We start from the raw sequence: 138,138 nt of genomic DNA, 5'->3' as shown, positions 1-138,138 counted from the left end.
TTCTTCTAGTCTGGGCAGATTTTGTCTTTAAACGGTTATCCTAAAGGTCATGCATACTAGGCCAAGAAGAGGTAAATTCCAAAGAAACCAAAAACAGGAGTAGGGAGAGCTCATTCTCTCCCCATACAGTGTGTTTATAAAATTCAGTTGGGACTTCTAGGCAGGGCTGTGACCAGGGTGAGGAGAGTAAGGCATTCCATCCCCCAAATTGCCAAAAATCTTAGCAGATAAATGTTCTAATGCAATCAGATTATATTCTAACACAATGTTTTTAAAAATAAATATTAATGCAAAGTACCACGAGCATTTTTTGCAGAACTAGAACAAACAATCCTAAAATTGTATGGAACTACAAAAGACTCCAAATAGCCAAAGCAATTCTGTAAAAGAAGAACAAAACTGGAGGCATCACGTTTCCAAATTTCAAGCTATATTACAAAGTTGTAGTCATCAGAACTACATGGTACTGGTACAAAAACAGATACATAGATCAATGCAACAGAATAGAGAACCCAGAAATGGACCCACAACTATATGGCCAACTAATCTTTAATAAAGCAGGAAAGAATATCCAATGGAAAGAAGACAGGCTCTTCAACAAATAGTGTTGGTTAAACTGGACAGCAACATGCAGAAGAATGAAACTAGAACATTTTCTTTCATCACACACAAAAATAAATTCAAAAGGCATGGACTTAAATGTGAAACAGGAAACCATCAAAATCCTGGAGAACACAGGCAGCAACCTCTTTGGCCTCAGCCACAGCAACTTCTTACTAGACACGCTACCAAAGGTAAGGGAAACAAGAGCAAACATCAACTATTGGGACCTCATTAAGATAAAACACTTCTGCATGGCAAAGGTAACAATCAACCAAACTAAAATGCAGTCTACAGAATGGGAGAAGATATTTGCAAATGACAGATCTGATAAAGGGTTAATATCCAAAATCTATAAAGAACTTATCAAACTCAACACCCAAAAACAAAGGGCCCAGTTAAGAAATGAGTGAAGACAGGAATAAACATTTTCCAAAGAAGACATCCAGTTAGCTAATAGCCACATGAAAAGATGCTCTGGGGTGCCTGGGTGGCTCAGTTGGTTAAGCGTTCGACTCTTGATTTGGGCTCAGGTCATGATCTCACAGTTCATAAGATCAAGCCCCACATCAGGCTCTGTGTTGACAGCACAGAGCCTGCTTGGTTGGAATTCTCTCTCATACTCTCCCTCTGCCCCTTCCCTGTTCTCTCTCTCTCTTTCAAAAAAATAAATAAACTTAAAAAAAAAAGAAAAGAGGGGCGCCTGGGTGGCTCAGTCGGTTAAGTGTCCGACTTCAGCTCAGGTCATGATGTCGCAGTTCATGAGTTCAAGCCCCACATCGGGCTCTGTGCTGACAGCTCAGAGCCTGGAGCCTGCTTTGGATTCTGTGTCTCCCTCTCTCTGCCTCTCCATCACTTGCACTTTGTCTCTCTCTCTCTCTCTCCCCAAAATAAATAAATGTTAATTAAAAAAAAAAGAAAAGAAAAGATTCTCAACATCATTCATCATCAGGGAAATACAAATCAAAACCACAATGAGATTGCCACCTCACAGCTGTCAGAATGGCTGAAATTAACAATACAAGAAACAACAGGTGTTGGTGAGGATGTGGAGAAAGGGGAACCCTCTTGCACTGTTGGTGGGAATGCAAACTGGTGCAACCATTCTAGAGAACGGTATGGAGTTTCTTCAAAAAACTAAAAATAGAGCTACCCTACAATGCAGCAATTGCACTACTAGGTATTTATCCAAATGATAAATATAAAAAATGCTGATTTGAAGGGGTACATGCACCCCATTGTTTACAGCAGCACTATCAACAACAGCCAAATTATGGAAAGATCCCAAATGTCCATCAATGAATAAAGAAGATGGGGTGCATGTATGTATGTGTATATGTGTGTGTGTATGTGTGTGTGTGTGTATATATATATATATATATATATATATATATATATGATAGAATATTGCTCAGCAATCAAAAAGAATGAAATCTTACCATTTGCAACAACGTGGATGGAACTAGAAAACTAGAATGTATTATGCTGAGCTTATTTAGTTGACTTATTTAGTCAGTCAGAGAAAGGCAAATACCATATGATCTCACTCATATGTGTAATTTCAGAAACACAACAGATGAACATAGGGGAAGGGAAGGAAAAATAAGATGAAAACAGAGAGGGAGGCAAACCATAAGACACTCTTAAATACATAGAACAAACTAAGGGTTGCTGGAGGGAAGGTGGGTAGGGGGATGGGCTAAATGGGTGACAGACACTAAGGAGGGCACTTGTTGGACTGAGCACTGGGTGTTGTAGGTAAGTGATGAATCACTAAATTCTACTTCTGAAACCATTATTACACCATATGCTGACTAACTTGGATTTAAATAAAATTTAAAAAAAACTAAAAATAGAACTACCCTCTGATCCAGAAATTGCACTATTAGGTATTTACCCAAAGGATACAAAAATACAGATTTGAAGAGATATATGCACTCCAATGTTTATAGCAGCATTATCAACAATAGCCAAACTATGGAGAGAACCCAAATGTCTATTGACTGATGAATGGATAAATAAGATGTAGTGTATACACACACACACACACACACACACACACACACACACACACACACACAAAAGAATATTACTCAGCCATCAAAAATAATGAAATCTTGTCATTTGCAAAGGCATGGATGGAGCTGGAATGTATTATGCTAAGCAAAATAAGTCAGTCAGAGAAAGGCAATACCATATGATTTCACTCATATGTGGAATTTAAGAAACAAGACAGATAAACATTTAGGAAGTGGGGAAGGGGGGAGAGAGGGAAACAAAGCACAAGACACTCTTTTTTTGTTTTAGTGTTCATTTATTTTTGAGAGAGAGAGAGCACAAGCAGGGGAGGGCAGCAAGAGAGGGAGACACAGAATACAAAGCAGGCTCCAGGCTTCAAGCTGTCAGCACAGAACCTGACACGAGGCTCGAATCCATGAACCATGAGATCATGACCTGAGCTGAAGTCTGACATTTAACTGACTGAGCCACCCAGACATCCTTAGAGATTCTTAATGGTAGAGAACAAACTATGGGTTGGTGGAGGGGAAGTGGGTGGGGGATGGGCTAGATAGGTGATTGGTACTAAGGAGGGCACTTGTTGGGATGAGCACTGGGTGTTGTATGTAAGTGATGAATCACTGAATTTTACTCCTGAAACCAATACTGTACTGTATGTTAACTAAATTTAAATTTAAAAAAACCAGCTGCAACTTCTTACTCAACATGTCTTTGGAGGCAAGGGAAACAAAAGCAAAAATGAACTACTGGGACCTCATCAAAATAAAAAGCTTCTGCACAGTGAAGGAAACAATCAGCAAAACTAAAAGCAACTGACAGAATAGGAGAAGATATTTGCAAATGACATATCAGATAAAGGGTTAGTATCCAAAATCTATAAAGAGCTTATCAAACTCAACACCCAAAAAACAAATAATCCAGTGAAGAAATGGGCAAAAGACACGAATAGACACTTCTCCAAAGAAGACATCCAGATGGCCAACCAACACATGAAAAAATGCTCCACATCACTCATCATCAGGGAACTACAAATCAAAACCACAATGAGATACCCCTTTACACCTGTCAGAATGGCTAACATTCTCCTTTCGCAGAATATACTGCTTCTGAGAGTGACTGATGCCCAGCATCGCCAATTTTCCTGTGAGGGCATTTCCTCCTTTCACTCCGAATGAGGTAGCTGTTCAGCTGTCCCCAAAGTTTTGTATCTCTGCAGGAAATGGAACCATTTTTCTGCTGATGTGGCACCCCTCATTCCCATAGGAGAATAACTTAATAGGGGTTGAAAAGAGTGGAGCATACAAAAACAGAACCACTGTGCCTGAAACTAATGTGACCCTCCTTGGGACTTTCCCCTCCCCCCATAGCAAAAGAACTGCCTGCCCCACATTACACAGCTGATCTATGTTAGAGTGCATTTCAAACGCAGGCCATTGGTCAGGGCAAGTGCTCTGAACTACACTGTCATCTGCATGAAGATGTTCCTCATGACAGCAAAAATCTGAACGCAAGGCTCTTTTTCAACTTGGTATCAACTGTTGTACAAAAAAACTCTTGAAATTAAGTCTGGGGGCCTGTTGACCCCCTGACCATTACTTTTCCTTTCTCAATTCTTGACCCTCTTTCAAGCTTCTTTTCCTTCCCCAGATAAACTTAGGCCTGTGCTGTCCAATATGGTAAGCACTGGGTTATTGAGCTTCTGGACTGAGATTTGCTATAAAGCATTATATGAATTTACTGGATTTTGAATATTTAGTATTAAAAAAGTTACACATTTAATTATAAATTTTTATATTGATCACATGTTGAAAATGATAGTCTTTGGGATATATTGCAGTAAATAATATATACTATTAAAATCAATTTCACCTCTTCCCTTTTACATTTTTTTAGACGGTTACCAGAAAATTTTAAATGCTTATGTGACTTGCATCGTATTCCTATCAGACACTGTTGTAGACTCTCCTGCTTGCTCACTGTGATTTGCAAAGGGCCAGGTTTAAGCTGTCTTAGCCCAAGTATCCTTTATACGGAAAAGAAGGGGTAGCTGGGTGGCCAGAGACAATATTATCCTCAACAAACCAAAGGGTGAAATGCTGGGCCAAGACTGCAAACCCTTTTGATGTAATATATTTTCCTCAACCTGAAACACTAACATAATCTAGTAGGGAGAAAGAATGGGGGTTCCTAGGAGACAGACAAGGGAAAAATAAGACATTACTTGTCAAGAGAGGCCTCTTTCTTTCACAAATAATAAAAACCCAATATAAATGGGCATAAATGGAAAAAGAAATTCTCTGACTCTAGTAACCATGTTGGCTTCACTCCCCAACATTTTCCCCCTGAAAGTGCAAGGTGGCCAGCAGCAATTCCAAGCTCACATTCTCATAGTTTAGTAATCCAAAAAGGGGGAGGAATATACTCTCATTGGTCTGAATCAGGCACATGCTCACTCCTAAACCAGTCACTCTGACTCTGATTGGCCTGCCCAACCCCAGAGCAGAAGAATGAGTCAATCTATTGATAAGAAATGAACTTGGAGTAGGGAAGGGGTGCTCCCCTTTTATTCTCCCCCTCCAAAGAAAAGAGAATAGAAGTTGGCAGGCAAGATCAGTAGATGTGGCCACACATAGCCTCTCCCTTTCAATACTATGAGAGGACTTGAATATTCTTCATGTATGGTCTCAGCACACAAAGAGAAAGATAGGTTGTAGTTAGTTTCTTTCAAATTGCAAAGAATAGAGATATGCTTAGGTGACCCTAGGTAATGGTAGTTCATTTCAAGGATATGTGGGAATGTGAAGAGACACAGAATATCAATTATATTGGAAAGGATGTGTCTGGCTTCAAGTAATAGACAGATAATAGTAACAAAGACACTTAATTATCTCCCATAAAAAGGATTCTGGAAGTAGGTAGTGCCGGGATTGGTGCAATGGGGTCATTCAAGACAAAACTCCCTTAATCTTTCAACTCTGTCATCCTCAGAGTACCTCCCCTCATGGTTGCAAAATGGCAGCTCTGAGCATCACATCTTCACATAAATATGGGAAAACATAGGAAAGGAAGGTGGAAGTAAAAGGAATTCTCTCTTCACACACTTCTCTCTTATCATGGAAGAAAATGTTTCCCAGAAGTTCCTAGAAGATTTCTCTTTGTCTCATTGGATAGAACTGCATCATACATTCACTCCTATACCAATTACTGGCAAAGGGGATGATGGCCACATTTGGTTTTCACCAGTAATGATCCATCCCCTATTGACCTTGCCACTCAAGTAAAATTTATGTCATTTTAAGCCAACAACTTATGGTAATTTGCTATGGCAGCCCTAAGGGCACTAATGCTAGCATCATCCCTAGCCTGCTGTAGCCAAAAAACAAAAAACAAAAAAACCTCAAGGCTCATTTCAGTGGACATCTTCTGAACTTCTTGCCAGAGTAAGGTCATCAGACAGCCATAGTTCTTAAAAGAGAGGCATGCTTGTCATCTCAGGAAGTGCCAGCTCATTACAAAAGAGCTCCAGAAAATGGGAGAAACCAAGGTGAGGTAAGTGGCATGATTCACAAATCATAGTATCGAAACAGGGGAAGAAGAGGGAAGGCAGGGGAAGAAAAAGTCCCGGGACAGCATAAGGAATTCAAGGAAGGAAGAAGCCATACATGAACAAGCATTCCTCAGGCATCTTTTCTTGCCTAACACAGACCTAGGAACTTTCAGGTAGCCTAATCATAGGAAAAAGTCTTTCCTTATAAGAATTCAAAATCCTGTTAGAAAAACATAAATCAATTCACTTGATTAATGGTGGTTTAAAGCTAGAAAAAACATTATAAATCAGTCCATTGTCCAGATTCCTTTATTTGTCAAAAAGTGTTTATTAAGTGCTTATTGTTTGCCATTCTCTGTTCTTGGCATTTGAGATACAACATGATCAACAAAGTCCCTACTCTTGAATAATTTGCATTCTATAAGGAAGAGGGAGATGATAAACAAGAAAATATAAGATCAATGATTATATTTATAAGATCAATGATGAAAATAAAAGCAAAATCACAGGAAGTGATTGGTGGCTGGTTGGCAAAAGCCTCTCTGAGCAAATCATGTTTGAGTCTTGAACAACAAGAAAAAGCTACAAGAACATACAGTAAAGGGTTAACTCAGCAGGCCCAAGTTGTCCAAACCCTACACATGCCAAAGAAAGGATCCTGACCAGCTCAAGGGAAAAACTTTTAAGCCCTTAGAATATGCTGCCTACCTTTGTAGCAACGTGGATGGAACTGGAGAGTGTGATGCTAAGTGAAATAAGCCATACAGAGAAAGACAGATACCATATGTTTTCACTCTTATGTGGATCCTGAGAAACTTAACAGATACCCATGGGGAAGGGAAGGAAAAAAAAAGAGAGAGAGAGGTTAGAGTAGGAGAGAGCCAAAGCATAAGAGACTCTTAAAAACTGAGAACAAACTGAGGGTTGATGGGGGGTAGGAGGGAGGGGAGGGGAGGTGATGGGCATTGAAGAGGGCATCTTTTGGGATGAACACTGGGTGTTGTATGGAAACCAATTTGACAATAAATTTCATATATTAAAAAAAAAAGAATATGCTGCCTAATATGAGAGTCTTTGTATACCTAGGCAATCTGGGCCATACCAGATAGTTTACGCCAACAATGTGAATTATGGTAGAGGTCTTGGGCCATGCTGTATCAGTTTGACCTTTGGAGGTGCTGGAAACAGAATAACTAAGGTCAGTCACATAAGCAATCCACACTTACATGACCAACCCTCAATAGAAACCCTGGGCAGCAAGCTCAGGGGAGCTTTGCTTGTTGGCAACACATCATACATGCTGTCATGCATGATTGCTAGGAAGATTCAGGGCTGTCTGTACAACTCCATTGGGAGGGGACAACTAAAAGTTTGGGTCTTATGTGCTTTTTATCTTTGCTGATTTTATTTTATTTTTTTAATATAATTTATTGTCAAATTGGTTTCCATACAACACCCAGTGCTCATCACAACAGGTGTCCTCCTCAATGCCCATCACCCACTTTCCCCTCTCCCCACCCCCAACAACCCTCAGTTTGTTCTAAGTATTTAAGAGTCTCTTATGGTTTGCCTCCTTCCCTCTCTGTAACTTTTTTTTTTCCCCTTTCCCCTCCCCCATGGTCTTCTGTTAAGTTTCTCAGGATCCACATATGAGTGAAAACATATGTTATCTGTCTTTCTCTGCCTGACTTATTTCACTTTATCTTTGCTGATTTTAATCTGTATCCTTTTCCTGGAGAAAACCATAACCATGAGTATAAAAGCTTTACTGAGTTCTGTGAGTCCTTCTAGCAAATCACTGTACTTGAATGTGGTCTTCAGGACCCCTAACTTAGAGATAAATGAGAGGAAGACCATCCCACACAAAAGCCTTGAGGTAATAATGCAAATGAGATTTGGACCAAGAACAACTAAGGGGTCTGCCCAAGGGTCACATATTGATGTGGAGAAAGAACTGAACCTGGAGCTTAGATCTGCTGACCCTCACTCGGGCTTTCCCCTGAAGCAGCATGGAATGGCAGAAATGGAACAGGCTTAGAAGTCACACAGACATAGTTTCAAATCATGATTTACTGATACTGGCTATGTGACCCCAAGGAATCTGTTCAACCTCTCTGAACCTCAGCATCTCCAAAAAAGATTTGATGCATATTTCATGGCTTATGCAAAAGTAAATGAGATAATGCATGTAAAATCTCTGGAACATAAAAGGGCTCTTAGTTTGAATTTTCTCCAGAGGTAGACCCTGAATTAGATATTTGGATGTAAATAGTTAATTTGGGGGGTGATCCCAGGAAGTACTCTGAAAGGGTGGAGAAGTGACTCAAGGAAGGTAAGAATGCGAACTGGTATACACAAGCAGGTCACTGTTGTAGAAAAGTGGAGTTCAATCCCCCAGGGTACCTTTTGCTGACTATGCAGAATGTGCCTCAGAACTATGTTGGGGGTAAGGGAAGCTAGGATGTCTTCCCACCTCTTATTTGTGAAGGAGTGCTGCTTTGGGCATTAACGCCTAGCACTTCCTGCCTGTCCCTTAGCGAGCCAAGTACATGAGGGCCTCCTCAGTCTCTGAGGCACAGGAAACATGGAAACTGTCTTCAGGGATATGTGTGGCTCACCAAAAACATCTACTCCAATACACATAATTGAATGTTAGTTTTCCTTCTCCTTTCTGCTTTTTGCCTAGAGCATATACCTCCAAAGATCTCAGAAGAATGAAATTAATAGCTAATGGGTTGGAAACATTGACAGAAGTATAATTATTTTTATTTTTCCATCATCAAGCACCATGCCCAGCCAGAGAGCTTAAGAAGATACTGCAAATCCATGGATGACAGTGAGAGCCTTTTTATGCTCAGCCATTCCTTCCTTGCCTGCTGATTGCTAATGCTGCCCTTATCTCCTGTTCCAGAGCCTTCTACAAGCCACTCCCAAGGGCTTGCAAGTCTCTCCATGAATTCCAGCATATTCCTGGAAGGCAAAGTCCCCACAGGGAGACAATACACAGAATTGCTCGGTTGGAACAGGACATATCTAAAGTATGAAAGATGCGGGGGAAGGAACTAGGCAGCAGCTTGAATGAGAACTCCAAGATCAGCCAAAGGGTCATGTGTGACCTACTGGAACAGCTCTTTTCAAGCAGGGGCTACGTATGGAGATGGAAAAGAGATACCAGAAGACAACGATGCCAGGTGGACAAGGCCCAGGCCTCCCGTCAGCTTTACCCAGAACAGCTTTGTAAACTGCAGCTTAGCATTCTTTCCAAGAATGTAGTCAAAGGCCACAGAGAGTCTCTGAGTCACAGAGTGACCTACAGAGTCACTGGAGAAGTCAGAGAGTGGAAAGCAGGAAACAGCCACATCAGACCAGACATGATATTATGGAGGAAATGAAGGAAAAAGAAGGGAACGGTGTTGTTGGGGAGAAGTCATAGGAGTCTGGATCTGAGGGTCTCACTTCAATCTGTCATTCACTCATTTGGCCATGGGCAAGCCCCTTCCACTCTCAACTCCTTGTCCATCGCATAAGGAGGTTGTACTGTAGGTTCTCATTGCCCAGGTACTAAGGTTCTGTGAGACAAGTTCTAAACTTCCAAGGATGCAGACACAGAAGACAGATAGAAGGCAGGTGTGGTGGCTGAGGTCAATAGCCAGATAGAATATGCTGCAACTCAAATCAAGTAACCAATTGCCTCACATATCTGATGTTTTCCTACAGCAATGCTTTGCTGTCTTAATCCTTGTTGAATATTAAGCAATGACCCCAACTTGGCATATAAACCTTAGGAAGTTCAGATTATAATCAGACTAGTTCAGGCAGGTTGAGAATATGAACTTCAACTCACCCCAGAAACACACTATTATAAAACTGCCCTAGTGCCTGCCACTCAAAGTAAAGATTTCTCATACAGTTTCAATTCTCTTGGAATATATACATTAAAGTAGAATCTAAGGCTGTTATGTGCATGCCCACAAATTTTATTCACCAAAGTCTTATGGAGGCTGACTAAAACATAACAGATTCACATCCATTAAATTACCTGGGGGTCTGGAGGGTTTTAATCAATAAACCCCAATGCTTGTAAAGTTACTTTAGCAATGACAGAAGCCAGAACTTTTCAAATACCTCTCAAGAAGGAGACCAAAACTGTCTAAAGTTCCCTTAGTACTCTGATAGGCTCGTAGAAATGGGTTCTGTTCGTTCTTCCTTCCTTTCTTTTTTCTTTCTTTCTTTCTTTCTTTCTTTCTTTCTTTCTTTCTTTCTTCTTTCTTTCTTTCTTTCTTTCTTTCCTATTGCTACACAGTAACTCAAAAACCATACAAACTATATAGTTCTCCAGTAAAGATAAATATATGAACAAACATAAAAACATGTATTATTGTAATTTTGGTTTGTAACTCCACCTTTTACTGCATTACAGGATTTAAAAGACAAAAGCATCAAAAACAACTATAAATCTACATTAATGGGTACACAATATATAAAGATGTAATTTACGAAATCAATAACATAAAATGGGGGGAGGGTGTTGCAGAGCTGTAAAGGAGTAGAGTTCTTTTTATGCAATTGAAGTTAAGTTTAAAATAGATTGTTGTAACTTTAGGATATTTTATTTAATCCACAGGGCAACCACAAAGAAAATATCTATAGAATATATGCAATAGCAAGTGAGAAAGGAGTCAAAACATGTCACTATAAAAAGCCAACCAGGGGCACCTGGGTGGCTCAGTTGGTTAAGTATCAAACTTCAGCTCAGGTCATGATCTCACAATTTGTGAGTTCGAGACCTGCACCAGGCTCTGTGCCGACAGCTCAGATCCTAGAGCCTGCTTCAGATTCTGTGTCTTCCTCTCTCTCTGCCCCTCCCCTGCTTTCTCTCTCTCTCTCTCTCTCTCTCTCTCTCTCTCTTTCTCTCTCTAAAATAAATAACACTAAAAAATTATTTTTTGAAAAAAGCCAACCAAACACAAAGGGAGGTAATAAGGGAGAAAATGAGAAACAAAAAGGCTATATGACATACAGCAAAAATATCAAAATGATAATAGCAAGTCCTTCCCTATCAGTAATTACTTTAAATATAAACTACCCAATTAAAAGACAGATGGTTAGAAATAGAATCCAACTATATTGTGTCTGTAAGAGATTCACTTTATTTTTTTTTATTTGTTTTTTAAAATAATCTCTACACCCAACGTGGGGTTCAAACACATGACCCCAAGATCAAGAGTCACATGCTCTACCAACTTTACTTTAGATCCAATTGCATCCATAGGTTGAAAGTTAAAGGATGGGAAAAGATATTCCATTAAAAATGATAACCAGGGGCGCCTGGGTGGTTCAGTCAGTTAAGCGTCGACTTCGGCCCGGGTCATGATCTCACGGTTTGTGAGTTCAAGGCCCACGTTGGGCTCTGACAACTTGGAGCCTGGAGCCCACTTCAGATTCTGTGTCACCCTCTCTCTCTGCCCCTCCCCAGCTCATGCTCCCACTCTGTCTCTGTCAAAAATAAACAAACTTAAGAGAAAAAAAAAAGATAACCGGAAGAGAATAGGCATGGCTATCCTAATATCAGAAAATAGACTTTAATTCAAAAACTGCAGACTCCCTACAGCTTTCTTAGTGGAGAATCCCATAGTGCTCACTGGCACAGATCCCAGTGACCTGCTTTGCAAGGGACACAGGAAACTTGACACATGGTAACTAACAGCCATTGCAACTGAAGAACTCCCCCTCACCAAAAAAGGGAGATGCTGCCGCACATCACCCAGCTGCTGTTATACCACCCCAGGACCAGGGTTGCCAGCCTCCTTTAACCTCATTCATGTCCCAGACTCCAGAGTCATGGCTACTCTGCCTGTACCCACACTTCAGACCCGGATTCCACAGCCACTCTGTGTGTGCTCTCACTCAAATCTACAGATCCATAGCTATTCCATATGCACCCATGTCTCAGGCCCCAGAGCCATCACCACTGTGGGCCAGCCAGCACCCCAGACTCCAGAGCCATTACTGCTCCACACACATCCATGTTCTAGACCCTGCCTCTGTGGCCACTTGTATGTACTCACAGCTCATGCAACAGAGCCATTGCCATTGTGGGCTAGCCAGTGCCCCGGACTCCACAGTCGCTGTTGTTCTGTGAGCACCTGACTCCAGACTCCGGGTCTGTTGCTCCTCTGCAAGTGCCAGCAACTGAGCAACAGAGCCATCACCAATGTGGACTATCTAATGTCCCTAAACCTGGAGTCACTGCCTTCGTGCACTCCAGTCCCTGTTACATGGTAGCCACATGGTCATCCACACCAATCTCACCACTACTTCAGGGGCACTCACAAGTTGGATACAGTGCCAAGAAGGATCCTCCCAGCCATAATAACCCCTGTAAGAGAAAAAGACATTAGGAGGATCCAAGTGGTTGAATACCCCAATAATTATTGCAGACATTTACATCCTTGACCACTGAGGGCCTCAGCTACTGGAGCTGCACAAAGACAATGCTGCTGGGCCTTCTATGGGGCTGGAACTGCCACATCCTGCCCAGCAAGTACCCTCGCATCCACCCACAGGTGAAGGTATTCTCCATCAAACCCAGTCTGTATAATCTGGAAGAGGTGACTGCTCCATCAAATGCACAAACATCGATGCAAGGCTATGAGAAACAAACAAACAAAAAGGAACACAATAATTTTCCAGTAACTGACCACAAAGAAATTGATATCTATGAATTGCCAAAAAATTCAAAATAATTCCTTGCATGCTACAAGAGAACACAGGTAGACAACTCAACAAAACCTAGAAAAGAGTACATGAAAAAAATGAAAAGTTCAACAGAGACAAATTATTTTAAAGAAAAAAACAAATGGAAATCCTCAAGATAAAGAATACAATGACTAAAATGGAAACTGAAAAGGAGAGAGTATCAACAGCAGACATGACCAAGCAGAAGAAAGAATCTGTGAACTCAAAAACAGACCATTTGTAATTATCCAGCCAGAGGAGAAAAAAGGAAAAAGAATGGAAAAGAGTGAGGAAAGCCTATAGAAATTATGAAACACCACTATGCAAAACAACATTCACATTATGGGAGTCCCCAAAGACAAGAGAGTCAAAGGGCAGAAAGCTTATTTAAAGATATAACAGCTGAGGGGCGCCTGGGTGGCTCAGTTGATTAAGTATCTGGCTCTTGATTTCAGCTCAGGTCATGATCTCACTCAAGCTCCACGTCAGGTTCAGCGCTGACAGCACAAAGCCTGCTTGGGAGATTCTCTCTTTCCCTTTCTTTTTGCCCCTACTCTGCTCACTCTCTCTCTCTCAAAAATAAACTTAAAAAAAAAAAAACAGTACAACATGGAAGGAAGAAAGGAAAGCAGGAAGGCAGGAAGGCAGGAAGGCAGGAAGGCAGGAAGGCAGGAAGGAAGGAAGGAAGGAAGGAGGGAAGGAAGGAAGGAAGGAAGAAAGGGCAAATAGCTGAAAACTTCCCAAATCTAGGGGGAAATAGAGATATCCAGATACATGAAGCTCATAAGTCCCTAATAGATTCAATCCAGAGGACTTCACTGAGACACAATATAATAAAACTGCCAAAAATAAAAGACAAATAATTTTGAAAGCAGCAAGGGAAAAGAAGCTCATCTCATACAAGGGAACCTCCAGAGGGCTATCAGTGGCTTTCTCAGCAGAAATCTTGTAGACCAAAAGAGAGTGGAATAATATATAGTGCTTTTTAATTGTCAACCAAGAATATCTCACCTGGCAAAGCTGTCCTAAGGAAAGAAGAAAATATAAACACTTTCTCAAATAAATAAAAGTTGAGGGAGCTCATCGCCACTAGACCTGCCTTAGAAGAATGCTAAAGAGAGTTCTTTAGCTGAAGATGAAGTGAAAAGATGTTAATTAGTAACAAGAAAACATATGAAGGTTTAAACTCACTGTTAAAGGAAAGTATACAATCAAATTCAGAATACAGTAGTACTGGAATAGTGTGTGAAACTCACTTCACTCTAACATAAAGGTTAAAAGACAAAAGTATTAAAAAGAAGTATAGCTACAATAATTTGTTGATTGATACACAATATAAAAATATGGAAATTGTGATATAAAAACAAAATATGGGGGAAAGAGGAGTAAAAGAGTAGTTTTTGTATGCAATAGAAGTTAAGTTGTTAGCAGCTTAAAATAGACCCTTATAACTATAAGATGTTTTATGTAAGCCTCATGGTAACTACAAAGCAAAAACCTATAGTAGATACACGAAAGAGAAAGAAAAAGAAATTAAAACACACCACTATAGAAAATCATCAAATCACAAAGGAAGGAAGCAGCAAGAGAGGAAGAAAGGAACAAAGGATCTATGAAACACCCAGAAAACAAACAACAAAATGACAGTACTAAGTCTTTACCTATTAATAATTACTTTAAGTATAAGTGGATTATGTTTTCCAATCAAAATACAGATTGAATGGAATAAAAAATAAAACACCGCCCCCCCCCACTCCAAAATAAGGCCCAAAATATGGTGCCTACAAGAGACTGCTTTCAGCTTTAAGGACATTCTTAGGCTCAAAGTAAAGGAATGGGAAAAAATATTCCATGCAAATGGAACCAGAAAGAGCAAAGGTAGCTATCTTTGCATGAAACAGACTAAGTCAAAAATGGTAATAATAGGGGTGCCTGGATGGATCAATTGGTGAAGCATCTGACTCTTGATCTCAGCTCAGGTCTTGACCTCAGAGTCGTGAGTTCAGACCCCAGGTTGGGCTCCACACTGGGTGTGGAGCTTATAAATGAATAAATGAATGAATGAATGAAGTAATAATAAACAAAAAAGGTCATTATATAATGATAAAGGGTCAATTCATCAAGAAGATATATAACTATAATTACACATATACCCAACATCAGAACACCTAAATATATTAAGCAAATACTAACAAATATGAAAGCATAAACAACAAAAATAATAGCAGGAGACTTCAGTACCTCACTTCCAACAATGGATAGGTCATCCAAGCAGAAAATCAATAAGGAAATATTAGACATGAATTAGACTTCAGGCCAAATGACCAAACAGATACAGAACATTCCATTCAACAGCAGCACAATAAATATTCTTTTCAAGTGCACACATAACATTCTCTAGAATAGATCATATGTCAGACCATAAAACAAAACTAAACCAATCTAAGAATACTGAAGTAATATCAAGCATCTTTTACAACCATAATAATATGAAAGTAGAAATCAATAATAGAAGGAAACTTGGAAAATTCACATACATATGGAAATTAAATGACACATTCTTAAACAATCAATGGGTAAAAGAAGAAATAATAAGGGAAATCAAAAAAAGATCTTAGGACAAATATAAATGGAAACACAACATAACAAAACTTACAGGATGCTTCAAAAGCATTAATAAGAAGGAAGTTTATAGCAATTAAGTGTCTACATGAAGAAAGAATATCACAAATTAACAACCTAACTTTATACCTCAAGGAAGTAGGAAAAAAACAAACTAAGCCCAAAGTGGACAGAATGAAGGAAATAACAAGGTCAAAGCAAAAATAAATGAAATAGAGACTAAAAGGACAAAAGAAAAAATCAACAAAGAGCTAGTTTTTTGAAAAGATAAACACAATTGATAAATCTTTACCAAGGCTAAGAGAAAAGAAAAAAGTCTCAAAAAAATAAAATCATAAATGAAGGAAGAGATATCACAATTGATATCACAGAAATGCAAATGTTCATAAAAGACTACTATGAACATTTATACACCAACAAATTGGGTAACCTAGAAGAAATGCATAAATTCCAGCAAATATACAGTCTACCAAGACTGAATCATAAAGAAATAGAAAATCTGAATAGGCCTATAACTAGTAAGGAGATTGAATCAATAATCAAAAATAACTCAGCAAAGAAAAGTCCAGGACCAGATGGCTTCACTGGTGAACTCTAACAAACATTTAAGAAGAAATTAATGCCAATCCTTCTCAAACTTTCCCAAAAAATGAAGAGGAAAGAACACTTCAAAACTCATTTTACAAGGCCAGTATTACTCCAGCATCAAAGCCAGACACTACAAGAAAAGAAATGATGAACACAGATACAAAATTCTCAATAAAATACTAGCAAACCAGGGCGCCTGGGTGGCTCAGTTGGTTAAGCATCCAACTCTTGATTTTGGCTCGGTAATGATTTCACAATCATGAGATCAAGCCCCACATTGGGCTCCACACTGGGTGTGGAGCCTGTTTGGGATTCTCTTTCTCCCTCTCCCTCTGCCCCTCTCCCCTCAAAAAAATACTAGCAAACTAAATTCAAGAGCACACTGAAAGGATTCTATGACATGATCAAGTGGAATTTAATCTCAGGGATACAAAGCTTTAATCCCTGGGATTGCAATCAATGTGATACATAACATTAACAGAATGAAGGGGACAGTAATCACTTGATTATCTAAATGGATGCAGAAAAAGCATTTGACAAAATTCAATATCCTTTCATGATAAAAACTCTCAACAAATTAGATACAGAAAGAATGTACCTCAACAGAGTAAAAGCTATATATGACAAGCACACAGCTAACATTATACTTAACACTAAGATCTGGAACAAGGTAAGGATGTCCACTTTCACAACTTCTATTCATCTTTATACTAGAAGTCCTAGCCAGAGCAATTAGGCAAGAAAAATAAAAGGCATCCAAATTGGAAAAGAAGAAATAAAACTACCTCTGTTCACAGACAAAAGATCATATATGTGGACACCCTAAAGATAACAAACATGGGGCGCCTGGGTGGCGCAGTCGGTTGAGCGTCCGACTTCAGCCAGGTCACGATCTCGCGCTCTGTGAGTTCGAGCCCCGTGTCAGGCTCTGGGCTGATGGCTCGGAGCCTGGAGCCTGTTTCCGATTCTGTGTCTCCCTCTCTCTCTGCCCCTCCCCCGTTCATGCTCTGTCTCTCTCTGTCCCAAAAAATAAATAAAAAACGTTGAAAAAAAAAAAGATAACAAACACAAAATACTAGAACCAGTAAAAAATTTCAGCAAAATTGAAGGATACAAAATCAACATATAAAAATCAGCTATGTTTCTACACATTAACGATAAATATTCCAAAAAGAAAATTAAGAAAACAATTTTATTTACAATAGCATCAAAAAGAACAAAATACTTACAAATAAACCTAACCAAGGAAGCAAAAGATTTATACACTGAAAACCACAAAAAGTTGCTAGAAGAAATTAAAGACACAAATAAATAGAATGACACCACATATTCAAGGATTGGAAAACTTATTGTTAAGATATCAATAATACTCAAAGCAATCATAGATTTAATGCAATTTCAATCAAATTCTAAATGGCATTTTTTTCTCAGAAATAGAAAAATCTATCCTAAAACTTACGTGAAATCCCAAGACACCCTGAATAGACAAAACAATCTTCAAAAAGAAGAACAAAATTAAAGGTCTCACACTTCTTGATTTCAAAGCTAGAGTAATCAAAACAGTGTGGTACTGGTATGAAGAAGACATATAGACCAATGGAACAGAATAGAGAACCCTGAAATAAACCCTCATATATATTATCAAATGATTTTTGAGAAGGGTGCCAAGACCAATAAATGGAGAAAACTAGTCTTTTTAACAAATGGTGCTGGGAAAATGGAATATTCACGTACAAAAAACAAAATTGGATCCTCACCTTTACTATACATAAAAATTCACTGAAAATGAATCAGAGGCCTAAATGTAAGAGCTAAAACTATAAAACTTTTAGAAGAAAACATAAGGTAAAACCTTCATGACATTGGATTTGGTAGTGATATCTTGCAATTGACACCAAAAGCAAATGAAACAAAATAAAAAATAGATAATACAAGTATCAAAATTTAAAACTTTTGTCTATCAAAGGACACAATGAACAGAGTGAAAAGCAACTTATGGAATAAGAGAAAATATCTTTATATCATATAACTGATTATCATATAACTGATAAGGGCTTAATATCCAGAACATATAAAAAACTCCTACAACTTAATAATAATTTTTAAAGACCTTGTTAAAAAACTGGCAAGAGGGGGTTCCTCAGTAGCTCAGTCAGTTGAGGGTTCAACTTGATTTCAGCTCAGGTCATGATCCCAGGGTAGTGGGACTAAGGCCTGTGTTGAGCTCTGCACTGGGCATGGAGCCTGCTTAGGATTCTCTCTCTCTCCCTCTGTCCCCAATTCTTTAAAATAAAAAAAAAAGCAAAGGGTGTGAATAGACATTTCTCCAAAGATATACAAATGGCCAACAAGCACATGTAAAATTTCTCAAAGCATTAATCATTCAGGAAATAGAAGTCAAAACCACAATGAAATACCAATTCATATCCATTAGGATGGCTACTATTAAATATAATATATATTAATATATAATAATAAAATAAATAATAAATAAAATAAATATATATTTCATACAAATATATATTATATATTGTATATATTTAATGTCTATTATATATGTATTATATATACATACACACACACACACACACACACACACGAATACAGTATCCACTCTACCTCTCTCCCACTTGCATAAAATAATGACAAAAGTTTTGGGGCACCTGGGTGGCTCAGTCGGTTAAGCATCCAACTTCAGCTCATGTCATGATCTCACCGACTCTGAGTTCAAGCCCCCCATAGGGCTTTGTGCTGACAGCTCAGAGTTTGGAAGCTGCTTCGGATTCTGTGTCTCCCTCTGTCTCTTCCCCTTTCCCATCTTCACTCTGTCTCTCTCTCAAAATAATAAATAAACATTAAAAACTTAAAAAACAATAAAATAATTACAAAAGTTTTAATTATCCTGGTTAAGAAGGCCCTCAGGAGGGGCACCTGGGGGGCTCAGTTGGTTAAGCATCTGACTTTGGCTCAGGTCATGATCTCACAGTTTGTGAGTTTGAGCCCCATGCCAGGCTCTGTGCTGACAGCTTCAGAGCCTGGAGCCTGCTTCAGATTCTGTCTCCCTCTCTCTCTGCCCCTCCCCCACTCATGTTCTGTCTCTCTCTCTCTCTTTCTCAAAAATAAATGAATATTAAAAAAATTTTTTAAAGGGGGCCAACATGGCAGAGAAGGAGGGGGATCCATACTTTACTTCTTTCAAACAAAGAAATGCAGAAGCCAAAGGACTTTGAACACCAGAACCTGGGAGGAAAAGAGACTGAATCTACCAGGAAGAAAATGGGAAAGCTTGGAAAAAAGGTGGGTGACTGTGAACTGGGAGAGATTAAAAAAAGCCTGTGTGGGCATGGAGGGGAGGGACCCCCTTCTGCGGAGAGACAAAGGGAAAAGAAAGAGCAGCTAGGGAAGTATAGGACCATATCTGGACAGGAGAAAGTCTCCCTCAGACTGAGACTGAGAGGGATACGATCTCTAACTGTGGGGCTTTCCTTGGACTGGGGCCGCCTCCCTGTTCCTGCACCTGGGGAGGAGGGGAATCAAGGCCTGGGTGTGGTGGTAGGTCAGGGGCTCAGTCCGCAGTTGGAGAAAGTGGTTCCCTCCCTGGAGGGCTGTGTGATAGTACAAAGCCTGCCTGTGTCCACCACTCCCGGGCTCAGTGGCTGGGCTGAGGGTGTGGTCTGCAGTAGGAAACGGCTGCTGTCTCCCTGGTGTACTGTGGGAGAAGACAAAGCCTGCCTGCGTGTGCCACCCCGGGGGGCTCACAGTGAGGTAGGCAGCGTAGTCTATAGTAGAAGAAAGTGGTCCCCTCCCTGGAGTGCTGTGGGAAAAGACAAAGCCTGACTGTGTCTGCCTGCGTCTGCGAGGGTGGCGGCTCAGTACACAGTAGAAAGCGGTCCCCCCTGAAGTGCAGCCACATAGCCAAAGCCAGCAGAGACCACATATCTGGCCACACTGAGAGGCACTTCCCCAGTGCCAGAGCGCACAGAGCGGGACTTTGAATCCTAGCCAAGCGCAGGGTCAAGGGAGTTGGCGGAGCGAGAAGGACTGCCCTGTCTGCACCCGCGGCACAGTGAGGCCAACTCAAATGGAGTCCACCGGGTCCGGCTCCATGGAGAAGAGACTGGGGGATCACCATTTGCGCCCCACCACCACCACCACCAAGGAGGGGCCTCAGGGATCACTCCCAGGTCCCATAGTGGAGGTGGGCCCAGACTACACAAAACCATGCCCCTTTGCACTGGGTAACTGCGTGTCCACCAGAGCAGAGGGGCACAGACCCTGCAGACAACTCATCCTGACAAGCACTGCAGCATTGCTTGGATTAACTCTAGGTCAATTCTGGATGGATGGATGGATAGATAGATAGATAGATAGATAGATAGATAGATAGATGATAGATAGATTCCCCCCCCCCCCCCATTTTTCCTCCTTATCTCTTCCCGCCCCTAGGCTGGTTACTCTGGTTATTGGTTTGTCTAAACAGACATATTTAATCCATTGTCTTGACACATGTTCTACACCTCCTTCTTTACACTCCTTTCTCTCTCTCCAGAATAATCAAGCCATATAGTTTCTCTGTCTGGGTAACTTTATCTTCGTTTCGTTTTCCCCACCTCCTTCTTTATTTTCCTTTCTCTCTCTCTGGTTTAAGACTTTTACTCTCTCTGCCTAGTCAATGTTTATTTTTTCTCCCCTCCCCCCTCCCCACTCCTATCATTTATCTCTTTGTATGTGCTCTTCCATCAGCACTGACTCCACCCCCCTTCTTTACTCACAGTTGGTTTTTGGGGGGGTTTGGTTTTTAGTCTTTAGTTTTTTCTTTTTGTTTATTTGCTTGTTTGTGTTACCCGTTTGTGTGTTTGTGTGTTTTTGTCTCCTGTTTGTCTATCTGTTTTCCTTTACAGGGCTACTCCAAGGAACAAATCAAAGAGCACCTGGTGGAGGGTCCAAAATATCACTATGAGTAAGGTAATAAAATAACCAAAGTCACAACAACAGAGAGCAAGTAACAATCTCCAGAAAAACACCTCCTGAAGGGCCAGGCCCTGGACAGTGTATGGCCCTCCTTTAATACAGAAGTGCTTGCAGGTGCAGAGCACACAGCAAGCTTTTAAAATGCATAAGGGACAGAAAACTAACCAAAATGATGAAACGGAAGAATTCTCCTCAAAAGAAATTCCAGGAAGTAGAGACAGCTAAAGAATTGATCAGAACTGATTTAAGCAATATAATTTAACAAGAATTTAGAATGATAGTCATAAAATTAATTGCTGGGATTGAAAAAAGCATAGAGGACAAGCAGAGAATCTATTGCTACACAGATCAAGGGACTAAAAAATAGTCATGATGAATTAAAAAATGCTATAAGTGAGGTGCAAAATAAAATGGAGGTGGCCACAGTACAGATTGAAGAGGCAGAGGGGAGAATAGGTGAATCAGAAGATAAAATTATGGAAAAAGAGGAAGCTGAGAAAAAGAGAGAGAAAAAAAAAATCCAGGAGTACAAGGAGAGAATTAGAGAACTAAGTGATGCGATCAAACAGAACAATATCAGTATCATAGGAATTCCAGAAGAAGAAGAGAGAGAGAAAGGAGCTGATGGTGTACTTGAATAAATCATAGCTGAGAACTTCTCTGATCTGGGGAAGGAAACAGGCATTGAAATCCAAGAGGCACAGAGAACTAACTCCCTTCAAACGTAACTTGAATTGATCTTCTGCATGACATATCATATTGAAACTGGCAAAATACAAGGATAAAGAGAGAATTCCTAAAGCAGCTAGAGATAAACGGGCCTTAACATACAAAGGTAGACATATAAGGGTAGTAGCAGACCTATCTACTGAAACTTGGCAGGCCAGAAAGGAATGGCAGAAAATCTTCAATGTGATGGACAAGGAAAATATGCAGCCAAGAATCCTTTACCCAGAAAGTCTGTCATTCAGAATAGAAGAAAAGATAAAAGTTTTCCCAAACAAACAAACCCTGAATGAATTCATCACCACTAAACCAGCCCTATAAGAGATCCTAAGGGGGACTCTGTAAGTGAAATGTTACAAGGATCACAAAGTACCAGAGACTATACTACAAGCATGAAACCTACAGATATCACAATGACTCTAAACCCATATCTTTCAATAATAACACTGAATGTAAAAAGACTAAATGCTCCAAACAAAAGACATAGAATGTCAGAATGGATTAAAAAAACAAGACCCATCAAATCAAAACCACAATGAGATACCACCTTACACTTGTCAGAATGGCTAACATTAACAACTCAGGCAACAACAGATGTTGAGGAGGATGCGGAGAAAGAGGATCTCTTTTGCATTGTTGGTGGGAATGCAAGCTGGTGCAGCCACTCTGGAAAACAGTATGGAGGTTTCTCAAAAAACTAAAAATACAACTACCCTATGACCCAGCAATTGCACTACTAGCCATTTATCCACAGGATACAGGTGTGCTGTTTTGAAGGGACACATGCACCCCCATGTTTATAGCAGCACTATCAACAATAGCCAAAGTATGGAAAGAGCCCAAATGTCCATCGATGGATGAATGGATAAAGAAAATGTGGTATATCTATACAATGGAGTACTACCCGGCAATCAAAAAGAATGAAAGCTTGCCATTTGCAACTACGTGGATGGAACTGGAGGGTATTATGCTAAGTGAAATCAGTCAGTCACAGAAAGACAAAAATCATATGACTTTACTCATATGAGGACTTTAATAGACAAAACAGATGAACATAAGGGAAGGGAAACAAAAATAATATAAAAACAGGGAGGGAGACAAAACAGAAGAGATGCATAAATATGGAGAACAAACTGAGGGTTACTGGAGGGGTTGTGGGTGGGGGGATGGGCTAAGTGGGTAAAGGCATCAAGGAATCTACTCCTGAAATCACTGTGGTACTATATGCTAACTAATATCGATGTAAATTTTGAAAAAATAAAAAATAAAATAAAATAAAATAAATTAAATTAAATTAAATTAAATTTAAAAAAACAAGACCCATCTATTTTCTGTCTACAAGAGACTCATTTTAGACCTGAGGACACCTTCAGATTGAAAGTGAGGGGATGGAGAACTATCATGCTATTGGAAGTCAAAAGAAAGCGGGAGTAGCCATACTTGTAACAGACAAACTAGACTTTAAAGGCTGTAACAAGAGATGAAGAAGGGCATTATATAATAATAACAGGGTCTATCCATCAGGAAGAGCTAACAATTATAAATGTCTATGCACTGAATACAGGAGCCCCCAAATATATATAACAATTAATCACAAACATAAGCAACCTTATTGATAAGAATGTGGTAATTGCAGGGGACTTTAATGCTCCACTTAAAACAATGGATAGATCATCTAGACACAGGATCAATAAAGAAACAAGGGCCCTGAATGATACATTGGATCAGATGGGCTTGACAGATATATTTAGAACTCTGCATCCCAAAGCAACAAAATATACTTTCTTCTTGAGTGCACATGGAACATTCTCCAAGATAGATCACGTACTGGGTAACAAAACAGCCCCTTCATAAGTATAAAAAAAATGAGATCATACCATGCACACTTTCAGACCACAATGCTATGAAACTTGAAATCAACCACAGGAAAAAGTCTAGAAGACCTCCAAAAGCATGGAAGTTGAAGAGCATCCTACTAAAGAATGAATAGGTCAACCAGACAATTAGAGAAGAAATTAAAAAATATATGGAAACAAACAAAAATGAAAATACAACAATCCAAACGCTTTGGGATGCAGCGAAGGCAGTCCTGAGAGGAAAATACACTGAAATCCAGGCCTATCTCAAGAAACAAGAAAAATCCCAAATACAAAATCTAACAGCACACCTAAAGGAAATAGAAGCAGAACAGCAAAGACACCCCAAACCCAGCAGAAGAAGAGAAACAATAAAGATCAGAGCAGAAATAAACAATATAGAATCAAAAAAAGTGTAGAGCAGATCAATGAAACCAAGAGTTAGTTTTTTTAAAAAATAAACAAAATTGATAAACTCTAGCCAGGCTTCTCAAAAAGAAAAGAGAGAGGACCCAAATAGATAAAATCATGAATGAAAATGGAATTATTACAACCAATCCCTCAGAAATACAAGCAATTATGAAGGAATACTATGAAAAATTATATGCCAACAAACTGCACAACCTGGAAGAAACAGATAAATTCCTAAGCACCCACACACTTCCAAAATTCAAACAAGAAGAAATAGAAAATTTGAACAGACATAACTAGTGAAGAAATTGAATCAGTTATCAAAAATCTCCCAACAAATAAGAGTCCAGGACCAGGTGACTTCCCTGGGGAATTCTACCAGACATTTAAAGTAGAGGTAATACCTATCCTTCTCAAGCTGTTCCAAAAACTAGAAAGGGAAGGAAAACTTCCAGACTCATTCTATGAAGCCAGCATTACTTTGATTCCCAAACCAGACAGAGACCCAGTAAAAAGAAGAGAACTACAGGCCAATATCCCTGATGAATATGGATGCAAAAATTATCAACAAGATACTAGCAAATCGAATTGGACAGCATATAAAAAGAATTATTCACCATGATCAAGTGGGATTCATTCCTGGGCTGCTGGGCTGGTTCAACATTTGCAAATCAATCAATGTGATACCTCACATTAATAAAAGAAAAGATAATAACCATATGATCCTTTTAATAGATGCAGAAAAAGCATTTGACAAAATACAGCATCTTTTCTTAATAAAAGCCCTCGAGAAGTTGGGATAGAAGGAACATACTTAATTAAACATCATAAAAGCCATTTATGAAAAGCCCACAGCTGATATCATCCTCAATGGGGAAAAACTGAGAGCTTTCCCCCTGAGATCAGGAACACGACAGGCACGTCCACTCTCATTACTGTTGTTTAACATAGCGTTGGAAATTCTAGCATCAGCAATCAGACAATAAAAGGAAATTAAAGGCATCAAAATTGGCAAAGATGAAGTCAAGCTTTCACTTTTTACACATGACATGACACTCTACATGGAAAACCCAATAGGTTTGACCAAAAGTCTGCTAGAACTGATATATGAATTCAGCAAAGTCGCAGGATACAAAATCAATGTACAGAAATCAGCTGCATTTTTATACACCAATAATGAAGCAACAGAAAGAGAAATAAAGAAACTTATCCCATTCACAATTGCACCAAGAATCATAAAATACCTAGGAATAAACCTAGACTTATCTAAAAGATGTAAAAGATCTGCATGCTGAAAACTATAGAAAGCTTATGAAGGAAATTGAAGAAGGTACAAAGAAATGAGAAAATATTCCATGCTCATGGATTGAAAGAATAAATATTGTTAAAATGTCAATACTGGGGCGCCTGGGTGGCTCAGTTGGTTAAGTATCTGACTGCTGGGGAGTCAAAGGGCTAGTATCCCTTTCAGCTCAGGTCATGATCTCATGGTCATGAGTTCAAGCCCCATGTCAGGCTCTACACTGACAGGGTGGAGCCTGCTTGGGTTCTCACTCCCTCTCTCTCTGCCTCTCTCCTCTGCTCTCTCTCTCAAAATAAATTTTTAAAACATTAAAATAAATAAATAAAATGTCAATACTACCCAAGCAATCTACACATTCAATGCAATCCCAATCAAAATTGCACCAGCATTCTTCTCGAAGCAAGAACAAGCAATCCTAAAATGTGTATGGAACCACAAAAGACCCCAAATAGCCAAAGTAATGTCGAAAAAGAAAACCAAAGCAGGAGGCATCACAATCCCAGACTTTAGCCTCTACTACAAACCTGTAATCATCAAGACAGTATGGTATTGGTACAAAAACAGACACATAGACTAATGGAACAGAATAGAGAAGATAGAATTGGACCCACAAATGTATGGCCAACTAATCTTTGACAAATCAGGAAAGAATATCCACTGGAAAAAAGGCAGTCTCTTTAACAGATGGTGCTGGGAGAACTGGACAGCAACATGCAGAAGAATGAAACTAGGCCACTTTCTTATACCATACACAAAAATAAACTCAAGATGGATGAAAGACCTAAATGTGAGACAGGAAACCATCAAAACCCTAGAGGAGAAAAAAGGAAACAACCTCTCTGACCTCAGCTGGGGCAATTTCTTGCTTGACACATCTCCAAAGGCAAGGGAATTAAAAGCAAAAATGAACTATTGGGACCACATCAAGATAAAAAGCTTCTGCACTGCAAAGGAAATAATCAACAAAACTAAAAGGTAACCGACGGAATGGGAACAGGTATTTGCAAATGACATATAGGACAAAGGGCTAGTATCCAAAATATACAAAGAACTCACCAAACTCCACACCTGAAAAACAAATAATCCAGTGAAGAAATGGGCAGAAAACATGAATAGACACTTTTCTAAAGAAGACCTCCACATGGCCAACAGGCACATGAAAAGATGCTCAACATCACTCCTCATGAGGGAAATACAAATCAAAACCACACTGAAATACCACGTCATGCCAGTCAGAGTGGCTAAAGTGAACGAATAAGGAAACTATAGATGCTGGCGAGGAAGTGGAGAAACGGGAACCCTCTTGCACTGCTGGTGGGAATGCAAACTGGTTCAGCCACTCTGGAAGACAGTGTGGAGGTTCCTCAAAAAATTAAAAATAGATCTACCCTATGACCCAGCAATAGCACTGCGAGGAATTTACCCAAGGGATACAGGAGTGCTGATGCACAGGGGCACTGGTACTCCAATGTTTATAGCAGCACTTTCAACAATAGCCAAATTATGGAAAGAGCCTAAATGTCCATCAACTGATGAATGGATAAAGAAGATGTGGTTTATATATACAATGGAATGCTACTTGGCAACGAGAAAGAATGAAATCTGGACATTTGTAGCAACGTGGATGGAACTGGAGAGTATTATGCTAAGTGAAATAAGTCAGTCAGAGAAAGACAGATATCATATGTTTTCACTCATATGTGGATCTTGAGAAACTTAACAGAAGTCCATGGGGGAGGGGAAGAGGGAAAAAAAGTTACAGACGGGGAAGGAGGCAAACCATAAAAGAATCTTAAATACTGTGGACAAACTGAGGGTTGATAGGGGGTGGGGGAAAGGGGAAAGTGGGTGATGGGCATTGAGGAGGGCACCTGTTGTGATGAGCACTGGGTGTTGTATAGAAACCAATTTGACAATAAATTATATGTAATACAAAAAATAAAGGAATAAACGTATAAACAATCATGTGTATCTGACTGTTAATAAAAAATATGCAATTTCCCTAAAAAATTAAAAAATAAATAAGGAAATGTCCTTAGGAGACAGAAGCAATTCTACCTTAGAATAAACTATCTTCCCTGAGGAGGTGTTTATACATTCATGTTCTACACCTCTGGGATAGAAATTAAAAATAAAATTATTCATGCACAGAGGGAAGAAACAAACAAAAACCAAAAATCATAATCAGGGAGAAATCTCAGGAATATGGTATCACATCTCTCCTTGAGACCTACCACCACTAAATTCATGCCATTTAAACTTGTGCTGATGCCTGAGTTCCCTCTGACAAGTTTTAGTCTCTTGACCATAAGTTCATATGTAGAAGTATCCAAGTTACAGCACCCCTCCCATACTCACATATACTTGCTAACACTGTTATCTGTGATTCCCTCAATGTTGCACATGTATTTTATGTTTACTGATGTTTCCTCTGCAGATTCATTTATTTGTTCCTAATAAACTTTAATAAGTGGGGGTGGGACAGAAAATAAGTGTTGATGAGAATATGAAGAAAACGGAAACTTTGTACACTGTTGGGAATGTAAAATGGTGCATCTGCTATGGAAAAACAGTATGGAGATTCCTCAAAAAATTAAGAATCAAACTACTGCATGATCCAGAAATTCTATTTCTGGGTATATACCCAAAAGAACTGAAAGCAGTATCTCAAGGAGATATTTGTACACCCATGTTCATGGCAGTACTGTTCACAATCGCCAAAACACAGAAGCAAACCAAGTGTCCATCAACAGATAAAGAAAGACAATGGGCTATATGTATATTGTATAATGGAACATTATTCCACCTTAAAAAGGAAGAAAATCCTGATACATGCTGCAACATTGATGGACCTTGAGGAGATTATACTAAGTAAAATAAGCCAGTCACAAAAGGATCAATTCTATATGATTCTACTTGTATGAGGTACCTAGAGTAGGCAAATTCACAGAGACAGAAAGTACTGTGGTGGTTGCCAGGGGGCTGAGAAAGGGAAGAATGGGGAATTATTTAATGGGTACAGGGTTTCAGCTTGAGAAGATGAAAAGAATTCTGGAGATTAGTTACACACAATATGAATGTACTTAACACTACTGAAATGCACATGAAAAAAATGGTTAAGATGGGGGCACCCAGCTGGCTCAGCCAGTAGAGTATGTAATACTTTTTTTTTTTGAGAGAGAGAGAGAAAGAGAGAAAGCACACACATACATGTGAGTGGGGGAGGGGCAGAAGGAGAGGGCCAAAGAGAATCCCAAGCAGAGAATCTCCACACTCAGCACAGAGCCTGGTACGAGGCTTGATCTTATAACCCTGGGATCATGACCTCAGCCAAAATCCAGAGTCAGATGCTCAACCAACTGAACCACCCAGGTGCCCAATAAAGGATGCGACTCTTGATCTCAGGGTTGTAAGTTTGAGCCCCAGTTTGGGTGTATAGATTATTTTTAAAAAACAAAGTCTTTTAATGTTTATTTATTTTTGAGAGAAAGAGAAGGACAGAGCATGAGCAGGGGTGGGGCAGAGAGGGAGACACAGAATAAAAATAAAGTCTTTTTTTAAAATGGTTAAGATGGTAAATTTGATGTTATGTGCATTTCATCATAATTTTTTTAAGTGACTATCAACATGAACATTAAGTTCTGATCTTATTGAATAAACAAGAAAAATTCCCTGGACTCATGATAAAAAGTAAGAAAAATGTTAAGACTTTTCCTGTAGACAAAAGTAACAAATTAAACCATTGGAAGTAATAATTTTCCAGTATAAAAACCCTAAGGAGATGCTGTGTCTGGAATCCAGGAGAACTGGGCCCAGCCAAACCCAAGGTAATTATTGAACATTTGTTTTTTAACAATGCCCACTGAGTATTGCTCCCAAAGAGGCCAAGAGCAGCCCTGCAAATAATCCAGGTATGAGCCCCATACATCTCTCCTTGGCCCAAGAATCAGGGAATAAGCCCTGCTCTCAGCCTCCTTGCTCAACTCACTTTCCACCCACACGCTTGTTCCTCATCTTACTTCTAATGGGGCCCAGGCTTGGGTCTCCAGCTCTAGGCTGCTGTGAGCCATCTGTCCCTCTTTAGCGAGAAGTAACTCAGGAGGAGGTGGCTTCCTTGGGTGGGTTAGCAGAAATCAGACCAGCTGAACAGGTCAGTGACAATGGGAGAAGACACTCCTCTCTCAATGCCCCAAAATATGTAAGGCTAAAGACTACTACTCCTCCACTTCTCAAAGACAAGTAGAATCAGAGACCTGTAGGAACCTTGGAAACCATGCAAGGATCCAAGCCCATAACTTTACAGACAACAAAGTAGAGTACAGACTTCCTAAAATCAAATAGAATTAGATTCCTGGACAACCTATCTCAACCCCACTCTCATTCTCAACTATCCAACCCCTTCTAATGCTTATCCTTGGCAAAGACATCTGAAAATGTTTGCTGGCACCAAGACAATCTCAGAAGCAGAGCAAGTGACTGCCTACAATGGCCTAATTCTCACATCATCTTTAATGTAAGCAATTTAGCAGGGAAAAAACTAACAGAAATTAAACCTCAAACTATTCCCATCACCCTCCAAATTAATATCTTATTTTTGTTGGCAGATGTACATAAATGTTGTCTGTATGTACATGCTATCTTATGTTCTGCTTTTAAGGCCTATGTCATAAACAAATATCCAGCAATTGACACATTTTTTTCACTTTTAATACCTGTCTGATATTTTCTTGCATTGACATCACAGTTGCAAAGCTATAGACTTTGGGTTAAAAATTAAAAACTAATGTTTAAGCACTTGGTACAGTGCCTGCTATAGAGTATATATTAATTTATTATTAATAACATATCTATATACTTACTTAGAAGCATGATCAACTATTATTAATAACATATCTATATACTTACTTGGAAGCATGATCAACCGAATTTATTAAAACCTTTCAATTAGAATAGATTTCTATTTCGTATGTTTCTTTTTTTTAGAGTGGCTAAAAAAATTTTTTTATTTTTATTTTTTTAACATAATTTATTGTCAAATTGGCTAACATACAGTGTGTACAGTGTGCTCTTGGTTTTGGGGGTAGATTCCTGTGATTCATCGCTTACATACAACACCCAGTGCTCATCCCAACAAGTGCCCTCCTCAATGCTCATCACCGAATTTCCCCTCTCCCCAACTTGCCCCATCAACCCTCAGTTTGTTCTCTGTATTTAATAGTCTCCTATGGTTTGCCTCTCTCCCTCTCTGTAACTATCTTTTCCCCTTCCCTTCCCCCATGGTCTTCTGTTAAGTTTCTCAAGTTCCACATATGAGTGAAAACATATGATATCTGTCTTTCTCTGACTGACTTATTTCACTTAGCTTAATACTCTCCAGTTCCATCCACATTGCTGCAAATGGTGTGATTTCATTTTTTCTCATTGCCAAGTAGTACTCCATTGTATATATAAACCACATCTTCCTTAACCGTTCATCAGTTGGACATTTAGGCTCTTTCCATAATTTGGCTATTGTTGAAAGTGCTGCTATAAACATTGGGGTATATGTGTCCCTATGAATCAACACTCCTGTCTCTTTTGGATAAATTCCTAGTAGTGTTATTGCTAGGTCATAGGGTAGTTCTATTTTAAAATTTTTGGGGAACCTCCATACTGTTTTCCAGAGCAGCTGCACCAGTTTGCATTTCCGCCAACAGTGCAAGAGGGTTCTCGTTTCTCCACATCTGCGCCAGCATCTGTTGTTTCCTTAGTTGTTAATTTTAGCCACTCTGACGGTATGAGATAGTATCTCAGTGTGGTTTTGATTTGTATTTCCCTGATGTTGATGACATTGAGCATCTTTTCATGTGCCTGTTGGCCATCTGGATGTCTTCTCTGGAAAAGTGTCTATTCATGTCTTCTGCCCACTTCTTCACTGTTTATTTGTTTTTTTTCAGGTGTTGAGTTTGGTAAGTTCTTTATAGATTTTGGATACTAACCCTGGATATGTCATTTGCAAATATCTTCTCCCATTCAGTCAGTTGCCTTTTAGTTTTGTTGATTGTTTCCTTTGTGGTGCAGAAGCTTTTTATCTTGATGTGGTCCCAATAGTTCATTTTGCTTTTAATTTCCTTGCCTTTGGAGATGTGTCAAGCAAGAAATTGCCCCAGCTGAGGTCAGAGAGGTTGTTTCCTTTTTTCTCCTCTAGGGTTTTGATGGTTTCCTGTCTCACATTTAGGTCTTTCATCCATCTTGAGTTTATTTTTGTGTAGGGTGTAAGAAAGTGGCCTAGTTTCATTCTTCTGCATGTTGCTGTCCAGTTCTCCCAGCACCATCTGTTAAAGAGACTGCCTTTTTTCCAGTGGATATTCTTTCCTGCTTTGTCAAAGATTAGTTGGCCATACATTTATGGGTCCAATTCTGTCTTCTCTATTCTATGCCATTGATCTATGTGTCTGTTTTTGTACCAATACCATACCGTCTTGATGATTACAGGTTTGTAGTAGAGGCTAAAGTCTGGGATTGTGATGCCTCCTGCTTTGGTTTTCTTTTTCAACATTACTTTGGCTATTTGGGGTCTTTTGTGGTTCGATACAAACTTTAGGATTGCTTGTTCTAGCTTCGAGAAGAATGCCAGTATAATTTTGATTGGGATTGCACTGAATGTGTAGATTGCTTTGCACAGTACTGACATTTTAACAATATTTATTCTTCCAATCCATGAGCATGGAATATTTTTCCATTTCTTTGTGTCTTCAATTTCCTTCTATATGTTCCTTTACTTTATCCATTATAATTTTCTTTGAACAAATATTTTATTTCCCAAATTGAATTAAAATCCAAATATTCAAATTCATCATTGGTGGGAATGAAATCACCTTTTCATCTTTTTTTTTTGGTGTTTATTTATTGTTGCTATGTCAGTAAGCAATTTACCAATTTTTGTGTGACATTATACTCTGCAACTTTGTTCAGCTAACTTTATTTTCATCACTGACTTCATTTCTTTTAATAGCTTAGCTATTAGATATTTTGGAAAAAAAAAAGGTATGTTTTTTTTTCTTTTCTGATAGCCATTGCCAGCATTTTTAGCTAAATATTAAATAAGGAATGAAAACAGAGAACATCCACATTTTGTTCTTTTTAAGGAAAAAGTGTAAGTCTTGAATGAACATAATGTTGACTCATTTTTATTCTATTTTATTTTAATGTTTATTTACTTTAGAGACAGACAGACAGAGTGTGAGTGGAGAAGAGGCAGAGAGAGGGAGACACAGAATCTGAAGCAGGTTCCAGGCTCTGAGCTGTCAGCACAGAGCCCGATGCAGGGCTTGAACTCATGAACTGCAAGATCATGACCTGAGCTGAAGTCAGACGCTTAAGCAACTGAGCCACCCAGGAGACCCAGCTCTTGTTTTTAAATACACCATTTGTCAGGGTGCCTGAGTGGCTCAATTGGCTAAGCATCTGATTCTTGGTTTCAGCTCAGGCATGATCTCACAGTTGAGAGATAAGAGCCACCATGTCAGGCACTGCACTGAGCATGGAGCCTGCTTAAGATATATTCATTCTCTCTCTCTCTCTCTCTCTCTCTCCCCTCCCCTTCCCTCCCTCCCTCTTCCCCTTTCCCCCATTCTCTCTCTCTCTCTCTCTCTCTCTCTCTCTCTCAAAAATAAAAAAAAAGAAAAAGAAAGCACATTTTCTTCATCGGAGTCAGAAGCTCCTAGAAACTATTTAATAACTTTGTATTCCTTTCTCTGTTCTTGTTATATGCATGCTCTCTAATTATTTTTGCATCTTTGGGGCTACTGTATATATGTAGGTAGCCATCTACTTTATTTGATAAGATATGTTAGCCTCTAATTGAAAATAATAGTCCACTTAAATATAAACCTTTTTTTTTCTTTTTTTTTAATGTCTATTTACTTATTTTTTTGACAGGGAAAAGGTACAAGCGGGGGAGGGGTAGAGAGAAAGTGAGAGAGAATCCCAAGCAGGCTCCATGCTGTCAGCATGGAGCCCAATGTGGGCATAATCAACTGAGTCACCCAGGAGCACCTAAATGTAAATCTTTTGCACTAGCCATTAACATGGCTTCATTCTAATTTTCATTCTCATTTGTTTGTCAAAATTGACATTGTTTATCAATTCTTTTTTTATCAATTCTTTTTCAAAGAATCAATTAAAAGACTTCTGCTTAAATTCTTTTTCTGCATCATTTGTTTTTAGTTTTATTATCTGTATTTTAACTTGTTTCCCCTTCTAAATTATTTAAGCAAAGTTCACTATGGTTCAATCACTGGATAAAATTAAACATGAGGACTCCAAAGTCAAAGACAAGCACTTTCTCCAACCCTTGGGCTCTCACAAAACAGGTCTGGTATTGAAGCCAACACAAACCTCAGAGCTTCTGTGGTCACCAGAGAGAGATTCAAGCCATTCTGTGTGCTGGCTGCCCAAGGACCAGACCTCAGTGAATAGATGCATGAGTCTAGGTATGTATGGATGAGTGACCTAAGTGAATAGATGTATGAGTCTAGGTATGCAGGGCAGTGTGTCCTGCAGTGTGGAGCCTGTATCTACAGGGGTCTGAGGGTTTGGCATTCAGTGGCTTACAAAGATGGAGACAAATAGTATCAAATCACATGGTGAGAAATTGATTCCTTTTTGAGTTCTCCCTCAACCCTTCAGACTACCTCTCTGAGAAATACTCAAGTTCCATTTCTTTAACTCCTCCCTAGGACTTTACATTCTCCTTTTTTAACCAAGAAAAGGTAGGTTTCAGACTCAGAACTCTCTACAGGTAATAGCATCTAGCTAAAATTCAGCAAGTGATATTGTTTTCTTCTGTATCATGGAGTGCAAATTTTCATTTTTAATAAATGAATTCCACTTAACAAAATTAGTGAGTTAAATAACAGTATTAAGGAAACAATACAGGTGATAAGTTAATATGAGTGACGTCTGAGAGATAGGAGGTTGATATCAGGTGAAGGAGGACTATATTTAAGGTCTCACCCAATCTCAAGGACATATGGTCACAAAGGGGAACATTAAGAACAGTTATCCCTTCATTCAACAACTACATAAAAACAACTGAGTGTCTCCTTTAGTCCAGGCATGGTTCTAGAAACTGGGGATACAATAATACATAAAAATAAAGTTCCTGCCCTCATTGGCTTATACACTAGAGAAACAGAATGATAGATGGATGATAGATAGATAGATAGACACACACACACACACACACACACACACAATAAATGATGCTGAGAATAAAAACAAAGCAAAACAAGGGGGAAGACAGAAAGGGGCACTATTTTAGATAGGTGGTTGCGGGAACCCTGAGCAGAGATCACATTTGAGCAGAAATTGGAATGAAGTAAAGGACTGAAGGAAGAGAATTCCAGGCAGTTGTATAACAAGTACAAGGGCCCTGAGGTAGGGACATGTTTGACATGTTCAGGTTGGGTGAGAAGGCCCTGATGGCCAGCCTATGGAAAGTGAGGGGGCAACAGAAGGAGGTGAGATCAGGGGAAGGGCAAAGGTCTGGGTCATGCATAGCCCTGAGGATTTGGCAACGACTGTGGGTTTTGTACCAAGTGAGATGGGGAGCCATTGGAGGATTTTGAACAGAGAAATAACAATCTGACTCATATTTCTTAATTTTCCCTCTGGTTGCCTTGTAGAAACAATGTCGAGGGTAGGGTAAGGATAGAAACAGAACCCAGCTAAGAAACTATTTTTAATAATCTGGATGGACATAATGATTGTTTGGGCTATGAAAGTAGCAGGGAACAGAGAGAAAAAATACCATTGGATATATTTCAAAGTTAGAGATGACAGAATTTGCCAACACACTGGATAAGGACAGTAAAACAAAAGAGGAGTGAGAGGTGGTGCTGAGGTTTTGGCTTGAGCAATTAAAATAGTAAGATGAGGATGAACGAGGTGGCAGCGGGCTGGAAGAAGGGAAGATCAACGGCACGGTTTTGGACAATCTGAGATGCCTATTGGACACCTAAATGGACATGAGGAGTAGGCAGTTAGACATACCTAGGTTTGAAGTTCAAGGGGGAAAATCCCAAACTGGAAATAGAAATTTGGATGGCATTTGAAGCTTTGGGACTACTGAGACCACTTCAGGCATGAGTGTACAGAGAAGAGATGGGGCTTGAGGAGTCAATGGCACATCCCAATTGGTGCAGGTCAGAAGGATGAGAAGGACATTAAGCAAGAAACCAGTGAGGCAGGAGTTTCAAAACTGTGCTTTGAAACCCAGTGGAGAGCATATTTCCAGACGGTGGGAGTGACCAACCATGCCAACTATGGCTTTTTCGTTTAGTAAGATGGAGCCTGAGAACCAACGTGCGATGTGGCAATGGTGGCCTTGACCAAGGATGTTTTGTGGATTGTGGGGAAGCCTGAGAAGGGGGCTTCATGAGTGAATGGGAAGAAGGGAATGGGGAATGTATCCTGGCCACAGTTTGAGGACTTTTGTGGAAAGGGGGAGTAGAAAGGTAACCTGATAGCCCCAAGGATGGAGGGAATGTGGGTCAAGAGTGGATTTTTAAAACTGGGTGATGTCTGCATGCTGACAGGAATGATTCAGAAGCTAGGAGAAAAACCCTTTTCATTTTAAGTTAGACTCTCTTAACTTCAGTTTTCTTCAAATAGGAGCACTTGGGAAGAGTACCTTCCTAACAAGTGGGAAGTTGTAACAAGAATTTTTTTTTTCTCCCACATCTCTGGGGAAGTGGAGGCTTGGAAGGAAAATAGGATGGTGCCACTATGGTTTGAAAGGAGTATTACACAAGGAAGGGATAGAGCTTTTGCCACTACACACACTGCTGGTCCCAGTCTCAGAGGAGATTTCTCTCAGTACACCCAGTACAGATGATTCTCCCCACCATGCCCCTGCCCCACCAAGCTGCTCAACATACCTCTTCTCCTGCCCCAGTGCTGGCCATTCCAGGAAGCCCTGACCCAAATGCCCCAAGTCTAAGTTCACCTGGTAGTGCTTTTTTGGTCTTTTGGAGAAAATCAAAGCAGTGAAATTGAAGGAGGACATTTAGCTTCCACACTAAGGAACAGCTCTCTCAACACAGGCCAAGAACTCAACTGAGATCTGCAGCAGACCAAAATCTCCATCCCTCCTTTACCCTCCTCAGCTGCACTGGTAAGTTCCTTTGCCCCTAGCAGGCTCTGCCTCAGCAAAGTGGAGGCATGGATGAAGGCAACCTCCCAAGACAGCTTCCCCCTGTCACTCCCTACCCAGTTCCCCCAGTGGACCACAACACTACCCCCAAGCTTTTCCAGACTGATTTCCCTCATCAGCTCTTCCCCCATCCCCAGTCAAGACACCGACTCAAGTATCCTCTCTCCCTTTTTGTGATTTACGTTCTCATAGGACCGTAAATCCCAACTATATCTTGTGAAGCAGTGGGAAATAATTAATATTATATCTAATGAAACTTCAACTGAGCTCACACTGTTTAGTGGGGTCCTTCTGTTTCCTTTCCGTCAACTTTATTCCTTTGGGCAATGTCACACTTGTAGAAGTTTCTCTTTGTTATCCGCAGGGGCAACTCTCACTCACCAGAGCAAGTCCCTTCCTGGATAAGCCCAGGCAAAAGGGCTGGCTGAGCTGTCCCAGTCAGCAGGCTCTTTTGTCCAGGTTTGTCCTGATGTACTCCATCCACATCATCACCAGGACCAAGGTGACCCAGAGCCGGTGACAAATCAGCCAGGGCACCCTAAGCCCCAGGCTATACTTGACTGGAGGAACAAAGGAAGACAAAGTGTTTGAGGGGAAGGAAGGTATGTACAAATAATACCCTCTGGTTCTATATATGCGCCATTGTGGTTCCAGAATTCTGTAGAGGAAGGGCCTTCAGGTGGCAACCTTATTGGGAACAAGAAGAAACTGTGTTTTCATAGTTCTTTTTTTTTTAATTTTTAAATGTTTATTTTTGAGGGGCACCTGGGTGACTCAGTCGGTTGAGTGACCGACTTCGGCTCAGGTCATGATCTCACAGTCTGGAAGTTCGAGCCCCGCGTCGGGGTCTGTGCTGACAGCTCAGAGCCGGGAGCCTGCTTCAGATTCTGTGTCTCCCTCTCTCTCTCTTCCTCCCCCATTCATGCTCTGTCTCTGTCTCAGAAATAAACACTAAAAAAATAAAATTTAATTTAAAAAAATAATAAATGTTTATTTTTGAGAGACAGAGCAGGAGTAGGGGAGGGGCATAGAGAGAGGGAGACAGAAAATCTGAAGCAGGCCCCAGGATCTGAGCTGTCAGCACAGAGCCCGACGTGTGGCTCGAACCCACGAACTACGTGATCATGACCTGAGCTGAAGTCCCAGGATCTGAGCTGTCAGCACAGAGCCCGACGTGTGGCTCGAACCCACGAACTACGTGATCATGACCTGAGCTGAAGTCAGATGCTTAACCGACTGAGCCACCCAAAGAACCCAAAGAACCCCTATGGTTATTTATTTAATAGTGAGGTAACATCAGTTGCTCAGATCAAAAAATGAGTATGACAGAAATTTGGGGGGCACCACTGAGTACCTAGCCATATGTCACAAGGATTCTCTTTTGAGGGATGGCAGATGGGGCTTTGCACCGTTCCAGATTAGCAGCATTTTGCTAGTGAATAATTAAAACCCTGACTTTGGGATCTGTTGGGACCATAAGACTCCCTGGTTGAAGCTTTTCCTATGGTAGGTGGAGAGCTTTCTTTGGAGTTTGTACCAAATGAACAGAGATGTGAGTTGGCCAGATGTGAGCTGAGGAGTTATATGAGGAAAAAAGGGAGGCACAGGTGCCACCCCCCGCTCCATATAGCCTGTGCCTGATCTTATCTCCCAGCAGGACCAGGCAACCATGGAGGAAGAAAACTACACGAGTGCCTCTGAGTTCATCCTCCTAGGGCTCTCCAGCCAGCCCGAAAGGCAAGATCTGATCTTTGGGCTCTTCCTTGTCATGTACCTGGTCGGGGCAGCAGGGAACTTGCTCACCATCCTGGCCATTGGTTCAGACTCCCACCTCCACACACCCATATACTTCTTCCTCAGCAACCTTTCCCTTGTGGATTTCTGCTTCATCTCCTCCACAGTCCCTAAGATGCTTGTGAACATCCAGATGCAGACTCAGTCCATTTCTTATTGTGGCTGCCTAACCCAGATCTACTTCTGCATTTTGCTTGCCAACATGGACAACTTTCTCCTGATGGCAATGGCTTATGACCGTTATGTGGCCATCTGCCACCCCCTTCACTATTCCACCATGATGAGTCTGCAAATCTGTGCCCTGATGCTGGGGAGCTCCTGGCTCATCGCCAGCCTCCACTCCCTGCTACACACTATCCTCATGGCTCGGCTGGAGTTCTGTGCCAGCAACGTCATCCCTTACTTCTTTTGTGACCTCATTCCCCTGCTCCAGCTATCCTGTTCCAATACACAGCTCAACCAGCTCATGATTCTGCTGGTGGGGGGTTTGATTGTCCTCATTCCTTTCCTCGCCATTCTTGTGTCCTACACCCACATTGTGTCTGCTGTGCTTAAGGTCCCATCTACCCAGGGCAAACAAAAGGCCTTTTCTACCTGTGGTTCTCATCTTGCTGTAGTCACCCTCTTCTATGGGACTATCACGGGGGTCTACTTGAGTCCCTCATCATCCCATTCAACTGACAAGGATTCACTGGCTTCAGTGATGTATATGGTGGTCACACCCATGCTGAACCCCTTCATTTACTGCCTGAGAAACAAGGACATGAAGGGAGCCACAAGAAAACTGTTCAGTATAAAGGCTTTATCCTGTGGGCTGTGACAGCAAAGACCCCTCTTACGGCCTTTGTGCTGGGAAGGGGATGAATTAGAGACGGGCTCCACATATAGAGGGCTAGAGAAACATAGACTTAATTGTCCTGGGTCACCATGGCCAGGAAGTTCTCTCATTTCTCCATAAGTAATTTGCAAGTTCCTTCTTGGGCTTTGCTCAAACTGCCCAAACATGGTGAGGGGCATAACCTCTCCCCTAAAGACAGAACCACATAAACAGATGCAAATTAGCTTTGTCTGCAGACCTTCCAGAGAAGTCCATGTGAAAAAAGAATCTGTGGCCTGTGCTGATAGCCTGTGCCAAAGGGATGCCCTCTCAGAGCTCCCATGCACCCTCTGTTCCTCAAATCCTTAACCTTCATGCATGTACTCTTCTGCTGTACCCCCACTTCCTCAACCATCATCCCCACATTCTGGGTTGAATCTAGCTCTGGGGACAGACTTGATTGTCCTCAAAGCCATCCCACTCTTGGCCTTGGATGCTGCTGGGTAGGGTTCCATAGCTCTGTATACTCGCATTAGGGATGCTTACAGTGATATCTCAGCTGAACACCTAGACAGGCTGCAAGGGGTATGGTAGAACTTGATAGAGCATTACACCGAAAGTCCTAACCACTGACTTCTGGTCCTGGCCCCATAGTTACTGGCCATTTGACTCCAGTCCATCTGAAATTCACCATTCTACCAAACACACTGTGCTTTTTTAGTCTCTACTTTTGCTGTTCCAGTAGAGTCAACTTGCCCATTTCTATCAAATTTCCAGGTGTCCTTCAGGCTCAGATAAAATACCATACCCTTCATGAAGCCACCTCAAGTCTCCCCAGCTGAGAGAATTTTCTGTCTCCTGGAACACCATATAATTGTAATGCTGTTCAACCCTTTCATATCTGGCTTTGCATGATTCGTGTTCACCACAACTCCACTCCAAACAGGATGGTTGGGTCATTTTTAAATTTTATAAAAGTTCCTATTCATCTTAAGAAACTCATCCTCAGAAGACTTTATCAAGTACCTGGTTTAAAATAATGACTCCGGGGGCGCCTGGGTGGCGCAGTCGGTTAAGCGTCCGAATTCAGCCAGGTCACGATCTCGCGGTCCGGGAGTTCGAGCCCCGCGTCAGGCTCTGGGCTGATGGCTCGGAGCCTGGAGCCTGTTTCCGATTCTGTGTCTCCCTCTCTCTCTGCCCCTCCCCCGTTCATGCTCTGTCTCTCTCTGTCCCAAAAATAAATAAATGTTGAAAAAAAAATTAAAAAAAAAAAAATAATAAATAAAATAATGACTCGGGGCACCTGGGTGGCTTAGTTGGTTAAGTGTCTGACTTCGGCTGAGGTCATGATCTCGCAGTCTATGAGTTCAAGCCCCGCGTCAGGCTCTGTGCAGACAGCTCAGAGCCTGGAGCCTGCTTCAGATTCTGTGTCCCTCTCTCGCTCTGCCACTCACCTGCTCCTGCTCGGTCTCTCTCTCTCTCTTAAAAATAAATAAGACATTTAAAAAAGTTTTTTAAATAATGACTCAATAAAAGTATGCTGCTAATAGATGCTAATGATGACCATGACAATGGTGGCAAACACTGGGAAAAAAAAATTTACATCCTTTCTCCCCATGATTTAGTCTTAACCAATATGTTTTATATCTTCCTCTCCCCTTTCAAGGTAAAAGAGCTACCAGTCTGGGAGGTCAGAGCCTAAGGAGTTCACTGGTGCATATTTTATAAAGGGCAGTATACCCTAGAGGGTTAGCATCCAGGAATGAAGTCCCCTCCTTCTAGCCTGGCCCTTGGTTAGTCCTCTTCTATTTGTGGTCTGCCTGGAATCCCCACTTGAAGCCCAGTCACCCCTCTCTCTCTCTCCACACCATGCCCGAGCACACGATCCTCAATTCAGATTTGGGGCTAAGAGTAGGAAGCAGGTAGGCCCATACTATTTTCCAGCTCACTTTTGATCACTGAGTCCACGATGGAGGTTACTGAGGTTACTCAGACACCCACAAAGTGGTACTCTGGCTCAAAGTTTGCTATTGTCCTTTGAGCATAGTCTTTCCTTGGGAACCTTCAAGAGTTGTAATGATTTGGCAGGAAAGGATTTAGGGTTTCTTGGGTCTCTGACCATAAAACCACAATAACAGCAAGAAAATCTCACCTCAAACCTATAAAAATGTGAAGAAAAGCCGATGTCAACATGGAGGGGAGGTCTTCCTTTAATATGGTTTTGCTACAATGGTGAATAATACAATGGTTTGGATCCAAGGTTAAAAAAAAAAAGTGAACAAGAAAAAAAAAAGAGGGGCAGTGCTGAATAAATATGAAAGACCTTCAACTGACCTTGCTCACTGGTGGGCTGTGAGAAGGCTCTCTGGCTCAGAGGCCTCTCTTCCAAGGAAGGGCACAGGATGAGATAACCCTTCTCTCATAGCAAACACCTTTGCAGACTGGCTCTATTCCTGGCCCAGAGACTGCTTGCTGAGGGGCAAGTGGAAAAGGATGTTCTCTTCCTCATCCTACACAGAGGTCAACTATAAAAAGTTCAGAAGCCCAGCCACCTTTACAGTCTTGACAGCATAAACCTAATTCTGTGAACTTATCAGACTGTTAATTTCTATTTAAAAAATAAAGTGTTAAATTCTTATGCCATACACAAAAATAAACTCAAGGTGAATGAAAGACCTAAATGTTAGACAGGAAACCATCAAAACCCTAGAGGAGAAAACAGGCAACAACCTCTTTGACCTCAGCCGCAGCAATTTCTTGCTCAACATGTCTCTAAAGGCAAGAGAATTAAAAGCAAAAATGAACTATTGGTACATCATCAAGATAAAAAGCTTCTGCACTGCAACAGAAACAATCAACAAAACTAAAAGGCAACTGACTGAATGGGAGAAGATATTTGCAAATGACATATCGGATAAAGGGTTAGTATCCAAAATCTATAAAGAACTTACCAAACTCAGCACCCAAAAAACAAATAATACAGTGAAGAAATAGGTAGAAGACATGAACAGACACTTTTCCAAAGAAGACATCCAGATGGCCAACTGACACATGAAAAATGCTCAACATCACTCGTCATCAGGGAAATACAAATTAAAACCACACTGAGATACCACCTCACACCGTCAGAGTGGCTAAAATTAACAACTCAGGAAACAACAGATGCTGGCGCAGATGTGGAGAAACAGGAACCCTCTTGCGCTGTTGGTGGGAATGCAAACTGGTGCAGTTGCTGGAAAACAGTGTGGAGGTTCCCCAAAAACTAAAAATAGAACTACCCCAAGACCAACAATAGCACTACCAGGAATTTATCCAAAGGAGACAAAAGTGCTGATTCATAGGGGCACACGTACCCCAATATTTATAGCAGCACTATCAACAATAGCCAAATTATGGAAAGAGCCCAAATGTCCATCAACTGATGAATGGATAAAGATATGGTTTATATATACAATGGAATACTACTTAGCAATGAGAAAGAATGAAATCTTGCCATTTGCAACAACAAGGATGGAACTGGAGAGTATTATGCTAAGTGAAACAAGTCAGTCAGAGAAAGACAGATATCATATGTTTTCACTCACATGTGGAATTTGAGAAACTTAACAGAAGACCATGGGGGAAGGGAAGGGGAAAAAATAGTTTCAAACAGAGAGGGAGGCAAACCATAAGAGACTCAAATACAGAGAACAAACTGAGGGTTGATGGGGGCCTGGGGGAAAGGAGAAAATGGGTGATAGGCATTGAGGAGGGCACTTGTTGGGATAAGCACTGCGTGTTGTATGTAAGCGATGAATCATGGGAATCTACTCCCGAAGCCAAGAGCACAGTGTAAACACTGTTAGCTAACTTGACAATAAATTATATTTTAAAATTAATAATAAATAAGGTATTCAAGAAGAAAGGAAAAAATAGTTCTAGTATCCACATTTTTTTAAATAGCATTATTAAGTACCACCAGTAGTAAAGTGGAAGCATCTTCAAGAATAATGAGACCCTTTTCCCTCTTAGCACAAGGCGCTCACTCCCCACGCTCGTCTTTTCCTCCACTGCAGCCCCGTTCTGGGATCAGCTCACGCCATGGGTTTTGGAGATCTGAAAACCCCCACTGGCCTCCAGGTGCTCAACAACTACCTGGCAGACAAGAGCTACATCGAGGAGTATGTGCCATCACAAGCAGACGTGGCAGTATTTGAAGTAGTCTCCGGCCCTCCACCTGCCAACTTGTATCATGTCCTATGTTGGTATAATCACATCAACTCTTACGAAAAGGAAAAGACCAGCCTTCCAGGAGTGAAGAAAACTTTGGGCAAGTATGGCCCTGCTAATGTGGAATGCATCACAGGAAGTGGAGCTACAGATAGTAAAGATGATGATGACATTGATCTCTTTGGTTCTGAGGAGGAGGAAGAAAGTGAAGAAGCAAAGCAGCTAAGAGAGGAACGCCTTGCACAATATGAGTCAAAGAAAGCCAAAAAACCTGCACTTGTTGCCAAGTCTTCCATCTTACTAGACGTGAAACCTTGGGACGATGAGACAGATATGCAACTGAGTGCGTCTGAAGCATTCAAGCAGACGGCTTGGTTTGGGGCTCTTCTAAACTAGTTCCAGTGGAGTATGGAATCAAAAAACTTCAAATACAGTGTGTAGTGGAAGATGATAAAGTTGGAACAGATATGCTGGAGGAGTGGATCACTGCTTTTGAGGACTATGTGCAGTCCATGGACATGGCTGCTTTTAATAAGATCTGAAGTTCATTGTAGATAATTGCCCTTAAATAAAAGCTTGAAGACAAAAAAAAAAAAAAAAAAAAAAGAATGAGAATAGGGGTGCCTAGAAGGCTCAGTTGGCTAAGCATCCAACTTTGATTTCAGCTCAGGTCCTGATCTTACAGTTCGTGAGTTCAAGCCCCAGGTGGGGCTCTATGTTGACAGTGCAGAACCTGCTTGGGATTCCTTCTCTCCTTCTCTCCCTGCCCCTCCCCAACTTGTGCTCTCTCTCTCTCTCTCTTTCTCTCTCTCTCTGAAAATAAACTTAAAAAAAAGAATGAGAATAATAAATATCTCCTTTATAGCATTTTCCAAGTCCTATATAACCCTTTCACCCCGATACCTTCCTGTTCACAGTGGATGCCTTTTCCACACCAGAGGGCCATAGCTACATCCACTTAACAAATACAATTTGAGCTCCAATGACAATTCTGCACCAGGTAATATTATAGGTACTGATATATCAGCAAACAAAAGAAAGTTTCTACCTTCATGCAGCTAATGTTCCAGGGCATGGGAGGAGAACAGGAAAAAAAAAAAAAAAAAAAAAAAAAAACCAAATATGCACATGTCAGAAAGCTGTAAGTGCTAAGTGCAATAAAGAAAAAGAAAAACAGGGGCGCCTGGGTGGCGCAGTCGGTTAAGCGTCCGACTTCAGCCAGGTCACGATCTCGCGGTCCGGGAGTTCGAGCCCCACGTCGGGCTCTGGGCTGATGGCTCAGAGCCTGGAGCCTGTTTCCGATTCTGTGTCTCCCTCTCTCTCTGCCCCTCCCCCATTCATGCTCTGTCTCTCTCTGTCCCAAAAATAAACGTTGAAAAAAAAAAAAAGAAAGAAAAACATATTCAGGTCAGGAACTAGCAACTGATAAGGAGTATAATTGTGGTAGGGTCTGTGCTTCAAGTGTCCATTGCTGAGAAAAAAAACACCCAAATTTAGTGGCTGAAAATAACAGCAATCACTGGGGTGCCTGGCTGGCTCAGTTGGTGGAGCATGTGACCCTTAATCTCAGGGTGGTGAGTTCAAGCTCCACATTGGGCACGGACCCTACTTAAAAGAAATAATAAAACAATAAAAAATATATAATGCCTATCTAACCAGGGCTACTATAGAGGTTAAATAAGTTCTTGTATATAAAATAACCTGTGATAACTAATAGATAGTCAATAAATGTTAGTTAAAGCAATCTTTAAAAAGTAACAGCAATCATTTATTTTCTCTCTCATATTTCTGGGGGTGACTGGGTTGATCTCAGCAATGCTCCCTCAGGGTCCATCATGCAGTTGTATACAAACAAGCTTGGGCTGGAGTTCTCCTGAAGGATTCCCCACTCATGTATCGAACGGTTGATGCTGGTTGTCAGTGAGGACCACAGTTAGGGCTGTTGTTGCTGGAGTGTGGCATGTCTGTATGACATGGGCTTCTTCACAGCATGACGGTTCTGTTCCAAGGCCAGCATCCCAACTACTGTTTTTCATGACCTACCCTGAGGAGTAACATAGCCTCACTGCCTCCGTATTTTGTTAAGAGTCACTAAGGTCAGTCAATATTCAAGAGGAAAGGAATTAGACTCTATCTCTTAATGGGAAGAATGACAAAGAATTTGCAGACACATTTTAAAAATATCACAGGTAGTTAGGAAAGGTCTTTCAAAACAGAAACTCACATGAAGAAGAGATATAAAGTTGCAAAAGGTCTTGAGAAAATGGGTTCCAGACAAAGAGAACAAAAGCATAGGCCCTAAGAGGGAGCATTCCTGGCATGTTGGTCAATGTGCTCCAGGAAGAACTGTTAGTTAAGTAAGGTCTTTGGCTTTTATTCTGAGAAGGGAAGCCTTTGGAAAGTTCTGAACAGAGAAGTGAGATAATCTTATTTATATTTTTTAAAGATTGTCTGGTTCTTATATGGTGAAGAGACTATCAAGAAGAAAGAATAGAAGCATGCAAATTAATCAGAAGGCTGTTAAAGTAGTCCAAGAGAGATGGTGGCTCAGACCTGAACATGCTGGAGGTAATATTAAGTTGCCAGACTGTGTGTGGGTTGAAAGGAGAACCAGCAGAATTTGCTGACGGTGTGGATTCAGGGTATGAGAGAGTGTTGTAGGCTTTTTGACCTGAGCAACTGAGGGAATGCAAGGTCTATCCACTAAGATGAGAAAAAAAAAAAAGAGAGAGAGACAGAGAGGTTTGGATGGTGGAGAGAAAACCAAGCGGTTGGTTTTGTGATAAGTTTGAGATGCCTATTTGATCTTCAAAGTGGGTAGCAGTATCTATGAGTTAGAACTCAAGGGAGAATTCAAAACACCCTGGAATCTCGCTTCCCCCCACCCCACCATGCCACTGAAACTGCTCTTACCAATACCACCAATGATTCTTTAAGTTGATAAAGCCAATGAACATTTCTTTTTTTTTTTTTTTAGTGGTAAAATACATATAACGTAAATTTATCATCTTAAAGTGCTCAGTTCAGTGGCATACAGTACATTCACACTGTTGTGCAGCCACACCATCATCCCTCCATAGAACTCCTCACTTTGCAAAACTGAAACTCTCCACCCATTAAACACCAACTCCCCATTCCTTCTGCTCCCAGACCCTGGCAACCACTCCTCTACTTTCTGTCTTTCTGAATTTGACTACTCTAGGTACTTCATATAAATGGAATCATACAGCACTTGTCCTTTTATTTCACTTAGTACAATGCCTTCAAGGTTCATCCATGCTGTAGCATGTCAGAATGTCCTCCCTTTTTTTAACGCTGAATAATCCATTTTATGGAAAGACCACATTTTGCTTATCCATTCATCCATTGATGGACACTTGGGTTGCCTCCACCTTTTGACTATGGTGAATAACACTGCTATGAACATGGCAGTCCCTGTTTTTAATTCTTTGGAGTCTACACCCAGAAGTGGAATTGCTACATCATATGGTAACTCGAGTTTTAATTTTTTGAGGAGACGCCATACTGTCTTACAAAGCACTTTTGCTTTTCATATTCCCACCAACAGTGTACAAGTGTTCTATTTTTTCCACACTCAAACTAAGAGATAAAAACAAACAAACAAACCTTGAAATCTCTATTAAACGTCTTCGGTGAAAAGTTGCATGTCTTTCTATCTGTCTGTAGCCTGAGGCTATTCTAAAAAAACTTTTTTAATGTTTATTTATGTTTTAGAGACAGAGAGAGACAGAGCACAAGCTGAGCCAGGGAGGGGCAGAGAGAGAGGGAGTCATAGAATCAGAAGCAGGCTCCAGGCTCTGAGCTGTCAGCACAGAGCCTGACACAGGGCTCATATCCACAAATGGTGAGATCATGATCTGAGCCAAAGTCAGACACTTAACCAAATGAGCCACCCAGGTGCCCCTAGCTTGAGGTTAGTCTACTACTTTTTTTTCGTTTTTGCTACTACACTTACTAAATTAGGAAAGGAAAATGAAATGCAGTAATATAATACATATTGAATAAAGATCCAATATTGAGATGTCAGTGTGTTCTGTATGAATGGAGCTATTCTGACCATGATATGGTCTATAGAAATTACAGTATAGGAATGGATCTCCCCTTAGATGACACCTAGAGTCAGCTCCACGTAAACAAAGTAGGTTTGGAACAGTTTGGATGGAAGGGTGGTAAGGAAATAGATATTAAAACTGAAAAGAGTGCTCACTTTGACAGCACTTATACTAAAATTGGGACCATACAGAGAAGATTAGCATGGCCTCTGCACAAGGATAACATGCAAATTTGTGAAACATTTTGTATTTTTGTATGGAATAGTTGAATCACTAAATTGTACACCTGAAACTACACTGGAAAGTAAATAAAATAAAATAAAATAAAATAAAATAAAATAAAATAAAATAAAATAAAATAAAATAAAATAAAATAACAAAATACTGAGAAAATTTTGATCCAGTGGAATGAGAAAGATAAGGAGAATTATTTTTGCTACCTCTACATAATAAAGGACATGCGTCCTTTGTGAAGGCTTCTTCCAACAAAGTGACAGCCAAATCTACAAATGGCCCTGCACTTAGTCTTCCCCTCCCTTATCTTCCTCCCCCTTATCTTCTTTTTCCTTCAACAAATCAAGACATCACTTTAGTCAGACACAAAAGGATTACATCTTAAGATATTTTACTAAGAAGTCAAGGTAAAATAAGAGGAAACAACACGTCATTCAAAAAAAAAAACAAAAGGGAAGGCTTTTTTTTTTTTTTTCTTGATCTAGAATCCAGTCTACTATTGAACTCACCTTCTGGATGAGGACTGATTCTCAGTCACAGAAGCTGTGCTCTTTCTCAAACTCTCCTGTATCATTTCAGTGGTCTCGCCATCAATGCCCTCAATGCACTCTGAATCCTCCTCTATAGTTATACAGAACAAAGAGTTTACTTAAAAGAATACTGTTAAAGATCTTTTACCAACACAGATCTCAGAACGACTTACAGATTTGGTTCTGTTAGTTCACAAAGTACTTTGCTAGTGGGAGATCAGGATGTAACTGTCCTGTATTGTTGAAGAAATTTGTGTGTTATGGCTACAACCTGAGAGGAGTACAGTAACATTTTGCTATGGAAGGTCATGCGTTGCTGTTCCTTCCTAGAGCCATCTTATACTTGCTCTGGGCTGGTGGGAGTAAACTTGAGGATCTGTTCCAATGTTTGAATGAGCGCTCTGGTGAAGCCACAGTGTTCTACTCAATGGAGCTACCATTCTTAAAATTTATGTGCATTATTATCATCTGAGGAGTTGGGTAAAATGAAGATTCTTAGGTCCCTTTGGACCACCAGTCCATCCACAAATACAGTTTTTAAAAGTTTCCCAAGGGGCACCTGGGTGGTTCAGTCAGTTAAATGTCCGACTTCGGCTCAGGTCATGATCTCGCAGTCTGTGAGTTTGAGCCCCGTGTCAGGCTCTGTGCTGACAGCTCAGGGCCTGGAGCCTGCTTCTGATTCTATGTCTCCCTCTCACTCTGCCCCTTCCCCACTCATGCTCTGTATCTCTCTCTCAAAAATGAATAAATGTTAAAAAAAAAAAAAAAAGTTCCCCAGGTGATTTTGATGTCAAGTGGTCTTCAGATAATAATTTGAGAATCTCTGTTGAAAAGCACTGTTAAAAGATAACCTGAAGCGTTTTTAAATTGTTAAGTCTGAGCAAAAACTGAGTCCCATCAGGCAGTATCAAACCAGAAGTGGTTAGCAGCACTCTATCCACAGGAGGTAGTGGCATGACATGTAAAAGGATAGGAAGCAAAGCAAGGAAACCATTTGATTGGCTAGGGCTTACATTTGTCTTGTATGAGAAAGCCCAGTTGGCTGTTTGTGACTGTTTGTCCTTATGTTTTGATTTCTTAACCTTGAGGCATTTACAGACTTAGGTTTTGGGTTGCTTATGTAGGCTGCCAAGGCATTAGAACTACCTCAGTCAAATTAATGGCCTCCTTTTTTAATTAACTTAACAGCATAAAGAACAAAACCTCTAATCTGGACTATCCTAAGGACAGTTTTCACCTTGAGCACAAAGTATGACAAAGACTTGCTAACTCCACCACTAGCAAGGATGTGAATACACCCGAGCAAGCTGACATAGCTGGATTTACTGAGTGTTGACTACCACCCAGAGGCAGCAGTATCCTCTGCAGTAGCGTGGAAAGCAAGGGAAAGTTCTTAGACAGTGGAGTTGGATCACTAACTTCTAGATCTAATACACTGGATCTTTTGAGTCAGATGCCATTATTCTATGAGAAAATGATCTAAAGTCCAACCCCACACAATCCAGTTACATGTCCCACTACTCCCCTTCCCTGAGTTTCCTGAAGTATAAAGTACTTCAAGGTAGAGGTATGATCAGAGCCAGGTAGGATTTACCAGAGAGGCATCAGGGTCACATTTGGAGTAGGGGGTGACAGAGCAGTCAGGGACCAGTGAGGACACTGGAATGTTATGGGTCTCTAGGCATAACAGCTCTTGCTGATCTAACGTGCGTAAAGATACTAGATGTGGGCTGGAGCTGAGGTCCTGCAAAGTTTGCTAAGGCTTGGCATTGGGGGAGCTTCCAGATGTATACCCAGGGTCACTGGATGGTAGGTAAACTCTATCACATACTAGGGGTGTGTGATAGGCACCCAGAAAGCCTAATTTCTGGCATACCCACTGACTCTAAAAAAAAACAAAACAAAACACACCAAAAAACTAGGCTTTCAACCCTGACCTGCCTTCTAAAGACCAGTTCCCAACATCTAACAACCCTTCTGTTATTTCATATTCAACAATTCTACAATGAGGCTTACTCTTCCCTTTTAACTCATTGCTGTTCAAACCAGTTAACCCTCCAGATTTCATTTATTTGACCATCAGTTTTGTACTGTCATAGAGGTCTGTCATAAGCACCAAATAAATTACAAATTATGAAATAATTCCAAAACACTGTGAGATTGAATGCCCACAGGGATACCTGTATGTATGTATCAACCAGAGCGTGCATTAATGACCAAAGATGCTCCCTGAAGCAATGGGCTAAAGCCAGCAGGTTTGGGGAAGATGATCCCTAATTTGTGGCAGGAGGTATAATGTGGCTGAAAGCACCTGTAGAGGTCACAAGGCCTGAAGCAAATGACCGGTCTAAAGGCTGAATGGAAAGTATTTTGTGAGTACACCTACACAAAAACAAGAATATGGATGAAGACACCGAAAAGAAAGCTGCCACACCAGCTTCATTCACTGCATGAAGGAGGCTTGGCCCACCATGCACAGTGAAAAAAATGTGGGAATGAATCTGCAGCTCTTGAGCAAGATGAGGTATGATTAAATTGGTGTATCTTGTGAGCTATATGCTGTGCCACCCTCTTGCTCCCACTTTAGGGCCATTATCATTGGACAAGTACGTGGGACCCTTTTCCTCCCATGGTCAGAAGTAGTAAATGATGTTAGTTCTTCTTTTTTTTTAACACTTGAAATTTTTATAATAAAATAATTTCAAGAATTTTCAATAATTACATAAAAGTTACAATGACAATAGTACAACGTATCCATATATCCCTTTACCTGGATTAACTTATCCTTAACATTTTTCCCTTGCTTCTTTTCTTCCCTCTTCTTCCTCCTTCCTCCCCCTCCTCACATATACACAATGGTCCTTTATCCTTAAAATTTTCAGTGTGTATTTCCTAAGAACAGGGATATTCTCTTACATAACCACAACACAATTATCAACATTAGTACATTTAACATTGATATGATTCTACCTAAGCAGATTCATATTCCAATTGTGAAAACTGACCCAATGTTTTTTACTTTTTTAAAGTGTATTTATTTATCTTGAGAGAGACAGAGACAGTGGGAGCGGAGGAGGGGCAGAGAGAGAGGGAAAGAGAGGCTCCATGCTGCCAGCGCAGAGCCCAATGTGGGGCTTGAACTCACAAACTATGAGATCATAACCTGAGCCGACACCAAGAATCAGATGCTTAACTGACTGAGCGACCTAGGTGCCCCATAATGTTTTTAAAATTTGCACAATACTACATTGTGTGGATGTGTCATAATTTTTTCAATCACCTATCTTGGATATTTATGCAGCTTCCAGTATTTTTTGCAGTAAGAATGCTGTAATGAATAATGTTGTGCATGTGTATTTTCATATTGTTAGAGGGATAGCTTTACAGTAAATTCATCCATAATTTTGTTAGCTATTACTAAATTCTCCTCCACATGAGGCTGCACTATTTTGCATTCTGCTAGCAATGGGTAAGAATTCCTGTTTGTTTCCCCACAAACTCATCAATAGTGTGTATTGTCAAGCTTTGGAATTTTGGCCAATGTGATGGAAAATAAATCTCTCAGTCAGTGCAGTTTTAATTGGAGTTTATTTTGAGCGAAGGTGAACATCTTTTTATATCATTAATAGCCATTTCGGTATCTTTTTTTGTGATCTCTAGTTTATCAATTTTTCAGTGGGGTTGTTTTGTTTGGGGGGTTAACTCATTTTTTTTTTTTACAAAGTTCTTCATATATTAGAAATACTGGAACTTTGCGTTATGTTGCAAGTATTTTCTCCCAACTTGTCATTTGTCTTTGCTTATGGTTTTTGCCATTCAGAAGTTCTCAAAATTTTTATGTAGGAATGCACCAATCTTTTCTTTTAGTGCATCTGGATTTTAAGCCATAGTTTTAAAGCCTTTTCCCTGAACCCATGTTTTAGAGGAATTCATCCGCAGTGTCTTCTGGTACTTGGGTAGTTTCATTTTTTAGTTACATCCCTGATACATCTGGAGTTCACTCTTGGATATGATGTGAGAAGTGGGTCTATTTTTATCTTTCTCCAAATAGCTATCCAATTATACCAATGTGACTTTTTAAAAAATTAACCTCTTCAGTACAGAGCCAGGGCTATTTCTCAACCTTTCCTGCTATTCCATTTGTCTATTTACGAATGAGTTCCACACTGTTTTAACTGCTGGGATTTTTTCCATCTCTTACTTTCCAGTCCTTCCATTAGCACCTCAGTTCAGGCAGCAGGAACCCTTAAAGACTGGAGAAACCTAGTAAGAAGACTGGCTCTTGATGAGAAACCACTTATTGTTCATTGTACTTTTCCTGTTCATACAACAGGCTGAGCTTTTGCAGGAGTCAATGAAATCTCTAGGTGATGTAGATCAGATTTTCCTCAACTGTTTCACAGACACAGAGATAACATAATACTCAAATAGCTACCAGAGGTGGGAGTCACAAGGTATAGACTCGTGCCACCTCTTAGTTTCCAATCTATCTAAAGGTTAATCTACTACCTTTTCCAGAGATTATGGTTTTTACTAAGGAAGGGAAACATATGAGGTGAGCTCTTGGGAGTACGGCCATTTCCTGGTCTCTGGCCACTCAGATGACAGAGCTATGGCTACAGCATGTGGCAGCAATGGCAGCCATTCTACTGGAGCCCATTCACCCTTCCAGGAAACTGGAATTGCTCCTCCCAAGTCCCTCTGTTTATCAAGGGACAACACCTGCCTTACCCAACCCTCTCCATCCTCACTCTTAGCAGTTCAGATTCCCAGCAACAAACACAAGGGAGAACGTTGCCCGCCCTCCCTGTCGTGAACAAATTTTTACTGAAATTTTTTATTGAAATGTGTCAATACTGGGGATAGGTTGGACATGATAAATCTTTAGAAATGTGTCCTTCAGAAACTGAGATAAAAGGGAAAAAATAAGATAGGAATACAAAATTGTAGGAAGCCCCAGTGAATTTCTTTGGCTTATGGCATTTCTAAGTGAATTAGATGTGACTGCAGTTGGTAGCACAACAGCTAGAGATGTCAGCCACATCAGAAGGGCCACTAGGGGCAATGTGATGTCATGTTTCTTCCTCAGGCACTCTTATGACCATTCTAGCTACTAAAAAAGGCAGAAATCCAGACCTTTCATTGAAATATTTACTGTCTACTGTGTGCCTTGAAGACCTTATTATGAAGGAAAAAAGGCTGGCATTGGCTGCATTGAGTTTAAGTGGCCCCCACTACACACATGCATTTACTGGGAAAGGCAAATCTAGGCCCCAAGCAAAAGTTCTCTGTGATATAGAGGCTCTGTGGCAGGTGCTTGCCTGAAAAGAACCCAAAGCAATAAGCCAGGTTGCCTGCATAGAAACCACCTAGGTTTTAGAGTTTCCAGGCCTCTATCCTGAGATTCTATCTCAATAGCTCTTGGCTCTACATGGCAATACTACATTTAATCCCAGTGATCTCTAGTAAAACTTTGTTCTCTAGAAAGTTAGGCTGGGGTATTAAGCTTAGCAGGAAATAGCTCTAGTCCTTGAAATGCCAGTCCTTTCTTTCACTAACTAAACCAACTACTTAACAAGATAGAGAACAAACTGAGGGTTAATGGGGGGGGGGGCAGGGGGGGGGGAATGAGCTAGATGAATGATGGGTACTTAAGAAGAGCAGTTGTAATGAGCACTGCATGCTCTAAGTGATGAATCAATAAATTCTACTCCTGAAATCAATATTGCATTCTATGTTGGCTAAAATTTAAATTAGAAAAAAAACAAAGCATCTAATTCGCAACAGCAATTATCCTGAATGTTACAAGCAGTGATTCTCAGCAAGGGTCAATTTTGCCACCCAGGGGACATTTGGAAATGTCTGGAAACCTCCTTAGTTGTTATGATTGGGGAGTGTTACTAGCATGTAGTAGGTTGATGCACAAAACAGCCAGGACAGCCTCCAAAACAAAGAACTACCTGGCACAAAATATTAGTAGTGCAGAGGCTGAGAAACTGGCTAAATTGTAAAAGAACAAGTAGCAGGGCTCCTGGATGGCTCAGTCAGTTAAGCATCCAACTCTTGATTTTATTTCAGGTCATGATCTTGAATTTCATATCAGCCCTGTAATGCCAGTGTGGAGCCTGGTTGGGATTCTCTCAGTCCCCCTCTCTGCCACTCCCCCACTCACATGCTCGTTCATGTACACTCTCTCTCTCAAAATAAATAAACTTAAAAAAAAATTAAAAATAGAATACAAATAAAAAAATAAAAGGGCAAGTAGACTCTAGAGAAACATGTTCCTGATAGTTACTTTCCTCAACTCAGAAGTAGATAAAGTCAGCCTGTGTTGCATGATGAACTTGAAACCAACTTACTTTTTAAGAAACAAGGGCTCTTCGGGGCGCCTGGGTGGCGCAGTCGGTTAAGCGTCCGACTTCAGCCAGGTCACGATCTCGCGGTCCGGGAGTTCGAGCCCCACGTCAGGCTCTGGGCTGATGGCTCAGAGCCTGGAGCCTGTTTCCGATTCTGTGTCTCCCTCTCTCTCTGCCCCTCCCCCGTTCATGCTCTGTCTCTCTCTGTCCCAAAAATAAATAAACGTTGAAAAAAAAAATTAAAAAAAAAAAAAAAAAAGAAGGGCTCTTCAAATTGCCCCTAGGCTGGAATAAAAGAGGACCTGAAAGTACTGAAATATAGTTAATCAGGCTGCTGATAACATTCATGGCATACATTTTGAAAAGCAAATGTTTAATGCAATAGCTCCCCAGGACAGACCTTGGGCAGAAAGTCACCACCCAAGGTATAAAAAGGGGTTTCTCTTACAAAGGTCATACCCCTTGGAGCGGCACTCTTCATTATCACAGCAGCATGGGACACACTACCTGCCAGCCCTGAAAGTGCCCAACATTATAGTTGGGTGAAGAAACCACAGACACCCAATCACACACAATGAGGGCTGTATATAAGGTGACCAAATATCCCCATCTGTCCTGGAGTCCCACTTTACCATATTGTCCTGGCATAATTAATAGCACTTCTCTTCACTCTCAAAGGGAGCAGGAAATGTACAAGAGGAGTTTGCAACATCCTGTCCTATCAGAAAATAAAGAAGCTATCAAAGATGACTAGAGTTATGTCAAAAGGAATCAGGAAGCAAGTTGAAAAGGCTCCCGATGACCAAAAGTGAAATGATCTGAGCATCAAGAAGTACAGTGGACTGGCTGTAAATCCAAAATCCATGAATGTATTCTGATTGAAAAAATACCTGATCACAATTACAGAAAACAAAGCAACCAGATCATTATTGTGAAAACAGGCAAAAGGACGAATCAAGCATTTCCTTTCCTGTGAACTCTATCTAAGAAACCTAATGGTTAATGAGGGAAAATTTCTGACAGAAGCATTCCAGCTAATAAATGAATCATTTATAGAATTTATGAAATAAATACATCTAGGATCCTAACATCAGAGAGAAACAACCAGACATGCCATCATCTATAATGTGTTCTTGCCAAAATACAAGAAATGAATTTGGTTATTCCTTTAAGTTTTTGGTTAATACAGAGGGCAAAAAAACATATTAAATAACGTCATGGGTATGCAAACAGCAAAATTCAAAGACAAGAAATTCTACAGGATAAATAAATAATGCAGTTGCTTCCATGAATGAATTTCAAGAGAAAAAATAGGAATTATACATTGTAAGACTTAGAAGACAAAGCAACCAATTACAATTTATGCATCTTATTTAGATCCTAATTCAAATAAACTTTTTAAAAGTATGTGCTTTTTAAGAAAACATTAATTGCAAATTATGAAATTATTTTTATTGGTATGATAATAGTATTGTGGGTTTTCTTTTGCAAAGAGTTTATTTTGAGAGAGCAAGTGCGAGCAGGGAAAGAGCAGAGAGAGACAGGAGAAAGAGGAAAAGAGAGAGTCCCAAGCAGGCCCTACGCTGCCAACACAGAGCTCAACGCGGGGCTTGATCTCACAAATTGTGAGATCATGACCTGAGCCAAAATCAAGAGTTGGACACTTAACTGACTGAGCCACCCAGGCGTCCCTCAAGGAGTTCTTATCTTTCAGAGGTACACACTGAAATATTTATAGACAGTATTTGGGAGCTGTTTTGAAATACTTCAGTAGGGTAGGAAGACAGGGAAAAGAGTATAGACATAAAACAAGATCGGCTAGGAGTTTACAATGGGTAAAGCCAAATAATGAATACATGGGGATTCATTATATATGTCTGAAATTTTCTATTATAAAAAAATCTCTAAATAGAAAAATACAGAAAAATATTTAACATTTGAATACATAACAAAAATACATGCTACTAAAATTCCATGGAAAAAAATTTTTGAGGCTGTTTGAGGCATCATCCATGAACTTTGGTCTCAAAGCAGATACAGGCGCCCAAGAAAAAAAGCAAGACCTGGCTCCTGAGTTTCTCTGAAGGGATTCCAATTGGCTGAAAACCCACAGTCCTATTTGGCTATGCATATTATCAAAAAGAATCTAACCATTTAATTCAGGTAAACAGGAAGACCACTGATGAGCAACTCCCAGCCTGTAGTGGCCCAACACTCCTCACCTAGCTTTGGAATATGGACCTCCTAGAGAAGGCCAAGCTCAAGCCAGGTCAGCCCCCAGGTCCTACAGACCAGAAGCCAGAGACTCATGAAAAGCCTTTCCCTGGGTTTGGCTGCTAGCTGGCTACAAGCTTTGCGAAGCTTGTCTGGGAAGTGGGGAAAAAAGAGCTGATTCTGCATCTGGATCATAACACTGCTAAGGAGAAGCAGCCTAGTGTCTCAGATAGTGGATGACATCTCAGATATATTTATGGCCTGGCTACTAGAGGCTCATGGAGACAGTGGAGAGGCCAGGAAATCATCTGCTAAATCAAAATTAAACATCATGACTATCTACCATAGTTATCTAAGAAATATGTAATAAAATAATGTGTTTCAAAGTAGACTGAGTAATACAACTGTGTTGAAGTCATCATTTATCTGATTTACAATAAAAAATGGGGAGGAAAAAAACCTTAGAGTAAAAAAATCTAACATTAAAAGGCACCACAAAACAAATCACATCTTATAATTATAGTACCATGTCAACAAAAGACAAACTCACCCATCATCCAGCATTTGAAAGCCTAGCACTACAACAACACTGCATTGTAGTCCATGCTCATTACACAGATATTTTAAACAGAATTTTAAACAGAAAGGAAACCTTTTAGTGATGGCAAAATAAAGTGTAAACAGTACAAATACTGTATCTTCTCATTAAGTATTTTTAAATGCCTACAAACATCTCTATTTTGCCTGAATCGGCACTTAGTAAAACACATCACTACCACCTCATCAGTCCCAGTTGGCAACTGAGAGCCTCTCAGATGACAAGGATCTAGATGTATTGACAGAGACTATCCGGTAGCAAGAGGTAGGTGGCGAATGCATTTCAAGGCAAGACACTGACAAGGACCAAGGACAAAGGCTCAGATCCCAGGTCCAGAGAGTTTATGGGAGTACCCATGGGTTCCACCTTAGGAGGTTCTGAAGATCAAATATATTCACTAAAATGTAGGCTCTACGAGGTCAGGGACTTTTCCCATTTTATTTACTGATATATGGCAAGCACCTAAGAGTTCCTGGCACACTGTTGGGCCTCAATAAATATGTGTGGAATGATAAAGTGAAAATAGAAAAAAAAGCATCTTATATGCTATAAAATGCCATCAAATACACTGTATTAATAATAGTTCATCTTTCAGATTTATTTAATTAGATCTTTATATAGAACTGAACACTTTTTAAAATACTTTCATGTTTATTCGGTAATCAATAGCAAAATATTAATTTCCTATTGGATGGGTGGATAGTTGTTACAGTACAAGGAATAATGGGGAAACTATACAAATGAGGGTATGCTGTTACAGAGACAAAGGGGGTAAAAATAAAGTAAAATAAACAAGGCTGCCTGAGAGATCCTAACTAGGGAGGGGAAGATCCAGCACCTGAGTGGCAGGGCAGAATGAGTGAGCACCAGAAGACTACCCTCTCAAACAGCACGTACCACAAACATAACTTAGAATGTCTGGAGCTATTAATGGTTCTGTGTGTGTTCCCACTGCTAAATCACCAGTTCCGGGAGGCTCACAGCTCATGTGCCTCATTCACCACTGTGCTCCCAGCACCAGACACAGTAGCTGTTCAATAAATACTTGTTAAATGGAAAAGAAGAAAGGCAGAGTCTGAACTAATGATTTTGCAGGTCGATACAGCCCTCATCACAATGAGGTGTAACTTGACAACATGGGACAAAACTCTGTCAGACTTGCTCGAGAGGCGTATATGACATCCCAATGAAGGAGAAAAACTTCAACCTGAACTGAAGTTCAGGATATAATTTCCCAAAAGACAGTAAAAAAACAGTTTGCACCACTTGGATAAGAGACGTGAGGAGCTGTGCTCTCTGGAAACTCCAAATAAATCAGGCATTGCCTTGCTTTTGTTTGACAACAAATGGAAAGAAAATGGGTCAAAGTGCCTTTCTGCACCCTATCACTTTACCACTCCCTCCTCAAAGCCCTTCAGTGAGGAAAGACGAATGCATCCTCCAATGGGATCTCCCTCCACTTGGCGATCCTGAAAGGTCCTACACCTTCCAGCACCTTCCTTTCGTAAAAAAGGTGCATCCTTACTGTGCCAGGGTCTCCTGGCGATGCTGAGTTTTCTGATGCCGATTGAGGATGGACCTCTGGTTGAAGCTCCTCCCGCAGGCTGGACAGTGGTAGGGCTTCTCCCCAGTGTGGATCCTCTGGTGTCTGACCAATCGCTCCCCTTTACTGAACCGCTTCCCACACACCTGGCACCCATACGGCTTCTCCCCAGTGTGGGCTCGCCGGTGCACAGCCAGGTTTGCATTCCTGCTGAAGCTCTTGCCGCACTCACAAGTGTAGGGCTTCTCCCCTGTGTGAGTTCTCCGATGCACCTGCAGATGCTGCCTCCGGCTAAAGCTTTTCCAGCAGTCACCACACTTGTAAGGCTTCTCCCCTGTGTGACTCCTCTGGTGGACCTCGAGGTGGTGCCTCTGACTGAACGTTTTCCAGCACTCACTGCACACATAGGGTCTCTTTCCCAGGTGGGTTCTCTGGTGCTTCATGAGGTACTCTCTCAAGGTGAACCCCTTCCCACACTCGACACACCCATAGGATTTCTCTTCTTCATGGGTTCGCTGGTGTCTGACAAGATTTGAGCTCCGACTGAAGCCTTTTCCACACTCGGGGCACTGAAAAGGCTTCCAAAAGGAGCTGTGGGTCTTGAGGTCATCGGGCAGGGGTATGACACCATGCTGAGGAGGAGGCGGCCCTGGCATGTTTCCCACAGAGCTACTGGGCTCCTGCTCACAGGTTCTTCCAAGCTCAGGGCTCTGGAGTGTGGCTTCCCCAAACCTCTCTGCCGTCACCCGAGCAAGCGCCCCCTTGAGGTCTGCCTGCTGGGTTTTAGACTCCTTTTCCTTGCTCCCAATGCCTACAGGACAAAGGAGATACAAGCTAATTCTGTAGCAGTTATGAAAGTAAAGTTCTATGTGAGAATTTGGCTTCTAAAGATGTCCCATTAACAGTTCTTTCTTTTTCCCTTTGACCAATAACCTCAATACAGTTTTCTTTCATGGACTCTAAAACCAGACTTCACTTTACCTTTTCCCACTTTGTTACTGACTGAATGTTTGTGTCTTCCCCAAATTCATAGGTTGAAAACCTAAGCTCCAACATGATGATATCAGGAAATGGGCTGTTCAGGAAGTTATAAGGTACAGTCATTAGGGTGGAGCCCTCATGATGGGATCAGTGTCCTTATAAAAAGAGGAAGGGAGGGGCGCCTGGGTGGCACAGTCGGTTAAGCGTCCGACTTCAGCCAGGTCACGATCTCGCGGTCCGTGAGTTCGAGCCCCGCATCAGGCTCTGGGCTGATGGCTCAGAGCCTGGAGTCTGTTTCCGATTCTGTGTCTCCCTCTCTCTCTGCCCCTCCCCCGTTCATGCTCTGTCTCTCTCTGTCCTAAAAAATAAATAAACGTTGAAAAAAAAAATTTAAAAAAAAAAAAAAAAAGAGGAAGGGAAACCAGAGCTCTTAGCACAGAAATCATGTGAGCATGATCCCTCATGATGGGAGAGGCAAAGACACAGGATAGATCCCTCAATCCCACAATCTCACTCTGTCTGCCATGTGAAGACAGTGAGGTGGCAGCCAGCTGCAAGCCAGGAGGAGGGCGCTCTCCAGACACTGAATCTACAGGAACCTTGATCTTGAACTTCTCAGCCTCCAGAACTCGGAGAAATAAATGTTTGTTGTTTTAAGCCACTGGCCTATAATATTCTATTGTAGCAACCTGAGCTAAAACTCTCCATATCTTTTTTACAGAATAGTCTGCCAAATCTTAATGTGCTCTCAGTTAATTTTCTAACTCAGACTTGTATTTCCTTCTAAATCTAACTCAATGATTTCCTTGAAGAAACATTCCCTGATTACTCTCTTAGCTATGTCTCTTCAGCACATTTATACTGAATTAGCACTTTGTTTATTGTGCACTTATTTATACACGACCTTGTTGAAAATGCCATTTTACATTCCTCAAGGTGTTCTCCCTGCCCTAGAGATTATAAACCTATTCCAGCTTATTCCATCCAGGTGGGCTACTTGAGAGTTCTCCATAGCCTCCATACACTTGCTCAGCACACGGTCCCTGCCCCCGCTCCTCCCTCCACCTAACCAGATTTTATTAATCTGGGTCTCTTGGGAGACTGTCACAGGCTTACTAACCACTAGGTGAATGAATGAATCCGATCTGTCACTGACTTCTACCAGATTGAAACGCGCGTGAATGCTGCTGAAATGCCTCAACCCTTCTAGAAGTTCTTTCTCTGATCCCTGTTTCACTCTCTCTAAATTAACAGAACAATTGTTTACAGAACAGGCAGGAGGGAAGGTGAACAAAAGGGAAGGCCCTAGGAAGCAAAAGAGCCAAGACAGAAAAAAAGAGAGGAGGGGTACCTGGCTCAGTCAATATAGCATGTGACTCTTGATCTCAGGGCTGTGAGCTCAAGCCCCACATTGGGTATAGAAATTACTCAAAAATAAAATCTTAAAAAAAAAAAAGGAGAGAGAAAGAGACAAAAATGACAAGCAGCACTTAGGCACAGAAAGGGTCCTTTCAGGTAAGGCCGTTAAAACACAAAAAGGAAAACATCACATGCCTAAACAAATATGAAGGACACAGCTGTCACCTCTGACAGATTCTTCTATAAACTTTCCATTAAAGATGCACAAAACATAACTGTAGAATTCAAAGAATTTTCATAATGAACACAACTATATAAAAAGCATCCAGTTCAAGAAACTACCAGTATCCAGAAAGCCCTCTACCAGCCCCTCCAGTGACTATATTCTGCCGACCCCTGGCTAACATGCTATTCAAACTTTTATCAGCATAAAGTACTTTTACCTGGTCTTGAACTTTGTGTAGTGGATTCAAATATTGTTTCTGGATGCTTCCGCTCATTATTATACTTGTAAGATTCACCCATATTATGGAATGTAGCTATAGTTACACTATGTTCTTTTTCATTGGTATGACACTGTCAGAATATATTGTAATCTATTTATGAACTTGACTGATATTCATTTGGGTAATTTCCAGTTTTCAGGTGCTACGAATAGTAAAACTGACACTAAATGCAATGCACGAGTCTTAGCTGGACCCTGGGGAGATGTGAGTATGTGCTAGATATTATGTATCATAGAATTCTAGTTTCTCAGGCCTAATCCAAAACAGCTATCAATGCAGGAGCCACAAGTACATGGGAATAAATCACAGGAAGACCTGAGACAGCCAGTAGACAGTATGCGTGGGAAATGGACCTTGGCCCACCCAGACTCCGCATAAATGCTTATGGAAGTGCTTGGGTCGTTTGAAACAGAACAGCACAAGAATACAACCAGAGTCTCTAGAACAGTCAGATGGCAGGGATGGGGGGCGGGGCAGGTATAAAAATCCTCTGGAATAAGAGGGCAGAATCATTCCAACACACAGCAGCATCACCAGCAGAGGGTCCCTGGGGGCATCAAGGCACTAGAATATTGGTATCCCCACCATCTCAGCTGTGTTGCAAGAGGTCCTGAACCGCATAGTTATGTCTGAAGGTTTCCACATCCTCTACCATCTACAGAAGTCTTATATCTCAGGACGCCTGATGGCTTAGTCGATTAAGCGTCCAACTTCTGCTCTGGTCATGATCTCACAGTTCATAGGTTCAAGCCCCATGTCAGGCTCTGTACTGACAGCTCAGAGCCTGGAGCCTGCTTCGAATTCTGTGTCTCCCTTTCTCTCTGCCCCCCCCCCCCTCTGTCAAAAACAAATAAACATTTTTTAATAATAGTTTTTAATAAAAAAAGAAGTCTTACATCTCTTTGTAACACATGTTGGCATCCTTTGGCCACTCACATCACTGCCATGGTGTGACAACCCTGTCCTGGACCCAGGTCTCCTGAGCCCCTCCTCTAGGGCCCCTTACACTACTCCATAATGACCATTATTCCGTGCATTTGGACTCTTCATATGAACTGCTAAGATCGCAAAGGCAAGGGACTTTAACTCTTCATAGTGACTGGCAGAGTACTGGCCACAATACCAAATAAATATTTTTGGGTGAATAAATGAATGTTGACTGACTCATAAAGGAATAGTATTTGTATAGCTAATAAAAGTATCTAACACTATCATATTCACCAAATGCTAAGATTTATCATCTCACTTAATCCTCACGACGCCATGAGACCTCTGTGAACGTCCCCATTTTGCGACTGAAGAAACGGAAGCCCAGAAAGGTCACAGTAAGTGGTGGAGCCAGGACCGGTTCTCTCATGCACTAAAGGCAGTACAGCGATACTCTCATTTATCCCTCAACATATTTCAAGATGGAAAAATGCCAGGTGGGGTGAAGTCAGGACAGATGAGCAGTCAGCACATACTCAAAAAGTTATGAAAAGAAAAGCAGAGGGAACAGAGGAAAGGGTTGTTCCCACTCACGTTTCTTTTCCTCTCCCTCTCCAACCTGCAGAGATACCACCACTCCGGCAGTCTCCAGCCCCTGCAGTGCCCTCCCCGGCTTCCCCGCCAGGGCCTCTCCCTGTACTTCGCCAGGCTCACTCTTCCTCCTTCTCTTGCTGCTCCTCCTCCTGTGAGCACTTTCCATGTGCATCATGGTCTCACCCTTCCAGCTCCAACCCCAAGTAAAACCTGGCCACCACCTGAGACAGACCCAGCCCAGGCTCTGCTTGCTCTGTGACAGGGGCCCACATCGAGCAGCTGGGCATTCTCTGTACACACGCCTGGTGCTCCGAAGGCTGCCCTACCGTTAGTCCTGCCCCAACACAAAGCTGCAAAGTTGGAGCCAGTGCCTGAGGGACACTCAATAAATCCCTGCTGAGGGAACGAGACACAAGATCGTCTTTTGCTTTCAAGCCTGCGTGGGTACTCTTCAGTCAGAGACAGAATAGGTGCTCCAGGAATCCTAATGAGCAACCTGTCTCATCACAGCCAGTACAACTACCTTGTGTTTTCTTGCCCCCTTGTTGGTTCCTCTCCCGACAAGAAAGCACATGCCCGGCTCCTTAAACCCTGGGTCCACACTCTTTCCTTGGACCCATTTACTTGCCTTCTTTTGTTGGTAGCACCAGGTTCTGAAATCTGGGGCAAGGGCAAGAACTCCAACCTGTAACTTTCACAACTCCTCAGTTTCTTACCTTTGGGATGGAAACAGTCTTACCTGGAGGTGAGACCCCACAGTCCTGGGGTTCCACATATTCCCCAAAACAGTCTATCTGGGCTGGGGTCACATGTCTCCATTCCTCCTCAGGGAAGGCCAGAGTCATATCTTTAAATGGCCCCAACCCCTGAAACAACAGAAGAGTGTTATGGATAAAGAAATAATCCCAAAGTAGGAAGAGTCTAAAAGCGGAAGCAAACACAGGGATAATACTCTAGGGAAGAACAGAGCAAGAGACAGAAGGAACCAGACCCCTAGATGGTCTTGGGAGCACAAGTCCCTACCTCTTGATAGTTTAATGATAGGGAAGTAATGGACTTGTCTGAGCTACTATATTTCTGAGTCTCTGCTGCAGACACCTAGGTTGTACCCTAACAACCACAACACCTAATTCCTGCTTTTCAATTGCCTCCACTCAATCCTCAAGCTTGATCAAGACCCAGAGCTATTTATGCCTTCATCTAAAACTGATCTTCCCTCAAAGGGAAGTAAATATTTGGGCAGGCCTTGTCTTAAGAACAATACTGCATTAAAATAAATTCAGTATTGGGCGCCTGGGTGGCTCAGTAAGTTAAGCAACTGACTTCAGTTCAGATCATGATCTCACAGTCGTGGGTTTAAGTCCCACATCAGGCTCTGAGCTGACAGTGCAAAGCCTGCTTCAGATTCTGTGTCTCCCTCTCTCTCTGTCCCTCCCCTGCTTGTGCACACACACATTCTCTGTCTCTCTCTAAAATAAACATTTAAAAAAAATAGTAATAAAATAAAATAAATTCACTATCATCCACAACACCATGAAGAACTATTACGGCAAAAAAGAGGGTCTGGAAAAATTAAAACATGCTATCATCCTTCATCTCCTCCAAAACACATGCTAGGGAAACAGAAACAGGAAATGGTACAGGCATAAAACTTGCCCAAACAGTGCTTTAGCTAGACCAGATTTGAGTCATTTTTTTCTGGCAAATGACCCCTTTCCTTCTACCTTCCTTCTATAAGGACTCTTCACTTTAAAACTCACTGTCTCTGGGACACCTGGGTGGCTCAGTTGGTTAAGCATCCAACTCTTGATTGCAGCTCAGGTCATGATCTCATGATTCATGTGTTTGAGCCCCACATCAAGCCCTGCGCTGGACTCCACACTGAATGCAGAATCCTGCTTGGGATTCTCAATCTCTCCCTCTCTCTCTGCCCCTTCCCTGCTCTCTCTCTCTCTCTCTCTCAAAATAAAAAACAAAACACTCACTGTCCCCTTCAAAAAGGTGCCACACTGGAAATCTCCCACCTCCCTGGTAACACTCAACACAGAGTAGACATGACAAGAGTGCCCCAACTGTGCTCATTACCCCCATATGTGGCAGGCAAAGAAGTCAAACAAGGCCAAATCTTGGTGTAGTCGGGGTAGAGGCCAGAGGGAACACTCTGCTCAGTGTTCCAGGGAGTCTCCAACCCTGAGTCAGCTACATTCCTGCTGATGCGGGAGGAGGAGAGGATCCCAAGGAAAAGCAGCAGCAAAAGTATCCATAAAGACGATCTACAATGGGTATTGATTTCCTGATCGACCACCACTGCCTAGATCAAGCTTATAGGGTTTCTATCAATAATGTCTTCCTCCTCAGTAAAAAGTAATACAGAGTCAATTAAAAAAAAAAGTCACAGAGCAATAAAATCAACTGAATTGAGCCTCATGCCTGGGCCCTAAGGCATAAGGCTCAACTCAACAAATCAGGATGACAAAGTGGAGAAAACAAAGCTATCATATCCATCAGAACAAGAAAGGTACAATAATTCAACTTGTGGGCGGTGCTTTGTTGTGCAGGGAAACTTTGGGGAAGGTGAATCTCATTCAAAGCAACGTCAGAAAGGCAGAAGTACAGCTCACCTGGGGTCCAGCTGAAAGGAACCCAGCTGCCATCTCTTGGTCTCTGTTCACTGGAGGGAGGCCAGAACCAGCCTGAAGAACTGGCAGAGCTAAGCAAAGGGGAAAAAAAGCATGAGAAAGATTAGTGCTGTCTTGTAGTTAGCTTGTTCAAAGGTGTCCACTGCCTGACACACAGAACCCAGGAACCTTAAGGAGATTCCACACAGACCTACCCTCTTCTCAACTGGGCAGACGGTCTCGACCCAATGTACCCTGGCCCTTGAAGGCTATTCATGCTCTCTGGTCACACTCTGGGAATAACCCTCTTTGAGATTCAGTAACACAATGAAGTCATACATTACTTTTAGGGATATGGTTTGTCTGCCCACTTAAAAAATCCCCCTCTATGTCACCTGCATATTTCCAGGAGGTTTCTAGAAGGGATGTGAGGGAAAGAAGAGAAGAAATGGTAAGAGAGCACAACCCCAGATATCCCCTGCAAAAATCAGAGAGTCAAGGTATAGAAGACAATTTCACTTCATCTGTTTCCTACTGAAGTCAAGGAAGTAATCAGGAAAACTCCTAATTACAGCTCACAGATAACTTATTTATCAATTGCTGGGCTTGTAAAGGAGGGTCACAAAGTGCAGTTTTCTGCATCCTTACTTCTTTACTGTTCACATCTTACCCTGCTCCTGGAAGGCTTGTGTCCCAGCTCCAGGGTCTTGACTGAGTTGCTCCTCAGTGCCTTGGTCTAGGCCTTGAACTCCTTCCCCATGGGGCATCCCCCACTCAGGCTTGACCTCCACTGGCCCCAGGTGAACACCTGGTTCCCAAGGGCCTCTGCAAAGTGCTGTCTCCTCCCGTTCTCCCTGCACGAGGCATGGAACCTAAGAACAGTCCCCAACACCTATTAGAATGAGGCCTGGGTGAGGGAGTTGAATTAAAACCTAAAAAGAGAACAAAGAAAAGGACCATTCCAACTGCAAGAGGAGGACAAAGCTGGCTCAGCTCTTCCCCAGGACATCAGTGAGAAGGTGAAAAAGAGGTTAACCTCTCTTTATCAGGCTCCGAGCAACTGTTATGTGTCCCTGCCCTTTTACAAGGGTCCCTCCTGCCTGCCTCAATACTGACCAAATTCCACCAGGAATAATATCACAGAGAGACTAAATATTGTTTGGTTGACAACTTTAGCCCAAAATGCTCCCTACTAGGAAAACAATCCCCCAATTATAAATGCTGAAAGTAAAAAATACAAAGCCTTGATTCAGCAGTGAATTAGCTAGTGAGAAAAACTTGCTCTGAAAACAGCGAGGAAAATCAGGACAACTCGCACTGTGATACACTCACAAAAACAGGCCCTTCTTGGTCTACTTTTAAGCTCCTGAATTGGGAATAAAAAAATAATTCTTAGGATTACAGAGGAAGTCACGAATAACTGCAGTAGGAAAAGGAAGAATAAACTGAAGAAAGATGATTACTTGCAAGCAAAACAGTAATGTTCAGTCCTACTCTCTTCTTTCCCAGCCAACAATAAGGTGACTATACCACAGAATGACAAACATGTGGCCAGAGTCCCAAGGAAGCATCTGAGATGCAGTTACTCGGTGTCACCAGAACACCACCACAGAACCACTAACGTGAGCCACTTGAGCCAACGTCCCAGATATCGAAACAGCACTGTTTAGACAATGCTTCTTAATGATAATATTCACCCAATTGGAATTCCCCACTTTCCACATGCATCTCTGCCCAAAGAGAAGGAGTCTATGAGGGATCTTCAAATTGGTCACGACTACCTTCTTGGCCTGGGGCTCACAAAGGAAATATGGCCAGGCCTTTGTCCTGATGACCAGAAAGGAAGCTAACAGCTCTTCTACAGGCCCTGCATCTTCCTTGGGAATGGATTCTCATGCTGAAAACTCCACTGCCTTCCAAAAAGTACCTCAGGGAGTCTGGGAGCAGATGAAGGAGACTGTACACCTCATCTACTCCCACTGCTTCTTCAAACCTTTCAATTCTTTAAATGTCCCCTTCCCATACCGACAAAACAAGACCCAGATACCCCCTTCTCACCCACCGCCTTGGCCTCCAACGTTCTCTCTGTGAAGTCCTCCACCATGGCCACAAGAGCCTTGCCACTCTCCAAGCCATGCTCCCGAATCCAGGCATAGAACTCCCGTGGCAGGATGGTCAGGAACTGCTCCAGCACCAGCAGCTCCATGATCTGCTCCTTGGTATGCAGCTCAGGCCTCAGCCACTGGCGACAGAGTTCCTGGAGTTCCCTGAGGGCTTCCTGAGGACCAGCTGCCTCCTGGTAGCGGAACTGCCGAAACCTCAGACGAAAAGTCTCAGGACTAGGGTCCTCCCTCCCCCTGGCCCATGGCAACTCTTTCTCCAGCTTTACCACAGGAACACCCATCTGTTGCTGGGGGTCTTCTGCCATCCCTGGACGCTCCTTTAGCATCTTCACACTCCTCCCAGAAGACTGAGGGTCTATTGGGAAGACCAGACAAACAATAATGGCAGCATAAGTGAGACAAGGAAAGGTCAGTCCATCACAGTTCTTTGTCTACATCAATGGATATTCTGCTGGAGAGCATAATTAGTTTCTGTGAAGCAGAACAAAAGACCAAACATATATCCTGAAAATCATGCCAATTCAATTCAGTAAGTATTTGCTAACCACCTAGTATGTGAAAAAAAATGTAAAGAGTTTACTTTATACCCACAAACATTGTAGGATCTCATTAGGGAGATAACACTAAAATCAGAAAATATAAAATAGGTTATAATTAGATGAGTCACCAGGGCCTACTCTTCCAACACTGTAAGAATTAACACGTTCAACAAATATATGTGCCAGGCCTGCAGAAACTAGAAATATAATACAGAACAAGACAAACAAGGCACCTGTCCTTTGAAACTCATATACTAGTGCAACAGACAGAAAAAAACAAATACAAGCAAATAAGTTAAAATTAAATGGAGATAACTTCTAGAAAGGAAATGTGTAGGGTGGTCTGTTAATGGGGGATGAATAACTTAAAGAAGGCTCTTCTGAAAAGATGACACTTAGGCTGAGACCCACCGATGAGTATGAGCCAGTCATTCAGAGATTTTTCCAGGCACCAGACTTGAGGTCAGAAATTACTCCACATGTCTGAGAATAAGGCGATGGGAGTGAAGCAAAGTTAAGTGAGGGACAGAGCCGCACGAGAAGAAGTGACAGAGGCAGGCAGAACCAGATTATCCAAGAAATGGGCCACACTAAGAATTATGGCTTAATCTTCTTATTTTAGCAGGGAGCTATATGTTTTTACATTGCCTGGCGTAAAAGGTCATTTTGCCTGGCGTATGTCAACAGAGAATAGGTTAGAGAGAAAAAGAAGGGAAGCAGCACTTAACAGTGGTCCAAGCAGGAGATGATCAAGATGGTGGCAAAGACGCAGAAAGAGTCGAGACGTATTTTGGAGGTAAAACCAAAAGACTTACTGGTGGCTTGGATGTGACCATGTGTCACATGTTGAAAACAACAGAGTGACATATATATCATTATAATTAACGAAAAGACTTTTAACTTGTGTAGGCTTTACCATTTAGAAAGCCTCTGAACACACACATACAATTATGTATAGGGAGTATTACTCCCCTTACTTTTCAAAGACGACACTGAAGATGTAAGAGGTTAGACGGCTGGCCAAAGTCTGCCTCCCAAAAGATACGGTACAGATGAGAAACACAGGAAGTCAAAATGAGAGAAAGGTTAACGTAGGTTCAACTACTCATGAAAAAGGTTTGGGCGCCTGGGTGGCTCAGTCGGTGGAGCGTCTGACTTCAGCTCATGTCATGATCCCATGGTTCATGAACTGGAGCCCCTTTTCCGGCGCTGCTGTCAGCACAGAGCCTGCTTGGGATCCTCTGTCCCTTTCTCTCTCTGCCCCTCCCCCACTTAAGCTCTCTCTCAAAAATGAATAAAAATTTAAAAAAAGAAGAAGAGGCTTATACCAGACTAGAGAATGAGTACTATTTAATTTCATGATGGGCTTGGGTTGGGGGTGAGGGGTATGTAGGCTGGGAGTCCAAAGTGGGGAAGGGGCTCCATTTTTAGAGGGAAGGACCACTCTTAATGCAACAGAGAATAAGCAACTGGCAGGAGGTTCGTCCGAAGCTTCTACTTAATATTCTATTGTGTGTTTGTGTACTTCTACATCCTTCCTAAACCTACTTTACGTTTTCAGTCGATTCATTTTTCATTTTGCTACATCTATTGAGATTTCTCTTTCACGACTTTCTAGCTACTGCATTTCTTCACACCCCTATCGCATTACCATACTACAGCGCAAATGTTAACCGACGTGTCCCCGACGCCCAGATTCTCTAAAGGCAAGAAAGGTCTTCATTCATCTTTCATCCCTGGTACTTCACGAAGAGAAAGAAGGCTTGAAAAGAAGTCATTCTTTAAGTGCGTCTCCCACGTCTCGCTCTAAAATGACTACTTTCGATTTTCAGAGAGATCCGCGTCGGTTCAAGGTCTCGAGTTCGTGGACGCCCCCGCGCTGAGGTAACCTAGGCCCGGCGGGACCAACGTCGCTCCCACCTGAACCCCCGGGTCGCGCCCGCCGGGCCCCGGTGCCGCGGGAGGCAGCTCCGGGGAAACGCGCCGCCCGCTGTGTCAGCCCCGCCGCCTCCGCCAACGCCTCCGCGACCCGCAGCCGCACCGAAAGCCGGCCCCCACACCCGCCGCATCCGCCGCCGGCCCGCCGGCCCGCCGCCCCGCGAAGCCCTGCGACGCCCCAGAACGGCTCTCACCCTCAGCCCCTCAGCCACGACGACCCGACCCGAGCCCTCAGAGACCGGATGTGGGCCGCGGACGCTGTCAGACAGGTGCGTGAGGAAAGAGCCCCTTCCGCTTCCTCTCTAGGGCTCTCGGAGGTCCGTGCGTCTCGATGGTTGCTGGTCCACTGGGGCTGTGCCTGAACGCGCGCCGGGACTGACTCGTCCCCAAGAGGCTCGGAGCCGTCAGGCTTTTAGGCGCCTCCGTGCCATTGCACCTGCTTTTTCTCGGTGAGGAGGACCCTCCAGACATACTACCGGACACGAAGCCTCCCTCAAGGGGCTTTGTAGTCCTCTCGGTCACCACGTGCATATTCCGCGCTTCGCGTACTTTGTCGCAGGGGCAGAGGGAGACGGAGGGAAGCAGTGAATATTATAGGTTCGCAGAAGAGGGGCCTCGACCCGAGTAGTTGGGAGGAGGGAGTTGGCCAGAGGAGCCGGCACCTCAGCTCAGTTTTGAAGGGTGGACCAAAAAGTGAGGTGAGTGTCCCCAGCAGAGGGAGCACGACGAGCCCAGCGAGTGTGGAGGGATTGCCGGCATTCCCCCACCATCTTAGCCACTAGTGCAGGTGGTTAAACCAGGTGTTTCGGAGAACAATTTAAAGGGAACGGAAGCCGTGTAAAGGTTTAAAGGCGGGAAGGGACAGATTTTAGAAAGATGCTGCTGAGAACCCTTGGAGAAAGACTGAGCAAGAAAGGAGGGAAGTGGAAAATGAGAGGACTGACTGTTGGGTAAAACGAGGCTGAGTAAGGCAGTCCAGGAAAAAGAGGATGATGCAGACCTGGGGCAGTTGGTGACTAGAGCTTGCAAGGAGTGATTAGATAGGAAACTTATTGGGGAAGTAAAGTTGCCAAGGTTTGAGGATTGATTGGATATGGAGGACGAGAGAGAAGATGGAATAATTTAGTAAATTATAAAGGTCATATATATGGATAAGAATGGACATTTAGGGACACCTGGGTGGCTCAGTTGTTTGATCGCCAGCTCTTGATTTTGACTCAGGTCATGATCTCACGGTTTGTGAGATCAAGCCCCAGTCCCACATGGGGCTCTGCACTGACAGTATGGAGCCTGCTTGGGGTTCTCTCTAAATAAATAAATAAATAAATAAATAAATAAATAAATAAATAAATAAACAAACTTAAAAAAAAAAAAGAATGGACATTTAAAAAGCAGACAACAGGCTGGTCATCTGGAAAGAGATAATATTGGGTCCACACCTTATACCACATCCAGGGCCAAGTCCAACTGAGCTCACAGGATCTCAGATTCTTTTATACTACAAATTACATTTTCAGTCCACCTTGGAAATAGTTTCAGATAGCCTCCATCCACTAACATGCACTCACTTCTGAGAGATAGGAGACAACCTCGTCACTCAGGGCCAAATGAAACTGCCTGACTGGCTCAATATGTCTGGGAAAATTGAGTTATTCCTAGTGATATCAAAAACATTTCTTCAGCTTGCCATGGAGAAGATACAGGGAAGAGAGCATTCTGGTAGGGGCAGGAGGAGATTGGATAAGATCACAGGTTTCCAGGGCAACTGTGGAGAGGAGAAAGGGGCTCCTGCTAATTGGGAAGAAAAGAAACATGGGTGATGGTCTAGGTTGGGGCTTAGCAAACTTTTTCTATGAAAGACCAGAAAGTGACTACCCTAGGCTTTACTGGACACATTTTCACATATTCTTCATCTTTACAATCCTGTAAAAATGTCAAAACTATGTTTAGCTGACAGCCAGTGCTAGATTTGACACAAAGCCTGTAGTTTGCTGACCCCTGAAGTAGATGGTTTTAAAATTACTCTAGAGAGGTGTCTAAGGAGTTCATTCTTGGCCTCTTTCCTTAGTGATATTACCTGCTAGAATGCAAGGGACAATGATCTATTGTGAGGAATGATGTAAGAAAAAATTGTAAGGTGAATGGAAAGATTGTCAAGTAACACTGCACACCCAAGTGAAAGTAAAAACAAAACAAGTGACAGAATCAATCCACACAATTGTTTGCGCCATCTGGGGCAAATTTGCTTAAAACAAACAGGTGGATTAATGTAATGTTGGGATTTGTCATATGAGAGGATGGGGGTTCTGATGGGAGATGTTTGCGTTGAGTGACCATGAGTACAAGCTGAGCAGAAAGGAGGGATGGAAACCAACAAGAACAACAAGGAGAAACTGAAGACTCAGAGGCAAGGATGAGGCCATGAGGCAGGTTTCAGGAACTTTTCCAGAAATGTTATAGCCAAACTAAGCATAAAATGCATTTCCTTTTTGTGTTCCATAAATAGAACCATGCTATATTCTGTTCTGCACTTTGCTTTTATTCGCTAAATAACTTATCTTTCCTTATCTACATATATTGATCTACTCAGCTATTTTACCAGCTGCATAGTGTTTCATTGCATGGATTTGCCATGACTTCTGAAGACTCTTGGTGGACATTTAGGTTTTTTTCCAGCATTAGGTTTGACCAGAAATCTAGAATGAACATTGTTATATGTCATTCCTCTTTCACTTTTTGCAAATGAATCTTAGGATGAATTTCCATACATGAAATTGCTGAGTCTAAAAGTTATATGCATGTGGAATTTTGTTGGCTGTTGCCAAATGAATTACCCTACATTACAGACTGCACCAATTTCCATTCCCAATGATGATGGGGAATAAGGTTCGTTTCCCCACAATCTCATCAACAATGGATGTTATCAAACCTTTCCATCTTTGCCAATCTGATAAGGGAAATAAATGGTGCCCCAATTTTTATTTTCACTTCTTAATTACAAGGGAAGTCAATCATTATTTCTACCTACATTAGTTACTTGTATTTCTTTTCCTGCGAACTGGCTATTTTTATCCTTCCCTCTATTTTTGTTAGGTTATTTATCTCTTTCTTATTGATGTATGTGGTTCTTGCACATTAAGAAACCTAGCCCTTTTTCAAATGTCTTGCAAATATTTTCCCAGTTTTCTTATTTAAAAAAAAATTTTTTTTAAGTTTATTTATGTATTCTGAGAGAAAGCACACATGCACGTGTGTGTGAGCAGGGGAGGAGCAGAGGCAGGGAGAGAGAATCCCAAGCAGGCTCTGTACTGACAATGCAGAGAGCCCCAGGCTTAGCTCAAACTCAGGAACCTTGAGATCATGACCTGAGCCGAGATCAAGAGTCATATGCTTAATAGACTGAGCCATCCAGGCACCCCCTCCTATTTGTCTTTCTTAATGAACTTCATGCATTGCAAAAGATTGTATGTTTTATATTTCAAATTGTTTCATCCTGTTTTTAAAGTCTTCTGCTTTTTGCCTTCCATTCTCCAAATGGCTAGGAAGTTTTCCTCAACACCATTTATTGAAGGATCTGTCTTTTCCTATATAAAATTGTCTCTGTTTGCACTCCTGTTCTGTAATCTATCTGTATCCTGTGTCAGGACCTGCCAAATTGTTTTCATAACTGCAGTTTTATAATTATCTTTTATATTTGGAAGAGCTTTTATCTACATCACTGGCCCTTCTTTTCCATGATCTAAACAGAAGATTTTTGAAGAAAAATTAAGAACATTAGTCTGAAAACTACAAAGGAAACCAACCTCATGTTCCTGGCCGAGAGATCAGAATATAACCAAGGGATTGCTAGGGAAATGGCATTGTCAAACAGAAGACCGATTTCAGGGATGGTGAGTAAATATGATGGCATTTTTTCTTTCTTTCTTTTTTTCAAATTTTTATTTAAATTCTAGTGAGCTAATGCGTAGTGTAATATTGGTTTCAGGCATCGAATGTAGTGATTCATCACTTACATACGATAACCAATGCTCATCATAACAAGTGAAGGCATTTTTTCCCAGCAATGAACATGGTACTGAATGAATTGAGAGCATTGTGAGGGCCTGAGAGAAAAGAAGGAGAAAGAGAAGAAGGAAGGGAGAAAGAGAGAGGGGCATAGGCAGAGAAGAAGGAAATTATCTGACAAAAGACCAAAGAAATGAGGGTGTGAAGTGAACTACAGAAATGGTGGGGCAGGGTGTGTGTGTGGGGGGGGGGGGGGAGGTCATTACCACAGAAAGGAAACAGAAGAGGCAGTGGAATTTACTTAAAAATCAAACATTTAGGGGTACCTGCGTGGCTCAATCAGTTAAGTGTCCAGCTTCCGCTCAGGTCATGATTTCATGGTTCATAAGTTTGAACCCCATATTGGGCTCTGCACTGACAGTGCTGAGCTTCCTTGGGATTCTCTCTCTGCCCCTGTTCTGAGAGCGCTCTAAATAAAAAACTTTAAGATAAACTTGAAAAAAATTTTTTTAATAAAAATAAATAAATAAATAAAACATTTAAAAACCTGTACTGGATGCCTGGGTGGTTCAGTCAGTCAAGGCTCTGACTTCAGCTCAGGTCATGATTGACGTGGGAAACAAAGGCAAAAGGAAATGGCAGATAAAATTAAATTTCCTTATAACCTGCAGCCCATTACAAATACTTGAGGCTGGCAGAGTAAAATGTTTCTCCAGGAACTCCCTACTATCTTAATGCTAATGCTTTGCTAGAGGGAAAAACAACCTTAGCTTGACAATACCTGGGCCACAGTGTCCTGGGAGTCCTCTTTAGCATATGAAAATCTCATTGGAAACTCCCGCTGGACTTTACCTCCCCCAACACCATAATATATAACTAGTCTCTCCTCATGGTCCCAGGGCAGCTCTTCTACCCACCGGTCCTGTCGTGTGCTTTAATAAAATCACCTTTTTTGCACTAAAGATGTCTCAAGAATTCTTCCTTGGCCATCGGCTCTGGACCCCACAAACTCCACCAACACCCCGTAAAACCTCATCAATGATCTCAGGGTCCCTTCAGTTGGAGCCCCACATGGGGCTCACCACTGTCAGCGCAGAGCCTGCTTTGGATCCTCTGTCCCCCTCGCTGCCCCTCCCCCTCTCATTCTCTCCCTCTCTCTCTCTCTCTCTCTCTCTCTCTCTATCTCTCTCTCTCAGAAATGAACATTTAAAAAATAAAAAAATTAAAACCTGTACCGAATGAACATCAGAGGACCTGGGGTGTCAGGCCTGGCATTGGAGTAAATACTTCATCTCTCCAGTTCTTTAATTAAAAAAAAAAAAAAAAAAATGGGTAGAATTAAATCTGGCCTATCTTTAGCAAGACAAAATGGCCGATGTGAGAGATGTTTTGCATTAACTATAAAAATGAAGGTTAAGGGGTTCAAAGTGCTGGTATGGACAGTTTGGGATATTTTACTTATATTACCCCACTTATCCTTTAAGACTTAATATGAATTTTTGAATAGGTAAAACGTTTACATGATTTGAGAGTCAAAATCATATAAGTTACACAGAATTATTGCTCCTACCTCTGCCCACTCCTCCCAGACCATTTGCTAATCTACCCCCATCTCTAAAGATTTATTAGTTTGTTTGCAAATACTAATATTGGTATATTTTTCCCTATCGTCTCCCCCTTTCTTACACAAAAGGAACTACATTAGATGCCTTGTTTTTTTATCATGTAATATGTCCTAGAAAATGTTCCATGTCTATACATAGACATCCTCATTTTTTTAAAGCTAGTGTGGATATAACAGAATTTAACATGTCCCCTACTAATGGACATTTGAGTTGCTCATTCGATGTGACAAATGCAGCAATTAATAACCCTGGACCAATGTCAGTTTTAAGTGTTGAAAGGGCGGGCCTACGCCAGCCGACTCCATCTTGTTCTGTGTCCTTCACCTTGACCACACTTCCTCCCCTTGAGTAACCCCCCCCCCCACCTGCCTAACAGGACTCAGACCCTTCCCCAGGACCCTTCCCCAGCCAATCGGCTGAGGCCATAGCCATTACCTCACCAACTGCCCCTAGGCCCCAATAAAACCTTTGTCCTTTTGAAACTCGCTCTCTCTCCCTGGTATCTCACCGCTGAGTCGGTGCAGGTAGGGGATTGAGCTCGAGCTAGCTCGAATAAAGGCTCTTTTGCTTTTGCATCGGACTTGGCTCCCTAGTGGTCTTTGGGGATCACGAATTCTGGGCATAACAGTGTGTGTACAGGTATTATCTGTTAAATAAATCATGAAATTGAGATTGTTAAAGCACTAATTGATGAGGAGAACAAAGGCAAGAGAAAGTAGCCAAAATTAAATTTCCTTACAGCTTGAAGCTCAGATAAGATACCAGAGACACGCAGAACGTGACCTTCCTCAAGGAATTCATGGCTGCCTTAATGCCTTAATGTTTATGTCTTATTAAAGACTAAGAGTAAGCAACCGGGGTGCCTGAGTGGCTCAGTCGGTTAAGCGTCTGACTTCCGCTCAGGTCATGATCTCATGGTTTGTGAATTCCAGCCCCGCTGTTGGGTTCTGGGATGACAGCTCACAGCCTGGAGCCTGCCTCAGATTCTGTGTCTCCCTCTGTCTGCCCCTCCCCTGCTTGCACTCTCTCACATTGTCTCAAAAATAAATAAACGTTAAAAAAAAATTTTTTAAGACTAAGAGTACCCATATCTTTCTTTCATGTTTATTTATTTATTTACTTAGAGAGAGAGAGAGAGAGCACTTGTGCATGAGAGCAGGTGGGGGTCAGGGTGAGGAGGGGCAGAGAGAGAATCCCAAACAGGCTCCACGCTGAGTGTTGCAGGGCTCAGTCCCACAACCTTGAGATCACAACCTGAACCCCTATCAAGAGACAGATGTTCAACCAACTGAGCCATCCAACTGCCCCAAGAATAACCTTATCTTAATAGCAGCTAGCCCCTCAAGGTCCCAAAAGCCTTGCTTCTAAATTCCTTAGAGAGTTAAACTATCCCTAACCCCCACTAATTAAAAAGTATGTAATCAGCCACTCCTCACAATCTCAGTGCAGCTCTTTCTGCCCCTGGGTCCTGTCTCTGTGCTATAATAAAATAATTTGCACCAAAAAGTTTCAAGAATTCTTTCCTGGCCGTTCACTCTCAAACCCAAACTTCAAATCACATCAAGTAATGCTTCCATAGCTTTGCAGACATTGCAAGATTCCCCTCAGCAGGGATCATGCCATTTTTGTCATTCCACCCACATCATGTGACAGTGCCCACTATCCCCACAGCATAGCCAAAACAATGTGTTGTCTCAAAATTTTGACTTTTGCAAATCTCATAGGGAGAAATGGCATCTCGGTAGAGTTTTCTGTGTTTTTTTAAAATTCTGTGCTTTTTCTCCTTCTAATTTCTTTAACTTATTAATAATAGCTATTTAAAAAAATTTTTTTTTCAACGTTTATTTATTTTTGGGACAGAGAGAGACAGAGCATGAACGAGGGAGGGTCAGAGAGAGAAGGAGACACAGAATCTGAAACAGTCTCCAGGCTCTGAGCCATCAGCCCAGAGCCTGACGCGGGGCTCGAACTCACGGACCGCGAGATCGTGACCTGGCTGAAGTCGGACGCTTAACCGACTGCGCCACCCAGGCGCCCCCTTTTCTTTTTTTTTAATTTTTTTTTTCAACGTTTATTTTTGGGACAGAGAGAGACACAGCATGAACAGGGGAGGGGCAGAGAGAGAGGGAGATTAATAATAGCTATTTTAAAGTTTGTGTCCACTAACCCCAATGTTTGGATAATCATGGCATCTGCTTCTATTGGTTATTGGTTATTTTTTTCTCTGATTCACATTTTTACACATCTTGTGTCGTATGCCAGTGTTTGTGGATAAAGGAAGTAAAAACTCTCCAGGTTTTCCGTGATGGGGCCGCACTTTGTTCCAGAAAAACTGTGTATTTCAATAAAAAACAAAACAACAGGGGCGCCTGGGTGGCTCAGTCGGTTAAGCGTCCGACTTCAGCTCAGGTCACGATCTCGCAGTCCGGTCCGTGAGTTCGAGCCACGCCTCGGGCTCTGGGCTGATGGCTCAGAGCCTGGAGCCTGATTCCGATTCTGTGTCTCCCTCTCTCTCGGACCCTCCCCCGTTCATGCTCTGTCTCCCTCTGTCTCAAAAATAAATAAACTTAAAAAAAAAAAAAAAAAAACCACAACAACAAAGCACAGCCCCATCATGGAAGGAATTGATCATTTTGTATCAGTTGTCCCAGGTAACTGTTACTACTTTTCAATAGAAAGGAAATCTACTTCAGAAACATTTTCTTGAATTTTCATTTTAAATATTTGTTTTGTCCCTTTATTTCAGTTTTTCCTCAGGGACTCCAATTTTACATATCTTGGATCTCCTTTATCTGTCTTTCATTGCTTCCACATTCTCGCTAAACCTTTTCATTTCTTTACTTCATTTTCTTCAGTTACTACCCTTATGCTTTACGCCTCTTACTGTTCTAGTATCTCCTCTTTCTGGTGCTTCTTCTAAGTTAGTCTTCCTTCCCTTTTCCAGTTCTTTCTTGAATTCTCTCCATTCTCCTCTAATATTCCCTTGTTATCTGTCTCTCATCTTCTGTTCTCAGAATGTTCTTCTCTGAGTTCCTATAATTCTGATTCCCCCTAGCTGCAATTGTTTCATTAAATGTTTAAATTTATCTTGGAATATTGTGATATAATTTTCCTCTACTTTGTGGCAACACTTCTGGTGAGTTTTCTTCATATCCAGACTTTTACTTCTCTGCTTTAAAAAAATTTTTTTAATGTTTATTTATTTTTGAGAGCGAGAGGGGAGGAGAGGGGCAGAGAGAAAGGGAGACACAGAATCCAAAGCAGGCTCCAGGCTCTGAGCTGTCAGCACAGAGCCCAGCACAGGGCTCAAACCCACGAACTGTGAGATGACAGTTGAAGTCGGATGCTTACCCAACTGAGCCACCCAGGTGCCCCTTCTTTGTGCTTTTTTTTTTTTTAAATAATAATACCTTTGTATTGATGTTGCTGTTTCACTCTTTTATTTGAATGAGTTTGATTTTCCTGGGCCAGCTATTTGCAGGAGTATCCTGTGGAAGGGGAGTCAGAGAAGCAGAGTGTTCCCCACGTCTCAGTGTGAGCACTCTTCCACTGCTACATGGAAGGATGCTTTCTTTAATATACAGTTCCCTATGTAGCCAAGATTTCTCGGATTCTTACATCCTAACTTGGTTCAGAGGGATCATACTACACTCTCTTTCCTTCCTTCCATTCTCCAACACTACCAAGAGACACTGTCATCCACCTTCCCAGGTGGTCTCTCTTTTTAAAAAGCGGTGCTTCCTGGGGTGCCTGGGTGGCTCAGTTAGTTAAGCCTCTGACTTCAGCTTGGATCATGATCTCACGGTTTGTGAGTTTGAGCCACGCGTCAGGCTCTGTGCTGACAGCTCAGAGCCTGGAGACTGCTTCAGATTCTGTGTCTACCCCTGTCTCTGCCCCTCCCCTGCTCACTCTCTGTGTCTCGCAGTCTCTCAATAATAAATAAACGTTAAAAATAAATAAATAAATAAATAAATAAATAAATAAATAAATAAATAAATAAAAAGTGGTGCTTCCTTAAAAATTTCCTTTGATAGACTCCCAGGCACTTTCTGTGCCTTCTCTGCCCACCCCCCACATGTGCCCCACCCTGTTGCTTCCCTATCCTATTCATAGCCATTTCCTCTCAAGGTGGGTCCTTCTCAGAAATCTGAAGGTTCATATTTGCTAGTGGCTTTTTTAGCTTGCCACCACTAGGGCCTCTGTGTATTCTCTGACCCACTCCCCCTTGCTCACCGTGCTGGTCTCCCAGTTGTAGCTTCCCATACTGGTTCTGCTGGCTTAGTGTTTTGGGCTGCAGTTACATATTTTAGAGTTTGTAAGTTTTCTCTGTTCCTAGTTTCACTGATAATTATAGTTCCTGTATGGGTTTTTGGGTTGTTTTCTAGGAGGAAAAGTGGGCAGACTAGAACTAGGCTGTCACCATATCCCTGCAAGAAACTCTCAAGATACCTTTTGGAGAGAAATGTGGTAAGAAACTAAAAGCAATCTAAAACATCAAGTGGCTATTTGTCTGGTGTGTATGTCCTGGCTTCTCTGCTAGGGTGTGAGCCTCTGGAGAACAGGAACTAGCCCCTGTGGTGCATGGCACAAGGTCCACCTTTAATGGCCACTGGCTAACAGTCACAGCAAAGCCCACTTGACTCTAGTCTTGCCCACCACATGCCCCTCCAGATACACGGCTCCCCATACTTGTTTCTGAAGTTGTACTGCTTAAGTTGCAAGAGCTTTTCCCATATCTGTGTTCTTTAGAGAGCAAAGTGGGAAGGCATTGCTGATTGGTACTGTTCAGATGAAAAATGGGTATGAAGCCAGCAGAGGACTTGGATCACTGTTCTATCCCCTTCATTGTCCTAAGGCATTTGTACTTACCAGCTACACCAGGGAGCTAAGAGCTCCCCATTCTGTAAGCACCAGGAGGACCGTGAAGGGGACACATTAGAGATGCCCTCAGGAGGTCTCCGGCTCTAGTGAGAGGAGGCAACACCCATACATTGGTTGGCTAACTTGCCTGTGCTTCCTCCAGAGCACAGACCCATTAGGCTCAGACTTCCAGATCTGGGAGCTCAATCCTGAGAAGCGTTCACCCTTTAACCACTCCCAACCCTTCCCTCTAACACAGACTTAGGAAGTTTCCTACACTGAGTCCCATCTTTGTCTGGGGACATCACTTTTTTCTTATTAATGTCACTAACTCAAACACCTTCTGTTGTTTTTGCTTTTGTTGTTTTGTTTTTGTTTTACAAAAGCTGACTTCACTTGACCATTTTATAATATTCCTTCCTCCCTTCCTGTCCTCTAAGCTGGTATGGATTAAAAGACAGTAGTCCTTTTATTGAAAACACTTGCCTCCCCACCCCCCCCCCCCAAAAAAAAAACCACTCAGGAAACTCAGAAAAATTCAAAAAAATTTTTTAACGAATTGCAAATACAAGCAAGACAGAATCACTGTGAGTGTGGGGAAGTGGAACATGGATCTGACACTCAGGAAGCTCACCAAAAGCAGCAGAAACTGGCTGCCGCTTACGCCTCCACACACGCACTCACACAGCTGCCGATGGCGGAGGACGCTCTCCTGGACTAGATAATTGTTTCTTCCTTCAGCAGTGTCTCCTTTTGTATTGAGCTCAGGTCTCCTCCCAGACTCTCCATATTCTCCAGGTGTATGACCCCTTGGGTCTCCTGGATACTCTGGGAATTGGGCAAAAAACGGCAGCAAAGGCAGGCTGCTTCTTGAAAGAGGCAGATGGCACCTGGGTGACAGCGAAAGTTCAGGTCAGAGTTGAGTCGAGCTCTCCGTGCCCTAGAGGTCAGGCACTCCCTCCTTTAATGTGTGACCCCTTCCGGTCTGCACCCACCTTCCCTAGTTCTCCCCTCCGATGTAGAGAATTACAGAGATAGATGGGAAAACAGGACCCATCACAAGACAAGGCATACAAATAGATGGATAAACTCACAGAACCACAGCCAGTGTTGGAAGGCATCTTAGCAACTGTCTAACTATTAATAGGCAAAAAGAGGTTTAAGACATAAAACCCAGGCTTTTTGATGCAACTCAAGACCCTCAGTAAAGTAAAATGAAAGAAGAGAATTGATGTCATAAAACAAATAGAGGTATCTTGAGTGAACAGTAAATGCTGTATTAAGGTTAAGACTCAGATAAAGGACAACTTCTATTTTCAGCAATATAGCAGACTACATACCCTCCCACTAAAAACAACAAAAATTCTAAATAAGATTTTTCTTCAAAAACTAATTTGTAAATATATCAGCAAACTGGCATCAGAGTAAGGCATTCTTAGAAACAAAACCCTAGTGAAAACAGGAACCTAGAGAGTTAAGGAAGCACACAATTAGCCTTCACCTTGGAGACATACACTCAACTCCGGTGACCCTGAGTTTCCATTCTGCGGGCCTTTTGGGACACAGAAAATGAGAGGAAAAGCCCAGGGCCTACTCAAGATGAATCTAACAAGGGTCTACAAAGCTAGAACTTTGAAGTTACCAAGATTGACTAAGAACTCATAAACAGAGGCTAGCTGTTATATGGATCTGCAACTACACAAATACCTATGTGATTCTAGGCTAGTTGTGCATATAAGCACCAAGCAGAAACAAATGCAGATCCCTTTTTGAGAAAATACTTTATATACAGGCTTCAAAGGATTTCCACCCAAAAATTTGTTTTTTCAAGGAAAATAATTCACAGTCAAAAATCACAACTGTACCAAGAAATAAGACGCCATAAGCAAAAGCCTGCAAAAACAGCAGCCAACAGAGACTTGTATTTCAGTTGTTAAACTTATAAGACACAGAATGTAAAGTATGTTTAACACGTATAATAAAAATATATTTATAGAATAGATTAAAAATATAAGTAGAGAAAAGAGTATAAAAAATAACAAGCATTAAAGAAAAATATAACTTCTGGTTATAAAAACAGATTGACTAAAATAATTAATGGATAAGTTAAATAGCAGATCAGACACAGCTAAAAAGTGAATGGATTAAATTGAAGATACATCTATATAAGTTATTCAGAATACAGCCCAGAAAGACAAAGAGATGGGGGGGGGGGGGAAGCAAAGAAATGGAAAGCAAGAGAGAGAGACACACACGCAGGATACAGTAACAAAGTCTAACATATGTCTTCCTGGAAAAGAGGGAAAGAATATAGAAAGAAGATAAAAATATTTGAGAAATTCTGAAAGACATTACTCCTCAGACTCAGTTCACACCACAAATCATAACACAAATATCTACACTCTGCAAAACACCCAAGAAAGCCTTACAGAAAACAAAGAGTGCCTCAAAAGGAATGATATAGGGGTGCCTGGGTGGCTCAGTCAGTTGAGCCTCTGACTTCGGCTCAGGTCACGATCTCACAGTTCATGAGTTCGAGCCCCACGCTGGGCTCTGTGCTAACGGCGTGGGGCCTGGAGCCCGCTTCAAATTCTGTGTCTTCTTCTCTCTCTGCCCCTCCCCAGCTTGTGCTCTGTCTGTCTCTCTCTCTCTCAAAAATAAACAAACATTAAAAATTTTTTTAAATGATATATTGTTTAAATGTTTATTTATTTTTGACAGAGAGAGAGAGAGCACGCGAGAGAGTGGGGGAAGGGCAGAGAGAGAGGGAGACACAGGATCCGAGCATACTCTGCACTGACAGCAGACAGCCTGATGCGGGGCTCGAACTCACGAACCTCGAGATCATGACCTGAGCCAAAGTCTGACACTCAACCGACTGAGCCACCCAAGTGTCCCAAAAGAATGATATTTTTACAGAGTCAGCTTAACAACAACAATGGAAGTGGTAAAGTAATAACAGAATATCTTGAATGCTGTGAGAATACTGTCAACTTAAAAATGTAAGTACAGCAGGCCGCCTGGGTGGCTCAGTTGGTTAAGCATCTTGATTTGGGCTCGGGTCATGATTTCGCAGTTCGTGAGTTTAAGAGTGGGATATTCTCTCTCTCTCTCTCTCTCAAAATAAATAAATAAACTTAAAAAAATACTATCTAAAAAAATGTAAGTATGGCAAAATTAATTTTAGTAAGCAAAAATGAAAGGAAGATAATTTCATACAAACAAAATATGAGAGAAAGTGTATCTCTAACTGAACCTCACTAAAACACATTATAAAGGATGTATTTCAGGCAGAAGGACAGAGGGTCCTTAGACAGAAGGTCTGAGGTTTGATGAGCATCTAAACTGATAAATATGTGGGTAAATTTAAACAAACAAATATTAAATGCATAAAGTAACAATACTGTCAAATATATAGAACTAAAAAGAAAACAGAAGAAACTAAAACATTGTGCAAAATAGCATATAAATTAGGAGGGAAGTACCTTGTATTACTTATGAAGAAAATAAATGTGTTGATGAACTTCCAACTTTGTTAAGTAAACGTATTAAAATGTCAAGAGTAACTACTACAATGATACAAATAGATTCCATAACTTCCAAACTAAAGAGGGGGAGGATATAATGAGAAATGTATAGATAAAAGTCAATCAATTAGAAGCAAGGCAAGAGAGGTGGGACTGGGGAGCAGAAAAAATTGAAAGCACGAGGTAAGGTGGTAGAAAAAATACAAATATGGGGCACCTGGGTGGCTCAGTCAATCAGGTGTCCAACTCTTGATATTGGCTGAGGTCATAATCTCACAGTTCTTGAGATCGAGCCCCACGTTGGGATCTGCACTGGCAGTGTGGAGCCTGCTTGGGATTCTCTGTCTTCCTCTCTCTCTGCCCCTCTCCCACTCTCACTCTCTCTCTCTCTCTCAAAATAAATAAAATAAACTTCAAAAAAAAAGGATCAAATGTATCAGTAGTCACAATAAATGTCAGTCAATAATAAATGCTCCGGTTAAAAGACAAAGAGTGTAGGGGGAGCCTAGGTGGCTCAGTGGATTAAGTGCCCGACTCTGGCTCAGGTCATCATCTCACAGGCTCTGAGACTGAGAGCCTGAGTCAGGCTCTGTACTGAGAGCTCAGAGCCTGGAGCCTGCTTCGGCTTCTGTGTCTCCCCTTCTCTCTGCCCCTCCCCTGCTTGTATTCTCATTCTCATTCTCTCTCTCTCTCTCTCTCTCTCTCTCTCTCTCTCTCTCTCTCTCTCTCAAAAATAAATAAACATTTAAAAAAACAAAGATTATAAGACTAGATGAAAAAATACAATCATAAGCTATGTGTTACATATAAGTAAAAGATCAAAAAGATATATAACAGGCAAATACTAACCTAAAGAATGTAGAAATAGCTAGAGTAATATTAGATAAAACAGACTTTAACAAAAGGGATTTCTAGAAATAAAAAAGATCATGGCATAATGATTAAATAAAAGTTCAATTCACCAGTAAAACAGAACAATTCTAAATCAAGATTTGAACAATAAACAAGCTTGATCTAATGTTTATAAATGAAAAGTTGTATTCAACATAAAACATGAAAGTGGACCTCAAACTAGACTATAAAACATGTCTCAATAAATCTGAACACATTAGGATTATACAGACCATGATCTCTCATCAAATTGAAATTAAGTTAAAATCATTAACACAAGATACAGTAAAAAATTATGTGCTTAGAAATTTAAAAGTATATTTTAAAATACTTCATGGATCCAAAGTATCATAAGGGGAACTGGAAAATGTTTGAAATAGCACAATAACATAAAATATTACATATGAAAATGGGAGATTCAAATAAAGCAATTCTTACAGGGAAAATAGAGCTTTAATTGTCTACTTAGAAAAGAAGAAGTAAGCCATGAGTTTAGATCGTGATTTAAGAAGCTGGAAACGGAATAGCAGAATAAATGCAAAAAAGAAGTAGGGAAGGAAGTTCAAAATAAGTAAAAATTAATTCAATAGAAAACAACATAAAATATGAAGGTTCAAGAAAGCTTAAACCCGGTTCTTTGAAAAGACTAAAAATATGGTAAACCTCTGACAGAATTGGCAATGAAAAAAGAGAAAATTAGGTATGAAAAAAGAAGCACATCACTACAGGTGCATCACAAAATAAAGAGTTAAAAAAGAAAACATTTTGAATAAACTTATGCCAATAAATTTCAAATGTTAAACAAAATGTATAAGCTTATAGACATATATAAATTACTGAAACTAACTCAAAAGGAAATAAAATACCTGAATAGTCCTATAGTCATTTAAGAAACTGAATCGTGAGTTTAAAATTCTCCCACAGAGAAATACCATATTCCTTCTACAGGCAAGCTTAGTTATACAATTAAATACTTAAGATGGTAAAAATGAATGAACCTTAAGAGTTCCTCATATTACCATGGAGGTTACAATGTTGATCAAACATAACAAGTTCCAGAAAAATAAATATAGTATCATTATACGAAGTTTTAAAACATGTAAGACTAAGTAATATATTAAGGATATATATGTGTGTAGTAATATGATTATCATAAATTGCAGAATAATTGGTTCCCGAGGGGAGAGAGGAGGACAAGATCAGGAAGAGCCACATGGTTGAGGGAGCAGGACTTCAAAGATTCTTAATATTCTAACATATTTCATTAATGCAGACAAGCCAATTTTCTTCACTTAACATCTCTGAAATAAGGATGTGCCTTACAAGTTATACCACCTTAGAATTATTCCTAGCATCCTTTTTTCTCTTTCAGTGGTAAATAAAATAAAGGTGTAACTTACAAACAATGGATTCCATGAAAATATGGCTAGTTCTTAAACTATATGGTGGAAATGGGTGCACAGTTTATTTTTAATTACCTCTTATATATTATAAATGTTTTTATATATTCAGTGTATAATAAAATCAAGTTAACACAGATTATGTCATGGGTCAGATTAATATAGTAGGAAGAAGATTAGGAAAAAGGACAAAATTAAATAGGATTGAGACTTAGACGGTGATGGTATATAAAATTAAGAGAGTAAAGCGAGACTGAGGTGAATAAGATTGTAGATTCCGAGACAGAGATAGAGATAGAGATAGGCATAGAAACCCTTAGGAGCCAGGACAGAGTAAGACAGAATATGAGATCTGGAGGCTGGTTCCAAAGTCAAAGAGGAGGAAGATGGGCTATAGGGCTGAGGCTCTAGAACAGTGCTGTTGAGTAGAACTTTCTGCAACGATGGAAATATCTGCATCTGCACCATTCAATATGGCAGCCACTAGACACATAATAATGTGGTTACTGAACATCTGAAATGTGGCTAGCATGACCGAGAAACTAAATTTCTATTTATTTCATTTTAAGTAATGAAATGGCCACAAGTAGCTAGTGACCACAGTTTTGGCCAGTGTTGCTCTAGAGTGTCCATGGCTTCTGAATCCAGACAGAGGGCAGGGAGAAGGGCACCAGCCCCAGGACACTCACCAGCCACTATGAACAGAAGGATGGCAAAGCCCAGAACGTAGTAAGGCCACTGCACCGAGAACTTGGGGGGGCTGGGCTTCATCCTCAGATTCTGGATCTCCAGGGCATGCAGCAACAAGGCCAGGAAGGCACTGGCCCCTGCAGGGTCATAGGGAAGCACTCTTGATCTCCTCACATGGTTCCCACCTTTGCTCTTAATCAGACAGAGTCACATGGCTTACAGCCTGTATGGTTCCTACATGGAGGCTCCTTTCTCCAGCCCACACCTGTGCCCTCTCAGAGTCAATAACCTCTACCCCACATGCCTGTCTTGCCCTCCTTCCCAACACATTTCAAAGCCCATGTGCCTCACCTCCCAGAGGCCCCATAACCAGAAATCCCTTTCCCGGGTACCCTCTGTGCCTGTGCCATTGGCTGACTCCAGACGGGGCCCTCTGGGTGTGATGCTGTGGGTGCAATTCAACCTGATTTTCCCACTGTGAGCGTTCCACCTCCTCCATGTGATGGGAGCCTCCCAGGGTAGGGCCTTGGCCAGCCTTTTAAAGTCAAAAGGTTCCAAAGGGCAGAGATGGTGTCTTCCATCCATTCATCCAACAAACACTTATATTTCACTCACATATTTCACTTGTGTATTATCATTCTGTGTCAGATTCTATGAAAGTCACTGGGATAGAGATTATGGTAAAAAGACCCCAGACAAATGACCCCAAGCCAACATAGTGAGGGTGGAGCTAGCTGGAAGTACAGGGTGCTGTGCAGCCTCAGAGAGAGGAACTGTGATCCGGGGTGGGGGGGAAGGCTGCCTCAGAGAAGGCCACAGGTGAGAGGGTCCCTAAAAATTCTCTCTCCTGACACCACAGAGACCAACCATCTCCCTGCCTTTGGGCCCCTCCCCAGCCCCTTCCCAAGGCTGAGGCCTGCCTGACAACAAGGCTTGCCTGCCTGTTCCACACCTGTGAGGAAGCTGATGAAGGCTGACACCAAATTGTGCTTCCGGGTCCTCGGAAACAGCTGAGATGCAAAGGACACCAGGATGAAGGTGGTGAGGAAAGACAGGACAACCGCGGACAGCAGGAAAACGCGGCCGAGAATGATGTACACTGTGAGGGAGGGGAGGCTGGGCTGCAGCTGGACACCTGACCCGTGACAAGGGACAGAGCCCCGCAGAGCCTGCAAAGAGAAGCCCCCCCCCCACCAGCTTACCACCCTCAGTCCCACAGCATGGCCTGGGACCCCAGCTCTGACCCCTCCACTTTGCCCCCAACAATGAATGCTCTGGTTCCAACATTTTGTTCCCCGTGACATGGAAGTGTATGGGGAAAAAAAATGAGATGGACAGTCATTTTAGTAAGCAACATAAATGATACAAGTTGCATGTGGAAATGTGAAGAACTCCATCAATACTGGTCACACTGAAATAAGTGGCTGGTGGAAAATCAGAACCCGTGAGGTTGAGATGTTCTGAACTCTGTGGGGAATGCTTAATCATCCCAGTTAACCCAAGTCATGAAATAGATCCAAAATAGCAGAGCAAGGGACTTGATGACAGGGTGATTTATTCCCCTATTATTGGCATGATTCAGACCCATGTTAAAATGAGGTTTTTAGGGTTTCTTTGGGGGTGGTGGTGCAAAAAAAGATGATTTTATTAAAGCACGGGGACAGGACCCATGGGCAGAAAGAGCTGCCATTAATATGAGTTTTTATAGCCTTCTAAGCACGCAGAGATGGACAGCTGGGGGTGGGACAAAAAGACAAACGTATCACTAAACTCCTAAGACAAAGGTATCGCTAAACTTCTAGAATCTACTCTTGGGCTAAACCAATGGTTTTCAACTGGAGGCAGGTTTGCACCTCCTCACCCCGGGGATATTTGGCAATGCTAAGAGGTAAGTTGGTTGTCACAACTGAGGGTAGGCGGTGCTACTGGCATCAAGTGGGCCGTAGAGGGCAGGGGTGCTACTAACTGTCCTGCAAACAACAGGAGAGCCCCGCAACAAAGATTTTCCAGCCAAAGTGTCAGTAGTACCGAGGCTGAGCAACTCCAGGTCAAGGAGCTCACACAGTGTGGCCCATCTTCCCCCAAAGAGGCTTCTCCTCTTCTGTTATCAGGAGAGAACCCCTATATCCCCCAGGTTCACCTCCTTTCCAAGACAGACATCCCCCTGACCCTCTCAAGCCCCTTATAAAAACACAGCCTCAAGTGCATCCACAGTCCACTGAGCTCGTATTTCTGTGCATTCCCTTCGAAATGTCCTCAGGCCTGAGCACATTCTCGGTAGAGCAGCCACCCACAATCGGACGGGCATTTGGAAGTGAGGCTGAAATCCAGCCTCACAGAGTAGGGCAGGACCCCCGCCCCTCCATCCTAGATGGAGCCAGCCCTACCCCTCAAATAAACTTTGTTGCTGACACATTTGCTCCTGACCCTGGTGGTCAACCTGATATTATCAACCTTCTCCTGGCCACTACTTTCCTCTAACCCCAAAAGTAGAGACTCAGAAAATGCCCTTAGGGGCTTATTAAATTCTGTCCTCTCTGTCACCCAAACTGCCCACACTGGCCCCATCTCCCTCTGCCCCATCCCCACCTCCATCCCTCCTTACCTGATAAGGGTCGAGGCTTCCAGCATTTGATATGGAAACAGTTCTCAAACAGGCCACTGAAAAACACTTCGTGGGACTCCTCGTTTACAAGCCGCACCCAGAAGGGAAAGATGGAGACCAGCAGTATAAGCAGGTAGCCCAGGGAGGTCAAGGCTGGGGCTATGGCCCACGTGAACCCCTTCATGTCCTTGTCCTCCAAAGTCAGCATCACCTGTTCAAGGGAAAAGTGAAGGCTTCTCAAGTGGAACACAGGGAAGGAGATGATGCCTGCACAAACGGTAGCACATATGTGAGGCTCGGGAAATGCTGATTTCCTTGCCTGGATAAACTTTACAGCCTCACAGACTTCTTCAGCAGACCTAAAAAAATGCATAAAACATTTTTTTTTGCCGCTAAGTCACTGGGTGATCTTGGGTAAGCAGGGTCCCTTCTCTGAGCCCTAATTTCCACCTCAATAAAATGAGGACGTTGGAATGGGCCATCCCCGAACCCTTCCAACCCTAAAGTTCTCACTGCTCAGTTCTGTTAACTACCACCCACCTACAAAGACCCTCTCCACTAAGCTTGGCAGGCAGCTAACAGTTAAGAGCTTTGGGGATTTCAGAATGATGATGAGAGAGATAATAAGGCTGGGGTCTGAGGTGCAAAGCCCTCAGTGTGAGGGGTTGCTCTCTCCAGTCCTCATCCTGTGTGAACATCCATGCTCAGGCCCAACACCTGGAGAGGCTCCAATGCAGACCACCCAAACTGCAGCCGGGGCAAGGAGAGTCTCTAAGGCTGTGGGACCTGCTGATCACCACAAATAGGACCAGCCTAATGGCAGAGGGTGGAGTGCAGATGCCCTCCTGCACCTCCTACCCAAACACGCTGTGTATAACCAGGTACACAGAGTGCTCTTCGAGCGCTGGCAGAGTGGTTTGGAAACATCCCAATGTGCTTTCACCTCCTTCCTATCACTACTTTTTCTTGTTCCCACCTGAACAACTTCATCCTTCCCTCTCTCCAAAGCTCCCCTTTAGACACTCCCTCCACCCTCCAGGCCTCACTGATGGGTCACTTGAACTTCAGGGCCCCAGTCTCCTTTGCTCTCAAATGATGGAGTCAGTTGGCCTGGAGAGCAGTCCTAGCTCTAAAACTGTCCGGTATAAGTCATGGCTACATCTTGACCCCCCTGCTCTGGGTGGGACGGAGGACACTGGACATTGTCTTTCGATGGTCTGTGTCCTGCCTACGCCCCCCCCCCCCCCCCGCAACCTCAATTTGTCTAAAACCGCCCTTCGTGTTTTTCCCATTTCAGCCATTCTCCATCACCACATGCTGGTGTGGAGCACATGCCGGCCTCTCCCTCTCTCCATGTCCCCATCCCATCCACCTTCCTTGTCCTCCCAGGCTTCCTCTCTGAAAGTCCCCACACCCACACTGTTCCTGCCCCATGCCCACAGGTCTCCCTCCACTCCTGGAATACCAGAGCCATCCCCAACTCCTCCAGCCTCCTTCCCCACTTTCCTCCTCAAAGCCCAACTCTCCTGTGAAGCTCAGCCTGGTCCTGGCCACTGCACACAGCCCTCCCAGCCACCAGCCACTATCCATTCCCTCTACACTTACTGGACGCCCCATGACCAGCTTAGGCCAATGGGGGTGATTCAGGGATGAAAACAGACAGGAACTCGCAGGTTCTTGGTAACTGTGGGGTGAGAGACACAAAAACATGTCACAAGGTGCAATGCTTTCCTCTCCCCTGCCTGGCTTACTTCAGGGCCAGGCATACCCCAGTCCTATCTTGCCCCCTGCCCGGCTGCTCACCAGTGAGAAGGACCTTCGGAACAGCTCTTAGCACTGGGCCTGGATGACTGCGCCCCACAGATATACAACTTGTGGGGTGCATTGATCTAGGCCAGACTCGAAGGACCATAGACCTGTTAATATGACAGGGGATTTGTACATCCTTTTGTAGTGTTGAAACAGAGCAGGAGAGAAAGACCCACCACTGGTCCAGGATCCCACAGTCAGTCAGCCCTGGGGCAAGGACCAGAATCCCACATGGCTGCCTCTCCCACCTCAGCTGACCAGGCCAGCAGTTTAGTTTGGAATTTAGTGGCCAGTGAATTCTTCCTACTAGGTAAGCTCATTTGCATGTGTGAGAAAGGGAGAGTGAAGGGGTGGGGGGGGGGGCGAAGTAGAACTGCCAACTTTTTATTTTGCCACAAACATTCAAAATAAAACAAAAACAACTGTCAGCTACTATTACACAGAGTGTTTTAACTATTATTTAAAAAGGATCTGTGACACTGGAAAGTAAAAGAGCTGCTAGCTACGTGGAGCCTGGAGGACTGGCATCTGGGAAGCAGGGCTTGTGTGGAGGCTTCTCACTCTGGGCTCCCTCTGGGACAGTTCCTGAGCTACCCTGCAGCAGCCAGAATGCACCCCTGTCCCTCCCCCCCCCAGGCCGTGCAACCCCAGGGTCAGCTGGGACCTGCGCTAGGGGATGAATGAGGTGGGTGACATAAAGTACATCTGGGTTGGAATGGTGGGGGTACCTGTCAGGGTCACAGGGTGCCTCACTCCCTTTTCCCACCAGTCATTAGTGGCAACTTGGGCAGCAAATTGATCCGGGTTTGCTCTGAGGTTCCTTCCTGCTGAAAAGCCTCCTGGGCCCTTCCCTTGCCCCAAAGCCACAGTGACATTTTCTGGAAACAACGATGGACCCAGATCTGATCATCCCCCCACCCCTGCCACCTCTGATCATCCCCCCAGCCCCGCCACTGCAGTGGGTCGCAAAAGCCTGCGGGGTGGCCTGAAGGCGGCAGGGGGAGGGGTGCTGGGGGCCCTCTCCACGCCCCCAATCCTTGGGCCCACCTTCCGCTCCCTCCCGGGTGGTCTCTCCTCCCTCCTGGGGCACCTTCGGGGTTTCCGGGCCTCTAGGGCAGGGCTTCCCTCTAGGCCAGCCCCTTATCCAACCCTTTGGCCCAGAGCTTGTCCCTCTGTCCAGAGCTTCGGTTGGCCCGGAGGCGGGAGCAAGAATGCGCCCTCTCCTGACAGAGCCCACGGAGCCCGCGTGGGGCCCTGGGGCGGAGGGTGGGGCCCTGCAGCTTCACCTGCCCACTCACCTGGCCCTCGGCCCGGGGTACCTGACCTCCGGGGCTGTTTGCAGAACGGACCTCGCGCACCCGTGCGCCAAACGGGGTGGAAGTGATCTCGAGCCGGGCAGATCTCAATTCGAATTCCAGCTCTGCCATTACCAGCAGGGTGACCTTGGGTAATTTACTTCTTCTTGGGTGTCAGTTTTCTCGTCTGTGAAGTGGGAATAATAATAGTAACTCCTCTTGTTGGAGGGCTAAAAGGGTCCAATGACCCGTCCAATGACAAGCCCCCCTGACTCCTCAGGAGCCTGCCAGTTCATTCCCCTTCTCCAAGACCCTCATCCCCGATCACCCCACTCCTGCAGCCTCCCAAGCCTTTGTCCTGTGCATGGGCCTGATCACCCTCAGGCCTCCAGGCCCCACCATCCCTCTCCCCTTCTCTGCCCTCCCCTAAGAAGGCTGGCTACCCTTCTCACCCTGGCAGCTGGTTTCAACCTGGGGGAAGACTCTTCAGAGAGGGCAGGACTAACTTCCGTCTTTGGGAGACAGGTAGGGGGTGGCCACACTTAGAGCTGGATAAACCACCAGCAGCACCACACACAACCCCCACTCCGCACCACTTTGAGTCTGCTTTCACCAAGGAAATGCATTTGTAACTCTAAGATTTTTAAAAGCCAGTACCATGTCTGGCACCTGCTCACCTCTCCTCTGGCCCTGACATATTCAAAACCGAGATGGGATGGGCCACTAATTCACCCAGTCACCTATCACGTGAGAGGCATGTGACAGGCCCCTATACTGTTCAGGATTGTATCTCTCAAAGTTTCAGAACCCAATTTGTAAATGTTCCCCCAGAGACAGCCTCCACAGGCTTAGCTGGCTCGGGGCAGAGGTCCAGCTGGCAGGACCAGAGCTAGGCCAGGAAGACCCTCCCCCTTCCCACAACCTTCTGCCCTCATCTCAGACAGATAACTCTGATCTCCTCCACCCGATAGGTTTTCATTCTCCAGGTGGCAGGGGAAACAATTCACTTCCAGATTCCAGTCTTCACATTTAGTCATCCTGGAGGAAAAGAAGGTTTTCTTCACCCTATTCTCACCCTCTCCTTGTTTCAAAACTTCCCAAGTAAGCATTCTGATTAGCTCAAGTCACATGCTCATTCCACTCTGGCCAGAGAAGATAAGTCAACTGTGCTTCACAGTGGCCAGGCAGACAGGGTCACTGAGAAGTCAGCAATTTGGATTACATATCTGGATCAACATAAAAACTTTCTTAAAGGAAGAGGAATGGTGTCTTCAGAAGAAGGGAGAAATCATGGCAGACCAGGGCAGCATTTTCACGTGCACTGTTATGTTATACTTTTGAATCTCATTACACAGTAAACCCAAATGACAGGCATTATTATCCTCATACTGCAAATGAATAAAGTCTCGGGTTAAGAACTTGCCCAGAAGATCATGGATAGTTGCTAAAAACATTAGGCTGTAGGGGAATACATTATTTGCATGGTGCTAGAGTTTATCGTCCTTACAAATTACTAGTTGCAAAAGGAAAACATACGTTTACGTAGCAGAGATCTGGCAGTCACTACCTGAAACAGGTGAATAAACGGCATGACCTAGGGTGGGATGATATGACGTCGGTTGCCTACGGAGGCATTACAGTATGGAGACATGACCTATGAGGTTTTCTTGCCAAAAATGTTTAATCAAGCCTCTAAACCTCATTCCAGTTTAGAGGAAATACAGGGGGGTGGAGGGAAGTTAAATACCACCACAGGACAACAGGAACCAATTCTGTGAAAAATTCTAAAGGATAACTGTTCTGGACTCCTCCAAAAGTCATTGTCACAAACAAATGAACAAACAAAAGCAGAGGAACTATTCTAGATTAAATGAAACTAAAGAGACATAAAGCCAAATGCAATGTGACCCTGGGGTTTTTTTGTTTTTTTGTTTTTTTTTCTGATTAGAAATAAAATTGCTATAAAACACATTCTTGGGGCAACCGGGGAAAGTCTGAATATAGACTGCATTTTATATGTTATTAGGAAATTAAATTCTTTTTCTTAAGTATGTTAAAAGTGATGCGATTATGTAGGAGACTAACCTTACTTGTAGGAGAAGCATGCCATGCTACTTAGGGGTGAAGGTTATGTCCATGCATGTTCTCAAATAATTCAGAAAAAAATTTATATGGATAGAAAGTAGATATGGACAGGTGATAATAATTACTTATCTACATAGAGGATATATAGCGTGTTCATTTATACCATTTTTCAACTTTTCCGTATATTGAAATCTCTCAGATAAAAAAAAAAAAAACTGGAAAAAATAAAAAGAAACTTGGCTAAGAACATATCCACAGCAGTAACCTAAAGTACTCAGCCACGCAGCATCAAAGTGCTTTCTCTAATGACAGATACGACGTTCAATGTTCTGTGTGTACAGTCCTTGCCCTCGCAGAACTTGCCATCTAGCACAGAGACCGGTACCTGAATAAATCACTTTTTTAAAAAATGTGCTCAGTACACAAAGGATGGATAGCACGCTACAGGGATAGCAGAGGACAATTCAGCCCAAGGGAAGACCTGCAAGGAGGCAGGATTTACATGGAATCTTATCCCCAAAAGGGGATTGCATTGTGCAAAGATTTTCACCTGCTCTTCAGCAAGAACTACTATACATGGCACATATGTGTACATGTGCACATGGAAAAATCTCACTTCCCTTAGCTACGTGCAATGCACACAAATGCTTTCTATCCCAGTCCAGTCATGCTTACTTTTTTCTTTTACCCTCAGTGCTGGTTGCAACTCACTCCAATAAATTAATTTTCTGACCCACTAGTTGCTTTGACCTACATTTGAAAAAATACTGTGTTCAAGGACCCAACAAATTTCAAAATGACTGGAAGGAGCGGCCCCCAGAGAACTGAAGACGTCAATAGGCAGAGCAGAGACGTGAAGGGTCTTGTAGAGTTACATCCTAAGGGCCATGAGAGGCCTCTGGTAAATTAAAGCAGTCATATTTGGGCGCCAATGCCAAAATTCCTCTTCCTCTTACTATCTTCCCTTTCCCAGATTCCATCCTCTAACAGAGCACAGGAAGAACCTCTCATTCAGGGGAGCCCAAGGCTGCGCCCACAGCATGGCTAAGGACTACCAGGCCAGCCCCCTCCAGGACTGGAGATTTTAGAATGTGTGCACAGGCTTAGGTTATAGCCTCCTCTGGAAGCATTTTCATATTTTCCCAGGTTCAGGGTAGAGGACAAGCAAGAATAACTGTCTGCTGGAAAATGGGGTGGAGTCCCCATGAGCTGGAGCTCTGACTTCCCCCAGACTCTGTGCTTCCTTGGGCCACAGCTCCCAAGGGAAAACCCAAACTGTAGTTTTACCAGTTAACAGAACTGGGAAGTGAGCAGACCTCTGCTCTCCAGCCCCCAGACCTGGTTTACTGCACTTAGGGAATCCACCCACTAGCTGGCTCCATTCCCAATGCCAGGGCCCCACAGCTCCTTCACCTGGGACACCTTCTCTCTCCTTTCACATAGGCTCCTGATGTGCTCCACACTCCCAGTCCAGCCCTCTTGCTAGCCCTCAGTGACTACGCCACACATCCTATGTGATCTTTTTGTGTCTTTCAGCACCTGTGAAGCATTGTTGTCCCCTATTGCATATATAGGTTCCCAACCTTGAATGCACATTAGAATTCGCTGGTAACTTGCAAAATCCCAATATCCAGGTCATACCCAATTCCATAAAATCTCTGAGATTGGGACTGAGGTACTTTGAAAGTCTCCCAGGTAATACAGTATGCTACCTAAGAATTCCCGCTCTATTATGTCCTGTTGCAGCTAGGAGCCATGAGCGGGCAAGGATGTGGGGTTACTATGGCTTCAGGTGATCAGTCATCCTGGTTCGCACAGGACTGAGCATTTTCTCAGATGTGAGACTTCCAATACTAAGACTGAGAAAAGCCTGGCCGACCTGGATGAGCAGCTGCCCTCGTGTTCACCTGAGGTCTAACAGCTTAGTCAATTTTCTGGCCACTAGTAATACTTGTGCCCAAAGAACCAGAGCCCCGCTTTAGTGGGTTTTTTTCCTACATCTTTTTTTTTTTTTTTTTAAGTAATCTCTACACCCTACGTGGGGCTTGAACTTAACAACTCTGAGATCAAGAGTTGCATGCTCCACTGATTGAGCCAGCCAGGAGCCGCTCCCCCACTACTTTAGTGCCTTTGATACGGCTAGACAAACTCTTTGCTCTCCTTTCCTGGTCTCCACGGACACCTCCACCCTTGGAGCCTGGCCCGTGACCCTGCACAATGACTTTGTCCTGAGATGCCCCTCCCTGCTATTCTTTTCTGCCAGTCAGAATCCTGCCCAGTCTGTGGGGCGTCCAACTCTTGATCTTGGCTCTGGTCATGATCCTACCGTTCATGAGTTCAAGCCTGAGTTGGGGGCTCTGTGCTGACAGTGTGGAGCCTGCTTGAGATTCCCTCTCTCACGTACTCTCTGCCCTCCCGACATGTGCTTTCTCTCTCTCTTTCTCTCAAAATGGATAAATACCCTTAAAAAAAAAGAATCCTGCCCAGCCTTCAAACCCAACTCATCAAGCCCTGCCTCATCCCTGAAGCTTCTCAAGACCCCAAGAAGGAAAGGGCCCGTTCTGTGGTGAAAGGAATGGGGAGGGACTCGAGAAGGGTCACATGCCGAGTAGAGTAAGAGGGCACACCAGCTCAGAGGTCAGACCAGGCCTCACAGAGTGCAAGTCCATACTCGGGACATCTAGATGGCAAGGTGACCCTTAGTGCTAATAATCACCTCCAGATTATACAGAGAGGAAGGTAGAGGAGTGTAGATAGAAGAGCTGAGACAAACAACAAGACTTTGGTGTCCAGTAAACAGATTCATTCCACAGCCATCCACTCAATACCTACTGTGTGCACAGCACCAGACCAGGCATGGAAGCTGCAGGACAGGCAAGTTTCAATTTTAAGAGTCTACAATGTAAGTATAATTTTCACTTGATATTTTAAATAATCATTAATCCAGACTAACTAGAGGTAAAACAATCTTATTTTTTTGTGATAAAAAATAAGCATTTACAACAAAGTAGGTATTTTTCTCAGATACCTAGAATAAGTCTAACAATGTACTACCCAGTAGAGATATTTTTGGGATTTCTTTCAGTGATAAAAATATTCATGGTAATGAGTACTCAAAAGTTTTTGTGTGTTTTTTTTTAATTGTATCCATTATGGGAGCACCTGGCTGGCACAGCTGGTGAATCATGTGACTCTTGATCTCAGGGTCATGAATTCAAGTCCCATGTTTGGGTGCAGAGATTTCTTAAAAATAAAAATCCTATTCATTTTTGAGAGAGAGCAAGCACTAGCACACACATGAGTGGGGGAGGGGCAGAGACAGAGAGGAGAGAGGGGAGACACAGGATCCGAAGCAGGCTCTGCACTGACAGCAGAGAACCCAATGCAGGGCTCAAACTCCCAAACCATGAGATCATGACCTGAGCTGAAGTCAGATGCTCAACCAACTGAGCCATCCAGGCACCCCAAAATAAAAAATCCTTAAAAAAATGATCTATTATGTATCACACTATTCAATTTTTTCCTCAACAATTACCCAGTAGTGAAGCTCTGCCTCAGGTTATGATGTCATTTTTGTTATAAAGGAGTTTGAACTGTGGCTTTTTCTTAAAGGAAATCTTGAAAATTATTATTGAAGTTTTGTTTCAAAAACTGCCAGAAGTTACCCATTTCTCTCCACCTAAACTTAAAATAAATGTGTACTTGTCACAAGAACAGTGACCTTGAGTATGACTAGGATTCAATCAGAGGGGTAAAACCACGAGGACACAAACACACACACACACACAACCTAGGGAAGGCAAAGGAAGATCCAGGGGAAGGTGGACCCTTTGCAGGCCCAGCTGCTGACTAGCAACCGCATGGGTGAGTTACAAAATAACTGCTGCTTTTTTTCTGCCCTCCCAGTCTCCCAAGAATCTCCCTCTCTAGCCCTCAAGAACCAAAAATTACAGGAAAGGGAAGTCTGGCAAGTGCATTTCAACCTACCCAAGCTGACATATAACAAAGCCCGTGACATGTCATACTGAAGTTATTTGGCCTAGAAAATATGCCTGTTTATTAAGTGCATTTAGGTCATATAAAACAAGAGATTCAATAATCTGCAGGACACTGAGGAGTGAAATGCTGGTCCAAGACCCAAGGGTCACTTCCATCAAGAGTTACAACAGAATAGATGAGCTAGAAGGAGAACGACTGGGTTCAAAGGTCACCTTGCTGCTTTCCTGATCTATGAATCTGAATCCAGAATTCCCTGATTCTTTCTTCCCTGGAGTGGATCTGACTCATTCCATTTTCAGAAGACAACTGGGAAGATCTGAAAAGCAAACCACAGAATCTCCCTGTGATGCAGATCCTAAACATCAAATAAACAGCAGCACTAACTGAAGGTTCCACTTAGCCATCACCTTGGTAGTGCTGCATTAGGTTCCTTTCACACCCCTCTCTGACACACTTTCCTCCAAGGTGAATCTAATGATGCTGAATAAGGTGGAAACTCTGTCTAAAGGTTTCATGTGTTGAACACATCCGTGAGATCTATCCACTATCTGGATTTTCACATCTTAATAAGAGTTGAGCTAGGACTGGAAGCTGTACACCCTCATGAAACCCAAAGGGTTTCTTCCCCATGCAGGCTCTCTGGCATTCAATCAGAGCTGAACTCTGACCAAAGGCTCTATCTACCATCTTCATTTCATTCATAGTTTCTCTCTTATATGGATTCCCAGATGATGAGAAAGGCATGAACTGTACGTGAAGGTTTTCCCACACTCCTTACATTCAGAAGCTTTTACTCCACTGTGAGTTTTCTGCTGCTGAATAAGGTGAGAGTTCTGACTGAAGGCCTTCCCACATTCACTACATTCATTGGGTTTCTCTCCAATGTGAATTCTATGGTGTTTAATAAGAAGTGAACTCCTACTAAAAGATTTCCCACACTTGCTGCAATCATAAGGAGCCTCCCCTGTGTGGACTCTGTGGTGTTCAATGAGGTGCGAGTTACAACTGTAAGCCTTCCCACAGTCATTGCATTCATATGGTCTCTCTTTGGTGTGAACTCACTGATGTTCTATTAGATTTGAACTCTGGCTGAAGGCCTTCCCACACTCACTACACACATAGGGTTTCTCCCTCATGTGGATTCTCCGGTGTCAAGTAAGACTTGAGCTCTGAACAAAAGCTTTTCCACATTCATTACACATATAAGGCATTTCTCCTGTATGAGTTATCTGATGCTGGATAAGGTGTGAACTGCACCAGAAGGCTTTCCCACAGTTACTGCATTCATAGGGTTTTTCTTCAGTATGTATTCTTTGATGCTGGATAAGGTTTGAACTATGGCCAAAAGTTTTTCCACATTCATGACACTCAAAAGTCTTCCCTTGTGTGTGGATTCTTTCATGCTGAATAAGGTATGAGTTTCACCTAAATAACTTTCCACAAATACTACATATTTGGGATGTCTCTTCAATTAAGAATCTGTGGCTGTTGCATAGAGTTTATGATGTTACAGAAGTTTCATCTGCATTCATAGGGCCCCTCGTGTTTGTTTTGTTCACATTCATCTCCTTCAGGTAGTGTAGCCCTACTTCAAGACTTTTCTGCTTTATAATTAATTGATCCTCAGTCCAGGTCTCACCATCTGACAGAAAACATAAAAAAGGTAAAATGTAATAAGAAAAATTCCTGGTGGGAAACAGGATGGTCAGAGTATTCAAGAAGGATTTGGTTCAACAAAAAGTATGAAAAATGGCCTTGCAGTACAGAGAAAAGATGGATACAAGTTGTGCAGAACTGGAGAAAGCAGTGGGAAACTAAAATTAGGGTTTATATATGAAGTAGCTAACCAGACAGACATACTGGGATTAGCAGAAAGGAAAGCGGTGTTTGGGAGAAGTGGAAGTATCTCAGAACATTAGAAGGGAGATTCTGGGGTCTCTGTGTGGGGAGGGGAAGGGACTAAACAAATCAATTAAAGAGGAGTATCCTACCCCAGAGGTTCTGTCTACATGGTACCCTGGCCTCGTGATTGTCTCTGAGGTAAAAGGAAAGACTATCTTCACATCATCAAATGTCAACACCTTCTTCACCAGAGCATCTCTCTATACACAGATGCTCACTTATGGACAGACACACTCAGACCTACTTATGTACATCTTTAAAAAATACTGCAAATTGGGAAGATTTAATAAAGGAAAGGGGAGAAGAGGAAGAGTTGTTTAAATATGAAGCATGGAGTAGAAATATTTCCAAGTCGATTTCAACTCTAACAGAACATACAAAAATAAACCCTGCACCCTAACTGCATTTAAAGGAGACATGATAGAAAAACATTTCCTGTTTAATACATTCCTCCTCTCAAGAAATACTTATGAAATAAGGCTCACTGAAGCTAGAGAAGTTTTTGTTTTTGTTTTGTTTTGTTTTGTTTTGTTCGCAGTGGTATTAGAGAAAGCAGGCCCTCTACCAAGAGGGATCTTTCTGAAAGAAGGGAGTGCTGAGAAATAGCCAATGCAGCATTTCCATCAGCAGGGAAAGCCTAGAATATAAACAGCTCTGATTTTATTTGGTAATAGTCATTTTATTGAAGGAATTTAATAATTATCTGTGATGTCTTATCACTTGTTCTCCACATCCAGATATGCTCTCATCCTCTGTATGTTCAATTTAGATACTGTATTTGTAAAAATTTTCTTCTTGTAATAAGAACTTTTCAGGTCCTCTCTCACAGCAACTTTCAAACATACTATTCAGCATTATCAACTATAGTTGCCATGTTGTACATTACATCCTCAGGACTTATTTAGCTTGTAACTGGAAGTTTCTACTTTTTGACACCCTTCATCCAATTCCCCCAGGCCCACCCCCAATATCTGGCAATCACCAGTTTGTTTTCTGTGTCTAAGAGTTGGGGTGGGGTTTTTTTTTTTGTTTGTTTTTTGGATGTCATATATAAGTGAGATCATACAGTATCTGTCTTTCTCTGATTTATTTCACTTAGCATAATATCCTCAAGGTCCATCCATGTTTCCAAAAATGACAGATTTCCTTTTCATGGCTGAACAATATTCCACTGTGTATACATATGTATATTTGTATGTATACCATATGTGCTTTATCCACTCATCCATCGATGGACACTTAGGCTGTTTCCACGTCTTGGCTGTTGTACATAATGCTGTAATGAACATGGGGGGTGCAGATATCTTCTTGAGATTTGTGCTTTCATTTCCCTCAGATAAACACACAGAAGTGAATTGCTGGATCATATGGTAGTTCTATTGGTAGTTCATCAACTTACATCCTCACCAACAGTGTATAAGAATTCCTTTTCTCCACATCCTCACCAACACTTGTTACTTCTTGTCGTTTAAATGATAGCCATTCTAACAGTGTGAATGGACTACTGGGTTAATGTTTTTATATCCATTTGCACATGTGTTTAACTGTTTACCTTGTAAGTCACACGAATTGCAAACACAGAGACTAGGTCTAAAAAGTTAGGTACTTTAAAAAAAAAAGTGACAAAGGCATCAGTCAAGCCCAAACAAATAGGTAGGCAGGCCAATTCTTTTTCGCAAGATACCAAAATGAACTGGTACTGTAAATTCAAGTCATTCACTGTGCACAATCCAACAGAACTTACTGTGGTTATGTAACTGTTCCACATCTGCACTGTCCAATACAGTAGCCAGTAGTCACAGATGGCTACTGAGCACTTGAAATGTGGCTAGTGCAACTGAGGAGCTGAACTTTTAATTGTATTTAATTAATTTCAATGTAGTTAGCCCATTGTAGCTGGTGCTACCCTACTGGACAGCCTAACTCTAGAACCTTCTAAGTCTTCCAGATTTGTCCCACAGGCCTAGGAGCATCTAAACCCAGAAGCCCTTCAAAACTGGGATCATTAATAAGGTGAGACATCAGACAGAGAAGCTAATAAAGTCTTCATCAGCTCATCAAAAGTCAAAGAGCAATAGCCTGGGCATGCCTCCATTTGGTCTTGAGGCCAAATGAGGGTTTCTTCTGTATCTCCCTGACCTGGCCTCTGTCTTTCCAGCCTTGTTCTGATCCTCTCCCCTACACCAAACCTTTTCTTTTTGTTGAACCAATCGCTTTGTTGTCTCCAACATGTGAAGGCTTAGGCATGCTAGAGGATGAGCCTTTTATTTGGGCCGACAGACAGAGGATCTGACAGCCTGCCCGACATAGTCAAGAATGCAAATCCTACAGCTCTCAGGCTCCATTCAATAGCACCTTCTTCATTGGCTGAAAGTGATCCTTGTAGAATTCTTCAATACTTCTCCTCTTTATGAGTCCTGTGACACTTCACTCATTCACATCCATCTTAATGAGCACCAACAACATGCCAGGTACAGTTCCAAGTGCTGAGATACACCAGTGGGCAAATAGGCAAAAACTCTGCCTTCTAAGATACTTCATTTTAGTAAGGAAGCTGGACAAGAAACCTTATAAATTACATACTCTTAGAGGAAGAAGATACACGTACCATAGAGAAAGCAAGGAAGAGGAGTAGAGTGCCAGGGGGAGGGAGTGGGCAGAAGGGTTCCAATTTTACATACCATGGTCAAAGAAGGACTAATAAAAGGACACTGAAGCAAAGACTTGAAGGAGATAAGGGTATCTGAGAAAGAGCATTGCACATAGAAGAAATAACAAGTGCAAAGGCCCTGGGTGTTCAAGGAGGCAATGTGATGGGTATGCAATGAGCAGGGGGAGGGGTAGTAAGAAATGAGGTCACAGACATTAAAAGGGAATCAGAGAACATAGGACCCTATAGGCTACTGGAAGAGGTGTTCTTTCACCGAGTGAGATGGGGAGCCACAGGAGGCTTTTGACCAGAGGAAGACAAGACCTGGCATTTTAACAGGATCACACCGGCTGCTATTTTGGAAAGACTGTAGGAAGGCAATGGTAGAGGCAGGACAACCAGCCAGGAGGCTGCTGCAATAGTTCAGGTGAAAGATGATGGCACCCTGGACCAAGACTGTGGTGGAGAAGGTAGTAAGAATTACTTGGATTCTGGAAAACAACGTTGATGGTTGTGTGGACAGGAGTACTGACTGCTGGATATGAATATGAGAGAAGCTGTTTCTCTCTGGGTTAAGTAGCTGAAGGGATTGTGTTCCCATCTCCTGAAATGGGGAATATCTGTAACAGGCTACGGCACCTCCAATAATCTAAAGACACATTTCCATGTAGTTCTCATACCAGTCTCTTGAGATCAATAGGTCTCAAATCTGTTCCTCCTTCTGGAGTTTGAATATTTGGTATAATATTCTTGCAACTCTCCTGTAGCTTTAGCATTTTAGCACTGACAATGATCAGTGACTCCTTTCTCTGCCCTCACATCCACTCGGTACACAAGTACTATTGCTTCTACCTACAGCACACTTCTTGATTTTTGTCCCTACCTTCCTGTTATCACTTCTTGATTTTTGTCCCTACCTTCCTGTTATCACTATTCACGTCCTAAAGTCGGATCCTAAGCAACTCTCACCTCCCATACCACACTCAACAAGTCAGATTCTCTTCCTTCATATGCAATGTTCACCAGCTAGCCTCCTGTTAAGAAAAGCTAACACATCATACCTCAACATCTGCTGAACAAAAACTGAGCTCTTGGGCCTGGCATTCCTCTCCCACAATCTTACTCCACTCTGACTTACAGACTCATCCCCTATCACGTCTTCTCTATACTCCAATTAATGTGAACTATTTCCTGAACATGTATATCCCCACACACATCCTTCTCCTCCACCTGGAACAGCCTCCATTCTAATGCCACCTATCAAAATCCTAGACCTTCAAGACCCAGCTCAAAGGCAGTCTCCTTCCTGAAACCTAACCCGGCTCTAACCCTAGCTGGAAGTGATCTCTCCTTTGAATCTCTAAAGCATTCAGTTCCTACCTCTATCATGGTATTTAACCACAGTCTTTGGGCCTCTCCTCAGAAGTATTTGTGTGTGTGTGTGTGTCAATTTATATTCAAAGCATCTCAGAATAAAAGATGTCTTCCATTTCTTTTTCTCCAAGCCCACTACTATGAAAAGAGTCCTGTGCACATTAGGTGCTTCAAAATGCTCCTGATTATTTCCCGGCAATTCATTAAAAGGAAGTTCCCCTCCATCAAGAGAAGAATCTATAAATCACTGACGGTTCCAAAAAGACCATTTATAAAAAGTCTCCAGGACTGAGGCTCAAATAAAATTCAGAGAGGTAGATCTCTTCATAGATCACAGCCACTTTTAGAAAAAATATCGGGGCACCTGGCTGGCGCAGTCAGACATCTGACTCTTGATTTTGGCTCAGGTCATGATCCCAGGGTCGTGAGATCAAGCCCCGCATCAAATCGAGTTCTGCACTGAACGTGGAGACTGCTTAAGATTCCCATTCTCTCTCTCTCTCTCTCTGCCCCTCTCCCCTGCTTGCACTCTCTAAAATAAAATTGGAAACAAAATTCTTTTTAAAGAAAAGAAGGGGGTGCCTGGGTGGCTCAGTCAGTTGAACATCTGAATTAGGCTCAGGTCATGATCTCACAGATTGTGGGTTCAAGTCCTACAATGGGCTCTGTGCTGACAGCTCGGGGCCTGCAGCCTGCTTCAGATTCTGTGTCTCCCTCTCTCTCTGCCTCTCCCCTGCTCATTCTCTCTCCTTCTCTCTGTCACTCAAAAATAAACAAACATTAGGGGCACCTGGGTGGCTCAGTCAGTTAGGCGTCTGACTTCAGCTCAGATCATGATCTCGCGCTTCATGGGTTCGAGCCCCGCATCAGGTTCTGTGCTGACAGCTCAGAGCCTGAGTCTGCTTTGGATTCTGTGTCTCCCTCTCTCTCTGCCCATCCCCCACTCACGCTCTGTCTCTCTCTCTCTCTCGCTAAATAAATATTAAAAAAATAATAAACATTTTAAAAATTAAAAAAAAAAAAGAAAAATATCAAAAACTTGGATCCAAAGTCTGGTAGATAGCAGGGCCCCCAGAACGCCTCAACAGAGAGTGGCCAGTCTAAGACAGAGCTACAGAAGCCCAAGAAGAGAGCAGTTGCCCTCTGAAATAAGCAAATCAAATGTGTCTCTGTGGACAAAGGTTTAAAAGAAAGTTTCTTGGCTGATCTGCTTTTAATTTAGAGGAAAGGGGCAAATCTATGCAGTTCTTCAAGTAGTTTAACTACAAAGCTGTGTGATCTCAAGTATATTCACTTCTAACAGCAGGAGAAATGAGTAATACTGTACTGTGTCAAATAATGCCCCCCCCGCCCCCCACTCATGTCTACCTGGAATCTCAGAATGTGACCTTATTTGGAAGCAGTCTTTGCAGAGTTCAGATGAGGTCATAATGGATTGGGGGGTTGGGGCTAAATCCAATGACTGATATCTTTATAAGAGAAAGAAGAGGAAGATTCAGATATGGAAACACAGAAAAGAAGGTCATGTGACAACAGAGACAGAGATTGAATGATACAGCCATAAGCCAAGAAGCCTCAAGAATTGCTGGGGACCACCAGAAGCTAGGATCAGTCAAAGACGGATTCCTCTCTAGAACCTTCAGAGGTAGACAGGCCCTCTTGGACTTCTAGCTTACAAAATGGTGAGAATATAGTTCTGCTGTATTAAGCCATGCAGTTGTGGTAATTTGTTACGGCAACCCTAGGAAATGAATACACTTCCTGTTTGATTTAACCAATCAAAAACATATAGACCACCCACTATGTGCAGGATACTGGTAGAAGGATTATAATGCTGCCTCAAAGCAGAATTAGGAAGGACAACCCCTACCTAGGTGATTGGAGATGGCATCCTCAAAGAATGACTTGGAGCGGGATCTTGACTATGATCAGGATCTACAAGGTAAAGAGTATTCCAGAAACAAGTAATAGCATATGCTAAGGCTCAGCAACTTAAAAAGGAACACTAAGTTTAAGGAATAGTGAAAAAAAATTCAATGTGACTGAAATGTATGCTCCATGTGGGCAGGAAGCAGATGTAGTGAAAAAGTAGAGTAGAGCCACCTATGAAGAGGCATATAAGCCACACCCAGGGCTTTGCACTTTATTTTATAGGCAAAGACTAGCATGATCAAATTTGTTCCCAGGGAAATTCTTCTGGCAGCAGTGTAGAGGAGAGCCTAGAGTGAGGGGCATGACCAATAGCATAGTGATGTATCAACAATCCAAGAAAAATAGGACGGGACTAAAATGAGGAAATGGCAGTGACAGACAAGTGAATCAGGCACTTTTTGAAGAAAAACTGACAGGATGTGGTGGCTGACTGAATATGGAGGGAAGGAGAATAGTAGAGTATGACTCCCAAGTTTTGTCCTGGAAGGGGACAGGATCACGCACAGGAGTGAAAAAAGAGGGCTGAGAACAGTCTTAGGGAAAATCAACATTTAAAAACAGGTGGAGAAACAGGAGTGGGAAAGGCCCGGAGAAGGCAAGAGGAAAACAAGAAGAAAATGATGCTTCTGAAACCAAAGAACAAGAGGTGTGAGGAAGAATGATCACATCAACAGAAAATACTAAGGGGTCAAAAAATTAAAGCTGAAAAAAATGTGTCCAATGGATTCATTATAGGTAAGCCACTGGCAACCTGGGTGTAATCAGTTCTGATGGAGCAGAAGCAGTACCCTGCATTCCAAAGATGATAGCAACTCATGAAGATTTTTTTTTAAGAGGTATGACAGTGAAGGGAACAAAGGCAATTATACCCAGTTTCCCCCTAATGCTCAATCAGCCACCAAGTCCTGCAGGTTTTCATGTAAATGTCGCTTACAACTGTTTATTTCAGAAACTTCATGGAGGAGGCTGTCTTGCATGGGACGCTGGGATGAGTGGCGTTTGGATAGGCAGAGAATGTAGTGGACAGCAATGCATTAAGAAAAAGACACAGAGGCACAACAGTAGATAGTGCAAAGTGTCTTCAGTATTACCTTGTGTAGACATACCAGTCTTGCTCGGTTTATTTTGGGGAACACTAAGGAAAGACTCTCAAGTTGAGTTGAGGCCACCCTGCAGAGCGCCTTGAATGCCAAGTTATGGAGTATGGACTGGATGCAGTGGGCGCTGTGAACTAACAGGAGTAAATGAGTGTTTTAATAAGGTGAGTACAGGTACTTGGCCTTTTAGAAAGACTAACAACAGGGAGCCTGTGGTGTCTATCCTCTCTCATCTAAAATTTGATTCCTTGAACTTTAAATTCTTTCCAGGCCAAACCTGTGACTTTCTAAGGTTTCCTGGGCCAATACCCAGTTCCCAGGGATGTCCCTTGTGAATTTCTACCTTGTTTACTAACCCACAGCCTCTCAGTTAACTATTCTAACTCAACTCTTTTTTTTTTTAATTTTTTTAAACGTTTATTTATTTTTGAGACAGAGAGAGACAGAGCATGAACGGGGGAGGGGCAGAGAGAGAGGGAGACACAGAATCGGAAACAGGCTCCAGGCTCTGAGCTGTCAGCCCAGAGCCCGACGCGGGGCTCGAACTCATGGACCGTGAGATCGTGACCTGAGCTGAAGTCGGACGCTTAACCGACTGAGCCACCCAGGTGCCCCCTAACTCAACTCTTAAGTTTGTGGGTGAACAGGGGTTGGGTTTTCTTTCAACTTAGTCTCAACACCTCACAATAAAAGCTCAATAAATACTCGCCAAATTAAAAATTAGCCCGAAAACATAGTTTTTACACATAAATCTGTAAAAGAAAATCTCCCCAAACATAAGCCATCTCAGAGCCCCTGATGTGGATTATCTAAGTCTATGTCTCCCAATTAAATCATCCATATCCATTTTTTTAATAGCCAGACATACACCAGATAATGAGGGGATAGCAGATTGAAATAAAAATGTTAATACCTATAGCTTAACCTCATTTTCCATCAGCAAGTGGCTGTCTTATCTACTGTACTCCACAGGAAAGGCACCCTCTTGGAGTTTATACCTCGGGTGGTAAATGTATTTTCCCTAACGATGAAGGAGAGCTTGGGTAGAATGAGTGGAGGAGCCCGCTCCTTAACTGGTTATTTGCAGTATGGGACATACTTGGCTGGGTTCATTCATTTCTTTATTCACACATTTAGTGAGCTTCTCCAAAGGCCAAGCAAGTTAGCAGGTGCTGGAATGACAGATCCTCCAAGACTTATGCTAGGATAGTGCTGCTGCGGCAGATCTGCTCCACACAGAGAGAAAACGTTGGTTACAGGCTTTATTTACAGGTAATAGAGCCTCTGGTTAAAAAGAAAAAAAGCAGTAGTTTTTCACAGGACAATCGTGTCCATCTGATCTGAGGCCGCGGGTCGGAAGGACTAAGTTTAGACAAAGAAAGCCAGCTAGGTCAGCTCCTCACCCTTGCTCTTTCGAGGCTCCTGCTCGGAGGATGGGCACAGGGACTCCGGGGACATCTGCTCAGGCAGCTTCTCCATGGGCTGGGTCCAATCCCTGGTGCTGCTCCAAGGCCAAGACTTCCCCTAAAATGTCTTCAGAGCGCGACACAACGGACGGGCAGTCACTTCAGAAAAGGGAGGGAGAAGAGGGCAGATGCAGGGAAAACGGCAGGTTTCCCCGGAGAGGCTCCCAATTCACTCTCCCCGGGCCGGCTGGGCCCCTGCGCGGGGGCGCGGCCAGGCCTGAGGCCCCAACCCCGCACCACGGGCATCCCTTCGGCCCGAGCCCCCCGCCGCAGTCCGAGCTGCCCCCAGCCACGGCGCAGACCCGGAGCCCCGGCCCGTAGCCCCGACACTCACTCGCGCAGCCGCTCCGCAAAGACGGCCACCTCGGCCCCCGGGGCAGGGCTGGAAACTCGGGCTCCCCGGCGCGCACTTCCGGGTCCCGTCTAGGCAGCTCGGAGGTCTCCTCTCGATCGTGGGTTCTCCAGGGCCGCTGAGGAGCCGGACTCGGGAGCGGTGTGAAGATGGGGCCTCCTTTGGCGTTCGTCTTTCTCCAAGGAGGGATTGAGAGAGGCTGGGCAATGTCCTTTCATTGCCCAAGTGGACCTAGGGTCTAAATTGGTTTCCTTCTCATCGCTACTGTCCCGTGTGCACACCATTTGCCTCCTCCCTTGACCCTTGCCGTTTTACCACCCATCTTCACCTCTCTCTCTTCTTCCAAATCACAAGTCGGGGACCCTGCGGGGCCCGAATTTCATATCTATGCCCGCAGTCCAGCCAGTCCTTTCCCTTTGTGGCTTCAACTTGACCAGTGTTCCCCCTTCACTACTCCCAGCGCCTCCCAATTGCGCCTCGAGTGTATAAGTAAGCAGGACGTATCTGTACCAATGGGCTAAAAGAGGAAGAAAAGCCTTAGAAATAGGGTCAAGATTCAAAGAGCTTACAGTGCCCGGAGTTTGCCAGGGGCATATTTGACATGTTGAAACAGTAAAAATGTTAGGGAAATTTGTTCATGATAAGGGGAGTTTCCTGCTAAACTCCGAAATAGCAGTTACCAGCTATGGAGTACTTAAACTGACCTAATCTCATTAATCTTCACGACAATCCCATGAAGTTCGTACTTTTTGTAATTTTAGTGCCAGAAACTGCAGACTCAGTAAGCAAGTAAAGGCAGCATTTAGAACCCTGGCCCGTTCAAACCAAAGCGTCGAGTCAAACTGCGCCCAGGAAGGACAATGGTTAGATGGAGTGGAGATTTGTAAATGAGCAAGTGCAGGAAAGAAAGACAGACACTGTCATTATGCCCAACTTGTAAATTTATAAACATGGATGGAATACAAATATAAGAGGTTAACCATTTTCTAAAAGTGAAGAGTGAATGAGATCCATCAGCAAAATGAAAAATTCCAGTATTTCTTTGACTTGTACAGTGCACCATCTGCTTGAAATCATCCTTCCAGTCTGGGATTAAATACTCATTCCTCCATGCACTTGAATTTTTGAAGGGAGTGTAAGATGTGATACCATTAGGATACAAATGTTAGCAAAAAGAGACAGATGTCACAGTTTGATGACTCCAGTAAGGAGTGCCTAAGGGGAGGCAATTCCTACCAGTCTAGGATTCCTGATGGTCTCTCAAGTTCATATTTAAGCTCTCCAAATCCAGGGTACTCCCCTGGACAATGCTAGTCCTGCACTGCTAACTACTTGCTCCTTAGTTCCCTTTTTTCGATTTTATGCCAAACACTTATATGTTCACTGGTTTTTATATTGGTGTTTATAGTAATTTTTTGGCACTTAACATATGACCAGTACCTTTTACATTATCTTATTTAATTTTCATGCTGTTAACCATTGTACAGACGAAGAAACTAGAGAGGCTAAGTAAAATTTCCAAAGTCACACAGCTAGTAAACAGCAAAGTACATAGGTAAGTCTAATTCCAAAGCCATTGCTTTGGTAACTAATCTGCTTTAGTCTTCATTGTTTAATGGTTTGATTCCTGTATGTTAACTGTACCCACAGGCTACTACTACTGAATATCCTAGCACCTGGCAATAGTATTACTGAATGAATGAAAAGAATCGTTGAGATTACATTTTCAGATGTGGGAATCCCATTGTGCTTTGCAGTTATGATACCTCAGGGGCCTCTTTGGAACTTCATTCTCAAATTTCCTCAGTTGCCTACATCCCACTTCCTAGGGTGAGACATTACTCCAGAGAGCGTCATTACCTCAAAGATGCCATACTTCTTCATCTGAAACCCTTCCAACATGCTCTCTTTTGCCTGAAATCCTCCCCTTGCTCCTTCATCTTCCAGTGGTCTCCATCTGTCTAGTCTACCTCTATTCACTCTTTTGCTCAAGCCAAAAACCTAGGAATCAAACTTGATTTTCCCATTACCCACTTTACTCCACTGCTATAATTTAACCAGAAGTGATAGTAAACCTAAGAATACAAGTCTATCAATCAGCAAATTCCAGTTAGCAGGATAAAAAGCATATTCTGGGCACTGAGAAGTGTAAATATAAATCTAGTAATGGGCGTGGAGGTACCTTGACAGGAGGTAAGAATTTGGGAGCTCTGACCTGTGGCCTGTCATTGTCAAAACTATCTAAGCCTGTTTCAGGGAGCAGGGTCTCTGACTAGCTCCCCAAAGGTACTGTCTCCTAGTATCCCAGACAGCTCTGGAAGCATTCAGGATCAACTGCAAACTGGTAATAGTCAATCACTGAGGATGTAACAGGGAATGAAAAGCTACCAAAGAAAACTTCTCCAGGTTCTGGGATGTCCAATACCAACATCATGATGATGGGAAGCTTGGGTGTCAGGCCTTTGAGCCATTAACTTGCTGACCGAACCTAGCAGGTTCTTCAACCTCTCTATACCTCAGTTCCTCTGGAATACAGAGCTAGTTCCCTTGCAGAGTTGTTGTGACAGTTAAGTTGGAATATGAATGCACATACACATACATGTAGGTAGATGGACAGATGGAAGACAGATAAAATTAGATGTACCTTAACTATTAGATTTTGTCTCTTCCTTCCCCAGTCTTCAAGATTAAAAGAATAAGAACACAAACTCATACTGGACTGATTAAATATTGCAAGCTTAAACAGACAAGTTAATTCTCCTTGAGAATTATTTTGGTTTCTCATTTTTTAAACGTTTTACTTATTCTGCCTAGCTCTCTGAAACCTCAATCTATTTATGTGCCAACAACATCCCAATCGAAAAACCTTTAAGACCCTAAACATTCAGACTTTGTTCCAGAAGTCTGTGGAAGAGCAAGCTTTGTATCAGTATGAAGGAGAGTGATCCACTCTTGTTGTGAAGCAGGTTTCTGGAAGGAAGTGAGTTGCAGCCAGGAAGGTGACTCCAAGATTTTCAAATGCTTCTGGCTGAGGCCTTTAGATATTTTTGAAACAGATTCTGAGTATCAAACACACCTTTATTCAAGTGGAAGTACAAAAGCACATTCCTAAACCAATTGCATACATGTGATTTTTTACATATTCTGCTATTTAGGGATTAATCTGTTTCATAATTAACAGAAGTGACCACTGGTCTCTGTACATAAAGGGATACACATTCATAGACAAGGAAAGTAACATGCATTTTCATTTGCTTTTACATTTAAATCAATTCATTTAGTTCTCTACTTTGCCCTGATAAGATCCTATGCTTGCTGATGGCTAAGCGGCAAAATATAGTCGTAGAACTATCCTAGAGGTTAGCCATAAGAGGCTAATAGAATAAGCAATAGATTTTTATATATTTGTTGAGGATCTCTAGTGAATATTGTAACATCTGAATCACAAAGGCCTCACTTGCTGGAATGACAAAAAGAATGTTAAATAACACTTGTCTAATTCACAAAATGTTATGAAGCTTAAGATGGAAACATATAACAAAATATAATAAAATGCTTTGACATCACCTAAAGAATCATGAATTCTTGGCGAAGTGTTAACAGTGACCCTGAACTCTGGACATCCCAACATCTGTGATCAAAAAACCCAAGTTCTTTTATATGGTCTGTGGACTCTGGTATAATACAGAAAACGTGATGATGAATAAACAATTATACACAAAGCTCCCACACTTCAAATACTGTCTTGCATTGATGAGGGAGACTGGGGGGCAAAAATTCAAACAGATAAAGAACCAAGCGTAGTAATTAAAATTTTACCAGGAACAGACCTGACACTCTCTTGAAATACTCTCTCTAGAGATATTACCTAAGAGCAGCAATATCTTTTTTGAAAAGTTGCATTCCCTTATGAAGTTCTCAGACTTTTTTGTATAGGTTCTTTATATTTTGCTCTATCAAAAGCAGACCTGAGCATTTTGCTGGCCTTCAACAGAAGTATATTAAGATAGTTCTAAACTTCACCATGCAGATTAGGCGCTGAATGAATGCAGCTAGACCACCAGGCGTGTTGTTGGCTCCCTGATGTTCTTATCTCTTATTAGAGGGCCGTGGATGCAGACAAGGCAGCTAAGAATGTGGGTGTCATTTGAAAGTATTTATTAGCTGCCTGCCCCAAATACATGGGAGATAGAATCCTTCAAACTCTTGGATGGACAGGACGTGGAAATCCAATTCTTTTTAAAGGAAGATGCTTCAACTTTAGGAAAGAAGACAGCAACATCAAGTAGGGACGGTATACCTGCTGGTGAAAAGCTTAACACTAGAAAACCATCATTTGAAGGTGCTAAGAGAATGGAGAAATCAACAGGAATCCAAGTGTTGTGGCTGGAAAGGAATAGGAAGTAGGATGCTCAGGAAACAGCAGACCTAAGAGTCTGTTTTGAAAAAATCTTGGGCTGAGGACAGCAGAAAAAGCTAAACGAGCTACTTTCCAGAAGTTAGTATGTTTGTACATTGGTGTATTAACAATATCTTAGAGAAGCTATAACAGGAACCAATTTGAGGAAAAATAAAATTATTTATAGGCCATATTTTTAAAAATAGCTTAAGTGAGTTCCATAAATAAAGTTTATATATCTACATACACCACCTATTAAATAAAAGAATGCCGTGAGGAAACAGCACTGCATTCACCAAGTCACTTCTCAGACTATATTCTTCTGCAATGAAAAAGATCAGGGCTATATATTAAAATTTTATATAAAATTTTCACTCCAGTATTTTGATGTGGAGTAAAGCCTGAAATATGGTAAAATTTTCCATTTGCATTAGATTAGATTCTAGTCTGGACTTTCTAAGGATAAAAAAAAAAAAAACAAAAAAAAAAACTTGAACTCTCACTGAAAGATTTGTCATATTTACTACACTTGAATGGCCTCTCCTGGGTATGGAATGATGTTGAATGAGGGGTAGAATATGACTGAATCTTCCCATGTGCATATGTTTATTACATTCATAGGCTTTCTGCATGGAATGAATTTGATGCTGAACAAGGTAGTTTCTTTGAAGGCTATTTCACATTCATTACAGTGGCAGAATTTTATTCCAGTATGAATTCTCCAATGGTGACTAAGGTATGAAAACAGCATGAAGCATTTACCACATTCAATATATTGGTAGGATTTCTCATTGGTATGGGTTTGCAGATGTTGATGAAGTTTTCCTACATTCATCACATTCAGACAGTTTCTCTCTGGTGCGGATTCTCTGATGAATAAAGGTTGAGCTGTGACTGAAGGCTTCACCACATATATGATTTCTCCCTGGTATGAACTCTCAGATATTGAAGGAGGCCTGAATTTGACTGAAGGTCTTCCCACGTTCATCACATTCATAAGGTTTCTCTTTGGTATGAATTCTTGGATGTTGAACAAGGTGTGCTCTCTGACTGAGGTTCTTTTCCCATGCATCACAATCAAAGGCCTTTTCTCTAGAGAGGACTTCTTGTTGAAGAACAAGATCTGAGCTATGATTGAAACTTTCCTCATAATCATTACACTCATAGGATTTCTCTTTCCCATGAATTTTGTGATGCTGAATAAGGCATGAAGTTTGACTGAAAGCTTTTCCACATTCATTACATTTGTGTGGTTTCTCTCCTGTGTGAATTCTTTGATGCTGAATAAGATGGGAACTCAATCTGAAGTCTTTTCCACATTCATTACACGTATAGGGCTTTTCTCTGAGATGACTTCCTTGATGTTTAACAAAGGTCAACCCACAATCATTGTATTCATAGGCTTTCTCTTCACAGTGGACTTTCTGATGTTCAACAAGGTATGAGGTATTATAGAAGTCACTGCCACATATAGTACACTTACAGGGCATCTCTCTGTGAATTTTCTGATGTTGAGTAAGATGTATACTACGACTGAAGACCCTTTCACAATTACTACATTTATAAGATTTTGCTCTAGTGTGAATCCTCTTATGTGGAGTTATGTCTGAGCTCTGACTACAGGATTTATCAGATGCTTCACAGGATTTATCAGATGGTTCACATTTATAGGGCTTTTCTCTAGTGTGTATTCTTTTATGTCGACTAAGACTTGAACTCTGACTGAAAGATTTTTCACATTCTTTACATTTGTAGGGTTTCTCTCTGGTATGAATTCTCTGATGTCTAGAAAGGGCAGAGCTCTGATGGAAGACTTTCTCACATGTATCACATTTATAGGATTTCTCAGTGGCAGAAATGCTCTCACATTTACTAAGGTGGGAGAGATCCATTAAGCTTTCCTTATATTCACTACTCTGAACATCCTGTATTAGATTTATTTGTTCATGTTTACCAGCAGCTGAATTCTGGTTTACGCCCATATCATACTTATCAATGTCATCAATATTCTGTATTCTAAGAACTCTCTGATCTGTATCAAGGGTAGAGTCCAGACTGAAGCTTTTTTCAGGTTCATTACATTCATTGTTCTCACTGGTGAAGGTTTTCTTGCTGATTGTTATTTGCCTAAACTCTCTCTCCAGGAAGAGAAATTTCCTTAGGATTTCCTGAAGCCTTTCTAATCTGTCCTCAGGTTTAGACATTTCTCTAGTCCCAGGAACTTGGGCAATATCCTTTTTGAGTCTTCCTACTCTCACTTTGTATGAATGTACTTCTTCCAAAATTTCCTGCTTAGGAATCAACAGCTTGTTCTCTTCTCTGGTCTCTCCATCTGATTCAATATATAAATAGAAAATGCAAATGTAATCTGTACCCTATGCTTAGGGGAAAACAAACAAACAACAACAACAAAAAAAAAACCCCTCAGAGATGAGAAAACTAATCTAAAATCTACTAAAATGAGAGAAGTTTATTTACTCAGAAGTACTGGTACAGAATCTCAACAGCAGATATAAGGGCATGACTAAGAGCAGTGATGTAGTATCCAAATGAAATGGTTCAGGGTATGGTGCAAACAGGGTTTTCAGCAGAGCAAGAAGGTAGTCAATTAAGGTGTTTCAAAGGAGATAGCAGGGAAATAGTTCAAAAAGAATTATAGATAAGCAACTTGAGTAGGGACCCAGTACAACTTGTGGATGACAAGGGATAAAATAAATGCAAAGAAGTCATCAAAACTGAAGGGAAAAGGAAGGAGCTCTCTCCATCTGGTATACAGGCCGAGCTCTTCATTCTGATTGCCAAAGCAGCTACAACTTGGCTCCACAACTGAACTCTTATTTCCCTACTAATTCCATCTGATTGATTCTACCTTACTCACCTGAGCAGTCATCTCTTAAGACTTCTCTATTCTTAGTTTCCAGATCAAAGACCTGTAGATCTTGTTCCAGCTGGGAGATCCCATCAGGCTTGGGAAATGGAAATCCTGCTCATAGAGAAGGAAATGGGATGTGGCAATTTATCCCCAGATACTACACCAGCCACTTTTTCTCTTAACTAATGGCTAATGGAGAGAAAGTAAATTCTCAGAAGACAGTAGGGAAGGCCTGGAGAGTGAGAAGGGCAAAGATCCTCTACAAGGATCTCCTATTGGTGCTCCAGAAACGGGTGTATTACAGGGCAAGTTGATGACTTTGGGAGAGGTTTTCATTTAAATAGTACTCAGACAAGGGAATCTGTGCAAGGGTGTTTATGTGTTTTCACAGAAGTGATCATTTTCACTCTTTAGCTGTTGCCTATAGATCAACCTTTGTATTAGACCTGGTCTACAAATATGAGACCTGGTCAAAAGGGAAGTCATCAAAATATAACTCTGCTGGACTGGAAGAAAGTGAATACTCAAGCATCTATTATGTGGTGTGCTAAACTGCAGCAACAGAATCAGTGAAGACTGAATAAATGCTCTAAGAACCAATCTCAATTTGCTTCAGGGCACATGAGGAAACAAAAAAATAACACATTCTTATCCGTTAGGAGCTTACACTCTTGTTTATTCGACAAACATCTATGGGGTGTCTCCTATAAGCAAAGTACCTAGAGACAGATACAAACTAACTATAATGCGGTATAAAGAAGAATGCAATAAAAGTGCACTTCCACATAAAAACGGTCTTTTTCTGGCTTATATAATGAATTGCTAGGATCTAATCTCTTTCAAAGTAAAAGCAAGAAGCAGTCTGATCCTGAGGGGCAGAACTATTATAGTACTAAAGGGGCAGTTTTTATACATGTTCAGCCCAGAAAGCTTCTTGTGGCACACATACGAGGTGGTCTAGCTCAAGCCCCTCAAATCCAAAAGCCTTCCTCTCCACTTACTGAATATCTACACAATTTGTTATTGTTCTCTTATCCTGACATGTCACTATAAAATGTAGTTTATGGACTTTTATTTAATTGGTTTCAGGAATTATCATCCCTACTTTATTTATAAACTCTCATTAGCAGTGACAATATATCTTCTATCTTGCATTTCTTTTGACTCATTTACTTAAAAGCTACTTATTGAATGCCAATTTTGTGTCCTAGTGTTAACATGTAACAGGTAACCAGTGTTTCTAAAAGGGCACTGGGCCTGGAAAATATTACAAACCAACAGCTGTCTTCTTGAGATTCCATGTGAGAGCCTATGAGCAGGCAGATGAGAACAGATACAAGAAAGGCTTTACTAAGTTTCTGAATTCCTGCTGAGCATTAATAGTCTATTCCCCTTTTGGATGCTTATTTAGTTAAGGTCCTCCATACCAAATGAAATAATTTTTCAAATTAAAAAGTTAGTGTGGCATGAAGCAGCAAATATTTTGCTCAGAATTCTGACAACATAATTTGCAACTTTAACTCAGTATTAACTAAGGTGTTTCTAAGTATTTGATAACTGAAGCAAATTTTGGTTATTTACTCTATACACCTACGTCACCTACACACAACAATGTGGAAAAAAGGGTTTTATTAAAAAAAAAAGTGTTTAATGTTTATTTTTGAGAGAGAGTGTGAGCAGGGGAGGGGCAGAGAGAGAGGGAGACACAGAATCCAAACCACAGTCCAGGCTCTGAGCTGTCAGCACAGAGCCCAACACAGGGCTCGAACGCACGAACCTGAGATCATGACCTGAGCCGAAGTCGGATGCTTAACCAACTGAGCCACCCAGGCACCCCTGATTGTTTAACTTTTTTTTAATGTTTATTTATTTTTGAGAGAGAGCATGAGCATGAATGGGGGAGGGATGGGGAAGTGGGCAGAAGATCTGAAGAGGGTTCTGCACTGACAGCAGACAGCCCGATGAAGGGCTTGAACTCACAAACCGTGAGATCACAACCTCAGCCAAAGTCAGATACTTAACTGACTGAGCCACCCAGAAGGATTTGATTTTAGACTGTGTCCAATGTAATGCAGTCAGGTATAAAAGAAAATGCCTGCTGGGCAATTAGAAATACAAGACCACAGTTTAGATGAGAGAACAGGGTTTGAAATAGACTTAAAGTCACCTGTATCATCAGTATCATTAAAATATTAAGCTAAGGTTTACTGCTCATTTCGTAGGTGCAAAGTACCACACAAAGAACTTTACAAATTTTCACTAACTTAATACTCATCCTACCTTTACAAAGTAGAAACTATTGTCATACCCATTTCCCAAATAAAAAATGAAGACTGAGAGGTTAAGTAACTTGCCCAAGGTCACAATGACAGGCGAAGCTAGGGCTCAAAGCCAGTCTTATTTCAGAGCCTGGCTTTTACATAATCTACTAGTAAAAAAACAATGACTATGAATGAAACCCTTCCTCCAAAATTCGTACAGAAAGAGAACAGAGGACCAACACGTTGACGATGGAGTAAAGGGTGAAAACAATAAAAATAACAGAGAAAGTTATTAGAATAATACATGGAGAGCCAAGATCCAACAGATTTGGAGTCGTGGATGTTCCAATTAAAAGGAAACTAAAAAGATCACTTAATGTCAAAGAAATAAAACTCTCCTTATAATAAAAATCCTAACTCCTTGGCAACAGTATGAGCAATATTCAATTTGAGGAAATTCCCCTATCAAGAAATAATTCAAACACGCTCCTGAAATTTGTTTGTATTTAAAAATCTGGTCTATGGGGCACCTGGATGGCTCAGTCGGTTAAGCATCTGACTTCGGCTCAGATCATGATCTCACGGTTTATGAGTTCGAGCCCACGTCGGGCTCTGTGCTGACTGCACAGAGCCTGGAGCCTGCTTCGGATTCTGCATCTCTTCCTCTCTCTGCCCCTCCCCTGCTCATGCTCTGTCTCTCTCTGTCTCTCAATAATAAATAAACGTTAAATAAAAAAATATATAAAAATCTGGTCTATATCTCATATCACTTGCAGTCCTTTCCAAAAAAGCATTTAAGTAACTATTAGCCAGGTACTTACACACGTAATTTAATCTAATTTAATCCCTGGCACAAACCCAGAAAGGCATACGTTATTTTTCATGTTTTATAGATGAAGATAATCATTATCAGTTTAAATAATTTGTTCAATATATCACAGTTGGGAAGATAAACCCAAGTCTGATTTCACAATTTACATTCTTTCCAAATCTACCATTTTAAAGGTCACAGGAAGCATGAAGGCAGGTTTTCTTGTCATTGATCTGAATGCCTTTGCCTAAATTTTAAAGTCAAAACTCTAGGGGCGCCTGGGTGGCGCACTCGGTTAAGCGTCCGACTTCAGCCAGGTCACGATCCCGCGGTCCGTGAGTTCGAGCCCCGCGTCAGGCTCTGGGCTGATGGCTCAGAGCCTGGAGCCTGTTTCCGATTCTGTGTCTCCCTCTCTCTCTGCCCCTCCCCTGCTCATGTTCTGTCTCTCTCTGTCCCAAAAATAAATAAACGTTGAAAAAAAAAATTAAAAAAAAAAAATAAAGTCAAAACTCTATGCTTTCAAAAATATGCATTTACTTTAAATTTTCCCTATCTAAAATTATTTTATTAAAGCCTTTTGATTAATTCTATTTAAACCTTTACAGTCCTCCAATTAGATTTATTTTTAACTTAATTTGGTCTTTAAAAATAACATTTAACTGAATCCAGTACTACACTATATGTTAACTAACTTGAATTTAAACAGAACCTTGGATAAATAAATAACATTTAAAATTTACCTCATTATTTGGTTTGTTGCCTGAAACAGTTATGCTAAGATTTTTGCCACATGGAAGCTTTATGCCTTTCTTCTTGGTCCTTAATAAATACACAAATAAAATCTCTCCTTAGCAGTATTGTTCTTGCATAGATACCTATTTTAGTGGAATGTACCCCTAACACAGTTTTCTTTTGAATGCATGCTCTTTCTGTTCCCAAACTGTACAGCCTTATGCACTTCTGTCCAATTTTTCATGGCTACTTCTAACTGTCATCAGAGTATTAGAGCCATAAGAATATAAAAAACACTATAGGGGTGCCTGGGTGGCTCAGGCAGTTATGCTCCAACTCTTGATTTCGGCTCAGGTCAAGATCTCACAGTTCGTGAGTTCGAGCCCTGCATCGGGCTCTGCACTATCAGTGCAGAACCTGCTTGGGATTCTCTCTCTCCCTCTCTTTGCCCCTCCCCAGCTCAGGCTCTCTCTCTCTCTACCTCTCAATATAAATAAACATTAAACACACACACACACACACACAAGCACTCTATATACGGTTGGACTAACTGTTCTAAGGGGTAAAATAGTGAAAAAGAGCCTAAGTGTCAGAGTCAGATCTGAGTCCTAAGCCTAGCTGTGACCTTGAGTGGATCACTTGACTTTTCTGAGCCTCAGTTTCCTCACGTATAAAATAGAATAATAACTACCTTACAGGGTTACGGTGAATTAAATGAGATATGTACAGTACCTCGTAACACGTTGACTCCTCAATAAATAGTAAATAGACTGGCAGTAAAAGACATTCTATAGAAAATCATTTTTGTCCTCATGACATCAACTTCAAAAAGTAAAAGGTATGTGTCAAACACTTCCTGATTTATCAACTTATCAACAACCAGAATTTTGATAAGCATGTTTCCAATGATGTTATCTAAAAAGGCACCTGCCCACACTGCCTCTGTGTGAAGTGGAATCCAGACCACTTTCCTGGTCTCCTGAACTAAGTCACAAATGACTCCCCTTTGGTGACCCTCAAGCCAGTAATCCACTCGTTGTCAATAGAATATGCTTCTTTTTAGATTTGGTAATGAAAAGTCTGATTTTTTACTTACTTTTTTATAGCTCAGCTGTTCATACTTTGTATGTTTACTACTTTATAGTAGAAGCACTTATCCAAAAGGAACAAAGTTTTGATGTCTGCTACAAATACAACTCTGAGCTACTGCCATGGGAAAAAGAACTTGATAGTGGGGTTGCTAAGTCAGGGACTGAATTATAATGTCCTTATTCTACAACAACACCAAACATTAAGCTAATTAAGTGTAAAATCTTAAACTTCAGGTGAAGTTTGCCGAGCCCACAAAAATGAAGAGCATCTCCTAATTTTTGTAAAAAATAATTACTGGGGCACCTGGGTGGCTCAATCAGTTAAGTGGCCGACTTCAGCTCGGGTCATGATCTCATGGTTCGTGGGTTCAAACCTCGCGTCAGGCTCTGTGCTGACAGCTCGGAGCCTGGAGCCTGCTTCAGATTCTGTGTCTCCCTGTCTCTCTGTTCCTCCCCTGCTTGCACTGTCTCTCTCTCAAAAAAAAGATTTAAAAAAAATTTTTTAAAATTACTAAAAAGATGCTGCTGACTTGGTCACCAAAGCAAGTTGAATAGGAGGGCTTCTTGTGTGCATTTGTACCCATTAGGTGTGAGTGTGCATGCACGTCCTGTATATGTGCAGAGATGACAGAGAAAAAAATTCAGTCCAACAGCATGTTGTGCTATTAGGCTGATTAAAGTGCTAAGAAGGTTTTTTTTTTACTCCAAAAAGTAGACAGGTTAACTGTTGGAAATTATGTAATTATTAGATAAAATTAACAGTAGTTTACAATTACATATCACTTTACAGTTTACAAAATTGTTAAATATACATTCAGTTTAATACCCTGAAATAAGGAAATTCAATTCTTTTGCCCTCCCATCTCCCATCCGTGAAGGACAGAGCTAAGGAAAACTTGATCCGGAAAAGTCATATAAATGCGTCAATCTGTATAGCACCACAAAGAGTAAAGGAGACAAAGGCAGGGCCTTGGAAGGGGCCACAGGGACGTAAAGGAGAAGACTAGAGTGTTAAATATGAGGAAAGGCCAGGGGTTGCAGGAAAATTAGGCAACAGAAATGGCAGGGTCACGTTCACTCAGAAAAGAACAGTGCACAGCATATGTCCCACATTCTAAAATAACATGAAAAGATCATAACTGAAGAGCTGGAGTTGAACTTTGTGGTTTCACAGAACACAAATAGATGACCACCAACCGTGGCTTATGAATGAACTCATAACTCAGGTTCAAAATGCATCTGGCTGCAACGGAGGGCCTCCTCGGCCCTTCAGAAATTTAACAAAGGTCATCTGAGGAGCTGCAATTTTACATAGTGATGGCATCCTGAGAGCATCGATCAAGTGTTAATATCTTACAATCGTGGAAAAGGAGTTTCCGAGCGGGGCCGAGCAATATCGATGGGAAGCCGATACCTGGGCCATCTCTTGGAGATTCCTGCTGAAAGAACTGCAAGTGTTTCTCCAGAGAAAGCACTTGCCTGGGTATGACTCAGGGCCGGGCAGGAATTCACACTATGAATCCGGGTGGTAGGAAGGCGGAGAAGTATGCCTACAAAGATCAAAGAGCCAGGAATGGGAAACACACTAAAAACCTTCCAGTGGGCAGAATGCCTCCCCACAGATAACAAGACTTCTTTAATCCTGAGTGTAATCAAGGAGACAAAGGAACACCCTGGATGGCACCAGCATAGGCAAAGCAAAAAAAGGGGGGGGGGAGGGGAAAGAGAGAGAGAGAGAGAGAGAGAGAGAGAAAAGAAGAGTGTGATTAAATATATTCATACATTAAAAAAAAAAAAAAAAAGCAGCAGAGACAGGCAAAAAAGGAGGAAAGGGGGGATGTTCAAATCAAGTGGGCTGCCAATAGCCCTACAGGTTGCCTAAGCCCAGCAGCCTACTGTACCATCCAAATGACCCAGGAGAGACTCAGTTTAAAGCTGATACTTCTGCCCAGGGTGAGGTTACTTAGAACTACCATCTGGATGACTCACTGAAATAGACTCACAGTGAGTCAGGTCTTTAAATGAAATCTCTCCAACTCTGCCTGCTTAGAGGTGAATTTAGGGATGTTAAGAGGCGAGGGATTATTCAACAAGGATTTTAGCCTATCTTAAAAAAAAGCATTTCTTTTTCCAAAGAAAATGGAAAGCTTTCAGATACAGAAACAATGAATTACCAAGAAAGAAAGTGGTTGTGGATTGGGAGGCTCTAGGGTCCCTCTCATAAAAAAAGAAAAGATAGGGAAGTCAAGAACTTAAGCCAAGCACAAGCAAGTTTCCCTTTTCTAACAGGGAACAGATGTCCCACAAAAGCAGCAATCATTAATTACAAATAAGGAATAAAACGTCTCATCTTGAAACCCCCAAAGAAAACCCACTCTCAGAGGAGATGACCTTGAAGATGGAGGATTCAGAGGTTCTAAGATCTGGAATCTGAGCCACACACTACGTTCTCAGAGACCTCACACCTCCTCAGAAACCAAGGAAGTAAAGAAATCCTAAAAGGTAAACTGAATAATAAGAAAGTCCTTACCCACTGAGACCACGTTCCCATAATTCTCTAACATCACTTCTCTGTAGAGATTCCTCTGAACAGGGTCCAGGCATCCCCATTCCTCTCGAGTAAGGTGCACAGCCACATCCTCGAATGTCACAAACTCCTGAAATAATACAGCCTGGCTGCGCTGGGGAATGAGGCCACTAGAGCATCACGGCCAGAAAATGAAGGAGATGACACAAAGAGGGTGTCCACTGTGTAGCAAAGCTGGGGAGGAGGGAGAAGAGACTAGAATCTAGGGAATAAGTTCCATAACCTTTAATATCTAATAAACGCCCATCACAGCACCAGGGATAGAGAAGGAACAGTGTTTACTGGTGGTGGTGGGGAGATGGGAAGGTGGTTTGTGTGAAGTCCAGGTTTCTGAAGAGGATCAATTTCCAAATTGGGGTCTGCTATTGAAAAAAAAAATTCAGGCAGGGTTTACGGATGGGTTGAGGGAAGGGCCACACTCGATCAGTAGCAACAGTCCCTGAGGAAAAGCAGAGGGTTCCTCAGCTCACCTGGTACCTGGCTGGCAGGAGCGTGGCTGCCTGGTCTCCTGGGCTTCCCTCATGGGGAAGAGCAGGCACCTGGGGAACAGGTGGAGCTGAGGGAGGAGAAAGGAGCCAAGAGTGAGAGCAGCCCTTCCCCAGGGCTCCCTGACAGAAGAGGGAGTCAGTGGGACCCTTCTGTACATCAACATTCTAGCAACACCAACCAACATTTATCAGGTACTGAGTGCGTCTACTCTGCTCCTTCTCAGCACTGGAATGCCCTCCTTACCCACATTTAGACCTGATACAGGATTTTCTTAAGAAATCTGGTATCTCACTTTATTCTCATGGCAGGACACTCCTCTAACAGAAGGGTAAGCACTATACCTGTTTTGCAGATGGGCAAAGCAAAGCATAAAGACTTGCAGTGACTTGTCCAGGGCAGTGGTTATTTAGTCAGCTTCTGACGCTCTCCCAGACCCTGTTCCGTAAATTTCGTTAAGCCTTTATGTGAACTGGCACTGTCTCTACGACCAGCATGTAAGGCTCCCGAGAATAAAGAATGGTCACCTGGTTCCTCACCATCCTTTCCGCAACACTCTACACACCGTGGCACTCGCAGTGTGAGTTGCTGACACCTAAGTTATTTCAGGCACTGCAGTTGGCCACGTGTCATCTCAGAGAAGGTTCTTACAAAACAAAAAAAGGTACCAGACATATCAACCTATCTACACGATGTTACATACAGATGTTACTGTAGAGTCAATATGTGATATGTGTACACGCATTGTGCTCAACCAAGGAATTAAATGGTTGGGTTTTTTTTTTTTTTTGGCCAAAATCAGATTAGTCACAAACACTGCAGCTGCAACAGAATGGCAGGTGGCAAAGCTCGCAAAGTCATCAAGGAAGGAAGAAACTAAGTGAAAGGAACAGGGGGAGAGACGGGCCCTAAACCTAAGAGGAAGTAAAAGCGAGGAGGCGAGGATTGTGAGATGCAGTAAAAGCAGCATTATCCTAGAAATGAATCCGGGATAAAGTAAAGGTTGTACGAGCGAAAAATAGCTAAAGCAGAGTGAATGCCACCACTCTGCCTATTAAAGAAAGAAAGGCTGTCCTTAATACAAGAGCCCAAGACCAGGACTGAACTGAGTCACATCTGTCCTTCCCTTCCAGACACCCTGGGGGCCATCTTCTTATCGAAGTTCTTGGCCTCCTAAGTACCAGGCCCGGGAGCCCCACTGCAACTCCCATTCAATTGGACTGAAGGGCTCTCTCCGCCTTACCCCCGTTGAGTTCCTGCTCCATGTCGGTGTCCTGCGCGAACTGAGGCTCTGGGGACAGGCCCTCAGACTGGCTCCCCAAAGACTGAAACTGGACAATTGCTGATCCTGCCGCTTCCTGGGCCGGTATTTCCTCCATCCCTGTTCTGGAGGACAACGATCATCACTGCTGGGTGAGATTGGGAAAAATTATTGTAACGAGTTAAGACGGCCCGCTATTTTACATCCTCCGGACTGAGCAAAATATCTGACACGCTGTAGATACTCCACAAAAACAGCTACAAATGATTTACCCACCTAAACAAAACAACAGAAAGAAAAAATGGAAAAATTTCCGTTTCAAATAGCTATGAACCAAACCATATGGTCCAAATATGGTTTATTTAAACTCTCCACCAATTCAGAATTTGTGATATTTCAAGAAAAAAACAAACAAACAAGAAAGTACAACTTAATAGAGTTCTGTGGAAAGTTTAAAATATTTGAAATACGCAAACTTCTTTCAAGGCTCAAGTTTGTACCTAGAAAAGTATGCCAGTGATGATTATTTATTATTTTTTCAGCAGACCCCTGAGAAATTATTTGGTAAACGCTCGGTCAGCGCACTTTGAATTACTAAACGGGCTTGACTAATAACAAAATTCCACTCAGGGGGGTCAGACCCTTCGCCAACAGACTAGGTGGGCAGGCCGCTTCCCGCTGGCCCGACAGTAACCCTGGGAAGAGCTGCGGTTTTCAAACAGGTTTGGCCGGCGTCCTTCAAAGCCAAGGACGCGACAGGCTTCCGTCCCGCTTCCACAACCCTCAGAAAGGGCCCTCGCGCCCAGTCCTCAGAAGGCCTCGCCCCGCGCTGCCCTCCTCTCGCTTCCCTGTCAGGAGAAGACGCGATCCCAAAAGGGCGAGGGCGGGCCACAGAAACCCAGCTCACACCAGGGCAGAGTCACCGGGTCCTGGCGGCGGGGCCATCGGTTCGCTGGGCGTCAGGGCGAACCCTGACTGAAGGAAAACAGGCCCTCGCCCGCCCGCCCTGGAGCGCTCTGGGGACGGGAACCGCCGTCGACCGAGTTCCCGGGCGCTTCCTCCTCCTCCCCGGGAGCCTAACCTAGCCGCGACCCCAGGACTGCTACCGGGAACTCACCCGAAAGGAGGGGCAGGCCGAGCGGCCGTCCCGTCGCGGACACCCTCGCTCTAGGGGCAGCCCTGGGCTTTCCGGGGTCGCTCTAGACCGCTTGGAGGCCGGCGCTTCTCAGTGGCACTTCCGGAGGCGGAGTCCCGTGGCCGTGGGCGGAAGGTGGGCCCCGGATGAAGGCCCCCTGGGTGAGGGCCCCGGATGAGAGCCCCGGATGTGGAGTAAGTACCAGGGACGTGCGAGTGCGGGGCTCTTCGTTTTACTTCTCTGGCCCTGACCTTCGTCCGTGCTGACCCCGCCGGCAACCTCTGTAGCCATTGTACCAGTAATGACCAGGACAGCCCCGGGTTTGGGAAAGCGTCCTCGCGGGGTAGTGGCCCGCTCACGTCGCGCGTGTTCCGGGAGTGGAGGGGCAGACGTAATGGTCCCGCTTCTGTAAGTCAGCAGGTGGGGAACTAGTACAGGGGTACGAAATACACTGATTAAAGCGAAAATGGAAGGCTCTTGGGTGGTATAAGGACCACAGAAAACCGTGGGACCGGAGTCCATTAATGTTTTGGGCCGAGGGACAGGGCATTGAGCAAGTTGGGAGTTTCTTAGAGAAATTGAGACTGGAAGAGAGCTGCGTTCCGGGGGGCGGGGAGAGAGACTGGACTATGCAGAAACTGGGGTAAGTAAAGCGCGGAGCCCACGGACAGGCAGGCCAGGCGCTAGAACAGAAGTACCGAGGGCATCGTGACCTTCTGGATCCTTACAGAATGTGATGTCTTATGGTGGAACTGGATCTGCTAGGGACTGGCAAGGCTCTTAGTTTTCTTCTTTTTTAAAAATATTTATTTAGGGGCGCCTGGGTGGCGCAGTCGGTTAAGCGTCCGACTTCAGCCAGGTCACGATCTCGCGGTCCGGGAGTTCGAGCCCCGCGTCGGGCTCTGGGCTGATGGCTCAGAGCCTGGAGCCTGTTTCCGATTCTGTGTCTCCCTCTCTCTCTGCCCCTCCCCCGTTCATGCTCTGTCTCTCTCTGTCCCAAAAATAAATAAACGTTGAAAAAAAATTTTTAAAAAAATATTAAAAATATATATATATTTAGAGAGAAAGGGAGAGAGAATTGCAGGCAGGCTCCACGTGGTCAGAGCTCATCATCTCACGGCTCCATCTCATGAATCCTGAGATCATGACCTGAGCTGAAAGCAGGAGTCTGATACTTAACCGATTGAGCTACCCAGGTGCCCCTGGCAAGGCTCTTAAAGAATCAAAAAGGGGATTCGCAAGGGCCTTTAGATATTACTTCTTTAAGATTACAAATCAAGTATTATCCTTTAGTGATAGTTGACATTTCAAATTAAGAAAATCCACACACAAAAAAGTGTGGCATCGTATATGCTTTTTCAAATTACATCAGTCTCTGGGATGTTCTGATCTGCTTACCCTTTCTTTCCTTTTTGAGTGTCATTGACCTAATGCAACTTTCTACTGTGACACAATCTCTCTAGTCTACGGTATCCGGTGCAAGGGAGTCAGCATCACAGAAGATGCACTGCTTAGTCAATTGCCTGCTGTACAGCAAGTTAGAAACGTCTTGCGTTGAACAGAAATACACTCCCTAGTGATACCTGTTGTTCCTGTTGAGGTCCCTGGGAAAATAGATGACACATTATTTCTCCTTTTCATTAACATCTCTTCTAATACTCTAGGATAGCTATAAGTTTGGAGTTCTTTCCTGAGTTGCCATTTCCCCACAAGTTGTACCTTATTCGCAAATTATGGCAGTGGTGCATTTGTGTCTTGAGTTTTAGCTGACTCAGGCAGTTTGCTCCAGTAAGAGGACAATAAGAGGCACTCTCTTAGAAGTCCATTTCTCTCCAGTAGACATCAATCCCTAACAAAGAGTGGTAAGACTATTATTTTGCAGGGTGCCTGGGTGACTCAGTCAGTTAAGCGTCCAACTCTTGGTTTTGGCTAAGGTCATGATCTCAAAATTTGTGAGTTCGAGCCTCATGTCAGGCTCTACACTGACAGTACAGAGCCTGCTTGGGATTCTCTCCCTCTCTGCCCCTTCCCTGCTCATGCTCTCTCTCAAACTTAAAAAAAAAATTTTTTTAAGACTATTATTTTGCTTTTGAGCAAAATTTTCTTTCAGCAGTTCTTCAGATGACAGAGGTGGCAACAATTAACCAACTTACAAAATTTGTAATTTTTATCTTACACTATGTTACTTTTTTGTTAATGTTTATTTTTTTTGAAAGAGAGAGAGAGACAGAGCATGAGTGGGGGAGGGTCGGAGGGAGAGGGAAACACAGAATCCAAAGCAGGCTTCAGTCTCCGAGCTGTCAGCACAGAGCCTGATGTGGGGTTCAAACCCACGGACTGTGAGATCATGATCTGGGCCGAAGTCAGACACTTAACCAAATAAGCCACCCAGGCGCCCCTATTACTAGGGTTCCCAAGGGTCGAGCACTTCATTAATTTTTCCCATATGTCCACCGTTACAGTAGGCATGAATAGATACAAAAGAAGTAAAATATTACAGTAGAACTGATACATGTTCTAAATATAGGTTTGTCTTCTCTGACTGCTTTGTCTCCATAGGCACCATCATCTGAGGGTTTGTAGAATGCCTTATCCATTAGACCTACCTTAAATCAAGGAATCTGGTTTATAGTCAAGGAGGTCTGACAATGAACTTGTAATCACAGAATTCATGGTTCTTACTCATCACCCAGAAGCAGCTAGCCTGATAGAACTATGGAATGGCATGTTGAAGACACAGCTAAGTTACACCTTGGAAAATTGGGGAGCTGTCCTCCAGGATACAGTATATGCAATGATATGCATTGAACCAATAACATACATGGTGGTGTGTCTCCAATAGAAAGACTACTTGGGTATAGAAACCAACAGGTTGGAACAGGAGTGGCCCCTATTACTATAATATTCAGTAACTCACTGGTGGAATTTGTGCTTCCTATCTTCAAACCTAGAGTCTTCTGGGTTATGGTTCTGATTCTCAGGAAGAACATTTCTAGAAGATATATTAAATGTTCCAGTGAACTGGAAGCCAGGCGACCTTGTCTTCCTTGTGCCAGTAGATCAGTAGGCAACGAGTGGAGTAATTATAAAGGTCCCACAGTCCCTGCCACACACACTACATAAATACAAAAACATACCCAGCTGTCTGCATTCAATAACCTATCTTCCTGAACCTTGTAAGTACTTTAGTGTAGGAATGGGGCTTGGGGGCAAAGGGGAAAGGGCAGGGTTTAGACAAAGAAGAAAAACAATGTGTAACCATGTAATGGCTCTTAGAGACAACTTGGAACACTGGAAGGAGATTTGAGGAAGTATGTAGAAGTTCTAGGACCAAGAGGTCTTTAAGGAGGACCATAGTTTAGTGAGCCAGTCAGTGATGAAGGAGCAAAGATTTACTCGAGTGGTTTATTGAAGAGTCATAGGGAAGTAGAAAGAAAACAGTGACAATATCAGCAAGATCAAAGAGAATGGGATATTATTTAGGGCTTGGAAGGTTACTCAGAGTATCACCTAGTCATTGGTACCCTCTGTAGCATGTGGCTATTCCTTTTGTGGGTCTTCCGTTGTGCTCAGACTTGTCTTGGAATTCAGAGTGTGTCAGTCTTTCAAGGTCTCAGTTATGGTTTTATAAAAGGTGAGGTATCTTGACCTACTCTTAAAGTAATGGTAAAAGCCATAATTCTTGTGATAACATTTTGACAGCAAAATTCGACTTACTGGGGATGCCTGGGTGACTTCAGGTGGTTAAGCATCTGGACTCGATTTCAGCTTAGGTCATGATATCATGGTTGGTGAGTTCCAGCCCCGTGTTTGGCTCAGCACTGGTAGTGCAGAGTCTGCTTGGAATTCTCTCTGTCTTCCTCTCTGCCCCTCCCCTGCTCGCACGTGTGCACTTTCTCTGTCTTTCAAAATAAACATTTTAAAAATTTAATTTAAAAAATTCGATGAACTGTAGCAATTCCATTATTATTACGCCGAAAACTCCCTGGTAATTTTAGCCAAGGTCAGAATCTTAACCGTCTAGTACTGGAAAGAATGTCTATTGCCCATAGATGAAATTTTTGAAACTACTACCCATTCAAATGACAGTACGTAATCACGGTCGCCAGAGAAGCAACGACTTTGGTTTTGTGAAACCATTCATTCTTGACTTCACTTTGATATTTCTCTTTACATTTTTGTTTCAGTTCTTCTGACACACAAAATCACTAAGTAGTCATATGGTTTAATAACTAGAATTCTTAGGATTATTGCCATCAGTAAGAAAAAGGAGAAACAGAAGTATCTGAGAAGAATGGTAGCAAAGGAAACTTAAGCCCCCTTCACCAGGCTGGGAAAAGCTGAGCTAAGGGGGGAGATCCCCAAAGCCAGACAAGGCCGTCGAGTGGGGAACAAGGCCACAGTCCTCCCGCGTTCCTAGAGAGGACTCCTCTTCTGAAAGACAAGTGTTGACACTTCCGGCTTCTGGTGGGACTCACAGATGTGCCCGCAATCAAGGTTGTGATGAGCAGAGGGTGTGGGTCCAAGTGCGCTGCCCTTTGCCACCTCCCCCCAAGAGTCACCTCCCTTTTCTGCCCCAGCACCCCCAGACGTCTCCGGGGTTCACGGTGAGACGTGGGTCCGGCCAGGGTGGACGGGTGGGGACAGAGGTGGATGTGTACAGCTGTGTTCCGCGGCTCCTCGCGCCATCACCGCCCCCGGACGGGGTGGAGGGTCCATGTCCCTGCCCTGTGTTCCGGCCTCGTCCGTAGGGAGCGCCGTCTCTCTCTGCAGAGACAGCTCTGGATCCAAGTGGAAAAGGCACGCGTTTTGTTTTCTGGGCCAGGTTGAGATGCCTCTGGGACCGGGAAGAGGCAGTCCGCTGAGGGCTCTTCCTGGGCCTTCTTTCCTCGGTCTTCACCCCAGGGGATGGTGGAAGACAGGATCCGAGGCCAATTTCTCTGTTTCCCCAGTTGTCCGTATTTGCATTCCTTCTGGTGAGGGCTTCCCCACCCCCACCCTCATTCCTAGAGATCCTGAATGTAAAAGGAGGAAGACTCTCGAAGCTATCAAGCTCCGCGGGTTTTTACCAATTTGTTAAGCTTCGTAAATGTGTGCAGATCACTTGCTCACCTCCAAGCCCACCACCATTAACGGTGGTAGTGTTTGAAACCTAGTGAGTAAAGTGATTTGGATGCAGTAGGAAAGATTACACACACCTCTTTTCCCTTGCTGTTTCTGAGCTTTATTAATTTTTTTATAGTGTATTTATTTTGAGAGAGACGGAGACAGCACCAGTGGGGGAGGGCACAGAGGAGGGGAGGGCAGAGAGGAGGAGCGAGAATCCCAAGCAGGCTCTGCACTGACAGTGCCCACGCACTGGCAGCGCAGAGCCCAAATGTGGGTCCCAAACTGAGGAAGGGTAAAATGACCCGAGCGGAAACCAAGAGTCGGACACTGAACTGAGTCACCCAGGCTCCCCTGAACTTCATGAATTTTAAATGTATGATTTTAGACATCAGGTGGATTTTTCAGTTGTGGGAGGTAATTGTGCTTGACTTGGAAGTGGTGAGTAATGAAGGGGGTTGTGAGGATGCAGTGGAAAATGTTTTGGGCTACTAGAAGGCCATTTCCAGTGCTGTGTCTGACACTGATTAGGATGATTTTGAATAAAACCCCACCAGTAGGGTTCATTCATTTTTTTCCTACGTAAAATTAACTAAATTATCTCAGAGGGCCCTTCCAACTTGTAAATTCATTGATAAATGAATTTAACTGAAAAATCCAGCTGGGCCAAACCTAATGCCCCATCTCCATTTCCCACACTGCCACCAGAAAGATACTTACGTTATTGAGAGAAGGTGTCAGAGGACCAAAGGAAACACTTAGAGATCAGTGTTGAAGAGATCCTATGCAGTCAACCCAAGTTGTGGAGAATACATGGAAAGCAGATCAATGAAACCTTACTGTTTGCTGGGGGATATATAAGTAACTTACCCATAGACACATAATTTATTTATGTACCTTAAGGTTGTACTGTTATAATATTCCTCCCATTCTTACTCAGATGTTTTACAAATAACTTCACAGTCTCTTAATTTATAAATGGCATGCCCTGCCAAGTGTTGAAATACCAGGCTTAAAATGAATTTGTTGAACTTTCTACAAATGAACACAAAATTGACATTGTATTCAGACATATATTTTAAATGTCTATGGGTTGCAAGGAACTACATAAAGTGACTGAAGGGCAACGATGACAGCAAAAGACAAGTCTACTCTTGGGGGCAGTCTAGGTGAGATAAGGCATGAAAGCATTACAAATTAAATTTCAGGGTAAAAGCTATCAAAAAATTACATCTATCAAACTAGAAATGGAGACAGTTCAGTGAGTCTAAAGTCAAAAGAGGACTAGGTGCTGGGATCATTCAAGAAATGTAAAATAAAACCCAGTCTTTCTGTTGCTCTGCCCAGAATATGAGCACTACCACTCCATGCAGGTCTGTTCAAGGGAGGAGTGACTCTGTTCCTGACCTCAGCCCTCTATCTTTGAGTTTCACTTCTTGGAGTTTCACTTCATTTTGATTCATACTTCCACCAGGAGGGAACATGTCTAGGAACGTGTGCTTTCCCCCGTCCCTGCTTTTAGAACTTTGACCCAGATGGCAAAGACCAAGATGCCTTTTCCCTCATCTTTAAATGGCAGAGACAGATGGAATTTTCAGATCTATCACTAAAAATGGAGAGAAATGAGGAAAGAAAATTTAATAGTTGGAAGGTGAAGATAAGAACAGCAACGCAAGTGCTAACAATGTAAGTGCTATGAGATGGGGACCAAAAAATGGGGCTATCAGGAAAGGCTAAATGGGTTTCAGTATTTTTAAAATATAAATACATGTTTTAACTTTTTTTTCCTCTGTGCCCCAGTGGGTAATTCTGTCCACCATACTTGGTCACTTTCAGAGTGACCAGATTGCTTTTAAAAAAAAAAAAATGTTTTTTAATGATTATTTTTGAGAGAGACAGAGCACAAATGGGGGAGGGGCAGAGAGAGAGGGAGGCACAGAATCCAAAACAGACTCCAGGCTCTGAGCTGTCAGCACAGAGCCCAAAACGGGGCTCAAACCCACGAACCATGAAATCATGACCTGAGCCGAAGTCGGACGCTTAACTGACTGAGCCACCCAGTCGCCCCCAGATAGCTTTTTTTATAGTGACTAGGTGGCAGTGTGGCAGCACAGGACCCTGGGCTTCAGACTTGGGTTTGAGTAGTGAATCTGTTTTGCTATGTTGTTAGCACATTAATCTTTCTCAGCTTCTTAAAATAGGGGTACTGGTGTCTTTCATAAGGTTCCCGTGGGTATTAAATGGGCTGTATACATAAAATAATGTGATGTACTGAATCTGCCTACACACAGCTAACATGAATGGCAGTTATCCGGCATCTACTGTGGCATGCCATTGGATTTAGTGAATTGTCTTCATGCTACTTGGATGAGATGTTAGCAGCATGGCAATACAATGTTACTTTTTCATACTGCTATTTTAAATTTTTTCTGCTCAGCAGGATAGCAAAAACTGGCCTCATAAAACATCTAGGACCTTATTTGGATCAAGTGAGCCAGTTCTTCGAACCTGAACAATGACTGTTGAATCAAGGGATACCGCAGATTTGTCTCCACAGGCCACCCAGGAGGTGGAAGGCATAGTGATAGTGAAAGTGGAGGCGGAAGATGAAGATGAGGAAGGCCATTTTCAAAGGGGAAGAAATAGCATAGAATTATCCCCACAATTTATTAGTCGGTCCACAACCATGAATGAGAGAGCCTTATTCTCATCATATTTGGTTGCCTATCGAGTGGCAAAAGAGAAAATGGCTCACACGGCTGCTGAAAAAATTATTCTTCCAGCATGTATGGATATGGTACGTACAATTTTTGATGATAAATCAGCTGATAAATTAAGAACTATACCCCTTAGTGATAATACAATATCTCATTGAATCTGTACAATTGCAAACCATTTAGAGGCAATGCTTATTACACGGCTGCAGTCTGGTATAGATTTTGCAATCCAACTGGACGAGAGCATGGATATTGCAAATTGCCCAACACTCTTGATTTATGTCAGGTATGTGTGGCAAGATGACTTTATAGAGGACCTGTTGTGTTGTTTAAGTTTAAATTCACTTATAACGGGATTAGATTTATTTACCGAATTAGAAAAGTGCATTGTTGGTCAATATAAATTGAACTGGAAAAACTGTAAAGGAATTTCAAGTGATGGAGCAGCAAATATGACTGGGAAACACAGCAGGGTTATTGAAAAATTGTTAGAAGTAACACATAACAAGGCTCTTTGGAATCATTGTTTTATTCATCAAGAAGCTTTGGTGTCCAAAGGAATTCCACCAGGTCTAATGGATGTATTGAAAAACGCAGTGAAAATTGTTAATTTTATTAAAGGAAGCTCCTTAAACAGCCGACTTCTCGAAATATTTTGTTCAGAGATTGGAGTTAACCATACCCACTTACTGTTTCATACAGAAGTCTGTTGGCTGTCTCAAGGAAAAGTATTGAGCAGAGTATATGAACTCAGGAATGAGATTTACATTTTTCTCATTGAAAAGCAATCTCATTTGGCAAATATTCTTGAAGATGACCTATGGGTAACAAAATTGGCATATTTGAGTGATATTTTTGGCATTCTTAATGAATTACATTTTAAAGTACCGGGGAAGAACAATGATATATTTCAGTATCTTGAATGTATTCTAGGATTCCAAAAGACATTATTGTTGTGGCAAGCAAGACTTAAAAGCAATCGCCCTAGCTACTATATGTTCCCAACGCTGTTGCAGCATATTGAAGAGAACGTTATTAATGAAGACTGCTTAAAAGAAATAAAATCAGAGATATTGATGCATCTCACTTCTTTGTCTCAAACCTTTCATCATTACTTCCCAGAAGAGAAATTTGAATCAATAAAGGAAAATATTTGGATGAAAGATCCCTTTGTATTTCAAACCCCAGAATCAATCATTGAGTTAAACTTGGTGCCCGAAGAAGAGAATGAATTATTGCAGCTCAGTTCATCCTTCACACTGAGGAATTATTATAAGACATTAAGTCTGTCAGCATTCTGGATTAAAATTAAAGATGAATTTCCACTGCTAAGTAGAAAGAGCATATTGCTGCTATTACCATTCACAACTACCTGTTTGTGTGAACTAGGATTTTCCATCTTGACACGATTAAAAACAAAAGAAATAGGCTCAACAGTGCACCTGACATGCGTGTGGCCCTATCCTCATGTGTTCCTGACTGGAATGAACTTATGAACAGGCAAGCACACCCATCGCATTAAGTGTGATGAGATGCACTTAATGAAAAGTGCTATGAAATGTGGTTTTTGTACTTTTTAAGGGTTTCTTTGGTAGATGGTATTTATTAATAAAATTATATTTGGAATTTACATTTCATTTTCTATGTAGTATCATTTCATGAAACTTGTTTCTGTTACAGGGGTTATGTGACTGTGTATCCAGAATAATGATGTGAAATATTTTTCTGGGGATTACTGTAAGTTTTGAAAACCCTCTTAGTACATAGTCTTCTACTTAGATCTGTGCCCCTGTCCACCACTGCTGCCTTGCTTCTTCCTTTCAGGCAGAGCCCCATTCAGGTTCAGTTTCTCCATCTCTCTGTGCTTATGTGCTCTTCCTTTTTCGCTCTAATTCCAGGAAGTGACTCTTTGATACTAATCATAGTTTAACACCATTCTCAAACTGTTTTTTTTTTTTTTTTTAAAGCATGGCCATGTGTTATAATTCTAGCCAATGAGATACATATGTACGGCGCTCTGTCAGGATATTTTGGTGAAGGTATCGCTTGCTTTCAAAGGGACACAAGAGAGAAGACCGTGATGGGGCATAGTTTTTGACTTTCCCAAATCCCTCTTTAAAAACTAGGACAGCAAAACTGAAAACTCAGGGACATCACTACAGCAAAACCAGGTGACAGGGTACCACCAACAGTTAAAAAACTAACAAGGTTTCAAGCTATTGTGTAAAAAGGAAGCAGAGAGAAGCAACAAGTGTCTGATAGATTTGAAAACTGCAAAGTAATCAACAGGTAGTCATGCAAAATTTCAGTGAGTTACACTGAGAACAGCTTAAACAGTGAGTTCGCCCACTTCAGTATAGGGTGAGTTTTAGGGGTTGGTGGTAAAGTCTGGCAGCAGGGTGGCCTTGTGATAGAATCCAAATTGAGTAAGGGACAGGAGAGACCAAGTCTTCTCTCTTTGTCCATAAGGATTGCTTTGTGTGGTTTCTCCTGCCTACAATCAAGGTCTCTGGCTTTTGATTAGTGACAACTGGCCTTTGGCCAAATTCCAAGATACAAGTTTACAGCAGCACCATCCTTGTGGG

The 138,138-nt window shown here is 42.3% G+C and overlaps 5 protein-coding genes, 2 long non-coding RNA genes, 1 other non-coding gene and 2 pseudogenes across 28 annotated transcripts; 6 read left to right on the top strand and 4 right to left on the bottom strand.

Moving 5' to 3' along the window:
- The first annotated feature begins 38,247 nt into the window (after positions 1–38,247).
- LOC101096691 (olfactory receptor 1F12-like) lies at positions 38,248–39,192 on the top strand. Its single transcript, XM_003998507.3, has one exon. It carries the CDS (start codon positions 38,248–38,250, stop codon positions 39,190–39,192), a length of 945 nt encoding a protein of 314 aa, XP_003998556.1.
- Positions 39,193–43,269: 4,077 nt separating this feature from the next.
- On the top strand, positions 43,270–44,001 carry LOC101087892 (annotated as a pseudogene).
- A 3,617-nt stretch (positions 44,002–47,618) lies between these two features.
- Positions 47,619–47,725, top strand: LOC111558300. Its single transcript, XR_002739024.1, has one exon. It is a non-coding gene; the product is annotated as a U6 spliceosomal RNA (small nuclear RNA).
- Positions 47,726–48,195: 470 nt separating this feature from the next.
- On the bottom strand, positions 48,196–70,845 carry ZSCAN25 (zinc finger and SCAN domain containing 25). Of its 4 annotated transcripts, none has more exons than XM_023247133.2 (6): positions 70,726–70,845; positions 67,994–68,409; positions 66,602–66,803; positions 65,935–66,023; positions 64,053–64,179; positions 48,196–48,326 (listed from the first exon to the last, which is right to left on the bottom strand). In XM_023247133.2, the coding sequence occupies exons 2-6, from the start codon at positions 68,378–68,380 to the stop codon at positions 48,211–48,213; spliced, it is 921 nt and encodes a 306-aa protein (XP_023102901.2). In that variant the 5' UTR covers positions 68,381–68,409; positions 70,726–70,845; the 3' UTR covers positions 48,196–48,210. The 4 variants fall into 4 exon arrangements, with proteins under 4 accessions (XP_023102901.2, XP_023102899.2, XP_006942015.2 ...); XM_023247131.2 differs by lacking the exon at positions 48,196–48,326 and adding an exon at positions 55,439–59,757 and having other exon boundaries at positions 70,726–70,844; XM_006941953.5 differs by lacking the exons at positions 48,196–48,326; positions 70,726–70,845 and adding exons at positions 55,439–59,757; positions 70,245–70,630.
- On the top strand, positions 70,825–86,843 carry LOC109495127. The gene is made up of 4 exons (XR_002150349.2): positions 70,825–70,980; positions 74,279–74,421; positions 80,547–80,628; positions 86,603–86,843. It is a non-coding gene; the product is annotated as an uncharacterized LOC109495127 (long non-coding RNA).
- TMEM225B (transmembrane protein 225B) lies at positions 81,555–109,842 on the bottom strand. 11 transcript variants are annotated; one of them, XM_045047850.1, is made up of 9 exons: positions 109,681–109,821; positions 93,242–93,425; positions 91,740–91,818; positions 90,454–90,493; positions 90,135–90,345; positions 88,482–88,698; positions 87,922–88,064; positions 87,529–87,666; positions 81,555–81,911 (listed from the first exon to the last, which is right to left on the bottom strand). In XM_045047850.1, the coding sequence occupies exons 5-9, from the start codon at positions 90,340–90,342 to the stop codon at positions 81,739–81,741; spliced, it is 879 nt and encodes a 292-aa protein (XP_044903785.1). In that variant the 5' UTR covers positions 90,343–90,345; positions 90,454–90,493; positions 91,740–91,818; positions 93,242–93,425; positions 109,681–109,821; the 3' UTR covers positions 81,555–81,738. The 11 variants fall into 11 exon arrangements, with proteins under 11 accessions (XP_044903785.1, XP_044903788.1, XP_044903789.1 ...); XM_045047853.1 differs by lacking the exon at positions 90,454–90,493 and having other exon boundaries at positions 88,482–88,656; positions 109,681–109,842; XM_045047854.1 differs by lacking the exon at positions 90,454–90,493 and having other exon boundaries at positions 87,993–88,064; positions 88,482–88,628; positions 109,681–109,839.
- On the bottom strand, positions 99,349–100,737 carry LOC102901661 (annotated as a pseudogene).
- On the top strand, positions 106,674–107,896 carry LOC109495128. The gene is made up of 2 exons (XR_002150350.3): positions 106,674–106,930; positions 107,742–107,896. It is a non-coding gene; the product is annotated as an uncharacterized LOC109495128 (long non-coding RNA).
- ZNF655 (zinc finger protein 655) lies at positions 109,676–127,844 on the bottom strand. 8 transcript variants are annotated; one of them, XR_006591136.1, is made up of 7 exons: positions 127,713–127,844; positions 126,578–126,740; positions 125,319–125,404; positions 124,792–124,918; positions 117,373–117,477; positions 110,078–110,333; positions 109,676–109,842 (listed from the first exon to the last, which is right to left on the bottom strand). XR_006591136.1 is itself a non-coding variant. In XM_045047840.1 (6 exons), exons 2-6 carry the CDS (start codon positions 126,711–126,713, stop codon positions 115,433–115,435), a joined length of 1,848 nt encoding a protein of 615 aa, XP_044903775.1. In that variant the 5' UTR covers positions 126,714–126,740; positions 127,713–127,844; the 3' UTR covers positions 111,019–115,432. The 8 variants fall into 8 exon arrangements, 7 of the variants coding, with proteins under 7 accessions (XP_044903775.1, XP_044903776.1, XP_044903777.1 ...); XM_045047840.1 differs by lacking the exons at positions 109,676–109,842; positions 110,078–110,333 and adding an exon at positions 111,019–116,826; XM_045047841.1 differs by lacking the exons at positions 109,676–109,842; positions 110,078–110,333 and adding an exon at positions 111,019–116,826 and having other exon boundaries at positions 126,578–126,743; positions 127,713–127,830.
- On the top strand, positions 127,106–137,183 carry LOC102901625. The gene is made up of 5 exons (XM_045048275.1): positions 127,106–127,111; positions 127,693–127,891; positions 127,930–128,138; positions 134,359–134,522; positions 135,274–137,183. Exons 1-5 carry the CDS (start codon positions 127,106–127,108, stop codon positions 135,353–135,355), a joined length of 660 nt encoding a protein of 219 aa, XP_044904210.1. The 3' UTR covers positions 135,356–137,183.
- The last annotated feature ends 955 nt before the right edge of the window (positions 137,184–138,138 follow it).

The sequence above is a fragment of the Felis catus genome, chromosome E3 (assembly GCF_018350175.1).
Source record: "Felis catus isolate Fca126 chromosome E3, F.catus_Fca126_mat1.0, whole genome shotgun sequence".
In the NCBI taxonomy this organism is placed as follows: Eukaryota; Metazoa; Chordata; class Mammalia; order Carnivora; family Felidae; genus Felis; species Felis catus.
Note: the sequence above shows the minus strand (reverse complement) of the source record. Positions and strands in the feature narration are given on the sequence as shown.

Excerpts from the sequence above, each read along its gene's own strand:
- LOC101096691 (XM_003998507.3), top strand. The coding sequence starts at position 38,248 with ATGGAGGAAGAAAACTACACGAGTGCCTCTGAGTTCATCCTCCTAGGG.
- ZSCAN25 (XM_023247131.2), bottom strand. The coding sequence starts at position 68,380 with ATGCTAAAGGAGCGTCCAGGGATGGCAGAAGACCCCCAGCAACAGATG. Across the intron at positions 66,804-67,993 it reads GAACGTTGGAGGCCAAGGCG|GTTCCATGCCTCGTGCAGGG; the intron begins GTGGGTGAGAAG and ends GACTGTTCTTAG. Across the intron at positions 66,024-66,601 it reads ACAAGCCTTCCAGGAGCAGG|CTCTGCCAGTTCTTCAGGCT; the intron begins GTAAGATGTGAA and ends CCCTTTGCTTAG.
- TMEM225B (XM_045047846.1), bottom strand. Across the intron at positions 88,699-90,134 it reads GAAGCCTCGACCCTTATCAG|GCTCTGCGGGGCTCTGTCCC; the intron begins GTAAGGAGGGAT and ends TTCTCTTTGCAG. Across the intron at positions 88,065-88,481 it reads CTTCATCAGCTTCCTCACAG|GCTGGCCAAGGCCCTACCCT; the intron begins GTGTGGAACAGG and ends TGACTTTAAAAG.
- ZNF655 (XM_045047840.1), bottom strand. The coding sequence starts at position 126,713 with ATGGAGGAAATACCGGCCCAGGAAGCGGCAGGATCAGCAATTGTCCAG. Across the intron at positions 117,478-124,791 it reads TGGGAACGTGGTCTCAGTGG|GATTTCCATTTCCCAAGCCT; the intron begins GTAAGGACTTTC and ends CTCTATGAGCAG. Across the intron at positions 116,827-117,372 it reads CTTAAGAGATGACTGCTCAG|ATGGAGAGACCAGAGAAGAG; the intron begins GTGAGTAAGGTA and ends ATATTGAATCAG.
- LOC102901625 (XM_045048275.1), top strand. Across the intron at positions 127,892-127,929 it reads CCCGGATGAAGGCCCCCTGG|TACCAGGGACGTGCGAGTGC; the intron begins GTGAGGGCCCCG and ends ATGTGGAGTAAG. Across the intron at positions 134,523-135,273 it reads GCAACGCAAGTGCTAACAAT|CAGGATAGCAAAAACTGGCC; the intron begins GTAAGTGCTATG and ends TTTTCTGCTCAG.